Source organism: Coregonus lavaretus (assembly GCF_964263955.1).
Source record: "Coregonus lavaretus genome assembly, chromosome: 6".
In the NCBI taxonomy this organism is placed as follows: Eukaryota; Metazoa; Chordata; class Actinopteri; order Salmoniformes; family Salmonidae; genus Coregonus; species Coregonus lavaretus.
Genome location: NC_139993.1, coordinates 26,829,984 through 26,958,038, shown reverse-complemented (window position 1 = coordinate 26,958,038; position 128,055 = coordinate 26,829,984). Strand labels below are relative to the sequence as shown.

The following is a 128,055-nucleotide window of genomic DNA, read 5'->3' as shown; positions in this document are numbered from 1 at the left end:
ATTTCCTTTTTATAGTTGCTTAAAAATAATGTAATTTAAACAAATCACAATGTCAACCAGAGCTACCATACATTTCAATGAAATCTCACATGCCTATAGAACTAACAATATTACGCATAGGCCTAATACCCCCCCCCCCCCCCAACATGTTCCCTGATATGCTATTTGTCTCTGTCATATAAAATAAATGTTCCCTTATACCTAATCGATTCCTATCTGAAGTTTGCAGTAGCCTACAAATGCCTGTAGTCCTAAGTAACCTAAAGGCATATGGGTTCTAGTGATATTTGCTCATAATTTACTTGTCACCTGTCCATGATCTGCTGTTTCGTAAACATCTCGGCACATCAGTTTTCTCTCCCATAAAACGTCTCTCCTCGATCAATATCTTCATATCCTCCCCTTGGCCCCCGGACAGTGCCTTCATTGGTGCAGAGACGCAATGACTCGAATACTGCCGATTCAGTGGATGCATCAGATGTCAGTCAAAGGGAAGACGCATGTTTTGGATGCTGAGAATTGATACTTTAGAAAAGTGTTAAAAGTTTATGGAAGCAGAGAGGATGCTGTTGGTTAAGACGTCCTTTTCTTCGCATTTGGACGACGATGTTGATGTACACGGAGTCCGACCATAGGCTATACATATTCCCCCCTTTTGTCGGTTCATTAGTCGGATAAGGTAGGTGTCGTCAAGAGAATGAAGATCATTCACTTCTTGTCAGTGTATATTCTTGCATTTATCATCACCAAAGATTCCATGTTATTTTCCAATTCGGAAGACAATGCCAAACGTTTAGGAGATAGTTTGATGTGTCTTCAAATCTTTTAAAGCGGATATGTGATTTTCTGTCCCGAACACAGGTAAATGTGAACACAGAGAATGCACACTGGGAGCAACGAAATTCCGATGCAGAAATCCTCAGCACTCTTCGGAATGGTCAGTCACTGCCAAACACCATCGTTTTCAGACTTCACGGGACTGACTCTCTCCATGTACAGCAGTAAATCGGACATCTGCGGGAGACGCAACGGGAACGATGGTTTTGGAGGCCAGAACTGCCGGAGCCCACATCACAACCCGAGTCGTATGCAATGTCCGAGTCCAAAGCGACTTGCGGCGCCAGAAGAGCGCTATGGATCTCAAGAGAAAGGCCATCTGACAGCCAAAACTCCCCGCGCGTGCTTCTCTCTCTCCCCCGAACAAGGTAAAGCTAAACATTTTATTCAACGCGCTCATTACTGACACAGCTCTGTATCACATAATGTATTTTATCAATAATATCTAGTTGTTTAAAGCAACTGTTTTTTGGGCAGTGAAACATGCTATCTAAATCTTAATTGTATCATACCAATATTGGGAAAAGCATTAAAACAATTACTAACGTTTATAGCTTCTAATTTGCACTTTTAATGGTAACAGGGAAACCATTTTAGAAGTGTATCAAATAATATCCTATTATTGTCATTCCTTCCAGCCCTTATTGTCATTCCTTCCAGCCCATCCATCGGGTTACTCTGAAATTGTGCCAGAGTTTCTAGTTGGCTACATATGGCATCTTTAAGTGTACTTGTCTTCCTCTTTGATCCAACTGGAGGCCCTACTGTATATTTAGTTGAGAGATCTGTGTTTGCAGTTGTGGATTCTACTGTTGATAACAACCTCATTAATTAAGTGCAGAGGTCACTGTATAGTCTTGCCAATTTCATAAAGAGCACCACAATCAAAGTCATCTCAGCAACACAGTGCAGCCTTGTGGAGTGATTAAAGTGAAACGTGAAGGAACAGCCAGAGAATGGAGCACTTTGACTTCTCTATGGATCATCAACAGATGTGACTGCACTCACTTTAGGGAAAGTTTAACAAGTTCTGTATGAGGACAGATTGAGGTGGGCAGATGAGGACATCTCTGGAGTTTATAGCGGATACCATTTATTGAGCTGTTACAGATAACATACTGTAATTGGATAGGTACAAATTAACTTCAATAGACAAATTATTAGAACAAGATTTATGTAACCTATTAGCACGTTTATTTTAATAAATTAATTTTAAGCATAAATGTAATGGTAAATATTTTAAGAAATTGATTTTAAGATTAAATGACATTTGTTTGGTGAATTACCTAAGGTAATTTGAATTTAAGCATAATTGAGATTAATAAACATTCCTCGAGGCTTTTCTATAATTTAATATGTAACCTCCTCGGGTTTATTAACTACCATCAAATTGCTTGCGGCAAGTATCTTGTCTGTGATTGAAATACTTGTGTTAGCTCCTATGTCCAACCCCTAAAATGTTAGCTCAGTGGGCTATGGGCTAACATGATGATGGTGAGTTGTGCAGATGGTCTGGGTTTGATACCCTGCCGTTAGTTACACATGCATACCGTCTGCCTCAAATCTACGTCACACATACAGTATTATTTGTATTTTCTTTCTGTCATGCTTTGAAGATGGCACAAAATTATATTTTTGTCATTTTCATCATTCAGAAATATATAATTTTTTGAACTGAAAATTCTGTTGTTTTGTTTGATATTTCCATTTTTTCAATCATAAATGATTTTTGACTGTGAATCCTGCCCAGGCCTTGAGTGCAGTGACTAGTCTTCAGACCCTTTCAGACCCATTGACTTCCTGCTTGTCTTGAAACAACAATCAGATATATACAGTCAGGTCCAAAATGATTGGCACCTTTGATAAAGATGAGCAAAAAAGACTGTGTAAAATAAATAATACAAATACTGAGCTATATCTAATATTGTATGCTGAATTAAAAAAAAAACATTTTCTGCTTATGCATCCTTATTTCAACACAAAACCCACCACTGTTGTGCGTGGATAAAGAGCTCTATTTTCATATAATCTGACTATAGCACCAGTTCCAATCCAAGTGCCAGTGCCGTTTAGCAACTCCAGGTTTTTACATTTGTTGGATGACATGAAAATATAACTATTTGGCCACGTTTGGTGTCGAAATAAGGATGCATAAACAGAAAATAATCCCATACCTACTGTAAAAACCAAAAACTATGTTTTAAGTGAGATGTAGGCATTGGTCAGAGGCCGAAAAAGAAAGGAAATTCACGAACACCACAATGCCTACTCTACCCATGCTCTACCAAGGTTTTCCAGCAGAACAGTAGCAATGTTGGTCTATTGTACTTCAAACAATGTGTATGCAGGTTGCTTAGGATTCAAACCTTCTCAAACACAGCAGGTGGTGGGATAGGTAGCTAGCTAGCTAATAATAGCTAGGACACCGGTAGACAGTGTCCTTCTCCCCCAGCCTGTCGGGCACTGTTTTCCCGTAGTTCTGTTAACATGGTGAGGGCAGGTGTTCGGCAGGCATGAGCGAAGGACACTGTGTGCTAGCTAGTTAGCTAACTAGCAAGGATGACTCCGATACACAGCAGGCGGGAGGCGAGGGCGACACCGGTAGCTAGCTAGGACACCGGTAGACAGTGTCCTTTTCCCCGAAAAACTCAGATAATACTTTTATTTCCCTTTTCTTTTGACCCACTTTTTAATCGCATAGACAATCATGGGAAATACAGAATATCAAAAGAGTCACACAAGCATGCCACGAATTGTGGGCTGCTATCACACACTATTGGCAAGACGCACGCAGTAGTACACACACCACAGTCCCTGTCCATTGCCGCTCAAATATGCTATTTTAAGAGCCACCTAATAATTGAAAATAAGCACACACTGTGCATGTGCGGGCCAGTGTGTGTCGGGACTGGGATGGGGGTTTCAAAACTATACACGAAAGAGAATGGTCAAAATGTCTCCTCCGAGAGGTAATAATAATAATAATAATAATAATAATATGCCATTTAGCAGACGCTTTTATCCAAAGCGACTTACAGTCATGCGTGCATACATTTTTGTGTATGGGTGGTCCCGGGGATCGAACCCACTACCTTGGCGTTACAAGCGCCGTGCTCTACCAGCTGAGCTACAGAGGACCTCCAGGACCTTCAGATTCCATGGTTGTGACATTAATGCTTATGCTACGAACCCTGTAATGAACATGTGATTTTGACACTATTTAAATGGACAGTCTGGTGATGACAGGAAGCTTTTGTTGTTGTTCATTCACGCGGTACTGATTGAATGGTTATTTATCTTGCTTGGTATTTTTTGTTGTTGTCTAAAACAGTTCATGTGTTGAAAACAGTCACATAGCTAACCAAGTAAGCAAGCATTGCATTTTCTTTTGACTGTGAAAAGGTTGCGCAAGCAAGCAATGATGTTGGTGTTGTTTAACCTGGGTGCACTCGCACCCCCCTGGCTACTTTTTACTTGGATGGCAACTTCAGGTTTTTGGGAATACACTGAAAAGTAACTTGACATTATGTTAATCGGTCAGAGCAAATTTGGATTATGCATTGACAGAGGAGGGAGTGTACTGAATCAATGCGTAAGGTAAGTGCTGTAACGTTAGATAGCTACATTGCTAAGCAAGCCAGGTTGACTAGTGTTTGGAGTAACGTTAGATAATGTTTAAATTAGATGAGCAATGCCCATTGCATGTATTATACATTAGCAGTGTGGCAGTTTCCCAAAGTTTGGTGTTGACTATGAACTTTACTTAGCTAGCTAGCTGTGCTTTGTAGAAGAATGTGGAAGATATTTTCAACATTGAGTTGTGCCGGTGGATCGTGATCTGTCCATACAGCTAATGTTACAGTCTTGTTGGCTTAACGTTACTGGCTAACGTTAGTTGGTTAGCTAACTGGCAATAGCGGCTAAGGACATTCGCAATCTTGTTTGTGCTTATTTGTTTGTGTTCTGATTACACGCAAGTGTCCAGGCCAACAGTTTACACATATAACTTCAATTATGTGAAAAACCTTCCATTAAAAATAAAATATATATATAGCTAGCTTCCTTTGCTTGTAGCTTGCCTCTCATCCGACTGGTGTTAGCTAGCTACTAGCGCTGTTGCTGCGCAACCCAAGTGCTTTGGTCTGGTTTTAGAACTCTGAGATTCAGCTGAAAAGATGTTAGCGTTGTCAGAAATGCTACATAAAGTTAGCACATCGGTGGTTCATGAAAAGCCAACTGAGATTTATTCCTGATTATTATTTGACCATGCTTGTCACTTATGAACATTTTTGAACATCTTGGCATGGTTCTGTTATAATCTCCACCCGGCACAGCCAGAAGAGGACTGGCCACCCCTCATAGCCTGGTTCCTCTCTAGGTTTCTTCCTAGGTTTTGGCCTTTCTAGGGAGTTTTTCCTAGCCACCGTGCTTCTACACCTGCATTACTAGCTGTTTGGGGTTTTAGGCTGGGTTTCTGTACAGCACTTCGAGATATTAGCTGATGTAAGAAGGGCTATATAAAATAAAATTGATTGATTGATTGAAGTCTAATGGTCACTTTATGGATGCTGTAGTCTCATTCTTATCAAATTCCTAGATATTCAGCTAGGTCGGGGCAAGAAATTGTATTTTTTTCCTAATGCTAATGACCCTGTTAAAAATTAGGTATGTGGTTCTCAGTAATGGCCAGATGGCTCATGACGAGAGGTGGGGAGTGTGTTGTGTACCTCCAATCAAGTTGATTTGCAAATGTTCATCGAAATTGGTGTGATATTGGCTTAGATATGACGGTAGGGAGATTTGAATTTAACATTGAGCTTCGCCTTCAACCAATGCATACAGTATACTATTGTAATATGGTAGTGGATCTTTGATGTAATGGGGCTATTTTGCTCCCACTGGTCCTGGGGCTCTCGTTAAGGTCAATGGCATCATGAACTTTACCCAGTACCAGGACGTCCTAGCCAAAGTCCTGGTTGCCTGCCAGGAGGCTAAAACTTGGCCGCAAGTGGATCTTCCAGCATGACAATAACCCCAAGCACACATCAAAATCCACAAAGAAATGGTTGACCACAAAATCAACATTTTGCAATGGCCATTTCAGTCTCCGGACTTGAACCACATTGAAAACCTGTGGTTTGATTTGAAGAGGGCAGTCCATAAGCCTAGACAAAGGACATCAAGGATGTGGAAAGATTCTGTATGGAGGAATGGTCTAACAAAATATGTATCTGTGCAATTGTATTAATATCATATATTATAATTGTCACAAAAACATTTGCATACACTATGGCTCAGTATTTGTATATTTTTTGCTAATCTTTATCAAGGGTGCCAATAATTGTATATAGACAGACACCATCATATACCAACCCGGATTATGTGGGCGAAAAGCCTGGTCTACTTCATGTGTGAAATCCGAGGTTTCTTTACATCCTATTGATAAGATATGATATTGTGTTGTTGTTGTGCAGGAGAGAGAGAGAGGGCAGATGTAATTACTCTCTCATCCTGAATTATGATGATACAAAACCCACTTTTATATTAGCAATCATCATTTAACAAAAAGAGGCTCTACAGATTTGATTATTGTTTTTCCTGGCCAAACACAAACCTTATGTCTCTGAATGTGTCTCAGCATTTATGAGGACTGACTGAGCTGAGCACCATTGCGCCCTCACCATCGTCCCAGACCAACATGAATCATGGCATTGTCTTTACGATGCTTTAGAGCTGGATTTGTTGTTGTGAATGTGGGAATGCAAGAAATGTTGTGGATGAAGTTATGGTCTGTGTGGATGAATATTCAGGAGATACATTTATAGTCCTTTTTTCATTTTCTTGAATGACATGCCGATGATTATTCAGTGTTGTGCATAAAAAAATATTTATGCAAGGTAAACAGAGTTATCTTCTTTTTAGATATATTCAAACTAGAAAGGGTAATTTTCCTGAAGAAAAATGGTTTGCTTGCTTCAGCTGTCCAAAGGTATTTGTATAGCAGACAAATAGATTGTCCTAAGTAATAACAGCAATTTAGTTATTTGTTTGGGGTAAAGTTTTGTCGAATAGTTTTACGTTTTTATTTTGCCTTTACACAGTTCAACCTCTTTCTTAGGGTAGTGCCTCAGCACTAATCCTGATGCTCAGGTTATGGTGTGTTTTACAGTACTGTATCTATAGACTGTACATGCAAATTATCTGTAGGGCTCATCAGGCTTTAGTATAATGCTTCATTTCAGCCTAATCTTATTTCATACCCCTGTCTCTGGATGAGACTATATGGTCTCACGTGGAATGTTGGACCATTATTTTAGATTTATGCCATAGATAGCCTGGACTGATGAACTTCTCTCTGTGCGGAAGTGAGACAATGTTTTTAGAGTGAAGAGCATACATTTATCAAACATTTATTCAGAGAAAGTGAACTTTCCCGCCCTGCCTTTAATAATATTGTATGTCTTTTATCCAAGAAATGAAACTTTACATGTGGTGTACGACCGCACTCAACAAGCTGTATAAGGCCATAAGCAAACAAGAAAATGCTCATCCAGAGGCGGCGCTCCTGGTCGGGGACTTTAATGCAGGGAAACTTAAATCTGTTTTACCTCATTTCTACCAGCATGTTACATGTGCAACCGGAGGAAAAAAACCTCTTGACCACCTTTATTCCACACACAGAGATGCGTACAAAGCTCTCCCTCGCCCTCTATTTGGCAAATCTGACCATAACTCTATCCTTCTGATTCCTGCTTACAAGCAAAAACTAAAGCAGGAAGTACCAGTGACTCGCTCACTGCGGAAGTGGTCAGATGACGCAGATGCTAAGCTACAGGACTGTTTTGTTAGCACAGACTGGAATATGTTCTGGGATTCTTCCGATGGCATTGAGGAGTACATCACATCAGTCACTGGCTTCATCAATAAGTGCATTGATGATGTTGTCCCCACAATGACCGTACGTACATACCCCAACCAGAAGCCATAGATTACAGGCAACATCCACACTGAGCTAAAGGATAGAGGTGCCGCTTTCAAGGAGCGGGACTCTAACCCAGACGCATATAAGAAATCTCGCTATGCCCTCCGACGAACCATCAAACAGGCAAAGCGTCAATACAGGACTAAGATTGAATCCTACTACACCGGCTCCGACGCTCGTCGGATGTGGCAGGGCTTGCAAACTATTACGGACTACAAAGGGAAGCACAGCCGCGAGCTGCCCAGTGACACGAGCCTACCAGACGAGCTAAATAACTTCTATGAGCACTTCGAGGCAAGCAACACTGAAGCATGCATGAGAGCACAAGCTGTTCCGGACGACTGTGTGATCACGCTCTCCGTAGCCGATGTGAGTAAGAGCTTTAAACAGGTCAACATTCACAAGGCCGCAGACGGATTACCAGGACGTGTACTCCGAATATGCGCTGAACAACTGGCAAGTGTCTTCACTGACATTTTCAACCTGTTCCTGACCGAGTCTGTAATACCAACATGTTTCAAGCAGACCACCATAGTCCCTGTGCCCAAGAAGGTAACCTGCCTAAATGACTATCGACCCGTAGCACTCACGTCTGTAGCCATGAAGTGCTTTGAAAGGCTGGTCATGGCTCACATCAACACCATTATCCCAGAAACCCTAGACCCACTCCAATTTGCATACCGCCCCAAAAGATCCACAGATGATGCAATCTCTAATGTACTCCACACTGCCCTTTCCCACCTGGACAAAAGGAACACCTACGTGAGAATGATATTCATTGACTACAGCTTAGCGTTCAACACATTTTACATTTACATTTTAGTCATTTAGCAGACGCTCTTAACCAGAGCGACTTACAGGAGCAATTAGGGTTAAGTGCCTTGCTCAAGGGCACATTAACGTCATTTAGCAGACGCTCTTAGCCAGAGCGACTCACAAATTGGTGCGTTCACCCTATAGCCAGTGGGATAACCACTTTACAATTTGGGGGGGGCCTATCCCAGGTATTCCTTAAAGAGGTGGGGTTTCAAATGTCTCCGGAAGGTGGTGAGTGACTCCGCTGTCCTGGCGTCGTGAGGGAGCTTGTTCCACCATTGGGGTGCCAGAGCAGCGAACAATTTTGACTGGGCTGAGCGGGAGCTGTGCTTCCGCAGAGGAAGGGGAGCCAGCAGGCCAGAGGTGGATGAACGCAATGTCCTCGTTTGGGTGTAGGGACTGATCAGAGCCTGAAGGTACAGGGGTGCCGTTCCCCTCACTGCTCCAAAGGCAAGCACCATGGTCTTGTAGCGGATGCGAGCTTCAATTGGAAGCCAGTGGAGTGTGCGGAGGAGGGGGGTGACGTGAGAGAACTTGGGAAGGTTGAACACCAGACGGGCTGCGGCATTCTGGATGAGTTGTAGGGGTTTAATGGCACAGGCAGGGAGCCCAGCCAACAGCGAGTTGCAGTATAGTGCCATAGTGCCCTCAAAGCTAATCACTAAGCTAAGGACCCTGGGACTAAACACCATAGTGCCATAGTGCCCTCAAAGCTAATCACTAAGCTAAGGACCCTGGGACTAAACACCTCCCTCTGCAACTGGATCCTGGACTTCCTGACGGGCCGCTCCCAGGTGGTAAGGGTAGGTAACAACACATCTGCCACGCTGATCCTCAACACGGGGGCCCCTCAGGGGTGCGTGCTCAGTCCCCTCCTGTACTCCCTGTTCACCCATGACTGCATGGCCTAGTACGACTCCAACACCATCATTAAGTTTGCCGACAACACAACAGTGGTAGGCCTGATCAGCGACAACAATGAGACAGCCTATAGGGAGGAGGTCAGAGACCTGGCAGTGTGGTGCCAGGATAACAACCTATCCCTCAGTGTGATCAAGACAAAGGAGATGATCATGGACTACAGGAAAAGGAGGGCCGAGCACGCCCATATTCTCATCGACGGGGCTGTAGTGGAGCAGGTTGAGAGCTTCAAGTTCCTTGGTGTCCACATCACCAACTTACTATCATGGTTTAAACACACCAAGACAGTCGTGAAGAGGGCACGAAAATGCCTATTCCCCCTCAGGAGACTGAAAATTGCCAAAGATTCCAGCCACCCAAGTCATAGACTGTTCTCTCTGCTAAGTCTAGGTCCAAAAGGCTTCTTAACAGCTTCTACCCCCAAGCCATTGGACTCTTGAACAGCTAATCAAATGGCTACCCAGACTATTTGCATTGAACCCCCCCACCCCCATTTTTACGCTTCTGCTACTCTCTGTTTATTATCTATGCATAGTCACTTTAGCTCTACCACGTACATATTCCCTCAATTACCTCGACTAACCTGTGCCCCCGCACATTGACTCTGTACCGGTACCCCCTGTATATAGCCTCGTTACTGTTATTTTATTGTTGCTCTTTAATTATTTGTTATTTTTCTATTTTCTTAATTTTTTACTTCAGTTTATTTTTGTAAATACTTTCTCAACACTTATTTTTCTTAAAACTGCAGTTGGTTAAAGGCTTGTAAGTAAGCATTTCACTGTAAGGTGAATTCGGCGCATGTGGCAAATAACATTTGATTTGATTTGATCTGCACTTGTCTGAACTTGCAATCAATCATGGGATAGCTAAAAAGAAGTTCACCTACAATATGCTGTCCTAACATTGAAAGATGTTACCAAAGTGACATTGTCCACTAAACCCCCTTTCATCCTCAAAAAAGTCAGAGTTATTCTTACCAAGAACTATATACCTGTAGCTAATATTGACATTTTTTTATGAGCAAGTCTTCACTACATAATTCTACATCTAGGCAAGGTGATTTGTAGTGGTAGAATCAGTATTTCTGCTTGCTGGCTGAACCAATCTCAAATCAATCAATATGAAATGAAAGGCAGGGATGCTAACAATGCCAGTTCACACACTTAATGCTGAATACTCCCTCTAGCTAGCTAGCTAGCTTGCTAGTGTAGTGAAGTTCTAGCTAATGCACAAATTCGTTTTCATGATATCTGTTCTGCCGTGATTGGTGCGCCGAGTTCTACAGCACAGCTGACTGCTCTCTGCAACGTTATCGCGTTGGCCAAATGTTACAAAGTAGCGAGGCACAGTGCCAGCTGTCAGAGTCAGATACATGCTGATTTCTGAGAACAGTCCCATAATTTTGGTGCCGTACAACTTCACCAACAAGCTGGCAAACTAGCTACCGTATGGCCATTCAAACCAGTTAGCGCTAGACTGCTAGCTGGAGCAAGTTTGCTCAGCTGATCGAGCACGATTTGCCGTAGTAGCCAGTGCGTAATAGCTACTGAGAGCAGAGTGATTTTCAGAATTAGGAACTAGTGTTAGGCGGATGAGCAAAATCTAGATTTTTAGAGATGAGTTCCACGTCCTACAAAACCAATCTGTTGAGGGACGAGTATTGCATAGGAGTGACTTGAGACAGTGCCGTATGTCATGTAAAAAATTTCCCTGCATGAAATAGTTCCCAATTGTTCTGATTGTGTTGTGATTGTGACATCATATTGTAAAAATTCTCACAGCGTGAAAATGTTCCCAGTTCAATAATTGCACGTGCGTCTCTTTATGTGGATGGCTGAGCTCGTGTGGATGTTTCTTTCACACCCTTTCTCGACCTCGACACCATATACCTTTGGCATGGAAATTCCCTATTCTCTTCCATACATTTTTTTGAACTGGTTACCTTCAGACCAGTCCCGTGACACTTTTGGGGGACTTAGAGGAAAATGGAGAACACCGTGTTTGTGAGAGTCTCAGCTATTAGTTTGCAGACCAAACCACTCAGACGCTACAGACAGAAGTTTTGGGGGTCGTAAAGCAAAACGGAAACCTTTCGGATGGAACAGACGTTTTTGTGAGAATACCTATTTTCGGGATGCCTCCTGGTCTGACAAACACCTCTATAGCTCTACCACCCTCCACTGCAGATGCGGAAGGCTGATATCAGTGGATGTGGTGGCTTGAGACGCAGCCCATGCAAAGAACAAGATATCTCTAGCTTATACAGACAGATTTTGATGGGGATTTTTCTATTGTTATACCAATTCGATTCCCGCTCAGACATCGACTCTAAATGCCTCAGAGCCAAATTTAACCGAACTGTCACATAATGGGGATTTAGTCAGATTGATGTGTTGAATTCCTGATGTGTTCACACATCAGGAATTATCCATATGGGCTCTCGAGGGGAGACCCAGAGTGAGAGTCAGTGTGATAGAGCCAGAGCTGAACTGGGTTTGAATCAATAGTGACTCCTTCCTCCGCACTAGCAGAATGGACCGGCCCAGCAGCCAGAGCTAATAACAAATATGGCTTAGACTGAAGGCCTTATTTCATCAAAACCGCTAAGTGGGTTTGGGGACATTCAAAAAAAGTGTGTTGTTATGCCATAAGAAATGTTTGAAGTCAAATGAGATAGATATATAATCTTTTTTTTGTGCAAAATGTGCATTCTCGCAGCACAATCTTTATTCTAATCCCCAAAGACCAGTTACTGGTTTTGTTTGAATAGCTAGGTCCCTTAAACTCCAACCCTAGTTGTTGTAAACTTTTAGAAAATGTATTGTAATCAAATAGTGATGCTAATGTTAAATGTTCAAATTGAAACAGAAATGATAGTCGCAGGGAGAAAAAAAGATTTGCATGAGAGTTGTATACTTGTTGGTCTATGGAACCCTGATGTATTGTCTAATGAACCTTATATAGGAATTTCAGTGAAGCAGGCCAGGTATTGCTTCAGGTACGGTAGTGTACTCGGTCAGTGGCATTGCCCTTAACAATGGAAACGGCAGTTAATCTGTAGTGTAGCCTACTTTGGGGCTACTGCACTATACATATCAGTGCCCACCAGCAAAGACAATATTATCTAGCATAGACAAACGGCCTTCTCACTATACTGTTTGAAATCATGTTTTTTAAGCTTGTATTTTTTTACTTAATTTGATACCTTACTAAAGTTTCTCCCAACTTGGCCAATTTTGCCGGATATTCTATGGCTTTGCCCCAAATCGCTGCCTATTCCCTATATAGTTCACTACTTTGGACCAGGGCCCATGAGGCTCTGGTCAAAAGTAGTGCACTATATAGGGAATAGGGTGCCATTTGGGACGCAGCTTATGAGCTTATTTGAGGAAAATGTTTTAATTAGAGCAGAGTGCTGGAATCCTATGCTTTCTCAGATAAATGCACCGGTCTGTCTGTTGATTCAGCTCGTGAAAAGATGAGTAATCGACTTTGGAGTGAGTCTGTGAGGCAGCTATAACATTACACATACACACACACACACACACACACACACACACACACACACACACACACACACACACACACACACACACACACACACACACACACACACACACACACACACACTGTTGGATCACACCACCACTCTTCATGAAGTGGCATTGGCACCCATGTTGAATTCCCTGTAACTGACTTAGTTACCTGTGTTTTCCTTAGCAGACGTTTGTGCCCCTCTGATTGAGGAGTGATAATCTGAGTGTTTATGGGAAACAGCCAAACATTATTCACCATGCTTTTAGTTGCTACTGTATCATAGAACAGTGCTGCTGTTCTAAACCATCTATTTCCGTCTTCTATCCTCTGTGCTGGACTCTAATGTAAGATGGTTGCATAAACAAACACCAAGGTTGTTTCTCAAATGGCACCCTATTCCCTATACAGTGCACTTATTTTGAACAGGCCCATAGGTCTCTGGTCAAAGGTTTTGCACTATATAGGGATTGTAATGCCTTTGGTCAAAATAAGTGCACTGTAAAGGGAATAGGTGCCAGTTGGACCGCAACCCAAGTTACACACACACACACACACACACACACACACACACACACACACACACACACACACACACACACACACACACACACACACACACACACACACACACACACACACACACACACACACACACACACTTATCCCCCCCTCACCCACACACAAACACCACTGACTCCTTTTGCCAGGAGTACCAGCGTCAGCCCACGTCTCTCCCTGTGTGTGACTCACATGATCTCAGCAAGCCATGAGGCATGGGTAAAAGTGATGGTGCTGCCTCGGACGTTGGGACGGAGGTGTGTAATGTTTGCAGCATGTTCCATTGATTCATAAAGTCAGGGTTGATGATGGCTCTGTTGCGGTATTCCAGTAAAAACCTCAAGTCAGACTTGAGAAAAGGAGAGGAGGGAATGTTCACTGATGGAATGAAAGCATTTCCTTAGTCATCAGAGATAGAGATAGAGAGAGATAGCGACACACACACACAGAGAGAGAGGGAAGAGAAAAGGATAGAGGAATACAGATAGAGAGGGAGAGAGAGAAAGAGAGAGAGAGACACACAAACAGAGAGAGAGGGAACAGAAAGAGATACAGGGATAGAGATAGAGATAGAGAGAGAGAGAGAGAGAGAGAGAGACCCTACTAGAATCTGAAGTCAAATGTCTACTGTTTGCTGATGATCTGGTGCTTCTGTCCCCAACTAAGGAGGGCCTACAGCAGCACCTAGATCTTCTGCACAGATTCTGTCAGACCTGGACCCTGACAGTAAATCTCAGTAAGACAAAAATAATGGTGTTCCAAAAAAGGTCCAGTTGCCAGGACCACAAATACAAATTCCACCTAGAGCACACAAAAAACTATACATACCTCGGCCTAAACATCAGCGCCACAGGTAACTTCCACAAAGCTGTGAAAGATCTGAGAGACAAGGCAAGAAGGGCCTTCTATGCCATCAAAAGGAACATAAAATTAGGATCTGGCTAAAAATACTTGAATCAGTTATAGAACCCATTGCCCTTTATGGTTGTGAGGTCTGGGGTCCGCTCACCAAACAAGAATTCACAAAATGGGACAAGCACCAAATTGAGACTCTGCATGCAGAATTCTGCAAAAATATCCTCTGTGTACGTAAAACACCAACTAATGCATGCAGGGCTGAATTAGGCCAATACCTGCTAATTATCAAAATCCAGAAAAGAGCCGTTAAATTCTAGAACCACTTAAAAGGAAGCGATTCCCAAACCTTCCATAACAAAGCCATCACCTACAGAGAGATGAACCTGGAGAAGAGTACCCTAAGCAAGCTGGTCCTGGGGCTCTGTTCACAAACACAAACAGACCCCACAGAGCCTGAGGACAGCAACACAGTTAGACCCAACCAAATCATGAGAAAACAAAAAGATAATTACATGACACATTGGAAAGAATTTACAAAAAAACAGAGCAAACTAGAATGCTATTTGGCCCTAAACAGAGAGTGGCAGAATACCTGACCACTGTGACTGACCCAAAATTAAGGAATAGCCTTGCTATTGAGAAAGGCCGCCGTAGGCATACCTGGCTCTCAAGAGAAGACAGGCTATGTGCACACTGCCCACAAAATGAGGTGAAAACTGAGCTGCACTTCCTTACCTCCTGCCAAATGTATGATCATATTAGAGACACATACTTCCCTCAGATTACACAGATCCACAAATAATTCGAAAACAAATCACATTTTGATAAACTCCCATATCTATTGGGTGAAATACCACAGTGTGCCATCACAGCAGCAATATTTGTGACCTGTTGCCACAAGAAAAGGGCAACCAGTGAAGAACAAACACCATTGTAAATACAACCTATATTTATGTTTATTTATTTTCCTTTTTGTACTTTCACTATTTGCACATCATTATAACACTGTATATAGACATAATATGACATTTGAAATGTCTTTATTCTTTTGGAACTGTGTAATGTTTACTGTTAATCTTTTATTGTTTATTTAACTTTTGTTTATTATCTATTTCTCTTGCTTTGGCAATGTAAACATATGTTTCCCATGGCAATAAAGCCCTTAAATTGAAATTGAATTGAATTGAGAGAGAGGAAGAGGGGAGAGAGGGGAGAGAGGGGGAAAGAGTAAGAAAGAGAGAAAGAGAAAGAGAGAGAGAGAGACAGACGGACGGACGGACGGACGGACGGACGGACGGACGGACGGACGGACAGACAGACAGACAGACAGACAGACAGACAGACAGACAGACAGACAGACAGACAGACAGACAGACAGACAGACAGACAGACAGACAGACAGACAGACAGACAGACAGACAGAGAGAGAGAGAGAGAGAGAGAGAGAGAGAGAGAGAGAGAGAGACTGACAGAGAGAGAGAAAGAAAGAGAGGAAGAACACCCTGATTCTGGCAGTAGAGTGGGTTGAATCTCTTCAGTCACACAAAGGTGTCCAAGGAATACTCATGACGTTTGTGGAAATAAGATCTGAGATGGAACTAGATAAGGGGTGTTGCATCAGCTTTGCTGAGGTTGTTTTAAAGACCCTGAGATGTTTATTGGTGTGAGGTTATGTAGTGACAGAGCATTTCCTCTTGAGTGTCCTCTGAAAAAGCAACTGTGACACAACCATGGGGAAACACACCTACGCAAGAATGTGCGCGCACACACACACACAAACACACATATGCGAGCAAACACACACACACCCACCGTGTGCACACACTCACACGCCATGCACACACACACACACACACACACACACACACACACACCAACTCACACCATCAGATATGACTTGAAAAACTTTAAGATGGTTTGTGCTGAATATGAAGTGAAACACTTTTTACTGTATGTTTCCTTTTCAAATAGCAGCAATATGAGGTTTTCACTTGTTTCACTGTTCTGTAAGTGAACTAGTACAGTATGTGCCGTCTTTTGGTGAATCCTCTCCTCAAAGTTCAAATGTTTTATTCTTATTCTATTTGTGGTATGACTGGAATATCACACTAACCAAAGGCATCCTGACTTTCCAGAGCCAGAACACTCCAATGTAACCCCAACAGTCATTCTGCAAAAATCTGACCTGGTTTGAATGTGTCAAAATATCTTTGGAATACAAGAGGATTTGTGCGTTGGACCTCAATTTAATCGAAGAAAAACAGCATTGGCTCAGATATGTCATCATAAAAAGTATTTTTAGCATGAACTTTGCCTTGAGAATCACTCATAAAATTCCACCCACATTTTCCTCCTTTTTTTCTTGATATTCTTAAATTCCTCCATGTGAAATGGATCTGATTGTTTTGCCTGAACTCTTTCACTGACTCTTAGCTGAGATGATTCTTGCTCTCTCACCTCTTTCTCTGTCTCTGTCTCTCTCTATCTCCTCTCTCCCCTCTCTCCTCCTCCTCCTCCTCCTCCTCCTATTCTTTCTCCCCTTTCCCCCCACTCTCTCTCCTCTCTTTCTCTCTACCCTCCTTCTCCCACCCCCCTCCCTCTCTCTCTCCCTCCCACCCCTCTCTCTCTCTGTGCCAGGGGAGGCATGCATGCCTTTAGCTAACCACACATCCATAGAGCCTGTATTACTCATGCATTTTCAGACGACAGCGACTGCGTCTCCCAGACCTTGCCGTGTATGACTTAGCGCACGGGTGGCTTTTTGATTTACATCTCGGCTGTGGCACTTGCTGTTCTTGGCTCACCGCTGCCTTGTTTCATCAAAGAAAAATCCTCTGGCTCTGCGGCAGTTAGATGGCTGTCTGCCGCTGTGCTGTGCTAGCAGAGGCCCACGGAGGATGGATGGGTCAAAGGCTGATGTCCTGCTGCACCGCATTGTTGGACAGAGATGCGGTCATCAGGGCCTTGTTTCACTTGACCCTTGACCTCCTCCTCCCTGGGACCAGGCTGATAAAAAGTACTGCGCTGAGTCAGCTTAGTTCTCTTCTACTGAAGATGTGGCTTTTTAATCACCCGGTGCTGCTCTTATGCTCCAGAATATGCCTTATATATAAGCTTGTACTTACCTGTAGTTACTGGTATGAGCAAGTTTTACAACAAGCAAAAGTAGCTTAAGAAGCCAAAACCTATTGCCACCAGCAAGTGAGGAAAGAGCATACAGCAGCAACTCGCTCCCCGTTCCAATGTACAGTACAATAACAGTACACACTCTCTTGTGGATAGTGTCTGAAACCAACGGCCCTAGCTTTTACAAGGCTGGGCATGTCACCGACTAATCACCAAGCCAATCAGCCATTTGCTTCATCTGAGTGGTCAAAAACAAAACGGGCAAACATGATGCTTGCAGAGCTGTTTTATGCCTTCATTAGCAAAGGGGAGAAATCAGCCAAAAGGCTCAGTTTTATCCTCTCTGTTGTTCGCTGTGCGTCTGTGCCAAGAAGCTGCCATGGGGCAGTGCCCACTGAGCGGACGACGTGATTGGCTGGCTCGGCCCCAGAGGACTATGAAAGACATTATAAAGTCTAATAGTGCAGTTTATATATTTTATTACTGCTCGTTAATAAAAGCCCAGCGTTCTGGAAGAATTAGTTATTCTCTAGTCGTGGGCAATCCAATCCAGCCCTGCTGCAATATTAAATTTCACTCCCAAGCTTTCCCCTGCCTGGACTAATAACCGCACATGAGCAAGCACTGAATTAAGTTTGTTTAGAGAAAAAACACTTATTTCGCAATGCTCGTGAATGATGTGGGCCGTCATCCATCATAAACCAAAGAAAGACAAATTGTATTGCTGTACCTTGCTACTTTTGACTTGTACGTTCAGAAGAGTGCTGTGTGTTTAGCGTTTTTCAAGATATAGATTTGTCTGTATCCTCTCATAATATTTAGAAACATTAGAAACGTAATGAGTGATAGTGTCATAGAATAAGAAAAATAGCCTATGTTTTATTTCTGTCCGAAAAATATACATTGCTTGCCTGCTTTACGGTAATATGCAGTTATGAGGCATTCATCTCTGTTTTGTCCGCCTGTCAACATGTGTTTGGGTCAAAGGTTTTGGATTACTTTGTTGTTCTCTCTCCCATTTAAGAACAGGGTTCACTTTGACAACTTGTTTGACACCACACCAAGGCTACAACGTTGTCCGTGCCAAAGTGTCAATCCAACCGATGAGGCTGAGTTAAGACAACAGGCCCTATTCAATCAAAACGGGTTACAGGTTTCCGAGGAAAAACTAAAACAACATTCTGCTCCAAGAGAGCATGTTTGAATTAACGTGCTGCCCAGTTTCTTTTCGCTTCTTAGAGTGAATATTGTTTTATTTATTTCATGAATTCAAATGCAATCTTGCATTGCTTGCAGTCTCGCAAGAGGGATACTGTTTTTGACTACAACCAGTTTTACTCAATTAGAGTCCAATGGCAAGACTTCTCTCTCTCTCTCACACACACACACACACACACACACACACACACACACACACACACACACACACACACACACACACACACACACACACACACACACACACACACACACACACACACACACACAAACACACAAACACACACACACATAAACACACACACACACACACACACACACACACACACACACACACACACACACGTTACATGCAGGTAATAACGTCCAGTAACTTTGAAGTATACAGGTGTCAGTGCCTCTCATTTAGTCCTCACTGTAGCCCATACTGTAATACACTAATCATATCCCAGACATACTACTAGACTATATGCTGGGAGGAAGTGGAGTATTACTGGGACGTGGGGTGACGGTGGTTCGCTGTCCAGGTTAATCCACCAGCTGGGTTGAACTGGGACTAGGAACCGACTGGGAGCCCAGCCCAACACAGGGGTCCCAAATGGTACCCTGTTCCCTATATGGTGCACTACATAGGGTATCGGGTGCCATTTGGGACATAGCCTGGGATGTTAATAAAGTTTGGAGGCTCCATGCCAGTGCTGTGATCTCCCGGTACGCTCTGGGTTATTTAGACAGACTTCAATTAGATTTGAAATGAGAGGCCACTGTTTGGATGGTTAATATTGTAGGGGAGAGATGCCACAATGTGATAAGGACATGCAATTTCCCACAATGTACTTCTTCTGCCTCTTCTCCCGCCTTAATTCTGTATATTGTCTTCGCTCTCCCAATTGTCTGGGACACAGAGGAAGCGATTGGCTTCATCCCAAATGTCACCCTCTTCCCTATATTGTACTCTACTTTTGACCAGAGCCCTATGGGCCCTGGTCAAAAGTAGTGCACTAAATAGGCAATAGGGTACCATTTGGGACGGACCCTTAGAGACTCTCTTCATATCCCTATTTATACTTATATTTGATTTGATTTCTTATTTTTTTGTCTGCATTCTGCCGACATACAGCTCCCAGAATAACCAAGCTAGTGAAATAGGGCGGCAGGTAACCTTGCGGTTAGTGCATTGGGCCAGTTACCAAAAGGTTGTTGGTTCGTATACCCAAGCTGACGAGGTGAAAAATCTGTCGATGTGTCTTTGAGCAAGGCTCTTAACCTTAATTTGCTCCAGGGGCGCCATACTACTATGGCTGACCTTGTAAAACAAAACATTTCACTGCACCTATCCAGTGAATGTGACAATAAAACTAAAAATAAATATATATATATATATTTTTATATCCAATTTAAATAAGAAGATTCTGTTTCTGAAGTTTGTCAGATGTTATTTCAATGTTAGTGCTCTGTGGGCTTCTGATCAAACTCACTTGGGTGTTGAACAGGGCTGGGGAATTGGAGGAATGTGAGATCATGACTTATGCTTTTGAGCTTTTACACTGATGTTGCTGACTGCTCTCCCAGAGATGTTTGCCTGATTTCGCCCTCTGGAGTTGGAAACCACATCTCACAGATGAGCTACTTTCTCGTTCCAGAAGTTTCCACTGGAATAGGAGAGGCATCATCACATCACTCATCTGTTTGACTCACTCTACTTACTCTGTCTTAGTAAGAGCTCTGGGGTTGGCCCGATGTTTATTTTCTATGTCATCAATTTCTATCTGACACATGCCGACCTGCCCGGCCAATGGAAAGCGTTTAGGCAGTGCTTAATTTGTAAATTGGGAGGTGCCGGAACAAAAAGTGAGACTAGAGGGGGCTGACCTGGGGTACCGGAACGCATAAAAATTAAAATTAAACATTTATAATAAAGCATTGCATGCATATCATCACTTTTGCGTGCTGGCATAGAGCAGTAGAGTAGAAGCGCTTGCAGAAGATGCACACATGGGGATTCTTATTTTTTTGCCTTTTATAAACGCATTAAATGGAATTCTACATATTTTTTGATGACTGGAGACTTAAGCAGAATCTTTTTTAATACCTCACAAATGGAGAATCTGAGATCAAAAAAATCGACATTGTCTTGAATCCATCAATAGCCTAGGCCTAGGTGTGTGGAGACACACATATTGTACAAAATGAGGAGGAAATTATAGTCCTGAAAAAAGCTTTCCAGTTTCCTGACTCACCCAAGAATGCGCAGCTCACCCACCCGCGATGACCGATACAGGCTACAAAGTTGCGCAAACCATAAACCCGGGCCAGCCCAACACGAATCAATTCTTAGATATTACGTTTTTTAGGGGGCAGTAGAATTACAGCGAAGGCAACTTGAATTAACTATGATTGATTTTATTATACTTTTTACATTGCAAACAGTGACAATTATTTTTCATGCCAAGAGAGGTACTGATCCTGGCAAATGGGTTCTGGAACAAAACAGTCCAAAATTGAGAGGTTTAGGTATGCACTGCGTTTAAGTATGAGTAAGATCAAAGCTGCTGTATAATTTGATCAACTTCTTAATATCAGAGATAAACCTCATATGATAAACCCCATTGGAATCCATGATTACTCTCCTAGTCTCCTTGTACATGTGTATTGGTTGGAGTTGCGTCACCCTGAGTAATCCTGCCCTGAGTTTGCACCACCACCTCTTCACTTACATGTTAAACGTTTCCCCCAAGCTCAGCAGTCCGTTTATATAAAAAGCTACTTAATGCAAACATCATGTTAGACACTTAAGATCTCTTATGGGGTTATACTGTTGGCAGTTACAGGAGCGAGCTGGGTTTAACATGTACGGAGCAGAGCTGAAGTAGGGTGCACAGTGAGGGAACTGGAGACAGACAGATACATGAACACTGAATGTGACTGGAGGGGTGTGTGTGCGTGCGTGTCTGCGTTACTGTGTGTGTGTGTTACTGTGTGTGTATATGTGTATGTGCACCAGTGTGTATACAACACTATATGTGCTTCTGATTGGAAAAAAACATATCTGACTGAGCCGAGCTTTGAAACAGAGCTTGATCCCACGCGGGGGGGCTCATTGGGGCTGCAGCCAACGTGGAAAAGAAAACAATCTCACTCTAATAAGAACCAGGTCATTAGAGTGTCCTAGCTGTCCTGACGTTTATGGGCTTTCCCCCAGTTCTGCGCTGTGCTAAGCATTTACGACAGAGCCACAGCCCATAGAGAGAAGCTATGCCATATAACTGATTTGCTGGCATTTTTAGGATCGACATAGAATGGACACGTAGGCTCCCATTTAAACGTACACGCAACAGGAAACAATTCTTATATATCACTCAAAGTTTTTGACAATAATATTTGGGAGAAACGTCTGGCCTTGGCCCCAGTATGTGTTCTAGGCTGAGTCATAGGATTGGGGAAGTGGGTCGTTTTTTGTTGTTCTTTTTCAATCTGTTTATTTAACTTTTGCCCTTAAAAAGTCAGCGTGCAACATATGTTGACTAATACTGATCAAAAGCCTTATCAGCCTCTTTGAGCTTGTATCGACAGTGATCTAATAGTGTTGCGTTTTAAATTGAAATTAAGTTAGGCTGAGCCTCTGACAGCCAGGTGCTGAGCAGTTGGCTCTGAACACGGCAGCGGCGGCCAATTGGAAAATGGTTTGCACCCTTTTCCCTTGACAAATTATTGTATTATTCCCGCACAGTTGGTTTTCATTTAGTCTTTTGGCTATTGGCTAATGATTAGGTTAAGAGCATGTGGGCCATTCTCCTTGTTGTACAGCTCATACGTACCCTAACTGGGACTAGTCAAATTTGACAGAAACATTTATCTGCTATTCAAGCTGACCAAAACATGGAATGTTACCGACGTAAATGCCTTGCGTTCTGAAGAACAAACAGAAAACTACTCCTGTAAACAAAAGTCAATCATGACAGCATTTATCAATCACAACTACAACACCCACAATCCACCATGCCCTCTATGGCATGACATTGGCATTGACTGTCAAACTAGGTGACCAGACCTGAAGACCTTGCCTCCTGTAAGGTCATCCCCCACTGTGACTACACACTCTTAACTACATTACAGACCTGTGCCTCATGTATACACAGGGCAGACGGCCTGTGTAACTGCCTGCCTGGCCTGCCACAGATGGGAATTAAAGATAGGGTCTGGAAGTTACTCACCACCGCCGCCTTCCCCTGTCTGCATGCCTGAATGCTGCACTCTCCCTGACCTGGGACTCGCTACACCACGGCTAGGTCGCTAATATTTTACAAATGCTGGGAGTCTCCACGACCGGGCCCTCTCTGAGATGGCTTAGTCAAAACAGTTGTGAACGCTTGGCGCTCTTGAACGGGTCTCTGCATTGCTGCTTGAGACAGGGCCTAATTCAAACAGTGGCTAACTAACAAATACCTGCTGCTTGCTCCACAGCGTTACACAGCCAGGCTCGTTGGGAACGATCTATAGAGTTTGACAGTGTGTTTGTTGTTCTGTGGGGTAACGTATAGGCCTACTGTGTTACAGTGGGTTCAGAGATGGTTTGAGAGTTGATGCCTGAGATTGAGACATCGAAGTTGCGTAGTTCGATATAGCACTGGCTCAAGAGGATTTGAATGTTTTGCATTTTGAAACAACTAGAATAAATGTGGATCTAAGTATCATCAACACTAAGTGTCTTGAGATGACGACTACTACTCATGACAACTCTAATGCCAGCCCTCAACAGCGTGGCTAACGTTTGCTTAACTGATATAGATAGAATCAGTGGATTACATGGCAGCTTGCTTGACACTTGACATTGAGTGAAACTCCACATGCACTGTAATCCCAAAGTCAATGGATCACCTAATTTTCTACAGAGATTACATGATAGCGACTTCCTGTGACAATCTACAATATAATTAAGACAAACGTCTTTTCGGAAGATATGGGTTTAGAATTAGATGATAAAAGACAGCCGTTTTGTCTCATCTAAGGTTTCATTGTTGCCTCTCTCGGTCTCTTGAAGAAATCCCCTTATGGTTTCTTAGATGAACATGTTTCTCATTCCACATGAGTAGAACGCTGCCAACCACACATCTTTAATCTTTAAGAGGACTCGTATTCTATGACTTGTCTTTTCATATACTCTCTTTGTTTACATGGGGTTAGCCACATCTTCAAAATACTCAGTGTCCTAATCATCTCCATACAGTTTAGGCTCCTCTCGCAACCTGGTCTCAGAGCATTTCGTATTATTCTGTACGTAAATCCAAGACACCCAATTTAGTATGATATGTTACGTTTCGTATGGTATGTATTAATTTGTGGATGTCCATCAACCATTTCGTATGATATGTTACGAATTACAATTCGCAAAATGTACAATGTTATGAATTTTAAAAACGTGTCATCTGTTTCGAATTTGAAAACGTACAATAATTTTTTGTCATTTAGCAGACGCTCTCATCCAGAGCGACTTACAGGAGCAATTAGGGTTAAGTGCCTTGCTTAAGGGCACATCGACAGATTTTTCACCTATTCGGCTCGGGATTAGGTGAAGGGTTAGCTAAAAGGTTTAAAGTTAGGGTTAGGGGAAGTGTTAGCTAAATAGTTTCAAAGTAACTAAAAAGTAGTACGTCGTTAAAAAGTTGCTAATTAGCTATAATGCTAATGTTGTCTGTGATGAGATTCGAACTCGTGACCAACCACTCTACTTTCGTTTTTGCCTTAAGTAACCATCTGTCTTACGTAATCATACCAAACATAACATATCATACTAAATGGAGTGTTGCAATTTATGTACAGAATAATACGAAATGCTCTGACACCCAGTTGCCTCTCCAGGCACACACAGAGTAGAGAGCCGTTTTAGGAGATGGGCTATTTGCGAAGCCATGCACAACACTTTGAATAAAGCATAACTGTTTACACTTGAAGTTGATTTCCTCGATAGAACTGACAGAATATTCCAATTATATTTTCAGTATAGCTCTAATAAAGTGTGCATAGGCATTACAAGTGAAACTGGCTGTTCTGTGCAATAAAACAATTAAAATATTCCCTTCAATTGGTTTTGGAAGTAATCTGATGAGGCGAAGAGTGAATTATTAAAGTCTTTAGAGTTTGTTTTATTTATGTAATTCATCTGTCATGTTTTTTTGTTCTTTGTTATTTTGATGCACATAGTGATATCTGATTACAAATAAATCATATGGTGTATTGGTTTCCAACTAAACTACAAGCATGTGTCACTTTATTTGTAAATGTTTCAGGGGTTTGGGTATACTTTATTCTGGGAACAATAAATCTTTTGTGATTTTTAGAATAACAGTCATTATTGTTTTCTGCATTTTGCTTTGGACTCCAACTATCAACAAGCTGGGACTATAAACTAAATAGGACAATGAACTTAGAAAAATGTGTATTTAATAAGTGCATATTTTGAAAGCAGGTTAGCCTAGCCAAAGCCATATCCCTGTAAAGCGAACTGGTCTGGAGAAGGGTGTATTCAAAGAAATGTTTTGTGTTTACCCTGAAAACCACAATTTGAGTGAAAGTCAACGACTCTTGTTAGCCATGTTGTAGATAGCATTAGCAGTAAATCTAAATGCCCGTTCAGCTACACAGACCTCATTTTACAAGCTACAGTCCTGTTACAGTCCTATCATTGGACATGAAGCCCTTTCCAATCTGGCCACTGTAAAGATGGCAGTCTTCCACAGGCCTCATGAGCTGTGGGGCATGAAACGAGTCGAGAGAGAGAGAGAGAGAGTGAGAGTGAGAGTGAGAGTGAGAGAGACAGAGACAGAGACAGAGAGAGAGAGAGAGAGAGAGAGAGAGAGAGAGAGAGAGAGAGAGAGAGAGAGAGAGAGAGAGAGAGAGAGAGAGAGAGAGAGAGAGAGAGAGAGAGAGAGAGAGAGAGAGAGAGAGAGAGAGAGAGAGAGAGAGAGAGAGAGAGAGAGAGAGCGTAAGGATATGTACACTCCTCGCTGCCAAGGTACACTGATTTAAGAGCATAAAACGAGTTGCACCGTGAACCCAGCATTTTTTCTCCATGTTTGTGTTAGGGATGATGTAACATGGCGAGAATTCATATTTCACATCAAATTTCTCTTTTAAGATCATTTTCTCTCTCATTTTTTATTTGTAAGGAAACAAACATTTGCATTTCAAAGTTCTTCAAATAAAAATAAATGAAAAGCAAACCCTTTTATGGGATTGGAGTCTATATTGGAAAACAGTTCAGGGACGAAATGAATATTTTTTATAGTTCGTAAAAAGTGCTTCACAATGAATGCCAGGTTATGTGAAAGACTTGACACATGGTAGGGCCTCGAGCCCTTAGAGAATCCCTCCTAATTTAGCCTTTAAACTCATGGCCCATGCAATGCCAACAACACAGATGGCTAGGATGGAGTGATTCATTTAATAAAGAAGAATTATTTCTTTATTGCTCTTCATTATCATCTACTTATGCTGCCTTTCACCACAAAACCAATCGCAAACCGATCCAATAGCTGTTAATGGCCAGAATTTCCTTTGCGTTTCCTCCCATCTGCACCTGGGTAGGTGAAAGCGATGGTGAATCCCAAACCACCCCCGCGCCCTACCAACTCGCTCGGAGGACCCTCCATTGTCACCCTCAACTCTGAGGTTGAGGGTGACATCGAGAAAGTGGCGATGGGATCAACAAACCTGGGACACACTCCTGACTTAAATGATGCAATTCATGTTCCACTTTTAAATAATGAAACGAGCATGAAATTCTAATGAACAAATCCCCCCTGTCGTTTTACAAGATATAAACCTCAGTAACAGTTCAACATTTAATTTGGGAGGTATTTCATCTGTTACATGTGCAAGTCTTGAAATCAGACATAAACAAATGCACGCAGAAAATAATTAGGCACACCTCTCCATTCTTTTGTATGAAATTACGTTAACTCCAAACATATCGCAGTGCGTGTCGGGATAGCACATCGCTCTGAAGCCTGCAGCCTTGCTGGCTCGGTCGAAGTGGCTGTCAGGGTCTAATTAGCTCCTACACCCTTGATAATTTTCACTCCCTCAGCTATGGGACACTTGTGCAAAGGGCAGAGGCACGCGTGAATGTGCAAATGGAGGGACGAGGGGAAGGGGGTGATTTGGGATTCAGCCCAAGATGGCCGACAAAATGGCCGACATTCTACTTTGCCAAGTGGTAGACGTGTTGTTATGGGAGTATCCTTTCGGTGCCTGGCGCGGAAGTTGTTGAAAATCTGCCACAGCCCCTTTGAATCAGCTGTTGTTTTCTCAAAGGAGAAACGCATGCACACATTACACAATTATATGCTAATTATCCTTTTATCTATAAAATGTCTTGCACAACAAGCTAAATTAGTTTTTTTTTATCACTTTGCACATTTATTTTGAGATTACACTTACAACCTTATAAACGTAATTTGCCTAATGACGCACAAATGGAGGAGAGACTCATTTCATACAAGCACATTTGTTTCCACGTTCTCTCTCCTCGCCACCTCTCCTTGATTACCTTTGACCTTTTTCAAAAGCAGGCAAGGAGTGGACAGAGGAGAAAACCATTTGAGGCAGGCAAAACCAATTGAGATTCTCCCTATGTCCTGTCAGATAACAAATAGGTGAGGAGATTGGACGTTGAAAAGAGTGCTTCTCACGAGTATTGAGACGCAGCCCAGGTTTAATCTCAGCATACTGGGACCTGATTCACACAGCGTCCGGTGGGAAGAGCGCTGTGAGAGCAAGAACTAATAATAAAAGGCTTCTTATTACAGCCATTAAACAAGAGAAGGGAAAACACAGAGGGCTTTAATGCCTGGACATCCAAATGTTTACACAGGGACAATATATTCGCTTGTAAATTCTTTGATGGTGGCCCTGTCTTTCCCTGCGCACTGGGCTACTGTCTGAATAAATAGCCTGTATATTAACCTCTCACCGTGCAAGATTGAATGTGTTTCCATCGGTGTCATTCGGTACCGTTTCAATTTTTTATTGGCCCCAAGTCGGCCGACCCCCAGAAACACCAGGGTTCCTAAGTCATGCCATCATTTCTCATATGGTGGCACATCATGGGTCCTTCCTGGGTTTGCCGTCAGATGAGTGCTGGACTCAGACTGGTGCCCCCTCCTCCTCCTCTTCCTCCTCCTCGTCCTACTCCTGCCTGTATTGTGAGACGCTGTTTGATGTGAGATGATATATAATGTCTGCTGGACCGTCCCGCTCAGGTTACCTGCAGGGGCCTGAGGAGGCCAGGGTGTGTGAGTATGAGTGTGTGTGTGTGCGTGTGTGTGTATAAGGTGCTTAGATTGAAAGCAAAAACCTTTGGTGAGAAAGAACTCCCCCCACGATAAAAGAGGAGAATCGTATCGCTCACTTCCTTAGGTATATGTGGTTTGAAACTCAACACAGGTTTACACAGGGGTACTCTTTTATTTATTCTGTGGCGTTATTAAGACTTCTGATGCTCTTGTGCCTTCGGTGCCACTTGGGAGGTCCCAATAGTGGAGAGTCATGAAGAAGATGTTGTCATTTTTCCCAGCAGGCCTCTTTGGTGCCTTCCCAAAGGAGAATAATATTGATTGGTTGGATTCACAACAGCCGATTGGTGTTTAACCACATCACCCAAGTGTTTGCCTGTGGGCCATTTCCAGGTACTGTAGTGTGACAGTGTAACAGAGGGTATGCTGTACTGGACTGTAGGCCGACAGTACCCTCACACAACATGGAAGTGAATAGGATTAGGGCTGTGACTGTTCATGTGTCATCTGTCTTGAGTTGTGAGATTACATTTGTTTTGAGGATAGACTGGGGGATTTAGTTCCTATGTTTGCACGGATCAGTTTACTGTACGCTCTGAAATCAGAGGGCATGGAAAATGGCGACATGAAACAATACGAATAATCAAATCAAAATACAAGCTTCCCCTCTCTGCCTCTGCTGTCAAAGCAAATGGTGTCTTTTTGAAAAAAGAACTCATTCTTCCCCAAAGAGAAACATTATGGGGCAAAGTCCTTCTCTAATCATCTTGACAACCCAATAGAGCCTACTCATTGGTCATTCTGTCTCAACCCTAGCCAGAAACATCAAAGCGAAAGCAATTACAATGCACGCTTTGAACGTATACTAATCACAAAGAAACATTCCATTATTCCTCATCCACTAAAACAATTATAAAAAATAGGAAGTGAAATATGATTCCGTCTCTCGTTTGCCGTGTAAACATCTGGTTTTTAATAACGACTATCCCCTCTGAGAATTACAGAAGGGTTATGTACTGTGTAGGTAACAAACTAATAATTTTCAAATGCATTCCATTTAAATGCAATGTAATTACCACAACTTAAATCCAACCTTTCATTTGGACCGTGGTGAGTCGGACCAGCGAGGGAATTTCCCCCTGACTATACGTTCCTCCATGCAGTCAGCTAAACATTCGTTCATTTCTCCCGACGCCCCTTCAAAACCATTAAAAAATATACAATAATTGCTGCAAATTGATTACTTGTTAAACAGAAGTCCTATAAATCTTCACTCATGTCAAACGGCAATCAATGGCAGACACGGAGAGAGCGGCGAGCGTAAAGAAGATCCATACGATGTGCTCAGGCACGTCTGCTACTCTCGGGGTTACTCTCGTGTTTTGCGGTCGAGTTCGGCCACTGTCATTTCGGAGGAATTTCCTGCCATCTGTGTTCAATCGAATTCTCACAGATTTGGGCTTGCTTGTAAATATAAGAAATTGGCTGAGGCTGGGAGGACTGTAGCATGCTGTTGTGTTGCGTTGGAACGCTATCAGCCAGTTGAGTTGAGTCGAACTGTGAACATGATGTTGGCTGAGGTTTGGGATTGTCTAACAAAGCTCTGCTAATCTAAGCTGAGAGACAAGAGCAGGATATGCTGCTCTGTGGACTCAGAGTCCCAGGTCTGTGAACTTCAGTTCGCTCTTTTTCTCTTTGGATCTCACTCTCTTTCTCTCTCTCACACACAAACACAGAGAGAGAGAGAGAGTGAGAGAGAGAGAGAGAGAGAGAGAGAGAGAGAGAGAGAGAGAGAGAGAGAGAGAGAGAGAGAGAGAGAGAGAGGCAAAGCGAAAGGCAGTGAGAGAGAGAGAGAGAGAGATGCACAAGTGACAAAGAGGAAACATATTATCTGTCACAGTGTACTTTTGCTCGCTGTTGTCATACTATAGGAATGCTTAGAAGCAACTCTACTACTCATGAGTCTTAACCTCAGTGCTTCACAATTGTCAAGTGAAGGAAAACATTAATCAAACCCCTGTTTGACTAAATCAAATTTCAACAAGTCAGCACAGTAATTGTGACAAATAGAGCTACATGCTGTTGTTTGACAACTGGATAAGATTTCACATAAGTTTCACAGGGAATACAACAGTTTTTTATATGGTTTTAGCAGGCGCAGAGAGAGACTGAGGCCTATTGTTCTAGAGGAAAGCTCTGTTTCTGCGCAAACTTTGGCTTGTTTATTTTTCACAGCAGATTTATATACAGTGGTTATTCTCAGGAGCGATTGTAGAAGGGCACACACACACATACCGCAATGCACACATGTGCATGTGCTTGCACTTGAATGTGTGCACACGCACTGAGACACAGAGACACAGACACACATGGCAATATAAGGCTGTGGTTGGGACACACACACTCACTCAAATGCGCACACGCACACGCACACACACACACACACACACACACAACCATTAAAATTCTATACACATTTCAAACCATCTCTTACAGTAAAATCCAGGATGGTTTGTCCATGTGGAAGCAAGTGGAAATATTATTATTCAATTGAAATTCAAATTTAAAGTGAAATGTTAAAGTGTTGTTTTTTTGGGAAGCAGCAGGGTGTGGTGATGCTTCTAACACTCGTCAGACCTGACACACTCCTACATCACTACATCACTCTGTCACTATTTACTGCTGCTGCCTTCCCTAACAGACGGACCTCTTGTTTGGCTTTGAACCTCGTCCTGACTAAACTTGAGTTCAAATACTATTTGAAATCATTTCTGGGCTAAATTGAGCTTGCCTGGCACAATCGAACAAATAGAATAGTCTTAAAACAACAAACTCCTGCTGTTTGCCAGATCTTGGCAGGCTAGCGCAATTGCTAAAAGTATTTGCAAGATGTCAAATTGTATTTGAACCCAGGTTTGGCCCTGGCCTGGTTTGGTCCTGGCTCTGTGTCGCTCACCTCGTAAAGGCATCTGTCACCCGGCCAGCGGCTCCTGTCATGTCTGGCTCTCAGTGCCATCACACACACACACACACACACACACACACACACACACACACACACACACACACACACACACACACACACACACACACACACACACACACACACACACACACACACACACACACACACACACACACACAGAGAGAGAGAGAGAGACAGCACGTCCTCTCAGGAGTTAGTCAGGACACCAGTCAGACACATCCTGCTGTGGCTGCAGACAGATGGAGTCCTGGTAGTGAGTAGTAAGTGACATGACCTTGGTTGACTTAGCTTAGCTACTAAGACTTTACAAGTTCACATTGTCTGAAGTAATTCAGTTTGAGAATAGCTGGACGGTTTAACCTTGATTTGGGATACTGGTTACATTCTCTTGTGTTGGCAAAAGGACACGTGGCTTCCTAGAGTGGACCATTTGAGTACAGAGGGTCAGGGAGATCCTTACTACCAGAAGCTGGTTTGGGGGACAGTGGACAGATGGAGGATGGAGGTACGGTTATGGTGTCTTGCATACCTTTCACAAGTTTCAATTACTAGCTAATGGTGTATGAGCTTCAGTTACTCACCTGGACAGTTTTGTTTATATTAGGATGCATCCCAAATGGCACCCTATTCCCTACGTAATGCACTACTTTTGACCAAGGCCTATAGCCCATAGAGCTCTGGTCGAAAGTGTTGCACTGTATAAGGAATAGGGTGCCATTTGGGACGCAATCCTGCTGTGTTTATGAAGATGTGGAGCAGTCTGGTATATCTCCCCATGAACAGGTTACACACTGAACACACACATACACACATCTCACCCTTGTCACATGACACCTTCCCACATGTCCCCTGTGTGGGGAGCCTACTGGGCACCACCAGTGACAATATGTGACCACCAGGTGGTGACATGCACAAGTGTAAAGTTGTAATTACAACAAAGGAGAACATTTTTTACATTTAAGTCATTTAGCAGACGCTCTTATCCAGAGCGCCTTACAGTTAGTGAGTGCATACATTTTTCTTCCTGGTCCCCCGTGGGAATCGAACCCACAATCCATGCTCTACCAACTGAGCTACAGGAGAACAACAGAGAACAGTGATTGGCTGTGTGCTGGTAGAGGAGAGCCCTGTCATTGGTGGTGGAGTTTAATCAGGACTGGCCACTCAGTTTATAAGAGCACTGATGGATATGTAATTTGTGTGTGTGTGTGGGGGGGGGGGGGGGGGAGGTTAAGGTCAGTGTGTGTGTGTGTGTGTCGGTCTGTAAGCGCTTGCACCTGTGTGTGTCCCCGTGTTTGCTTGCGGGGGTGTGTGTGTCAGTGTTTGCACATGCTTGTGTGTCCCTGTGTGTGTGTGTGTTTGTATGAAACTGCACCCTTTATATTTTGTAATGTTTTCTCCAGTGTGTGGGCTTTGATTTACAGTGTCCCCTTGTGTTGTCCGGCCATGCGGTGAACTCATTGGGTTGTGTTAGGGATGGGGATGCAATCGTTGGGCTGAAGGCTGCGGGCTGCAGGCTGGAGCCTGGGGGCGGGGTGGTGCGTTTACTGCCGGCTGTTTGTTTGTGTTCAGACTGCGGTCAGCCCTGCTCTGTTTAGAAAGGCTGGTGTCTGTTTCCTCTGTAATGCTGGGGACCCATTCATTCATCTGACCACTGTTATATCAATCTGGCTCAGGACTCTCCTAGCAGTCAGTTCTAATGGCCACAGACCGCTAAGGAGAACTCTGTTAGGGAAGCCTTGCCTTGTATTTTAGGGTAAAAAGGGATCCAACATTTTCTGGATGAAATGTAACGGAAAGAGAACCTATCAATTTGACTATTCATTCCACCATGCAGGGGAATGCAGTGATTGGACAACAGACTTTACACAGAGTTTGGAGATTTTGGGGGGGGGATTTTCTATTACTTGCTCTGGTTCTTTAAAATGTGATAATGTTTCAGAAAATAGTTTTTCTTAATCACACAGAGTTTGAATTAATGGCGAAGTTTTTCACGAGAAATAAAGGAAAAACCTTTCCGAGCACAGCTAAAATCCATAACAAACTGATTTCATCCTAATGAAAATTCTCATGTCTGCTGGTACTAGTAATCCTTCTAAGAAAACAGAGACATTTCTGTCCTGCTAATTTAATTGTTTTTCTTCTTCCCCCTCTTTTCCCTCACTCTGTCGAGCACCTGTTTAAAGGAGCTGTCCTTTCGACTTTGTTATTTTTCATTTACTTGTGCCCCCAGGTTTTTCAATCATACATCCATTACTAAGCAAACAAATAAGTTCTGGGCCTATGCAGCAGACACAAATATAGATGAGTTATGAGATTTAAAGCAGGAGAAGCCAGCTTTGGACTGTAATACACAACATCTGCAGCGGACAGCAGTCACACAACCCAGAGCATCCCGCAAACTCCACTGGCCTGTCATCCCCCAACCCAGTCATGCCTGTGTGTTATAAGTGTTATATTTGGCGAGAAGAGAGGAGAGGAAGAATTAACTGATCATTATTAACTGTTCATACGCTGATCTTATGATTTATGGAGCCCAATAGTGGCACCGGGTTTAATTGTCACGCTGGATTTCCAGATGCATCCATCTTGTGGTTTTGGCAGCTTGTTGTACCTTGAGTTCAGATATTTTAGCATCGGGGCCCTGACATGGGCTGGGTCCCAAATGGCACCCAATTCCCTATATAGTGCACTACTTTTGACCAGAGCCCATGCCGCCAGTTCCCTCCGAACAAAGCTGCCCTCTCTCAGTACAGTACACCTCTTGAACGCTCCAGTCCTCTCCTCCCCGACTCTCCTCCTCTTCCCTCCTCTCCTCCTCAGCTCCCCCCGAACCATCTGCACATCTGTTTTTCATTCCCCGGCATCTCAGAAGACTTGAACACATTAAACACTGGCACAAGCGCAGTCTCACCCCAGCACTTAAAACAGCGCTTAGGTGACTTTAAAGGCAGAGGCGAGAATTATAGAAAATGAAGTGTCACCGAAAAAAGAAATCGCCTGAGATTACCACCAATTACACTTAATCATGCACCGCACCAGAACATCTGCTGATCAGATGCAGCAGTACTACTGTCATAGAGACATAGAGAGAGAGAGAGAGAGAGAGAGAGAGAGAGAGAGAGAGAGAGAGAGAGAGAGAGAGAGAGAGAGAGAGAGAGAGAGAGAGAGAGAGAGAGAGAGAGAGAGAGAGAGAGAGAGAGAGAGAGAGAGAGAGAGAGATCAGAGAGAGAGAGAGAGAGAGAGAGAGAGAGAGAGAAAGAGAGAAAGAGAGAGACATACAGAGAGAGAGAAGAGATAGAGACATACAGAGAGAGAGAGAGATCAGAGAGACATAGAGATAAGAGAGACATAAAGAGAGATAGAAAGAGAGAGAGAGAGATCGGAGAGACATAGAGAGAGAGACATAGAGAGAGAAGAGAGAGAGAGACACAGAGAGAGAGAGAGAGAGAGAGAGAGAGAGAGAGAGAGAGAGAGAGAGAGACACAGAGAGAGAGAGAGACAGAGAGAGAGAGAGAGAGAGAGAGAGAGAGAGAGAGAGAGAGAGAGAGAAAGAGAGAGAGAGAGAGACATACAGAGAGAGAGAAGAGATAGAGACATAGAGAGAGAGTGTGATAGAAGGAGACAGAGAAAGACAATCAGTTTCTGGAGACTGGAAGTGAAATGAGATAGATCCATTATTTGAGTAATACTGGGGTTAGAATGATAACATGTGATGTGATAAGATGATGTGATGGAATGTCTGGTCATTCTGAGTGTAGAATGCATTGAGGAATACAATACAGACATGCAAATCTGGAGATAATATTGTTTGTGTGGGGTTAGCTATGTGCTTTAGGGTTGGAGACGTGGGATGTTCTGTTTTAATAGTCATTTATTAGTCATTCAGATAGCGAGGGAGTTAGCCAAAGCACAACGCTGATTTATCTCAACATCACTCTCTGATGATTTGCCCCTTTGGCAACATGAGTACAGTCATACTGTACACAATGTGTGTCTAAAATGGCACCCCATTCCCTTTAGTGCACTACTTTTGACCAGGGCCCATATTGCTCTGGTCCAAAGTAGTGCACTATATACTATTCTTCTTCTAAACCATATAAACGTCAACAGGTCAGAAGAGAGAGCACGACATTTGTTCTGGTTAATTGTATTTGTTACCTGTCTTGTCTCTTTATCTCTAGTTGCAGAACTGGATTCATTCATCCATGGAAATAGTTTGTAAGGGCTTTCCATTTGTGGTTTCGATGCATCTGATTTTTAATGGCTTTGCTTTGTGTTCTTGAGGCGGTTTGAAGCGGAGGAAGCATGACAAATGGATGACATAAGAACACTGAATCAAAGTGGGTGATTGGAACCTCATTTCTCTCCTTGACTCAAGCCAAAAAAATAATCGCATATGTCCCTCAATAGAAGTTCTCCAGTAACCACATATATCCCTTTATAATAACCCCATGTCTGCATCTATAGTTTATGTGTTCATTCATGTGTAATAGAGACATATTCTTCTCATCTGATCTCACTATCTCCCCCCGTGGGGATTAGTGAGCTCCTCCATTTCTAATCAACCTGCAATGATAGCAATAGATCCATACCCATGATATCAAACAGGGTATTTTCCTGTGGTCCTGTTCCAAAAGTTGTTTTTCTGGGAGGGGTGTAAGAACAAGAAGAGGGGGGATAACAATAGGGGCCTTCTTCTGGGCTTCATCTCAGCTCTCTCTGGTTGTGGATGCTGACATCAGTGGGTGTTTGTGAGGATGGGCCAAAAGCACATCTGTACATGGTCTTGATAGAGCAGAATGGTTGCCCCCGGTGATTCTGGCAGCGGCCTGTAACAGGACTCTCCCTGATCTCATGCCCTGAGATTGTCACCTCTAATTGTCTCTGAACGCTTGCAAGTGTGCATATCATTATCAGAGCAACCAATGACCCGCCTCCTTTTCTTCAAACTATTTAGCTAACAAAATGCATGACTTAAATAATGGAGTTCATTTCAGCTCACACTGGAGAGAATTGAAAAAAAGGAGGCTAAATTGGTTCCTTAGAGACCACCCATGACCACTCTTACAGGACCCAATCGCAACATGACCAGTCAGCACTGACCTGACCCCTGCATGTTCCCATCACTGTGTCAGCGCAACAATGGACCTCTCTCTCACCCTCCCTCCATCCCGCCATCTCTCTCTCTATCTCTGTCACCGGCTCTGTGTGTCTTCCATTTCACCTCGGTCCCAGGTGCTTTCACTAGCTTCCACCTCCTGATCAAGCCAGCCCTAACACACAATGAAATACTCACAATGCTGAATTACCATGGCATATTCAATATAAACTGAATTTACTGTTGGTATCCTTCCAAGCCACCATATGTTGAGAAGCCTGCTTCTCCTCCTAGCCTGAGCATGACTGATTCTGTTAATGTAGCAAACCTTTCAGCCAAGCGTTCAGTCTGTATGCTTTATGGAATATAGAACTTCTATAGGATAGGACTTTAGGACAGACACAGTGACTGGAGTGGAGGCACCCTGGTTTATTGTAAAAGAGTGACTGTTCTAATTTAGATCTAAAGACAGACTAGTTATATGGTGTAGTCTAGGGTGTGACCAGATCTGGAAAAACTCCTTGTCCTACCAATTGCCTATAACTAGGGCCAGTTTTTCCTGATGATATACCCTAGCCACCTCCTACCTCCTCAACCTGGTCTCAGAGCATTTCATATTATTATTTACGTAAATCAAGAACACTCTTTTTATATAGTATGATATGTTATGTTTCATATGGTATTTATTAATTTGTGGATTCCATCACCCATTTCGTATGATATGTTACGAATAACAATTCGTTTTATATGTAACGAAATTTCTAAACGTACAATATGTTACGAATTTTCTAAACTTAAAACGTATGATATGTTACGAATTCTATCTAGGTGGCTAGGTGGCTAATGTTAGCTAGCTGGCTAACATTAGCTAGGATAGGGGTTAGGGTTAGGGGTTAGTGTTAAGTATAGGAGAGAGATAAGGTTAGGGTTAGGGGAAGGGTTAAGGTTAGGGTAAGTAGTAAGTAGTTGAAAAGTTGCTAACCTTTGGGTTGCTAGACATTCGTGTTATACACCCACGCGTGATGAGATTCGAACTCACAACCTTTGGGTTGCTAGACGTTCACATTATACACCCACCGATCCACCCCGACCAACCACCCTACTTTTGTTTTTTTGCCTTAAGTAACCATCTGTCTTATGTAACCATACCAAACGTAACATACAATACAGTGCCTTGCAAAAGTATTCATCCCCCTTGGCGTTTTTCCTATTTTGTTGCATTACAACCTGTAATTTAAATTGATTTTTATTTGGATTTCATGTAATGGACATACACAAAATAGTCCAAATTGGTTAAGTGAAATGAAAAAAATAACTTGTTTCAAAGAATTCAAAAAAATAAATAACGGAAAAGTGGTGCATGCATATTTATTCACCCCCTTTGCTATGAAGCTCCTAAATAAGATCTGGTGCAACCAATTACCTTCAGAAGTCACATAATTAGTTAAATAAAGTCCACCTGTGTGCAATCTAAGTGTCACATGATCTGTCACATGATCTCAGTATATATACACCTGTTCTGAAAGGCCCCAGAGTCTGCAACACCACTAAGCAAGGGGCACCACCAAGCAAGTGGCACCCGTAGAGACCAAGGAGCTCTCCAAACAGGTCAGGGACAAAGTTGTGGAGAAGTACAGATCAGGGTTGGGTTATAAAAAAAGATCAGAAACTTTGAACGTCCCACGGAGCACCATTAAATCCATTATTAAAAGATGGAAAGAATATGGCACCACAACAAACCTGCCAAGAGAGGGCCGCCCACCAAAACCCACGGACCAGGCAAGGAGGGCATTAATCAGAGAGGCAACAAAGAGACCAAAGATTACCCTGAAGGAGCTGCAAAGCTCCACAGCGGAGATTGGAGTATCTGTCCATAGGACCACTTTAAAGCCGTACACTCCACAGAGCTGGGCTTTACAGAAGAGTGGCCAGAAAAAAGCCATTGCTTAAAGAAAAAAATAAGCAAACATGTTTGGTGTTCGCCAAAAGATATGTGGGAGACTCCCCAAACATATGGAAGAAGGTACTCTGGTCAGATGAGACTAAAATTGAGCTTTTTGGCCATCAAGGAAAACGCTATGTCTGGCGCAAACCCAACACCTCTCATCACCCCGGGAACACCATCCCCACAGTGAAGCATGGTGGTGGCAGCATCATGCTGTGGGGATGTTTTTAATTCGGCAGGGACTGGGAAACTGGTCAGAATTGAAGGAATGATCGATGACGCTAAATACAGGGACATTCTTGAGGGAAACCTGTTTCAGTCTTCCATAGATTTGAGACTGGGACGGAGGTTCACCTTCCAGCAGGACAATGACCCTAAGCATACTGCTAAAGCAACACTTGAGTGGTTTAAGGGGAAACATTGAAATGTCTTGGAATGGCCTTATTTGTCGTTTGTTTCAGAAGAAAAAATATTTTGTATCTTCAAAGTGGTAGGCATGTTGTGTAAATCAAATGATACAAACCCCCCAAAAATCCATTTTAATTCCAGGTTGTAAGGGCAACAAAATAGGAAAAATTCCAAGGGGGGTGAATATTTTCGCAAGCCACTGTATCATACTAATTTGAGTGTCCCGGATTTACATTTACTATGTTACGTCTAGTCTATGAGACTAGGCTGAGCTCGTAGCCCCAAACTATCACCTCCAGTGTGTCTTCTCCTTTCCCCAATGTCCTCTCCTCCTGCTCCAACATCTCCTTCATACTTGTACCTCAATATTTCCTGATCCGGAGCCATGTTCCTCCTCTCATCCTCTCCTTCGTAGAGATTAGTATCTCTTAGAGTGCCAGGTCAATGGTCAGTGCTCAGAGAGGCAACTCCAAAGATTGCCAAACACACCGTAGCGAAGCTTGAAACAATTGTTTGTATTTTAATCTCTATAAATATAACAAATCATAGGTAATCACTCCGCTGGGCTATTTGCGGTGTTCGTGCAGCTTTGCCCTGATTTACATAAAGTACTTTCTACTGGCAAACAGCAACTGTTTCCAAACAGGGAAACAGTGAATGCCTCTTCTGAAGTGCATTGTCTTTTATTTGGCTTGAATGTGTGCCTCGGTGTTGTATCGCATTGTTCATTGTATCTGAACAGAACATAGGCTATATCTTAAAGACATACTGTACAGATAATATTATATAGTATGGTTATACCATAGGCTTCATGCTTAGAAATTTCAGACTTGATTTGCCCAAAATGAAAAATGTCTCAACCCCTACAAAAATATCCATTAATTACAATCTACATAATAATTCACATTTCCTGTTACTGCAGGATTATTTTCCTGCTGTAGCAAACTGGCTCAAATTAAGATCCTACATCTGTATTCACTCTTTGAAACAGGTGGTGTGTGTGTATGTGTGTGTGCGTGTGTCTGTGTGTGTAACTGTACATAGTGAAAGGTTACATAGAGTCAAGGCCAAAGTATACACACATTTTAATTCTCTATCCTGACTCCATGTCACCATTGGCCATCCTGATTGAATCATTCTTATTCCAGATGAGGCAAGAAATACTTGGCCGTCAATCAAAAGGCCTTGACTTTTTCATACACAAACACAGTTGGATATAATAACTGTGGAAATGCGCAGCCAAAAAGAAAAAAAAAGAAGAGACAGAACGATCCAGGACTTTATAAACAGAACCATTTGTATTCCTTGAAAACAGAACAGAGCTGAAAGAGTTCTTGCCTTCTGTTTATGGCTCTGAGTGAAACCAGCATGCCTCTCAAAGTCCCTCAGCGACACTGCAGCGTTTGCACTGACTTTCTACACCTCTACCCTCTTACTCTCTACGCATCACCTCTCCCTCTCTCTTTTCCTCTCTCCACCTCTCCCCTAGTCTCATTCTCTCTTTCTAATGCTGATCACCTCTCCCTCTCTCTTTTCCTCTCTCCACCTCTCCCCTAGTCTCCTTCTCTCTTTCTAATGCTGATCACCTCTCCCTCTCTCTTTTCCTCGCCGCATCTCTTACCCTGCTACACCTCTTTATCGCTCTCATTCTATGCACCTCCACATCTCCCTCTCTCTATACCTTTCTCAACCTCCTCCCTCTCTATTTTTACGCATCTCCACCTTAACTTATTTTTCTATGACTCCTTCACCACTTCTCACTCCCTCTGTCCATCTGCCTCTCCCTCCCTCCTTCTCTCTCTCTGACTACATCTCATTTTTATCTTTCTCTACCTGTTACGTTATCCTTATCTTTCTTTTTTCTCTATCCCCATGCCTCTCTGTCCCCATGCCTCTCTGTCCCCATGCCTCTCTGTCCCCATGCCTCTCTGTCCCCATGACTTCCTCCCCCATCTCTTTTTCCTTTCATACTTTTATATCACTTAAGGAGTGTTTGGGTGCCTGCATTGATAATAGCTCAAGAGATGTGATAACATTGTCAATAACATCATTATGAGCAAATTGAATTTGAGAAATTGAGTTAGGGAGGTTGGAGCAGGGACATGTGGCCGCCTACACACAAATTAGTATCGGGGGTATCGTTTTTCCTTCTGCAAATATTTCGACATACACAGCCCCCCTTCGCTCACTTTCATGTGTCGAATTACAGATTTCTAGTCATATTTTTATATGTTTTATGGAAACATTTTGTTAGGCACACTAAAAGCAAAATAAAAAGCTTTTCTTGGTTATATTCATGTCATGTGGTGCTAAATATGTAGATTGTTTATGCTAGTCGTTCAGCAAACTGTCTCTTACAATTTCAATACAAAATCATTATGTAATGTGTGTAAATCCAACTCATTTCCCGTAATAGAATTAGAATTACCCAGCTGTGGGCTGACTGAGTGACAAACAGAAGAGCATTTGGAAAATTCATCAATGCAAATAATTAGCTAATGGCTCGCTCTTGTTTAGCTTTTCCCACATTACTAATAATATCAATGAGATCCACACAATAAAATGTTATTGTCTACACAGTGAAGAAGGCTGTTAAGCCGAAACATTTGTGTATGCTAACTGGATGCAGTAAAAATAATAATTAGAACAAAAAAATTAAGTATGCTTTATGCGATCTTTTTGAGTACAGACCCATCACACTTTTTTGCTTATCTGTACACAGTTCAACATGAATTGTCTAATCTTTTGGTGTCATCAGCTTTTAAAGTTCACCAAAGAGCACAAAACCACTCCATATATCAACAGATCCACAAACTCGAAGCCAGCGATTGTTCTCGAGAGATTTATCGTAATATGATACAATTTCAACATGTCACTGATGGAAGCGTCTCAGAGGAGATCTGTTGCGCTCTATGGCAGTTATTAATCTCTCTGTTCTGTCGTTAGAGTAGTGAAACAGGCTAACAGAGCCAACTTCCAGCTAGAGGTCTAGAGAGGGACTCTGAGGGGTTACAGTGTTATCATTGTCATCGTAATTTTGTATTTATTGGTGTTGTGTGTATTTGCTTGTGCAAACAAATTTCCCCTTTGGGGATGAATAAAACCCTATCTTATTTTAGGGACTCAGGGTTACAGACAGTGTTGTTGTCATTTAACTTGAGGGTTACAGACAGTGTTGTTGTCATTTTCATCCCTTCTCTTCCCCTTTTCCAGTGAACGGCAGTTGCAGCGGTGCCTACTGCCCAGAGAAGGAGAGTGGGCCAGAGCTGGGGGGCAGTGAGGGCACACTGATGTGCTGTGGACAGAGTCTGGCGGTGCTGATGCCACCAGGGAGCCAGCCAGGTCCAGTGGGTCATTACCACAGTGTCCACTGTGAGCGGCCCACACCCACACACAACCTTCATCTGCTGGACAGCCAGCAGCAGCACGCTGAAGCCAGGTAAGAACAACACTGACAGGTTCTGACAAGAATACCAGCAATATAGGGGACAATACAGGACTTAAACAGTATAGCTGTCTGTTGATTGTTTCTGTTGATCAGATTATTTGTGTTTGTTAAACACCTGAAATGATGTTAGCAGTACATGTTATACTGTTGTATTAACACTAATAATATTATCATACTGATAAAATGAATAGTAATCATTCTACGCAGGTAATGACGGTGATAATAGTCCCTGTATAAATGTGAACTTTATCTGTCAAATGTAATTACCTATAGCATGTAATGACATTTCTCATAGAGGAGGCAGGTATGATACTTAACTATCTATTGACTGGTCCAATAAATATTCCTATCACCCTCTCTGGCCTCTATACACTCCAAAGTGCTTCTGGACAGACATTCAATTCTCCCATATTGTCTCTGAATGCCATCGCTACAGCCAAACAGGAAATATCGCTCATGAAAGAAAGGGGGGACTCTCTCTCTTACACACTCTTTATTGACTACGAAAAAGTCAGGCTCTGGCTCTATCTAGCCAGGCAGCTAGCGTTAGCACTTTTCCCTAGTGTGCGTCGAGAGAACGGTAGAAAGAGCGATGAGAGAGAGAGAGAGAGAGAGAGAGAGAGAGAGAGAGAGAGAGAGAGAGAGAGAGAGAGAGAGAGAGAGAGAGAGAGAGAGAGAGAGAGAGAGAGAGAGAGAGAGAGAGAGAGAGAGAGAGAGAGAGAGAGAGAGAGAGAGAGAGAGAGAGGACAAAGACAATTCCTTCATGGAGACAGGAGAGAAAGAAAGAGGGGCCTTCTCACATCACTCAAGAGCTTTGCACAAAATCCATAATGAGCGAACTGACAGGAATTATTATGTAGGACATCACAGCAACGCATGGAGAAATACGACCTGGCTCCCCATTCACCGGGGGCAAGATTCCCACCATAATACACAGTATTGTAAACGCTGACCCTTCACAGGCCGCCATTATCCAACAAACCAGCTGACTCCTATTTATCCCAACATGTAGGCTTAGGTTTAACCCCTTTGTGTCATCAAAGCCTGTCAGACTAGTGACACACAAGAAGCCCCATCCATCGCCTCTCCTTCTATCCTCTCTATCTGCCCCCTCTCCTATTCTTAGCCATAAATGCCCATTCATAACTGCTCACAGGGCTCAAGGTCCCCTTTCATTTATTCATGAAATCACTCCCGGATCATCTGCTGCTGGTGGATGCTGCCCTGTTTTGAAAGGGACACCACAAGTCACTCTAACTAACCTTCCATTTCTCTCTGAAAGTTCTCTGTCTGTGTGAAGTGGTTGTTAGACCCTCTGACTAAGACTTTTAGTTCTATGGGGGCTCTCTGGGATGAGATGTTGTTTTTGTAGAGAGAGAAAGAGAGAGAGAGCAAGAGAGAGCAGAGCGAGAGAGCAGAAAGACAGAGAGAGAGAAAGAGAGAGAGAGAGAAAGAGAGAGAGAGAGAAGAGAGCCCACTCTAGGCCAGGTCTGCAGCTCACAGCCTTGCTGTTGTGCGAGGACTGAAAGCTGCAGCATGTGGGAAGGATGACTTGGCAGGACCCAGACAGCCTTGGCCTTTATCTATCAACAGCGGGCGGCTAATAGTGCTCATATTCTCCCCTGTGTTGTCCTAATAGCCTCGCTCTGCTCAGATTCCCTGCCGTGTGTTTTTCCCCTCTACAGGTCCTCTGCCTTCCAGAGATCACTGGCCTCTCCCGACCCAGGCTGCGGCAGCTCCAATGGGGCCAGGGCACTTCCTCTCCCCTATCCCATCAAACAGGAGGCCTCCATGGGCTACAACATCTCCCAGGGACCAGGGGTCCCCACCACAATCCACGGTGCTTTCCAGAGCAGCAGGGGAAGCATGGGGGTCCGGCGGGGGGAGATGGAGGGTCCTCTCGGTGGATGCGGCGGTGGCAGTGGCTTAGGCAGCGCTCTATCGGCAGACTCGGCGTACCCGTTTAATAATGAAGATGGCTCCTCCCCGCTGTCTTTGTCCCCTGGCGGCTCCCGTCATTCAGCGCGGCTGCTCACCACTAGCAGCCTGAAAAGACGCTGCCTGTCCCTGGCTTCCCAGTCCGCCACTGCCAGCAGTAACGCTAGCGCCGTCGCAAACGCCGTCGTCACCACCACAGAGGGGATCGATATCACCGCCATTATCTGCTCCTCCCAGATGTCCGTGGTGGCCTGCGTCAACGGGCTCCGGACAAACCCCTCACCCCAGCCCAGCGGCGGCTTCTCCTCCCGGGCTGCCCCCCGCAAGCCCCCGCCCCCCCAGCAGTGCAGAAGCCCCCAGCAGAACCTCTCGCAGGAGAGTTGTCAGCTGCCCTCGCCTGCCGCCTGCCTGCTGTCCCTCTCCTCGGGCTCCTCCTCATCCTCCTCCTCCTCCGTGTCGTCTCTGGAGCCGGAGCAGCAGAACCAGGGCCAGGGGCTGTGTGAGGAGCCCGGCTCCATGCAGCCGGGGCCAGGGGGTGGAGGTGGAGGAGGAGCAGGCTCTGAGGGGCTGGGGCTGCTGATGAGTGGGGCCCTGATGACGGGAGGCCTGCTTGGGAACGTGTCTATGCTGGAGGGCTGTCAGAGGGCCGGTGGAGGAGCTCTGAAACAGGAGCCTCTAGATGACTTCTCTCCCAGTGAGGAGGAGCTCTTTCAGCACCACTACCACCATCACCACCATTATAACCACCTGACTGGCCGCACTGCTGCCAGCCACCTCCGCCCTCATCCCCACCACCCTGCCCCCCCACGGTCCTCCATGCCCCCACCCTACCACCTGCACCAGTACGGGGGCCCAAGCCCAGGGGGCTTGCTACACCTCCAGAACCAGTCCACCACATCTTCATCCTCTCTCCTCTTGGGCCTCAAGACATTGAGCCCCGTCGGGGGAGAGGACGGTGGGCTGCTCAGCGACAAGCAGGTTTGCCGCTGGATTGACTGCAGTGTGGCGTACGAGCAGCAGGAGGAGCTGGTGAGGCACATCGAGAAGGTGCACATCGACCAGCGCAAAGGGGAGGAGTTCACCTGCTTCTGGGCCGGCTGCATCCGCCGCTACAAGCCCTTCAATGCCCGCTACAAGCTCCTCATCCACATGAGGGTCCACTCGGGAGAGAAGCCCAACAAGTGTATGGTGAGTCCCTCTCCCCACCATAGAAATATAATTCATAGAAGGGAAATCCCCATTCAAGTAAATTTGATGGGTGTGCCGGCGGCCATGTTGAATGTACCCATGCCATTCTAGTAATTCCCCACCCTGAGTACAGAACCAAGCCATTACGGTTGGTGTCAGCAGTCAATGTTGTTCACAGCCCACTTTTCTGAATGGAACCAATGGAAGGCTTTTTTATGGTCCGTTATAATGTAGGTTCCATTTCTGTGACCACAGTATATTTACTGTGTGAAATTGACACTTCCCAGCTTGTGCAACCAGTATGATTGTGTCCCTCCATAGGACTTTTTCTAGTTTCCACAGAGCAGGCCAAGAGAGCTTTTATTTAAACATACATTTTGGAGCTGCTGTGTACATGTATAAAACATGAACAGGTGGAGCTTTTTCTGGATTGCATTGATGATAGAGTAGTTCCTAATATAGTTCTTATTTGGTATTTCGTTGAAATTGGTTCGTGTCCAACCAAAAATGTGCAGCAGTTGTTGGGTGAGTAGGGTTAGGGTTAGTGTGGTAGAAGTAAACACATTTTTAAAATATCCTCAGAGACTGTTGTTCGATTGTGATTCAAGGAAACATCTACATCAACAGGATGCATTGTTTCTAAAAGCAAGACTGATCATTTTTTCATTGCTAATTCTTTTTCATTATAAAATCAGAATAGTTTTTATTGAAAATGGATATATTTGTAGTCATAGTATTTTTTGCAGAATGTTTCAAGCACACATTTTCCATTGAAGAAAAGCGTTATAATTGCAGCCGAATAGCTTGTCGCTGTATAAATAGCTTTGTGGTTGTATTCTTTACAGGTAAAACTCTCCACTTCCACAAGTCAACACACTAATCAACATCAAACTGTCACTCCCCAGCATCCCTTAGCAAATGGAAAAAGCCCTCCAACCTTAAGAATGATTTAGTCCAAATACACAATTAGTCCACAATTTGTGTATGGCGATGTCATGTTTAAGAAGGGTTTCAGATCATGAAAAACCAAGACATCTGGTTAACATAACCAAACAATGCATACACTTGATCCCTTTAAATGGAAGGTTTAAATGTTTAGCTGTCCCACAAGTTTTAAGTGAATTGGCTTTTTTATCCAAACCAAACACAGGGAAATATGTAGTAGCCTAGTGGAAGAAGTGGCTACGAAGCAGAGGGATGGATGGTAAAATCTCTCGTCTTGCTCAATTCAGAGTTTCACCCAACCCCTGTCAGAAATGTTCTTCCTCATTCTAGGAAAACCGTCCAAAATATAATTATTATTGTGCAATATGATCGAAGCCTAACACCACAAAAAGACCTGTTTTATCTCTATTTATTTGTTATGAAATCCAGGCGATATATACAAAAATAAAATAATATTTTGTATAATTTACTGGCTGCTCATTATTGTGGAAGTGTGAAAATTGGCAAGTGTTAAAATTAAGTGTTAAATTAAATGCAGTTAGTGTTTAAGTGTTAAATTAACACTTAACACTGCTTTACATTGTTAGCTACATTTTATGGGAATTTTTACGTGAATGAGTAGTGTAGTATTTGAATTGATAGTGAGCCCTGTAAGTTACAATAAATTCCTCAGAGCCATCATGCGTTAGTGTATGTGCATGTTGTAGCTGAAAATGTGCTCAGGTTGTGAATCTTCTCTCAACTCTGTACTGTATAGTACCACATGGATTTTTGAAGCGAATTCTGGGAATTCTACGGAGTTCTGGGAATAATTCCCTGTGTTTTGGTCCAGCTGTTGGTTTTGTTTTTTCAGAGAGTGTTGCGTATACATTAAACACTTACATTTTTCTTCTCTTGTGACTGTTCATTCCAGTATACCCTGGGTGTGTCTCAAACTCTGTCACTGTTGTCAGTTTGGTGACACGTAGGACAGGAAGGGAAATAGGCGGAGTGTATGTATGTGTATGTACTGTATAAATGTATGTATAAATGTATGTGTGTGTTTGTGTGGGGAGATGCTTACCAGATGCTAACACTAGAACAATTCGCCTCAGTGTAATGGAGCCGCTGGACTCTGTCTCGGGACGGGAGGCAGTGTGTGTGTGTGTGTGTGTGTGTGTGTGTGTGTGTGTGTGTGTGTGTGTGTGTGTGTGTGTGTGTGTGTCTGCGGGCCCAGGCCACACATCCCAGCCTCCTAATCACTCAGACCTCAGCAAGGCCTCAAACACACACATGCACACACACATACGCACGCACACACACACACGCTCACACACACACGCACACACACACATACGCACGCACACACACACTTACGTTAATTTCTGTTAACCCCTATAATAGAAGGTATTGATTCTATCCATGTTGGATTGTAACACTCAGTTCTCAAACTGAACAAAAACAGAAATTTGAAATGTATTCAGACTTGCATAAACACTTCTAATGAGTATGTATTTAGATTCATAGTTCTACAGAAAGCCTTAGATAAAGTGGACGAAAGTGTGCACGTGTTTTGCATGTGTCTGAGGCAATGAGTTTGTGTTTGCAGATGGTTGAGAGTGTGTGGCCATACATGTGCAATACTATGGAGATAGATCCCTGCCATAATTTGTCACAAATGTGGGCTATGATTTGTAGTGTGTGTGCATTTATACGTACAGTATGTGTGTGTATATGTTGTTGTATCTTATTTAGTATCTTTATTTAGCCCTTATGCGTCTGTGACCACTGCAGTCAGAAAGCGTTTGAATGATGCCTGTTGTGTTTGCTGCACTCATGCAATAGACAAAGGCATTTAGGAATTCCAGCTATTCGCACAGAGGAAACAGATGAGACATTTTGATTTAGGACCAAATGCTCCAGAACCCCCCCCCCCCTCCCCCCAGCTAATTCCTTTATTATCTTTCCAGCGGCAGATTCCAGTGGGCGCTCATGAATTGGAGCTGCGCTCACATCCAAGCATAACACTCCCCTCTCCTCCAGCCTCCTCCAGCTGCACAGCATTTGTTTCATGCGGTGTCTTGGCAGGAAAAAGTCATTATCACAACACAAAGTCATACTCCGACCTCTCGCTTGTCACTGTCCGTACCTGGCTATGTTTAACGCGGTCCCACATAAAAATTGCGGCTCCATCTGTAAACGTTGAGTTCGGAGAACTTGTAAAGTCCCCCCCCCCCTTACAATTAATGCAGGCCCCAGGGCTGTTGTATAGTAGTCTGGCAGGCAGGGACACACGGGTGAAAAGGAAATTGCATAATCTCTCTGCAATATCCTGTTGTGTTTCATGCCTAATTCGGAGTGTTGTTTTAGTTCATGACATTTTTTTATCTTGTCTGCATAAATATTAAAAATATATCCAGCGACCGGAGCCCTGACATAGTCACAGGCTTTGATAACTTAGTGGGTTATATCGAGACGGTCCTGCGGATTGAATGTCTCTGAGTCAGATAGCTCCACTCTGTACCCTGAAGTTCAGATAAAATTCATCTAAACCCTATATAATATAGAACTTGATGAGACACGTCATGCTGGACCATGTAGAACCGTAACTTGCATTTGGTTCTTTACTTGGTTCTCTCCAAGTCTCCTCAGATTAGCTGAATGGCAAAATTGTATGACATTTTTTGAAATCCTGTCCATTGAAAGTATTGCACAATGTTGGACTATATGAATGTTGAGAAGGCCTGTTAAGGATTTGCTTGTGCCTCCCTCAATTCTTTCAGTGACTTACCTGAGAAGTTGACTGAGTCAAGTTATCTTTTAGATACTTACCATATAACTCATTGTGGTTCAGTTTACTCTTTAACCTACAGTGCCTTCAGAAAGTATTCATACCCCTTTACTTTTTCCACATTTTGTTGTGTCACAGCCTGAATTTAAAATGGATTCAATTGAGATTTTTTGTCAATGGCCCACACACAATACCCCATAATGTCGAAGTGGAATTACGTTTTTTGACATTTTTACAAATTATTTAAAAATGAAAAGCTGAAATGTCTTGAGTCAATAAGTATTCAACCTGTTTGTTATGTCAAGCCTAATAAGTTCAGGAGTAAAACTTTCCTTAACAAGTCAAATAACAAGTTGCATGGACTCACTCTGTGTGCAATAATAGTGTTTAACATGATTTCTTAAATGACTACCTCATCTCTGTACCCCACAAATACACTTATCTGTAAGTTCCCTCATTCGAGCATGAATTTCAAACACAGATCCAACCACAAAGACCAGGGAGGTTTTCCAATGCCTCGCAAAGAAGGGCACCTATTGGTAGATGGGTAAAAATTAAAAAAGGTAGACATTAATTATCCCTTTGAGCATGGTGAATTTATTCATTACACTTTGGATGGTGTATCAATACACCCAGTCACTACAAAGATACAGGCATCCTTCCTAACTCAGTTGCCGGAGAGGAAGGAAACCGTTCAAGGATTTCACCATGAGGCCAATGGTGACTTTAAAACAGTTACAGAGTTTAATTGCTGTGATAGGAGAAAACTGAGGATGGATTAACAACATTGTAGTTACTCCACAATACTTACCTAATTGACAGAGTGAAAAGAAGGTAGCCTGTACAGAATACAAATATTCCAAAACCTGCATCCTGTTTGCAACAAGGCACTAAAGTAATACTGCAAGAAAATTGGCTAAGAAATTAACTTTTTGTCCTGAATACAAAGTGTTATGTTTGGGCAAATACAATACAACACATTATTGAATACCACGCTCCATATTTTCAAACATAGTGGTGGCTGCATCATGTTATGAGTATCCTTGTAATCGTTAAGGACTGTGAAGTTTTTCAGGATAAAAAAGAAACGGAATGGAGCTAAGCACAGGCAAAATCTACACTGGAGATGCTTACCAAGAAGACAGTGAATGTTCCTGAGTGGCCGAGTTACAGTTTTGACTTAAATCTGCTTGAAAATCTATGTCAAGACCTGAAAATGGTTGACTAGCAATGATCAACAACCAATTTGACAGAGCTTGAAGAATTTTGAAAAAATATTGGGCAAATGTTGCACAATCTAGGTGTGGAAAGCGCTTAGAGACTTACCCAGAACGACTCACAGCTGTAATCACTTCCAAAGGGGATTCTAACATGTATTGACTCAGGGGGTTGATTACTTATCTAATCAAGATATATTAGTGTTTTATTTTTACAATTTTTCTTCCACTTTGACATTACAGAGTATTTTGTGTAGATTGTTGAATTTTTAAAAAATTAAATAAAGGTTTATCGCACTTTGTAACACAACAAAATGTGGAAAAGGTTAAGGGGTATGAATACTTTCTGAAGGCACTGTATAACTCTGTGCCTTCCATCAATGTTTTTCAGGTGTGTGGAGGCTTTTGAGTGTCTGTTAGGGCCAGAGGCATAATGCCCATTGAAACTGAGGGGACCAGTGTCAATTTGTAGAATAAAATAGAATATATGGTTTCTTTAATTAATTCAAAGATATTGTATATGGCCATCAGTGCCACCTCAAAAGAATTAGGGCAGATGTAATTACCATTTTACCATGTACTTTCCAAGTAAATACCTGGTAATTTCTGTCAACAATAAAATAGTGTTACCCATTTTACTTTAAGAACACATTTGGTATTTTACCCTCCAAATTGAGAACTCAGAGTTGCAACGAGCCACCCACGTCATAATGATAAAACACACCCCAGCCACCACCTCACCTGCTTAATGAAACCCCTCTCTTAACACACACACCACCATAGGCTGAAGGAAAATTTACTGCAGTCAGCCAGGGACCTGCTGGAAAAAAAGCATAGATCATGGAATTTCCTATTTTTTTCACAGGTGTGAAACCAGCAAACATATATATTTAGATTTATTAGACTGATTTTTGGAAGAGAGTGGCCAAATCCCCCAGAAGCAGACGTTGAGACATACAGCAGCTTCCGTTGCCAAGATGGCGTGGTGTTTTCTCCGGGTAAATGGAGTCTTTTGTGAGCAATCAGCTCCGACACAGGAGATGAAACGGCGAGTGCCATTAGCTAATTAAAACTGAGGTTCTACACATGACCCGACTTTTCCCCTGAACACTGTCCTGAAACCGGAGCCGTCTGGGCGCAGGGCGCAGGCGGCGACTGACGTTGATATTAATGTGTTTGTACCAGTACGAGCCGCTGACACTCCGGCCTGTCTGGACTGCTTAGCCAGCGCAATCTTTCAGAGGCTGGGACTCTGGCCCGGTAGCAGCTACCTGCAATGAAGACATATGATTCCGAATTTTAACCCAGACGGCCAGGTCTGTAGGCATGAGCAAGCTCAGCGCTCACAGAGTCCCACACACTCTGTACTGGAGGAGAAGGGGAGGGAGAACTCTGTATGGCGCAGTTAAACATGAATACTCAGAAGCAAAAGGGGAGAGAGGAGGCTTTTTCTACATGTCAGGACTAAATGGATAATTGTATGGGGATCTTGAGTTCTGATAGCTGGCCTAGAATTTGAAAGCCCAGAGTAATTGAATTCAGAGCACAAAGCAATAGGAGCCCACAGTAACCGTCTGCGGTGTATCTGGAATGACAGTGTCAACCCATGATTACCACCGCTGTATGACTGTGGGTTCAGAGCGTCACTGGCTGCTGTCAATCATATTTACCCACCCTCCCAATTTCTTATCAATCAAGCCCATGGTCAACCATGTCCAATGGTTATTCCATTTATTCCATTGGTGCAATGAAGCCATAATGTCATGCCATCGTTATCTTCTGCCATCTGTCAGATCCTATGTGCCACTTGGATGTCTCGGGCGTCATGCTAATAGTAGAGAAACACTGACCATATGCGATACATATATTAGTATGATGAAACTGCTGGCAGAAATGGTCTGAGACTGATGTTTTGGCATGGCAATGAAAGGCCTGGAAATAGATGGATCTTGCTTGTTTTCCTTGTCGAATAGGCCAGGCCAAGTTCTTGTCAGGCCATAAAAGTTTTCCAGTCAATCTCTTTACAGTAATGCAATCCAGTCAGGTCTCTCTCCTCTCTCTCTTTCTCTCTCTCTCTCTCTTTCTCTCTCTTTCTCCCTGTAGTCATTTGGGTCTGGATCTAAATCGTTTTTTTTATATATACAGTGAGGGAAAAAAGTATTTGATCCCCTGCTGATTTTGTACGTTTGCCCACTGACAAAGAAATGATCAGTCGATAATTTTAATGGTAGGTTTATTTGAACAGTGAGAAACAGAATAACAACAAAAAAATCCAGAAAAATGAATGTCAAAAAGGTTATAAATTGATTTGCATTTTAATGAGGGAAATAAGTATTTGACCCCCTCTCAATCAGAAAGATTTCTGGCTCCCAGGTGTCTTTTATACAGGTAACGAGCTGAGATTAGGAGCACACTCTTAAAGGGAGTGCTCCTAATCTCAGCTTGTTGCCTGTATAAAAGACACCTGTCCAGAGAAGCAATAAATCAATCAGATTCCAAACTCTCCACCATGGCCAAGACCAAAGAGCTCTCCAAGGATGTCAGGGACAAGATTGTAGACCAACACAAGGCTGGAATGGGCTACAAGACCATCACCAAGCAGCTTGGTGAGAAGGTGACAACAGTTGGTGCGATTATTCGCAAATGGAAGAAACACAAAAGAACTGTCAATCTCCCTTGGCCTGGGGCTCCATGCAAGATCTCACCTCGTGGAGTTGCAATGATCATGAGAACGTTGAGGAATCAGCCCAGAACTACACGGGAGGATCTTGTCAATGATCTCAAGGCAGCTGGGACCATAGTCACCAAGAAAACAATTGGTAACACACTACGCCATGAAGGACTGAAATCTTGCAGCGCCCGCAAGGTCCACCTGCTCAAGAAAGCACATATACAGGGTCGTCTGAAGTTTGCCAATGAACATCTGAATGATTCAGAGGAGAACTGGGTGAAAGTGTTGTGGTCAGATGAGACCAAAATCGAGCTCTTTGGCATCAACTCAACTCGCCGTGTTTGGAGGAGGAGGAATGCTGCCTATGACCCCAAGAACACCATCCCCACCGTCAAACATGGAGGTGGAAACATTATGCTTTGGGGTGTTTTTCTGCTAAGGGGACAGGACAACTTCACCGCATCAAAGGTACGATGGACGGCGCCATGTACCGTCAAATCTTGGGTGAGAACCTCCTTCCCTCAGCCAGGGCATTGAAAATGGGTCGTGGATGGGTATTCCAGCATGACAATGACCCAAAACATACGGCCAAGGCAACAAAGGAGTGGCTCAAGAAGAAGCACATTAAGGTACTGGAGTGGCCTAGCCAGTCTCCATACCTTAATCCCATAGAAAATCTGTGGAGGGAGCTGAAGGTTCGAGTTGCCAAACGTCAGGCTCGAAACCTTAATGACTTGGAGAAGATCTGCAAAGAGGAGTGGGACAAAATCCCTCCTGAGATGTGTGCAAACCTGGTGGCCAACTACAAGAAACGTCTGACTTCTGTGATTGCCAACAAGGGTTTTGCCACAAAGTACTAAATCATGTTTTGCAGAGGGGTCAAATATTTATTTCCCTCATTAAAATGCAAATCAATTTATAACATTTTTTACATGTATTTTTCTGGATTTTTTTGTTGTTATTCTGTCTCTCACTGTTCAAATAAACCTACCATTAAAATTATAGACTGATCATGTCTTTGTCAGTGGGCAAACTTACAAAATCAGCAGGGGATCAAATACTTTTTTCCCTCACTGTATATTGCTGAACCATGATTACGACCACAAATAAAGAGCCTCAATAGTCATTTTTTATATTTCATTTCATTACAGCTGACACAGATGAAAGTGTTATGAAGCCACAGTGAAACAAAGTTAGAGATGCAGTGAACCAGCTCCCCTGTCTCAGAGTGCGTAACCAGGTATCAAAGCATGGACGAGCCACTATATGCGATACCCTAATTACATTTGTCTGGAATGCAACATTTTGAGTTTGTAATTTCCTTAACATTTAATCACGGTTTTGTATCAGAAACCTGATCGACCGGGCTGAAGTTGAGAGGCTTGACTCTAACATAGCGCAGTGGTTGTGTCATAATTGTGTTCCATCCAAGCCCTTAATCAGTTTAACCTCGCCAGTGGGCCAGATCAGTTTACTAATACATAGGAGAGACGAACGGAGCCGTGTTCAGGGTCTATTGTCCAGGCACGTTCCTGGGATCTCGGAGGGATGGATGGGAACCTGAACAGGACTGTTGTAGAACACTGGTCTAACATGTGTTCTGGGATCTCCCTCTGAGGTAATGGGCCTCATTAGACCAGATCCACTCTGATACGGCACCGTCCTAAATGGCACCCTAGTCCCAAATGGCAGTCTAATTTTGACTAGGTCCCATAGGGTTCCCATAGGGCTCTCGTCATAAGTAGTATACTATATAGGGAATAGGTTGCCGTTTGGGATGCAGCCACAGTTTCTAACGCTTCCAAACACAGCACTTTGGGTTCTCTAATGCTGTAGTGTCAAGGGCCATATGAAACATGGGGCCTTGCTTGTAAACCATTTAAATCCTCAGGACAGACAAGCTAATTATGGAAACATTTGGAGGCAGTTTACCAGGAAAATAAAAATATACCTCTGCTTTCTCGAGCGTAGTACTCCCTATGCAACACTAGCCTCGTTTTGTACTGACTGATGAGACACAATTTGTGACCGAGCAGCAGCCATTCCGCAAACATTCCCTGTGAACCGCAGTGTGTGAGTCGGGCCTGTTGGGAGTGTGTGGGACAGTGTGTGAACAGTATGTGGACAGAGGTAAATCTCTCAGTACCCCCAGATGGAGTGGGTGTTGTTGAGGTATTGATGTAGCTGGGGGTCTGGGTGTCAGTGGGACACGCATCACACAAACCTCTGAGCCCAGAGAAACATCATCTACCTCGCCTAGCCTGACCGCCGTCACATCTCCCAATAAACAGAGCAACAAGAGACACCTTTATATGCCCCCCTCCAGACCCAGACCATGTCTGCCTCATAGCCAGGGCCGCCAGACCACAGCCCCTGGACTACGCCTCTACTCAGACCAGACTCCAGAGTCAGACCAGGATCCAGTGTCGCTCCGGGCCAGCAACTAATGTAAAGTAGCTACAGTACAGACACTGGTACTGTCGAGAGAGAAGGATGGATGTTAGCATTTTTTAATGGATTGAAATAAAATGTGTTATGTGGTGGGGTTATGTTGACATATGCACTGTAGTGTTCAGTGGTTTTGAGGCCAGAAGGAAAATAGAAGAGAGTTAGTTGTATCATTGTATAAAACTTATGTCATCCCCAAAGACCTCAGCCCAGAATCAACTCAATACGCTGTGTGATGTATCTGAAAGTGATTTGGTACATTGTGAATGTGAATGTGATCCATATTTGGGAGCTTTTTTATAGCGTTCGTAGCATTGGCAGAACATTGCGCTCTGTAACGCTGACTCACAGCTGGAATCCAGCGGGGCAATTAGAGCTGGGAGCGTTCCCCAGGAAAGTGTTCAGTCCTCCAGGCCAATGAGGCTGTCCACACTCCCTACAGGCTCTGTCTGTTTACGCTGTCATGCCTTCACTCTGCCTGTTATAATGGAGATGCACCACAGAGCTGTATCAGAGCTCTCGCCAGAAAGAGAGAGAGAGGGAGAGAGACCAGAGAGACAGAGATAGAGAGAGAGAGAGAGAGAGAGAGAGAGAGAGAGAAGAGAGAGAGAGAGAGAGAGAGAGAGAGAGAGAGAGAGAGAGAGAGAGAGAGAGAGAGAGAGAGAGAGAGAGAGAGAGAGAGAGAGAGACCAAAGTAGGGTTGCAAAATTCTGGGAACTGGTTTTCCCGAAATCCTGGTTGGAGGATTCCGGAATCAGGAGGGAATAAGCAGGAAATCCCGAAACTCCAACCAGGATTTCTGGAAAACCAGGGAATTTATTGAAAGTTCTCGGAATTTTACAAACCTTTGACCAGAGAGAGAGAGAGAGAGAGAGAGAGACAGAGAGAGAGAGAGAGAGAGAGAGAGAGAGAGAGAGAGAGAGAGAGAGAGAGAGAGAGAGAGAGAGAGAGAGAGAGAGAGAGAGAGAGAGAGAGAGAGACCAAAGTAGGGTTGCAAAATTCTGGGAACTGGTTTTCCCGAAATCCTGGTTGGAGGATTCCGGAATCAGGAGGGAATAAGCAGGAATCCCGAAACTCCAACCAGGATTTCTGGAAAACCAGGGAATTTATTGAAAGTTCTCGGAATTTTACAAACCTTTGACCAGAGAGAGAGAGAGAGAGAGAGAGAGAGACAGAGAGAGAGAGAGAGAGAGAGAGAGAGAGAGAGAGAGAGAGAGAGAGAGAGAGAGAGAGAGAGAGAGAGAGAGAGAGAGAGAGAGAGAGAGACCAAAGTAGGGTTGCAAAATTCTGGGAACTGTTTTCCCGAAATCCTGGTTGGAGGATTCCGGAATCAGGAGGGAATAAGCAGGAAATCCCGAAACTCCAACCAGGATTTCTGGAAAACCAGGGAATTTATTGAAAGTTCTCGGAATTTTACAAACCTTTGACCAGAGAGAGAGAGAGAGAGAGAGACAGAGAGAGAGAGAGAGAGAGAGAGACAGAGAGAGAGAGAGAGAAATGACATCACAGTAACCTCCCTGGAGATGGGGTACACTTTGTCATAGTGGAGAATTTTGTCATGACACCGGCGCCTAGAATGTTTCACCTGCTGTGTTGTGGCGTTGTTAAGACCCCATTGTTTGGTGCTACTGGCTTTGTTTAGTCAGAACCAGAGAGTTCTATAGGTAGACATCTGATTTACATTCCTCCAATAGAGTTTTACACCCCTCCAGTGACGCTAAACAGTCTTCAGAAAAGGATCCTGTACAACTTCAAACATGTGTTTCACATTTGATCAGTTCAGCCTCGGAATTAGTTTAACATAGATGTAAAAGGTTTATGCTGGATTTATAACCACTGGTTTTGTTTCTGTACAGAATTAAGGATAAGTCTGGGAACTTTTTATTGTTTCTCCTGTCTTATGCTAGCTTTGGTTTCTGTAATAACAACAATTAAGTTCGATTCCTTTCAGATTGCATTCTGTCCTTTTCACAGAGCAAAATGAAACCAAAATCAGTGTTGCTGATGTGCCAAGTTTCATATTTTAAAGGGATAAAGCCAAGATTTACATTAGGTCATGCACAATTTGGTCCACCGATGGTACTGTTAATGGATATTGCATGTGAAAAAACATTGTGTGGCCACGGTGTGCGGCCAGCAAGTGCCAGGCCCAGACTCATATTACGGCTAACATAAACAAGTGTCTGATGAGAAATGTCATGGAAAATATTCCATAAATATAAAAACGTTTACTGTGGAATACCAATCGGAACACTGGAACCTCACAATTCCTGCAGTTGGCAGGTTGCGTTTGTCCAAAGTAATTGCTCAGGAACACAAACTGTTTTTGCACTTAAATGAATGTGTTTGCAGCCAGGCATCAGTAATGCAGATTGCTGGTGAATAGGGATTGACCACTTACTGAAATTATGATATGAATTGATTTATTCAGAAGTGAATGCTTGGATATCTGCTGAAGTGTGAATGCGGGGTGATATACTTGAGCCTTGATAAGGACTGACACATTGAACGCCGGTTGCACGTTAATATATCACAGCCAGCCGTGAAACTGGACTCCCAATGCCCAGAGAGAGAAGACAAGAGACTTTGGCACACTAAGAACTGAACAAACCGAGAGGGCACCGTTAGCAGTTCAGTTTCACCACGTCTTGGGCAGCCGCCGCTCCATTCTCCATTACCCAGAAGACTCTAGTGGTCTGGACATTCTCCAGCAGAGTGAATGATGGCCGCCCGCTGTTCGCTGTTCGATCTCTTTCCGAGGGACTGTTAGTTGCGCAAAATGCCTTTTCTCTTTCTTTGCCTCTTCGCCTTGCTGGGGTAGTGGTGGGCTAGTGCTGGGCTAGTGGTGGGCTAGTGGTGGGCTAGTGGTGGGCTAGTGCTGGGATAGTGCTGGGATAGTGCTGGGATAGTGGTGGGTGGTGATCACAATGCCATCTTGATCTATTGTTCAATTTCGCAGCGAATGTTTTCTCTCTGAATATTATGGTGCCTGTGGCGTCAAGGCGTTTGGCTTGGCAGCACGCAGCGCCTCTGAAATGTTTATTTTGTTGTGTGGACAAGGAGCAGTTTGCCAAAAAGGGAGAAGGGTACAGAGAGAGAGAGGGATTGAGAGAGGGAGAAGGAGAGAGGGCTACAGTGTACATTAGTGAGTGCATACGTTTTCATACTTTTTCGGAGTTAGGGATAGATGGATGACGCAGGAGAGACTACCGTCAGAGGTACATGGGAGGAAGGAGAGAGGGATTCAAGAGATGAAGAAAGGGTTGATTGAATTAAGAGAGGTCCAGCATGAGTCAAGCTGCTTTAACATAAAACAATATGGTAGAAAAAGAATCAAAGCAATCAACTAATAAATGAAACAATAAATGGTGGATTGCCTGTAATAATTGCACATCCTTTACTGGTCATAACAGCCATCTAATAGGCGTCTGAATCCATCCACTTGTATAACAGTCCCCATTGTGGAACCGACTAAAGCCTGGAGGAAGAGGAGCTTTGCCCAGAAAGGGGTGTGGAGAGGAGAGAAGAGGTGCAAGGGGAATGGAAGCAGGTGTGAGTGAGAGGTCCTGGACAGATTGAGCCCAGGTTGGCAGAGAGAGGAGAGAGGATGCTGCTCTCAGACCTGTCACAGATGATACTGTATTGACTGGGAGTAACATCAGTCCAGCAGCCGGCTCAAAGCACATATCGTGTTAAGGATTTTCACTAACGTCCCCTCACTCTGGGGGTTCGAGTTACGGCGAAAAGGTTTATAATTAATGCCTTGATGGTCTACTAATGGTCATGGCACCAGGGCTGTGTAATACACTCTAATTAGCTATTAGAAATGGTTAGGGCAGCTAGGGTAAACACAGGGCCAGTTATCAGAGAGGGAGCGATACAGCTCAATGAAACACAGTCATGGCGCAACAACTCTGAATAATGAGGTTTCAATCACCTCTCAATGAAAGATTATTCACGGGAGTAAAGATCCTGAATGATTTTCGTCCACCAAAACCAAAGTCTTTCTTTTACCTATCTTCATTGCTGTAACCAGAGCCTTACATTGAGAAAAATATAAGAGCTCCTAAATATAAGACTCTGGCTGTAACCAATACACAAGCCCTCCAACTGAACTTCTCTCAATCTCAAATGGAATGACATTTCAGAAAACCCTTCAGATGTTTTTTGTTTGTTGGCGCAACCATGAGATAAAAGTCAAGTTCTGCCCTGTAACATCGAAGTCTGCCAAAAAACCCTACTACTGTTAAGGCTTTGGGACTGGTGCAGTCTAAACATTGTCCAATCTCATTTAAACGCATTAATATGGATGCGGTTGGTCACTGAAACGTGACCCCATTTGTGTTGGAAGTTGAGTGCATTTCAATGGGAACTCCTGCACAGTTAGTCTGTTTTCATACAGGGGGGTACGAATGAACACGGGCCAGTTTCAAGGTAACACACAGACAAGGTGTGCCACTGAACCAATGGCACATTGAGCGCATTTTCGCTTTTATGTGGAAACAGGATGTTCGGCTTGGGAATGAATAGTTGCGGTTGAACGCTAACAATGAAGGTCATCAGATCAGCAAATAAAGATATATCCTTTTCCCGTTTTATTTTATCAAAGAGAGAAGGGCTGTACTATATTATGGTACGCGTGTGACCCCACTTTCCTCTCCCTCTCAAACTGGGCCATAAACCCAGCGATGCCCCGATCACGATGAAATCACATCTTAGCTCTCTAATGTAATACAGGGCCTGGAAGCTGGTACATATGTGAACGCAGGCCCCTGAGTCTCAACAGGTTAAGTGCTTCCATGACGACTTGACTCACCATGAATTCTGGAGCCAGACTTACCCAAAGTAGTTCTATAAGTCGTTCTATACCAGTCTCCCATAGCAACAAGGGTTCAAATCCATCATATAGTTCCCCCTCAATCTCCATCAAAAGTGCTAGCATTCATTCCAAATGGTACCCTATTCCCTTTATAGTGCACTACTTTTGACCAAGGTCCATAGGGCTCTGGTCAAAAGTAGTGCACTATATCTGGAATAGGGTGCCATTTGGGACGCAACCCCTTGTTGTGGCAGAGAGCAGCTGGTGGGCCATTATGCTGGATGCCTAATTTAGTGATCATAGGAATGCTTCCTGTTGTAGACGATACCATTCACAAACTTTTTCATCTGCCCTAAACTATGCGGGCCGGTGTGAGTACAAAATGGCTGATCGGAGCAATTTCTTTAGTCATTTACATGACTACTTCCTTCCACCAATTTATCGGCTGAGCGAGCTGTCGCTTCGGCAGCGCTCGCTCACTCGGTTCCATCTGGACAACAGTCCTGCCTTAGTCACTCTGTGTGTGTATGTACTGATATCTCACCATTCATAAATCAAGTGCTGTGAGAGTTTGGGCTGAGGATAAGGGGGAATGACGCAGAAGAAAAACAAAGTAAAGTGTGTGTGAATTCATCTCAATCCAACATTGACAAATGGAAAGGAGAAATAAAATCATCCCCTGTCTTTGATTCAAATTAGGTCCCCTATTCGCAACAGATGATCCTGGCTGCTAAAAGGGGTCCCACTTGGCTGTGGAAATGATATGTGTAAACTATGTAATGCAAATGTTTTAGCGAAGCTGGCTTTAATTTGGTACCTTGACGAAGCACATGAGAAACCTGCCTCTCCTTAGCTGTCTCGTTGAATCATATGGATATAATTTCATCCATTTACGTTTTTCTGCTCTTTGCTGTGGTTGCCACGGGGCATTTGGAAGCAGGCAGATTAAACGCACATGTTTCCTCGAGCCGCAGCCTGAGCGCTCCGCTCCAGCATTCCTCAGCTGAACAGATCCTGAAGTGTTGGTGGTTTTCCTCGTCGGTCAGCGTATAAAAAGGTACCTTGTGATAAACGAATACACTTCCAGTACCTTTAAAAAAAAAAATCTGATTAGAATAATACTGAAAAGCAACCAGTATAACTTCTTATCTAGGGTTTTATTCTGTGGCGGTGTGTTGGATTCCCAGATTTGGCCACAAGAGAACACTTCACCTTGCTAGAAGCTTAGGCAATTACGGAGCCTCGATGCATTAGCAAAAATTAATCAAAGCGGAAAACTGGTGGGCCTCGTTAAGCCCCAGAATACCTATTGCTTTTACTGAAGGGCCTCTCAATATGAGTAATAGGGATTTCATGCTAGTTAGCAGCCAAACATTTTAATCCCATTTCTCTCATCATTAGTCAGAAGCCTCCAGTCAAACGGGTGGTGGTGGTGAGAGCAGGCCAGAAACATGACAAGGTCCTGGGGTTTCACAGATATCAAAGGATTCCCTCCTGTCATCAGCAACACTGGAGACTATAGCTGTCGAGAGAAAGAACTTAAAAAAGTTATTCCGCACAAAAAACACATTGAGGAGGTGAGGCCTTCGCTTACATGACCTCAGACCGATACAGTCAGATACAGTACATTTCTAAAGAACTGAACCTCTTGAGAAAACTCTTGTTTTGTTTAATCTCTCTCTCTCTCTCTCTCTCTCTCTCTCTCTCTCTCCCCTCTCTCTCTCTCTCTCTCTCTCTCTCTCTCTCTCTCTCTCTCTCTCTCTCTCGCTCTCTCTCTCTCTCCCTCTCTCTCTCTCTCTCTCTCTTTCTCAAGACTTTCCATCAGAATTATGTCTGAGATGTCAGCAGCAGCTTTTTCCCCCCAACGCCACGCAATAAACGGGCGGTTTGTTTCGATCATCTCAGGCATCTCAGTCAGGCTCTTTCTAATGAGCTCCTTTTTGGAGGTTAGCGATACACTGCGGCCATTTAGGCGGCCAACTGTTTGGGCTTCTCTTTGCCAGTCAGAAGTCATTTCCCATGAAGGCCTCAAGCTCGCTGCACCTTCACAGCCCAGCTCTCTGGGCCCATAAGCTGTCTGTTGTGATCGGTTGCCGGCCCCTCAGCCATGTCAGAACCCACCGTCACCCCAATGTTTACCGAGCTGCCCGAGCCGCCCTCTCAGAGTGAGACAGTGTCAAACGCGGCTCAGGCCCTGCTCGTCCGCTCCCTTCGTGTGGTTATCGTGCCCGTTTACCTTAGAACCAATCATTCAGAGGGGAAAGCCAAACATGTTTAAAGCAATTCATGTGATTAGCGTCTAAACTGTTTTCACAAATAATATCAAAGGTGTGTTTAGGAGAAGCTGAAGCTGTCCTGTGTGGGTTCGACACCTTGGCTGGCTCCAGGCCTTCCCACCCATACCCTCTACCTTGTCATCCTGTTTTACTTCTATGCTCATCCATTTTTCAGAAAAATAAACAACCAAATTGTTAGCTCTCACACAGCAGAAAAGTTATACGCATGCTGTAGAATTTCAACCTATGCCCCAGTCCTGCTTTAGACTTTGCCGACACCTTCCTAGTAACCCACTACACTAAAAGGTGCCATTTTGACTGTCAGGTTAGCAACACCTGACCATGCATAGTAAATGCTCTATGAGCCAGTCAGTAAACCAATGTCCTGTGAATAATGTGCCCATGCCCAGCGGTGGTAGTAGGCTCACAACAGGCAGGGAAACTTCTCGCTCACTGGCAGCATCCCAAATGGCGCCCTATTCTCTATAGTGCACTACTTTTGACCAGGGCCAATAGGGCTCTATGTAGGGAAAGGGTGCCATTTGGGACACAGACACTGTCTCACTGCCAGCCGACCTCGAGCACTAATATCCGGCTCTACGCGATTAGCACGCTTTTCTCCACGGACCTATAACTCTCATTTAGCCTCAAATTTGTATTACGTTAAAGAAAGAATGAAAGACGGATTATTTCCCTTATACATAAATACACATATTGGCCCGTCAATAAGGTTTATATTTGTTTTCCAAACTCAAATGTTCGGCCCCGTATTTCAAGAGTAGTATGTGTCTGTCAGGACTGGCATGCTAGTATAGTGGCCTTCTCCTCTATACATTTGATTACCCTGCCTCTAGAATAATATGGCTCCAGTGTGTATTGTGTGGTCTGACACTTTTAGATGTTTTCCAAGCCCTCCGATCGAGGAGGCCTGAGTAGGCACATTTCTCTGCCCTGTGTTGATGCAGCATGGTGGGGCGATCTCATGACATCGGTGTGCTGAAATCTATTGTACACTACATGCCGGATCATGTGACATTGGTCTTCTGTGTGATATTTCTCCTTGCCCTTTCTACAATCCAAACGACTGCCACTATGGCTGTGTGTGTGTGTGTGTGTGTGTGTGTGTGTTAACAGCTTTAAGGTGTCCACTTATTACAACATAAACATGAGTCTTTATGGGGTTGCTAAGTACGGAGCTGTTGTGCTGAATAGTAAGCTATGTGAGGGTGATGAGACAAAGGAATCTTCTGGTCAATTTTTTTTATGTTTGAATAGAACATTTAGACAGGCATGGACACACACACACACACACACACACACACACACACACAACCTAGGTCATCTGACCCAGCTCTACCATGACAGGCTTAGGTTTCGTCCATATTAAATGGAGGGGGCTGTGAATAGAGGGCCCTTCCTGCCTGTGCTGTGAGTGAATGAAGGAGGTAATGTATGAGCATTGAGCTCAGATCAGAACTGAAGGGCCATTAAAAGAATGGTGTGTCTCTCTCCTTGGGCGTAACCCGACACTCCCCAACCCAGCTCGCACACACACACACACACACACACACATTCATGCACACACACACACACACAACACACACACGCAGAGGCTTCACTAAAGGTCAGGGGACAATAGAGAGCAGCTCCTTCATGTCAGGTTTCACTGCTGCCCAGGCCGCAGAGTGAGACGACCCGCTAGTCCTCTCCCTACATGTGTGTGTGTGCGTGTGTGTGTGCGTTCGCTCGCACGCATGTGTATGTGTCCACGCCCCTGATCGATGCATAATGGCCAGGGAGGCGGAGCCGGCAGAGCCCTCAGATAGGGTAACAGGAAAGTAATTGTACCGGAAAGGGCCTTGATGCGATGCTCCTCAGTAGCCCCAAAGGCTCTCATTGTTGTGGACCATCATGGCAGCCATGACTGGTATTGATGTCAGGCTAATCATAGCCGCGAGTCTCCGTGAATAGTTAAGGCAGATTAATGGAGCGGGATATAGGTTACATTGAGGTGTACTGTACTCTACATTTACAGTGATGCGCCATACACTTAATGGCTGTATACAGTAACATGCATAGAGGAGGAGGAGGATGGCCACTGTCTCGGCCAATCAGCTGTGTTTGTGTTGATGAACGGGGGAGGATATGCGAGCAGACTCATGAATAATGGGTGTGCTAGCAAATCTGTGGTGTTCATTGGCTGAGTGGATAGGATAAAATGGGCTGAGTGGCCAGTCAAGATCAGATGTAATGGGCTTGTTTACACTCAATGCCACTTATCTAGTTCATCTACCCTCATATACTACGTCCTTTCTCCTGCAACCCAGTACCTGTCTCTAGGTAGTATGCACCCCACTACCTGTCTCTAGGTAGTATGGGCTTACTATAGTGTCCCTGCACTGTAGCCTCACCAGTAGCTACATAGCAAGTTGTAGTAACACTAGTAGGTACAGTGCCTTCGGAAATTATTCATACCCCTTGACTTTTTCCACATTTTGTTACGTTACAGCCTTATTCTAAAATTGATGAAATAAAAAAAATCCTCAGCATTCTACACACAATACCCCATAATGACAAAACGAAAACAGGTTTTTAGAGATTTTAGCAAATTTATTAAAAATAAATAACAGAAATACCTTATTTACATAAGTATTCAGACCCTTTGCTATGAGACTCGAAATTGAGCTAAGGTGCATCCTGTTTCCATTGATCATCCTTGAGATGTTTCTACAACTTGACTGGAGTCCACCTGTGGTAAATTCAATTGATTGGACATGATTTGGAAAGCCACACACCTGTCTATATAAGGTCCCACAGTTGACAGTGCTTGTCAGACCAAGCCATGAGGTCGAAGGAATTGTCCGTAGAGCTCTGAGACAAGATTGTGTCGAGGCACAGATCTGGGGAAGGTTACCCAAAACATTCTTTAGCATCGAAGGTACCCAAGCTGTGGCCTCCACCATTCTTAAATGGAAGTTTGGAACCACCAAGACTCTTCTTAGAGCTGGCTTCCCGGCCAAACTGAGCAATTTGGGGAGAAGGGCCTTGGTCAGGGAGGTGACCAAGAACCCGATGGTCACTCTGACAGAGCTCTAGAGTTCCTCTGTGGAGATGGGAGAACCTTCCAGAAGGACAACCATCTCCGCAGCACTCCACCAATCAGGCCTTTATGGTAGAGTGGCCAGACAGAAGCCACTCCTCAGTAAAAGGCACATGACAGCTCGCTTGGAGTTAGCCAAAAAGCACCTAAAGACTCTCAGACCATGAGAAACCAGATTCCGATGAAACCAAGCATCAACTGTTAGGCCTGAATGCCAAGCGTAACGTCTGGAGAAAATCTTGCACGATTCCTAACGGTGAAGCATGGTGGTGGCAGCATCATGCTGTGGAGATGTTTTTCAGTGGCAGGGACTGGGAGACTAGACCATAAGCACACAGCCAAGACAATGCAGGAGTGGCTTCGGGACAAGTCTCTGAATGTCCTTGAGTGGCCCAGCCAGAGCCCAGACTTGAACCCGATTGAACATCTCTGGAGAGACCTGAAAATAGCTGTGCAGCTACGATCCCCATCCAACCTGACAGAGCTTGACAGGATCTGCAGAGAAGAATGGGAGAAACTCCCCAAATACAGGTGTGCCAAGCTTGTAGCGTTATACCCAAGAAGACTCAAGGCTGTAATCGCTGCCAAATGTGCTTCAACAAAGTACTGAGTAAAGGGTCTGAATACTTATGTAAATGTGATATTTCAGAGGAAAGCCCAAAAAATTGTCAAAGACTCCAGTCACCCAAGTCATAGACTGTTCTCTCTGCTACAGCACGGCAAGCGGTACCGAAGCGCCAAGTCTAGGACCGAAAGGCTCCTTAACAGCTTCTACCCCCAAGCCATAAGACTGCTGAACAATTAATCAAATGGCCACCCGGACTATTTACATTGACACCCCCCCATTTGTTTATACACTGCTGCTACCCGCTGTCTATTATCTATGTGTAGTCACTTTAGCCCTACCTACATGTACAAATTACCTCGACTAACCTGTACTCCCACACATTGACTCAGTACCGGTACCCCCTGTATATAGCCTCGTTATTGTTATTTTATTGTGTTACTTTTTGTTATTTTTTACTTTTGTTTATTTGGTAAATAGTTTCTTAACTCTTCCTTGAACTGCATTGTTGGTTAAGGGCTTGTAAGAAAGCATTTCACGATAAGGTCTACACCTGTTGTATTCGGCGCATGTGACAAATAAAGTTTGATTTTATTTATTTATTAAAGTTTATTTTTCTTTCTTTTTTTTTGCAAACATTTTTGTAAACCTGTTTTTGCTTTGTCATTATGGGGTATTGTATGTAGATTGGTGAGGGAGAAAAGCAATTTAATCAATTTTAGAATAAGGCTGTAACCTAACAAAATGTGGAAAAAGTCAAGGGGTCTGAATACTTTCCGAAGGCACTGTATGTATATACAGATGTAGGATCTTAATTTGGTCACCCTGTTGCAGAAGAACTTTCCTGCAATGCAGGAAATTTAAAACTTGTAGTGTATTTCAGGTTTAAAAAGGATTCAGAAGTTTGTAATTTCCACTTTGAAATTTCAGACTTGATTTTCCCTTAAGAAAAATTTACCAAACGCTATTAATTATAATCCACATAATAATTCACATTTTGTCTTGCTGCAGGATTATTTTCCTGCTGTAGCAAACTCACTCAAATTAAGATCCTAGATCTGTAAAATACAGATGTGAGGTGTTCCTGGCTCATATGACAATGTCTGAGTTCCAAATGGCACCCTATTCCCTGCATAGTGTACTCCTTTATGGGCCCTGGTCAAAAGTAGTGCACTAAACAGGGAAAAAGGTGCCATTTGGGATTAAATCAATGTCATACGGTTACTAATGGCTTTTTACAGTGGTCTGTGGAAACACAAGTGCTCAGCCCATGTGAAAATGGAAGATGTTGACCATGGCTGGTACAGTAGCTGTTAGTTTCCATGGCCTGGTGTCATTGTAAGGAAGGGACTGATAGAGGGAGTGGGGGAAAGAGTGGGAGCACGCGCTGCTCTGAGTCACAGAGGTACATGGATACAGTGGCTTCATTGTACCACTGTTTACTGTACAGCCTTCCTCTCCTATTGATCTATCTCTCCCCCGCTCTCTCTCTCTCTCTCTCTCTCTCTCTCTCTCTCTCTCTCTCTCTCTCTCTCTCTCTCTCTCTCTCTCTTCCTCTCTCTCTCTCTCTCTCTCTCTCTTCCTCTCTCTGTGTGTGTGTGTGTGTCTGTTTTTGTGCGTGTGTGTGTTTGTGTGTTTCTATTCTCTTACCTATCCTCTCCTGCAGTTTGAGGGCTGCAGCAAGGCCTTTTCCCGCCTGGAGAACCTAAAGATCCACCTACGGAGCCACACAGGGGAGAAGCCCTACTTGTGCCAGCACCCCGGCTGCCAGAAAGCTTTCAGCAACTCCAGCGACCGGGCCAAGCACCAGCGCACTCACCTGGACACGGTCAGAACACATGGAGACAGCCTCCACTCTGGTTCTACTACCCACAATTCCTACCTCCTGCTTCCTTTCTGCTGTAGATCATGGATCAGGGCTGTTATAAGGGGTTTGAGTCAAGGTTCATTTTAGACACTGACACTCGTTGTGGGTGTGAGGGCCCTAAAAGTAGTGGGAGGGGCCATTGTTGACATTTGAACTCTGATAGAGGTGACCTGATTTGTTATAGGAGTGCATGGGCATCCCCAAACTTCTGACCCTGTATTTGTATGGGGGATTTGTATGTAAAGTAGCGTCAACAAGTTTTTTGTTTAGATTTCCCTTCCTTTCCAAGGCTGCCATTCACTAAATTTAAAGGAGAATGGAACTGTACACATGAAAGAGTCAATGCCCATTTCCATCCCTTGACAGTGTCACAGTTCAATTAGCAAAACATCAGTCGGTGAGTAACACGCCGTTCTCACTCGCCCCACACTCCCTCCATCAGCCAGAGGCCGTGCCGGTGCCGACACGCTACAGATCATTAAAATATCACTTCCATTAGTCCGACTCGAGTCACAGTATGTGAAATAAGCAGCCGTTAGGTTAGCGTGGAGCGTTTGGCTCAGACAGGGCTTTGCCTTGTCTCTCTCTGCTACAGAGGAGGAAGCAGTGACTGTATATAGAGGAAAGGAAAGCCTGAGTCAGCCACTACTCATTCCTCCTTTTTCTCAGTTACTCTTCCACCGTCCTACTTTATCACAGTCCACAGGCCTCAACCAGTCTCAGCCCCCCAGCCTCACTACCATACTGACACCGCCAATTCCACCGCCAGCCCAAGACGCTGATGGCCGCGCATTAGCGCCCCGCCGAGAGCCTAATTCCGCCGCCCGCCACCCTGCCAAATGCACTTTGGGGAAAAATCATTTTCAACTATGATATTTATACTAGAAAGAAGTTGTGTGTGTTTTTTTCTCCCTCACTGGCTCTTTTCTACACTCATCGGGTCTGTGTCGGGGTGGCGTTGCGTAGGAATAACAAACAGGGCAGAGATGAGTGGTGCTGAGAGCGGCTTGGAATAACAATGTGTTATTTACAGAATAGAGCGAGGTACAAATGGAGAACTAATAAAAAGGCGTATCGCCTTTCACTTTAATGGCCACCTTATATTCCACTGTACAGAAAGAGAAAAAACATGCACTATATATACAAAAGTATGTGGACACCCATTCAAATGAGTGGATTCGGCTATTTCAGCCACACCCGTTGCTGACAGGTGTATAAAATCGAGCACACAGCCATGCAATCTCCATAGACAAACATTGGCAGTAGAATGGCCTTACTGAAGAGCTCAGTTACTTTCAACGTGGCACCGTCATAGGATGCCACCTTTCCAACAAGTCAGTTCGTCACATTTCTGCCCTGCTAGAGCTGCCACAGTTATCTGTAAGTGCTGTTATTGTGAAGTGGAAACGTCTAGGAGCAACAATGGCTCAGCCGCGAAGAGGTAGGCCACACAAGCTCACAGAACGGGACCGCTGAGTGCTGAAGCACGGAGTGAGTAAAAACCGTCTGTAACACTCACAATTGAGTTCCAAACTTCCTCTGGAAGCAACGTCAGCACAAGAACTGTTCATCGGGAGCTTCATGAAATGGGTTTCCATGGCCGAGCAGCCACACACAAGCCTAAGATCACCATGCAGAATGGCATGCGTCGGCTGTAGTGGTGTAAAGCTCGCCGCCATTGGACTCTGGAGCAGTGGAAACTCGTTCTCTGGAGTGATGAATCACGCTTCACCATCTGGCAGTCTGACGGACTAATCTGGGTTTGGCGGATGCCCGGAGAACGCTACCTGCCCAAATGTATAGTGCCAACTATAAAGTATGGTGGAGGATGAATGGTCTGGGGCTGTTTTTCATGGTTCGGGCTAGGCCCCTTAGTTCCAGTGAAGGGAAATCTTAACGCTAGGGCATACAATGACATTCTAGATGATTCTGTGCTTCCAACTTTGTGACAAGAGTTTGGGGAAGGCCCTTTCCTGTTTCAGCATGACAATGCCCTCGTGCACAAAGCGAGGTCCATACAGAAATGGTTTGTCGAGATCGGTGTGGAAGAACTTGACTGGCCGGCACAGAGCCCTGACCTCAACCCCATTGAACACCTTTGGGATGAATTGGAACTCCGACTGCGAGCCAGGCCTAATCGCCCAACATAAATGCCCCACCTCACTAATGCTCTTGTGGCTGAATGGAAGTAAGTCCCCGCAGCAATGTTCCGACATCTAGTGGAAAGCCTTCTCAGAAGAGTGGAGGCTGTTATAGCAGCAAAGGGGGGACCAACTCCATATTAATGCCCATGATTTTGGAATGCGATGTTCGACGATCACATGTCTACATAGTTTTGGTCATGTGATCACAAGGGGAAGATATCTCCATCACCAGGCTGCATGCTGTGTTTTCTTCGCTAATATTGTGTGACGATGAGGAAAGTTAATGACAGGGAGTGCATTCGTTTTTACACCACTGGTGTATTGATCAAATCAAATGGTATTGGTCACATACACATATTTAGCAGATGCTATTGCGGGTGTTCCGAAATGCTTGTTGCTTTTGTGATCACGTTTAGTGCCCCCTCACATCTTTTGGTGTAGTTTACACTATAACTTCACTAGAATATATCTTTATAAACCTTATAACAAATGTAATCGTTATGTCATCAATCTTCTATGGAGCACCAAAATGCTACTTTAAATGTGATTTCTTGTAGTGCTTAAAAATTAAGTAAAATGTAACTCTCTTTCTCATTCCTTCTCTCTTGTCTTCAATTTCTTCAATTATTCTCTGTATTCTCAGCTGAAAGGTAGGAGGCTATCTTTCCTTTCTTATTTCGTCACATTTCATTACTATTCTGTGTCTTTTTATTGTGCATTTTTTGTTCTTGATTTTTGTTATTCTTTGGCAATGTAACTTAATGCCTATGGCCAATGCATACATGTGGTTTTATATTAATCCATTTAGAAATGTTAGGTTGCTTTGAGTTGTGGTTGTAGGCTTCACTGCACTGTCATTATGGAATAAATAGTTGCTTTGAATCATATACTTATCATATACTATTCATATATTTGTCATGTTCTATAGAAACCGTATGCATGTCAGATCCCTGGATGCACCAAGCGCTACACAGACCCTAGCTCCCTACGCAAACACGTCAAGATCCACTCGGCCAAAGAGCAACAGGTGCGTAGAAAGGTAAGACACTCAGCGAGAGTGAGAGAACTTACCGACAATCAAAAAAGCTGTCACTTTAAATCAGAGGATGGGCTCATTGTAATGGCTAGAATGCAATGGAGGAGCCATCCTCCCTTCTCCAGCCTCCACTTTCTCACACTGTACTTTTGACCAGTTAACTGAGAGCAGGTTAGGACTCTTGTCGATCTTGTCAGGCCACATGCATCGCAAATGTCCCCAGTAGGTGTAATCATCTCCGCTCTAATGCGTATTCTTCCTCACAGTTCTATACAGTTGGTTTAATTTAGCAGAGCCTTTGAAAACCATTTCCCTGACAATAGATCAGATTTGACCACATTTTGTCATGTTCATGATCAACAGCACACTCGTCTGCTGATCGGGTAAATATGGGTGAATGGAGAGGCTGAATGGTCTCATTGTGTTTAAAGGGCTTGAATGGTGGCGGCCGGGCCTGGATAATGTGTTCTTTGCTTACCATTGCTGTAAAACAGAAACACATGTGAGGCTTGTACCATTGTTAATAAGCTGTAGCTCGAGCTGAATACCCCAGTGGCCAGATGTTGTGGACAAATGTCAAACAAACCCCCTCACTCTATCTCGGAGTAGAAAAAAAAGAGAATCAAATCTGTTATGAAAGGCAGAGGCCCAATTAGACTTGATGAATTATTGCAAGGTGCTCGTAAGGAACTGTTTCCAATCACGACATGTGTTCGGTCACTTACTGACGTTGTCTGAGTGTCAAAAGATAATGTAATGATTGTCGAATCGATCAGTGATATGTAAAGACAGCATTCCATCTGGAATCTTGATTCAAGCACTCATATATAAAAGAAAATGCCTCACGCCAACTCAAATATCAATCCAGACTGGCTATTAAATCCATCCTGAATGAATTCCATTGAAATAGTTCAGATGGCAGCCCTGGCATACTAATCTGTTAGGATATCTGTGAGTGAGGTAGTGCATACTTCGAACCGCATATCTATCCCCTTGGCTTGCTCCGTGGGCTTGTCCAACCTGTAAATGAGAGGATGGATGAACAGAATGATAGATAGATGGACTAGTTGTCCTGGTCCCTCTGTTTCTCCTGGTCTAATAAGAGGGCTGCCTGTGGTCGGGAAGCAGGCCTCTAAGCCTGTAATTTCCTCTCAGTCTCTGTGGTTGAGATGTCACCACTAACTAACTGATTCACTGCTTTATTAAATACTTTTTTGCTTGTGGGCCAGTTTACACAAATGTCCTTTAATTCTTACCATAGCCCTGATGTTACTTATGTCAGCTCTTACTGGCAGAGCCTCAGTGTCACTGTCCTCATAGAGTGGTTGACATTACACTACAATGCAGTCTTTTAACAGATGCTTGAATACAGTGAGAGACTGACATTCAGTGTAGTTTAGTGTAGCTTATATGTGTAGCAATCTATAGTTAAATATAGCCTATTTTGGGATCAAACCCACAACCTCATATAGTTAGCACTGTGGTCTAATCAACTGAGCTAACCAGCCCACTAGACTAGAGAATGATGAGATTCTCATTAGAGCCATAGAAGGATCTCACCTATCCTTTCAGTCCAGCCACACCATAGAATCATGTTGGATAAAAATGCCTGCCTTTACCTTCAGCTTTAAACCAGGTATTCAGTATGATCAACCATGTCCTGACGTAACCACCCCCACTGGGAACACACGGGTTGAATCAACATTGTTTCCAATGTGCAATAGATGTTGAATTGACGTCTGTGCCCAGTGGGACAGCTCTGAAGGTACTTCTGGAAAGGGAAGGAAGACATGGTTGTAAGGATTCCTGCAATGCACTGCCTTGGCGTGTACCATGCCCTACTATAACATTTTACTACAGTGTAAGCCACTGCAATGATGTATAGAAGAGAGTAAACCATTTCACTGATCTATAAGACAGACTACCTACAGTTGAAGTCAGAAGTTTACATACACTTAGGTTGGAGTCATTAAAACTCATTTTTCAACCACTCCACACATTTCTTTTTAACAAACTATAGTTTTGGCAAGTCGGTTAGGACATCTACTTTGTGCATGACACAAGTCATTTTTCCAACAATTGTTTACAGACAGATTATTTCACTTATAATTCACTGTATCACAATTCCAGTGGGTGAGACGTTTTCATACACTAAGTTGACTGTGCCTTTAAACAGCTTGGAAAATTCCAGAAAATTATGTCATGGCTTTAGAAGCTTCTGATAGGCTAATTGACATCATTTGCGTCAATTGGAGGTGAATGTATTTCAAGGCCTACCTTCAAACTCAGTGCCTCTTTGCTTGACATCATGGGAAAATCAAAAGAAATCAGCCAAGACCTCAGAAAAAAAATGTAGACCTCCACAAGTCTGGTTCATCCTTGGGAGCAATTTCCAAACGGCTGAAGGTACCACGTTCATCTGTACAAACAATAGTACGCAAGTAAACACAATGGGACCACGCAGCTGCCATACCGCTCAGGAAGGAGACGCATTCTGTCTCCTAGAAATGAACGTACTTTGGTGTGAAAAGTGCAACTCAATCCCAGAACAACAGCAAAGGACCTTGTGAAGATGCTGGAGGAAACAGGAACAAAAGTATATATATCCACAGTAAAACAAGTCCTATATCGACATAACCTTAAAGGCCAATCAGCAAGGAAGAAGCCACTGCTCCAAAACTGCCATAAAAAAGCCAGACTACGTTTTGCAACTGCATATGTGGACAAAGATCGTACTTTTTGGAGAAATGTCCTCTGGTCTGATGAAACAAAAATATAACTATTTGGCCATAATGACCATCGTTATGTTTGGAGGAAAAAGGGGGTATCTTGCAAGCCGAAGAACACCATCCCAGCTGTGAAGCATGGGGGTGGCAGCATCATGCTGTGGGGGTGTTTTGCTGCAGGAGGGACTGGTGCACTTCACAAAATAGATGGCATCATGAGGAAGGAAAATTAAGTGGATATATTGAAGCAACATCTCAAGACATCAGTCAGGAAGTTAAAGCTTGGTCGCAAATGGGTCTTCCAAATGGACAATGACCCCAAGCATACTTCCAAAGTTGTGGCAAAATGGCTTAAGGACAACAAAGTCAAGGTATTAGAGTGGCCATCACAAAGCCCTGACCTCAATCCTATAGAACATTTGTGGGCAGAACTGAAAAAGCGTGTGCAAGCAAGGAGGCCTACAAACCTGACTCAGTTACACCAGCTCTGTCAGGAGGAATGGGCCAAAATTCACCCAACTTATTGTGGGAAGCTTGTGGAAGGCTACCTGAAACGTTTTACCCAAGTTAAACAATTTAAAGGCAATGCTACCAAATACTAATTGAGTGTATGTAAACTTCTGACCCACTGGGAACGTGATGAAAGAAATAAAAGCAGAAATAAATCATTCTCTCTACTATTGTTCTGACATTTCACATTCTTAAATAAAAGTGGTGATCCTAACTGACCTAAGATTTTTACTAGGATTAAATATCAGGAATTGTGAAAAACTGAGTTTAAATGTATTTGGCTAAGGTGTATGTAAACTTCTGACTTCAACTGTAGCTATCATTCCAACTGATGTATATTACCTTGAAACCACTGCTAGCTTAATATATCCAGGGTTGGAATTAGAACTAAAACCACTGGGAATGCAGGAATTCAGCTCAAAAACAGGTTTGTCATGTCATAGTAATGTTTTCACTTTGGGAGTAGTGTTCCCAAACACGCTGCCCCAATTCCACCCCTGCATGAATACGTGATAGACTGCAGTTTAATGTGTGTTTTCTCACCCAGATACCATTGTCAGAAAGACAACTTTTCATGTCATGGCTTTGTGCTGGTATGAAAGATGTCCAACCAAACACTGAAATTAATGCTTTCTAACCTGTATGTATTGTCCAACAACCCCTCCCCTTCTCTACTTGATTGACAGCTGAGGCCCTGCCCCCACCTGGAGCAGGACGTCTTGAGTGAGTGTCTGTCTGTGCAGCACCTGCAGGGCTCTGCCCCCTCCCAACACCAGCACCTGCAATGCAACGCCCCCTCGCAGCAGCACCTGTTCAACGGGAAGGACGGCCGCTCCCCGGGACTGGGCCAGGACATCTTCACAGGTGCACGGAGGTCACTCTACCCCCCTAACCCCTCACGCTTAACCACTAACCCATAACCCCAGACCCTAACGCTCCAGGTAAAAGGTGCCTGTAGGATCTAGGATCAGCTCAGCTTTCAGATCTAGGATCAGCTTTCTTAAAAATCCTAACGCAAAACTGACCTTAGCTCAGCTTCTAGGTCAGGACAACTTCATCCTACTCCAACCCTTAACCCCCAATTCACCACCCGACACACTGATCTATCTTTAATATTACAGTAAATGTTGAAATGACATGCTGATTTCCAGCCATGAGGACAATTGGCCTGAGTGCCTTCAGCTCAATCTCATGCTGAATGTGATACCTGATGGATTAATTAGAACTGATTCGGTTTGGAAACAAGTCCTTCATGTTTTACAAGAAACTTTCGCCTCACTTCCCGCTGGTTGAGAGTTAATTAGGACTTGGTGGAAATCAAACTGAGATGTCATAATAAAGAACATCTGCAAATGGCTAACATTTGTGTTTTGCAATTAACACTTAATGTGACCTTCTCCGATTCACATTTGAAAAGTGCTTACTTTTTGAATAAACTTGGAAATCTCTCTATGGAGATCCCATAGACTATAGTACAGTCAAATGGCTTGCGAAACAGAGGTTGATGAGCAGGATCAAATATAGTGTTACTATGGAGGAAAGGAGAGATGCCCTGCAGTGTCCACAGTTTATGGACACATCTGCCATTGTTTGCTCAGTTTGTCCAATCCAGACTCCCCATCTCTCTCTGTTATTGTTATGGGAACACAATGCACATTTACTGGGGGGACTATGAAATCTTAAGTTGTCTTTGATTATTGAATCGATGCTTGAAATACTGGCATCTTTCCTTCTCCTCTCCCTCTGTTTTGAGTGGGTGTGTTGCTAGCTCCAATTGTGACAAATGTGCAAATGGTTTCTAGCCCGCAGGAGCTGTTGTGTTGCTGTGGCCGTATTGGTTGATTAGGAGGCGTTCGAGGACGGCGGGTTTGTTAGGGTTTACGCCAGGCGAAATGAAATGGGATTCATCATTGCATGTGTTGAGCTTTGTTCTCTAGCCAACAGAGGGAGGATAGTCAGCAGGATGGGCAGAGCATGGAGGCTCTTCAACATTAACACTTCTATAGCCGACAATGAGTAGCACTTCTAGTTGCTGTGAATCTTGTGTTTCTGTTGGTTGGTTTTTAAAATGGCTTGGTTTTTGGTATCTGTAGGTTTTAGTTCTAAGGCTAAATAGATGTTCAGTAGGCTCAATCTTACTCTGAAAGATCTTTGTTCCTTTTAGGACCTGAATTAGTGTGTTTCGGGATTAACTTCAACTGCTAGAGCACATTACTGTAGATGACCATAAGTCCATCTCAGTATGACAGTCTACAAGTCAGGCTATGCTGCCTACTAATGTCACCACAAACATCACCCTAACCCTTCATAACCCTACAGAACCCCCTCCTAACTCACAAAGAATCACAAAACTCACAGAGAAAACTCTCAGAACCGTCACAGATCCTTGTCAGAACTGTCACAACCGAACGTTCTCAGGCCTGTCACAGAACCCTCTCAGAACCCATATAAAAAGAAAACATTTAGAATCGTCACAGAACACTCCTATAACCATCCCGAAACACGCAGGGAAACCCTGCACCGCTGAGGCAAGCGATGAAATTGAAGCAATCACAGCGATTATTTGTAGAATGTTTGCTGGTCTGGTAGCAGATGTCGGGGCTAAAGGGGAAACCATTTAAGGTCTGTGATTGATGATTTGGGGGTAATGAATCAAGCTTGTAACCATTTCAGAGAGCTGTCAGATAGGCCCTGCTTCCACTTGAGCACAGCTGGGGGAACAGTACTGCAGAAACCAGGAGCGCTCCTCTCGTCTCCTCTCTTCTCCTCACCACCTCACTGCCCTGGACAGTCAACGACGCTACGCTGTCCCCCAGGACACTGGGAAAGACATCACAGACAGGACAGAGTGAGGAAAGGAGAGACGAGAGAACATATTTACAGTACAGGAGGAGCAGTGAGAAGCAGAGGGGGCTGCTGACTTTAGTGCCTTGACCCTCTTAGGCAATCTGAGAGCCCCTGGACAGAGCTGAGCTCTTTCAAGTGGAGCTCTCAGCAGAGCATTCAGCTGTCATTGTGATTTGTCATGAGCCTCTCACTGTTACATTGCTGATGTGAATCACCATCCAACAGAAGTACAGATGTAGGATCTTAATTTGAACACCCTGTTGCAGGAGAACTTTAAATTGAAAACTTGTAGTGTTTTGAGGTTTAAAAAGGCTTCTAAAGTTTGTAATTTCCACTTTGAAATTTCAGACTTGATTTTCCCTTATGAAAATATACTGTATAAATGGCTACAAAATGTGCATGAATTATAATCCACATAGTAATTCACAATTCCTGTTGCTGCAGGATAATTTTTCTGCTGTAGGAGACTAGCTCAAATTAAGATCCTACATCTGTAGACTGACTCTTTTCTGATGCTCAGACAGGAAGGTCAGATGCATTTAAACTGCTACAAGTATTTAGGGACTGGCACAGGGGCACACATATGTACACACACACGTATACGCACAGACACACACACACACACACACACACACACACACAGAGAGATCCCGAGCCACAGTGCCTGTTCTCTCAACTCCACTCATGTTCAAAATTCCTATAAACTCTTCTCATCAGAAATCTTAATTCTATTGTACGAAATAAATAGTATTGTAGCCAGAACAAAACATTTAAAGGACAACCGAGGCCAACCCCTGTGGCAGCACAAACAATGTACTATAAATCACAAACAGCACAAAACAATAGAACGTTTTATTTTTCAAAGCTCTCTCTGACTGGATGATCAGTTGTGAAAACAAAAGCTTGTTGCCATGAAAAGGCTTTTAATTTGGTCAAAGGGAACTTGGCCGAGTGAGGGCCTCAAGTTGGCACATTTAGTGAATTATCCTTGTTTGTCTTTCAGGCCTGTACACTGGCTCCAGCACTCCCCATCACGGTGTCTCGGTGGAGCTCCTCTCCCCAGGACCAGCCCCCACCCCTGGCTCAGCCTCCGCCCCTGACCTGCCTCTCAGACAGCCCCGCCTGGACCGGGACATGAGCAGCCCGCATCATCTGTCCCCTCTGTCCACCATGGAGAGCACACGTGACGGGTGAGTCCCCTATAACATACTACTGTGAAATCCTGTATGTACATTATACACACACTCTATTGTGGTCACAGGTCACATACCACAGGAGATTGGTGGCACCTTAATTGGGGAGAACGGGCTCGTGGTAATGACTGGAGTGGAATTTGTGGAATGGTATGAAATACGTCAAACACATGGTTTCAGGTGTTTGATGCCATTCTATTTGCTTCGTTCTGGCCATTATTATGAGCCATTCTCCCCTCAGCAGCCTCCTGTGTCACATATCTATGGTAATATTGATTTGTTTAATGCACACACACTCAAACACACACACACACATACACATGCACATACACATTATTATAGCATACATTTCATCAATATTATCACGCTGATCCCAACACAGTGTGAGGACACTTGCGAAATATAAATTATTACTCTGTTGTGTGTCATCCAAAAACAATTCCCATTTTAGTGCAAAAAACATATTCGGGCCCACTGTCAAATCACTTTAGCTGTCTTAATCAAAATCAAAACCCATGCTCTGTCCCAAATGGCACCCTATTCCCTATGTAGTGCACTACTTTTGACCAGGGCCTATAGGGAGCCCCATAGGGCTCTAGTCAAAAGTACTGCAATAGGGTGCGTAGCCATAACCATGACCCTTCAGATACAGCACTCACAGGAGACAATTCTGGAGGCCATGGTGAGGTCAGAATGATGCAGCCAATAAGATCCACTCTATTTCTGGCATTGTGTCCAATGATCCACAGGTCCATTCGAGTCCCAACTGGGGGTTACAGAGTACTCCCAATGACCTAACTGTTTGGCCCAGGATTAAACAAAGGTTTTAAAGATGAAACTGTCAAAGCAGTGTGGTGATGACTCCATTTGTGTGATTGTGTAGTGCATTAACAGCACTTAACCTTCAGTTCTTTAAACATACTCCATGTTGATTTAGCCCTGTCCGTGTAATCTGTTGTCACTTTTATTTGGCATATACACACCGATGTGTGTCAGCTAATTCATTCTGAACAAGTGTTGATTGTATTTAGTAGAGGCACAATTCTAACAAGATTCCCTTTTTCGAAATACATGTTGGCTAGAATTACAATATAGTGGTTTAATACTAATACAATACCTATAGTATTTTATTACGTAGCATTGGTGTATGATAAGTGCAGTACTAACTAGGCTTAGAGATGCTAACAGAGCGCTAGCTACCGTCTGTTCCATTGAAGAGGCACTAAATCCTGCTGCAGATTAACAAACACATTTCCCACTCTGGCTGCTCTCTCTCTCTCTCTAGGTTTACTTCAGTGCCTCAGAGAGAGGAGAGAGATCTGGTCCAACTTTTCTTCTCTCTCTCTCTCTCTCTCTCTCTCTCTCTCTCTCTCTCTCTCTCTCTCCTCTCTCTCTCTGTCTGTCTCCCTCTCTTTCTTTCTTTCTCTCTCTCTCTCTCTCTCTCTCTCTCTCTCTCTCTCTCTCTCTCTCTCTCTCTCTCTCTCTCTCTCTCTCTCTCTCTCTCTCTCTCTCTCTCTCTCTCTCTCTCTCTCTCTCTCTCTCTCTCTCTCTCTCTCTCTCTCTCTCTCTCTCTCTCTCTCTCTCTCTCTCTCTCTCTCTCTCTTTCTCTCTTTCTCTCTCTGTGCTTTTTCTCTCTCAGCATGTTTCCTATTAGTGTCTATGATTTCCCCAGAGATCCAGCAGAGCACAGTAACAAAGCCAATGTGTCGTCAGGAGGCACTGTGTGTACTGTACAAAACAACGGGGTGAAAACCAGAGGGAGAGAAAATGAAAAAACGTTTCACCATTAAAAAACATTTGGAGGCAATGGGGATACAATCAAGCATTGCAAAAATGGTAACAAAAGAATAGTTTTACATAAGCATGGTGTGTGTGTGTGTGTGTGTGTGTGTTTGTGTGTGTGTATGTGCGAGCTTGCGTGCAGTGAGATGTCATGTTAGGCCCTTTCTGGAAGGTGCTGTGTTTTGTCAAGCATTAAAACAGCAGGAATAGAACTCTGTAGAATTACAATGTGGTTTCAGGATTCCTTGGTAAGTAGTACTACATACACACACAATTACTGCTACTGGGAGAGAGATGCAAAGTGAAAAGACAGTGTGATTAGGCTTTTGTAACACCAGTTACACAACACACACACACACACCAACATGATGACATATTGGAAGTGAGACAGGGGTCTGTTTTTCAGTACGATTGATGAGGACCATCTGAAATATACCACTGTGAGTGGATGATGTAAGTGGATAATTTTCCTACGTTTCCTTACAAATGAAGATAAAGTGCCAGCTGGCAAGACATGGGGCTTAAGTGATCGCTCTTGTTCACGTCTGTCTCTTTGCCCACCCAAAGCGCCTACTTGTACGTCTGTGACGCGATGACAGCGTTTCATTACGAGAATTGCAGCACTTTGTGGATTTCATCAAATTTATCAAATTGCGATACCTGACCAAAAATGCATGTACTATACACATACATACAGTAACAGTACAGCTTTATCTGCCCATCTAAGAGAGAGAGACCTGTGCCAGGACCTACAACAAACTGGGTATGAAACGTCTACTCACATTTGCCTGAAGATGGAGCATTTGATTTACATGTTTAAAGCCTTGAGTATACAGGCCGCTGCCAAAGTCAATAGCAGCGCCGCACTTGTTTTTCCCAAACGGTTTAGCAGGACATTAAACATTTTGACAAAATTATCTAACTAACCTGACTCTAGTGCAGCAGCAGCCTCTGACCTCATAGTTAAATGTGTTTACTCTGGCTCAAATGGGCCATTTAGACTAATTTTACTTTGTAAATAGCAGTGTCATTTTTCTGAAGCTGATATTAAAATATGCCAGTTAAAATATGCTTTCTGTGATCTGTGGCATGCGTATGGAGCTTGGAGCAGGAGCGAGAGACACTCGGGGCCTCTCTCACAGACACGGCCATTCTACAGTTGGTGAGGGGCTTATAAGCGACGATGGGTGGTAAAGGTTGTCATTCAGTGCCTCTTTACCATATGCCGTTCTATAATTACAGGGGCCGGGCAGACAGAATGTTTCCTGTGTATTGATATTAGAGCCCCTCTGCAAATATTAGTTTGACATGGTTTGATACCTTGTGGAGTACAAGGAACTGTGATTGACACAATCTAATTGAATTAGAGTGGCTGCAGAGACAGCGTTAAGAGATACGGTTCTGAAGGGAGACAGTCATTCACAGTCAGCGAGTAACTCAATGCCATCGATCCTCCATCCATCCCTCCATTCATTATCACCCCTAAATCATCTGCACAGAGTATCAATCTCCCAAGTCAAACAAAAACATTCCATCATAGTCATTACTTCAACAGACAGGCCGTGGTCAGAGTCATATATACGTTTCTGGACGTGGTAGTAGTAGGATTAGTCATGGTTTTTTACTGCCTTTGCTAAATGGCTTATTCAAAGAACAATTCAGACAATTCAAAGTCAAAATGTATGTAGTGTTTCAGTGTTTCCTCCAGTTTTTTCGGCGGTTATCTCACTAAAACAAACAGAGAGCTTTTATGGGCCCAGGAAAAGCTCCTTGACTGCTTAGTCTTGGGCTGTAGGGTTAGCTTAGCTCAGCACGGCCCGTCTCTCACGCGTGGCTTTAGCGCGCTAACCAGAACCAGGCGCATTCCCACCGTCCCGCGCCAAGCCGCCCATGCCCATCCATCAGAGGGGCTTAATGTTGGGCCGCCGAGGGGGGACGGAAGGGGGTCTGATCCATGGTCCCCAGTGGGACAGGAAGGGCAGGTGAAGGAAGACGAACGAGGAGCAGAGCAGCTCTCCTCATGAATCTTCATCCTGAACATCAAGCTCTCTTTCCATCTTTCTTCCCATCTTTCCATCCCCTCATCCCTGTAGACAGAACCAAGCCTTAGAGGACAGATCCTAGAACGGCAAAGGATTGCATCACTGCCAATTTTATTTTTTGCTTCTTATAGACTGTATATAACCTGACAGATAATCCAGTGCTGATAACGTCCACGTCCTCCATACATACCTGCTTGTGTTGTAGGAATGTGAATCATTTTGACTGGATTGTTTTAGCCCGAGGGTGATGTTACAGTGTCCAGGTTGGAATGCATAGTCCTGATCCGTTTGGTCTGTTGTAGGAGTACTTGAAGCCAAGTTTATTTTAGGGCTCAATCTATGTCTACTGAATCAAATCATATTCCCGGAATCATATTCACTTTGACGTATTACCTTAGTCATATTCACTCAGTATTATAAGTTAGGTTAACTGAGTCATATTCACTCGGTATTATAAGTTAGGTTAACTGAGTCATATTCACTCAGTATTATAAGTTAGGTTAACTGAGTCATAGTCACTAAGTCAGGTAAATTGAGTCAGAGTCGCTGAGCCATAGTCTATCCACGGTACTATTGCCAGTAAGCTGAGTCAAAGACTATCTGGCTGAATGCTCCAAGCAGTGAGGTCCCTCAAACACTTGGCCCTCAGTTCTTTTACACTCACCCTCTCCCCCCGTCAATCTGAAGCCCTCACCCCAACATCTCACCCCTAGCCCTCATCATCCCACCCCTGATCTCGACCAATAGCCAATAGCCTATCTATTAATAGCCTCTATGTCAATCTTTCAGGGGTCAGGGGTTAAACCACTCTTTCACAGCAGAAGAAGGGGTCAGGGATGGCTGGTTGGAAAAAGGCAGTAATGACAGGAGGAGGAGGAGAAGGAGGATGGAGGATTATCAGGGAAGGTGAATACCAGGGGAGAGATTTATACTCGGTACAGCATATGAAAGATTCCCCTCATTCCTTGAGCCTGAGCACGCGGCAGCTGGCAGTGATTAGCTTATGATTCACTTTAGCTGCGCATAGAGGCTGCTTGTAAAAATATGAACAGTATAACTGTTTCCTGAGTTTGTGCTGACAGCAGCTCCCGGGGGAGCGCCGCTCTCCGCAGAAACACATGGCCGCGGCACTGGGCCCGTGCCAATGGACGGATTAGCCACGCTCACCGCTAGCGTGGAGGCCCACTAAGTGCTAGTTCTAATGCTAACGCTAGGCAGGGAGAAGACGTTGGTTCGACACTGCGCTGGTTCAAATGTTTCTGTGTGTGTTTAGTGGAGAGGCGTGTGGCTCTCTAAGCTCAAGAGGCAGGAGAGAGACACAGAGGGTTTGCTTTAGGATACATGGTAGCTTAAAAAGAGGTGGATGAGTCCATGGTTAGTACATGGAGAGGTTTCAAATAGAAAGGCCTATATGGACACATTCAAAATACCTATCTCTAACGCATATCTTTATTTTATTAGACATAACCTTGTTTATTTATCTATGTATCCTTTATTTAACCAGGTGAGTCCCATTGATATAAGAATCTATTTTTCAAGGGAGCCCTGGCTGTGCCTGAAACTTAATCTGTTCCTGTGGGGTGTAGAAAGGCTGTGCCAGGTAGCGTCTTAGCACTGGGTGGTACTGACCTTGTAGTTGAGCTAGCTCTCTCACACAGTTAGAGCTATGTCATCCTGGCCTTAGAGGTGAACAGTCATCTGAGGTTCTCTGCTGCCTCCAGCAACTCTCTGTCATCACATTCACAGAGCCCGTACTGTAAACCATATGCATCCATCCACGGCACATAGTAACACAGCAACAGTTTATGTGTTGGCATTCGTGAAACACAACTGGAAAAGAGTACTAAGTGGCTATTGAATATTTGTGAGGAGATTGGGCCTCTTTATAGAGATTTGTATCTTACTGGTCTGGATATCTGTTTTATTTAGTTAGGAAAGAAAGTGTGTTGGGAGCAGAGCAGAAATGTGATATTTGTTTCTGCAAATGGACTAAGTACAATTATTTTTCTAATAAATGCCCTTCAGAAAATAGGCATGATGTTTTTCATAGATGTTTCAAATGGTTGAAATGCACTCAGAAGACATCTGCAATGTTTGGGATGATGTCACCCAGATGTCCTTTAATACTGACATAGGCCTACTGTGTTTTCCACATGTAATTGACTGGACACAACAAGAAGAGGTTAGATTAAGAAGGGGAGAGTGCAGCTTTCTGAATAGATAGAAGAACTGAATGGATTACATACAAATGATGCTTTCTGTGACAGTATTTATGGAAGGTTCCTGTGACAGTATTTTGTAAGAGCATGTGGTATCCTTTTGAAAATCTGCTGTCATAACGCTTGAATACAATAGAAGTTCACCAAAACCCACTGCATTCCATGACTTTTTTCACGTTGATTGCAGGTTTTTCCAAAGTCCTAACGGCGTAACCATGTTTCTAATTCAAATGGTTGGAACAAGTTCCCATCTGTTAGTTATAACTCTGTTTTAAAAAACAATTCATCACGCTTGTTGTTGTTTTCCTTCCTCTCTGAAATGTGGTGCGCTCAATGCAAAGTGTGAGTCTTTGAAGTGTGAACTGAAGAACAAGGGGAATACACTCCACAGATCTTTTGGGTATTGGCACAGTACCGTCTAGTTGGAGCTATTCTGCTTACCATTTCTAAAGATTTGTTTGCACACATCTGTGTCTAATACCACCACGGACAAAGCTTTATTTATTTAATCACAATCCAGAAAGTCTATGAGGAAGCTTTGGTCGTTGCTCGCCCCGAGCCGTTCTGTCACAAATATGTCATGCTCATATGCCATCTCTAAAATATTGGAGATAGTAAACACGAATAGGCTTTCTCCTCCGAGGCCACAAGGCAAGGAGTTAAAGAAACGGGGGGCTTGGTTTCAGTCGAATGCACACTCTCGTGTTTATTGACTTTAGATCGTAATATGGGATAGATGGAGGATTATGTATGGAAGCTGAAGTTTCCATTTACTGACTACAGTACATACAGTACAACATATGTTCTTCTGAGGGGCGTTCAAGACTCTTTAAGTGTGTTGGTTAGATAATGTGTTGCTGAGTACATAGCACTTTGATAAAGAGACGTTTGATTCAAATAATCATATGTAACCACAGTATATACAGTGTATACAGTAAATCATTGTTTTGATGCACTTGAGCATCTGATTATGTAAAAATATTCGGAAATTAGACAATTAATTATCTTGCTCTAGCTCTCGCTCTCTCTCTCCTGCAGGGTGTCGGGTCCTCTCCTCTCCCCAGGGATGAAGGGTACAGGCACTCCTCCTCCCCTGGAGAAGCAGCAGCAACAGCACATCCACCCCCACCACAAGCCCTACTCTCATTACCACCACCAGGCTGCCAGTGACGGTAAGACCAGCCCTGACCAGACTCAATACAACCCAAGCTAACCAACTGGGCTATTTAGTGGGCTGGAAGCCTCAGAGAGTTGGTTAAAGATTTAAATGTGTTTTACACTACCGACTCCACTTTCTGTCATGTAGGATAGATAATGCAAGCAGTTCTATGCAATACATTTCTATCTGCAACTCTCTGAACACCCCACTTGAACTTTTATGGAACTGACACAACTTTATTTCGTGTGGAATAGAGAAGAGCATCAAATACATTTCTAACTGCACCTTTTAAAACATTCCATTCCATTGAATAGGCCTCATACTTTACCACCATATGAACATGAAAGGACACAAGTAGAGGAAGCAGTGTCGGAGAATTGGGATGCGGCCCGTAGGTCTGTCAGAGCATTTAGCATTGCTGTCAGAGAGACAGAGCAGGCAAAACCACAGGCGGAAGCCTCCTCTGCTCTGAATTAGCCAACAAAACGCTGCCTTCTGTAGTCAGCTGTCTCTCTCTCAGAGCTCCACCAAGGCTGCTCTAGTTAGCTGTCACTCCAGACCTGCTCCCTAATGCCTTAAACACAGCTTTCCCTGTTAAAGATCTACGCATGGACGTCTCTCAAACCACGCTGTGGTCGGGGAGTTGCGTAAAGCACTCCAGAAAGGGCTGCTTTCACGTTATCATTACTTGAGTACAAAAAGAGAAGGGGACAATTGACAAATGCTACCACTGAGGAACTGGAAGAGTTAGCGCGCTAACACAAATGTAGCGTTATAATAGCTCGAAGCCACACATTGTATGGAATCACTTTACAAACATAATAATCACTCCTTAACATACCGTATTGTTTGGTCACAATGAATGCCCCCTTCAGACACTTTTATTACCTTTTTCTTCTCCCCTCTTTAGCCCATAGAAATATAATTACTAAAACAGGTATTCCCATTCAAGTCTTAGGGTCTAGCAGCCGTATTTAGTGTATCCATGAGTGTTCCAGTTAAATTAGTGTGAGGGGCTTTTCCCATTCCAGTAATTTTATTTCAATGCTTGACGCTCTCCTTCCTTCTCTCTGTAGATTACCAAGGCAGCTTTCAGAGTTGCTTCCATTTTGGAGACTCCTACAGAATGGAGCAGTCTGTGAGTGGTGTTCACTTACCAGCGGACTCACATGGCTACACTTCCCACCAACACAACGGCTTCCACATGTCCAGCACCAGCAGTGGCTCTCCTGCAGGTGAGACCCTGGGATATATCACCTCCACTTCCTCCTTTTCATCCTCCTCTTCTAACAATTGATGTGCTTCCCTGTCATTATTCTCCATCTCACCCCTTTTCATGTAATTTATTGTTTATTCTGTCTTTTCACCTACTTCTTCACTTCCTAAACAAGAAGTATATTTTGTGTGCCTGTGTGATAAAGCAATTCATTACTTTTTAAAGACAGAATTTTAAGATATCTTGATGTAGGTTAGATCAACCATTCCACACACACACTTAAGCGTAGCATCAAAGCTTGTATCTAAGGAGTCATGGCTTCTTCTCCCCCAGGCTTCAGCTTGGCCCAGGATCTCCAGGGGCCAGGGGGGTGCCAGTTCTCCTCCAGCCCAGAGGAGAGCATCTTCTTCCAGGTGAACAGCTTCGACCGCAGCCTGAGCCAGATGTCTTCTGTCTACACAGAGACATAGAGGACCTGATGCTGCCCTATGTACCGCTATACTGGCCTCTCATGGAAGATGCATTTCAATAGTCTGAAGTGGCATCCTTTCCTTGGTCTCCTTTCGAGTTTGTACTGATCTAGAGGAAACAAGCTAAGGGAAAGCAAGCCAATCGGAAGCTTCCAAACCTCTGCGTTGCTTTTTTGTTAGATCAGGGTGGATGAAAGGAAGGGGACTAGGAAAGGGAATTTTAGAGTATTGAGATAGACCCTAGAATAATAAGTTATTCCATGGTTCCACTGGTCAATGGCCAACCTTTGTAGCTTTTTCTACTGCTCTGAAAGAACTGTCAGTCATAACTCTGTAGCACGACAGAGCTCCCTACAGCCCTGCCGAACAGATACCACATGGACTCAGATGCATCCAAATGGACACATTTCAAACTGAGACATGACCTACTCCAGAACTCCCTCCCCTTTCTCTCTCCCGCTCTGTCTCTACATCATTCAATCTACTAAAGACTGAAATGTAGACAAATATATATATATATACTTTTGCTGTGTTGTTTTTACAGTGGAAAAAATGACTTGTTTGCATTCCTTTATTTGTTTTTGTGTTTGTTTATTTGTTTGGATTGTCTTAAGATATTTCTGGAAAGGTAAAAGGAGGGGTGGTGGATGGTCATACATTAAATATTCTGGAACACAGTCAAATCTACTTTATCATGTGTATAAATGTACAGTTTGTTTAAAGCAGTCTTTTGAATGTTTGTTATTTCCAAGTTTAAGAAATAAATACTATTACAATAAAACAAATGGTGACTTTTTCTTCTAATGGTGGTATGCACATCTAAGGACCTATCGCAGGTGCAGGGTAATGCCATGTCATAGTAAAAGAAAAATACAATTTTAATTATGGGAGCGTTCAAACAAAAAAGTATTCTTCTCATTTTCCTACGACCCTTGCTTGGTGTTATTATATTGTTATAGCACAAAGTACATGATCCTTGCCTAATTACACGTTTCAAATAACTAAAGCACAATATATCTGCTATAATGTGAAATGTATGTGCCCAAGATATAACCAGCAGCACTACATAAAGTAGTGTATACATATGTGAATTTTCAAGTTGCAGACAAATTAGACAGTGGCAACAGTTCTACTACAGCTTGACACACTGGTAAGTGAATCACCAACCATAGACAGACTCTGCCCTCTTCTGGGCATTCTCAAATGCTGCAAGCAGGCTTACAAACCACAATGTTTCACTTTAACAATCTGAAAAGTAATGAATGCTGTTGTATTGAGACAACCTGTAAAATATCTCCTCTACCTCATTATTTAAGTTGTATAGCACATATGTGCCAAACACAAATACCCATGCCAGTCTCTTTCCTTTCAATTAACGTGGAATAGACGTTGAATTGACGTTAGATACTACTGCACTGTTGGAGCTAGGAACACAAGCATTTTGCTACACCCGCAATAACATCTGCTAAATATGTGTATGTGACCAATAAAATTTGATTTGCCCAGCGGGAAGTAGAGACCATAGGGAATATTGTAGAATGCTTCACAAAAATAATGCATCTCCAGATAATGTATTACAAAATGTTTAAATTTGACAGTGAATTGAATTCAGGTACAGTAAGACACAGTGAGTGCATGATTGTCCATATCCTTTATGTCTTCTTGCTCTTCCTGTAGCTCTGATAGTAGAAGTTGCTGAAAAGAGCAATGAGACTGACACAGTAGGCAAACACCACAGCGTTCATGGAGTCTGGGAAGTCACACTCAGTGAAGAGGTTGTAGCCCGTGTGAGTGGTCAACAGAACAAACTGGAGCTGAAACCACAGTCAGGAGAACATTGGTTCAGGTTCAGAAAGTTTTCAGATACATTATACACTATATCCATTCATAGACGTAACATTATCTGTTTTTTACCAATTGCAAGTCTCAATACGCTAAGCTACCAAATAATCTTATTCACAAACCCAAAGGGCCAGTTTCCTGGACACAGATTAAGCCTAGTCCTGGATTAAAAAGCATGCTCAAAGAAGTTTCTCCATTGAAATAGCTTTTTCATCTACGACTAGGCATAATCTATGTTCAGGATACGCGCCCCAAGTGCAAGCCTACCCACTTTATGTTTAAACCCTACTAGATGTATGCAGAGCCGAAGCTAGAGCCACTAACCAGCTGTAGTGAGGTCAGATAGCGCTTCCACCATAAGTACTTCTGCATGTGAGGCCCCAGGGCAGCCAGTCCGTAGTAAGAGTACATCACGATGTGCACAAATGTGTTGAGCAGGCCGATGAAGAACGCTATGAGGAGACAGAGGAACACAAAACATCTCAACCATCTGCTGCACGGCCGCTACGTCATGAATGGAAAGGACAATTTGCTATAGGATACCATTGAGATACTATTCTGAATAGTCTGCCAGGTGATGAGAAGTGCCAACAGGGAGTTGATAACAAAATGTTATAAGATGTTAAAGATTTGCAGGTATTGAACAAATCTATGGCATTAACAAGTAGGGTCCAGAGTTTTCCTGGTCAGGACATGTGCTCAGGAAAAACTCCTGGTCTTTGTCATGCTAGACTTACATTGGCCTCCAGCCAGATACTTGACCCCTGCCCACCAGTTGAAGATCATGGTGCCATGGTGATAGACATGCAGGAAGGTCAGCTGACTGTTCTTCTTCCTCAGGATGAAGAACACCTGACAATTAAGAGTTTGGAATGGGTTTAGAATGGGCTTCCAGTGTTTCACATGACTCTGATGCTAATCCTGGCCTGTGCCATATTCATTAGTGCACACTGTAGGAACAAGTTTTGGAACCGAAAACAAAATGTTTATTAAGCAGTCCCTCCCCATTTCAGTACTTTTTCCTCCGTTTGGTGCCTAGTGAATACTGTGAATATGACCTTGATTTTCAATGTGCTTTACTGTGCTTTACCGTGTCAGCTAGTTCTATGACCTTGGAGAAGAAAAACCACCAGCATACTCTGGCCATCTGGTGAAGAAAGAGAGAGTCATCATCCCTTATGGTCAGGGATTTGGGACAGTCTTTATAGATGCAATGGATATGTATTGTATGGGAGAGCAGGGATGAAAGTAAACACATCCATTTTCTCAGATAACACAGAAGCTAGAATGACGTAGTGAAGTCAACACATTCCTAATGTGGAGGATGACCTCCCTGCAACAACAAAAAAAACAGCCCAGTCTGACCATGTTTCGCCAAGTTATCAACATAAAGTGGTTTTGAGCAATGTAAGTAAAAAAACAGACCCGGACGTGTCTTTCAGTTGTTGAGTTGTGTTTAGTTGTTTAAGGTTCCAAACATACACTACCGGTCAAAAGTTTTAGAACACCTACTCATTCAAGGGTTTTTCTTTATTTTTTACTATTTTCTACATTGTAGAATAATAGTGAAGATATCAAAACTATGAAATAACACATATGGAATCATGTAGTAACCAAAAAGTGTTAAACAAATCAAAATATATTTTATATTTGAGATTCTTCAAATAGCCACCCTTTGCCTTGATGACAGCTTTGCACACTCTTGGCATTCTCTCAACCAGCCTCATGAGGTAGTGACCTGGAATGCATTTCAATTAACAGGTGTGCCTTCTTAAAAGTTAATTTGTGGAATTTCTTTCCTTCTTAATGCGTTTGAGCCAATCAGTTGTGTTGTGACAAGGTAGGGGGGTGTACAGAAGATAGCCCTATTTGGTAAAAGACCAAGTCCATATTATGGCAAGAACAGCTCAAATAAGCAAAGAGAAACAACAATCCATCATTACTTTAAGACATGAAGGTCAGTCAATACGGAAAATCTTAAGAACTTTGAAAGTTTCTTCAAGTGCAGTCGCAAAAACCATCAAGCGCTATGATGAAACTGGCTCTCATGAGGACCGCCACAGGAATGGATGACCCAGAGTTACCTCTGCTGCAGAGGATAAGTTAATTAGAGTTACCAGCCTCAGAAATTGCAGCCCAAATAAATGCTTCACAGAGTTCAAGTAACAGACACATCTCAACATCAACTGTTCAGAGGAGACTGTGTGATCAGGCCTTTATGTTCGAATTGCTGCAAAGAAACCACTAATAAAGGACACCAATAAGAAGAAGAGACTTGCTTGGGCCAAGAAACACGAGCAATGGACATTAGACCGGTGGAAATGTGTCCTTTGGTCTGGAGTCCAAATTTGAGATTTTTTGTTCCAACCGCTGTGTCTTTGTGAGACGCGGTGTGGGTGAACGGATAATCTCTACATGTGTATTTCCCACCATAAATCATGGAGGAGGTGGTGTTATGGTGCTTTGCTGGTGACACTGTCTGTGATTTATTTAGAATTCAAGGCACACTTAATCAGCATGGCTACCACAGCGATACGCCATCCCATCTGGTTTGGGCTTAGTGGGACTATAATTTGTTTTTCAACAGGACAATGACCTAACACACCTCCTGGCTGTGTAAGGGATATTTTACCAAGAAGGAGAGTGATGGATTGCTGCATCAGATTACCTGGCCTCCACAATTTTTTAAATATTTTATTTTATTTAACTAGGCAAGTCAATTAAGAACAAATTCTTATTTACAATGACGGCCTACACCGGCCAAACCCGGACGACGCTGGGCCAATTGTGCGCCGCCCTATGGGACTCCCAATCACGGCCTGTTGTGAAACAGCCTGGAATTGAACCAGGGGGTCTGTAGTGATGCCTCAAGCACTGAGATGCAGTGCCTTAGACCGCTGCGCCACTCGGGAGCCCACAATCCCCCGACCTCAACCCAATTGAAGGAAAAGCAGCCAACAAGTGCTCAGCTTATGTGGGAACTTCAAGCCTGTTGGATAAGCATTCCAGGTGAAGCTGGTTGAGAGAATGTCAAGAGTGTGCAAAGCTGTCATCAAGGCAAAGGGTGGCTATTTGAATAAAATATATTTGGATTTGTTTAACACTTTTTTGGTTACTACATGATTCCATATGTGTTATTTCATCGTTTTGATGTCTTCACTATTATTCTACAATGTAGAAAATAGTTTAAAAAATAAAGAAAAACCCAGGAATGAGTAGGTGTCTAAAACTTTTGACCGGTAGTGTGTCATTTTCTTAACCCATCTAGTGACTAAATGACAGCATAGGTTTCAAGTATCATGCTAGAAAGTATTGGGTGTTAGCCTGGGAGAAGTTACAGGAGAGACGGGTGGGACGAAAGTAACACAATGTAAACTGATTACCTGGAATAAAATACAATTTAAAGCACAGGCCATTGTCTCCTCTAGTTCATATTGCTTTTATAATGTTAGCAAAATAGCAACAAGTGACTGAATGTTTGAAAATTATATGAAATCATTAGAATTATGCCTTAATCAATTGACTTGATGGATCAGCTTCTCACATAAGCTTTTATCGACAGGTTAGTGATTAAAAATATATATCTTTATGATTCTGGTGGTCAATTACCTCATGTCAAACCATGGAAATGTGATGAGCATTATGAGTTTGCCGTTTGTGAAGAGAATAAAGATGTTTATTCTATCAAGACATGAGGAGCGTACCTGATTGGTCGGGCTAAGCAAGAATAGTCATGGTGAAAAACATCTCGTACTACATTCCCATTAAAGTGAGATGAGAAACTTATGTTTCATATTATGTATTCCATTTTGGTCCGTTTAATATTATAAGGCAAAATAGTGTGGTTGCGCAACATTGCGATGTTGACGCCATGGTTCATTTTCATAAATTACGAACCTATAGCATGAATTATTCAAATCGACACAAACATGAAATTATGTCTGATAGTACGTTTGTTGAAAGTAATGAGCATTACAAACCAGAAACATGGAGATAAGACAGATATTGTGCACTTCTCGCCAGCTTCAGTCCCAAGGCTGTGTTACTCCCGGCGCGCCGGCAGGTACAAAAGTAACGTTACAGTAGTTCTGTTCTATTTAATTTATACTAATTTACATTTTTTGCAGAAGCTCTTACGCAGAGCGACTTACAGTAATGAGTGCATTCATTTTCATTCATACTGGTCCCCCGTGGGAATCGTACTCACAACCCTGGCGTTGCAAGTGCAAGTACTCTACCAACTGAGCCACACAGGACCACCCAAGAAATGAAATTACAGTAGCTAATGGTAGAGGACATATATAAGTTGCTAATCATAAAATATGGTGTCTCTAGCTCTATTGATCGCTGAGTAATTAGGAAAAAAACAAAAAGTGTTACTCTTGTCACAGTTCTCCCCTACTATTTTGGGGTATATAATATTTGCCAGTTAGGTCAACTATATCAGGGGTCCAACAGTGGGTGTACAATAGGGACTTTTCAGAAGCACTCTTACCCTCATTGCCAGTGGACTAGTACTGTAATCCACAGGTTGACACAGGTAACTGTAGTTAGACAGCAAGGATGTGACCAAGAACTGCAACATCAAAACACTTATAAGTCAGGTGAAACATATCATTATAACGCATAATGAGTCCCAGTTCTGTGGCACAAACACACATTTTGATGGGAGTAGGAAAAGCACACCTCATGGAACATGTAGACAGACAGGCAGACCATGGCGAAGTTGTAGACAATGAGTACAGCCTTGAGATCAACTGGTTCCCTGCGTTTCATCAGCTTGGGCCCAGCCCAGACCACACCGAGATAGAGGAGGAATATAAAGGCCACTGGCATGGGGGAGTAGACCAGTAGCCATGGGTCTGTCCTCTTATCTGAAAAATATCAAAGTAGCCCACTGTAGTAGTAATACAGTTGAACTCGGAAGTTTACATACACTTAGGTTGGAGTCATTAAAACTCGTTTTTTCAACCACTCCACAAATTTCTTGTTAACAAACTATAGTTTTGGCAAGTCAGTTGTGTCATGCATAAAGTAGATGTCCTAAGTAATTTTTCCAACAATTGTTTACAGACAGATTATTTCACTTATAATTCACTGTATCACAATTCCAGTGGGTCAGAAGTTTACATACACTAAGTTGACTGTGCCTTTAAACAGCTTGGAAAATTCCAGAAAATGATGTCATGGCTTTAGAAGCTTCTGATAGGCTAATTGACATCATTTGAGTCAATTGGAGGTGTACCTGTGGATGTATTTCAAGGCCGACCTTCAAACTCAGTGCCTCTTTGCTTGACATCATGGGAAAATCAAAAGAAATCAGCCAAGACCTCAGAAAAAAAATGGTAGACCTCCACAAGTCTGGTTCATCCTTGGGAGCAATTTCCAAACGCCTGAAGGTACCACGTTCATCTGTACAAACAATAGTACACAAGTATAAACACCGTGGGACCATGCAGCCGTCATACCGCTCAGGAAGGAGACGCGTTCTGTCTCCTAGAGATGAACGTACTTTGGTGCGAAAAGTGCAAATCAATTCCAGAACAACAGCAAAGAACCTTGTGAAGATGCTGGAGGAAACAGGTACAAAAGTATCTATATCCACAGTAAAACGAGTCCTATATTGACATAACCTGAAAGGCCGCTCAGCAAGGAAGAAGCCACTGCTCCAAAACCGCCATAAAAAAGCCAGACTATGGTTTGCAACTGCACATGGGGACAAAGATCGTACTTTTTGGAGAAATGTCCTCTGGTCTGATGAAACAAAAATATAACTGTTTGGCCATAATGACCATCATTATGTTTGGAGGAAAAAGGGGGTGCTTGCAAGCCGAAGAACACCATCCCAACCGTGAAGCACAGGGGTGGCAGCATCATGCTGTGGGGGTGCTTTGCTGAGGGACTGGTGCACGTCACACAATAGATGGCATCATGAGGAAGGAAAAGTATGTGGATATATTGAAGCAATATCTGAAGACATCAGTCAGGAAGTTAAAGCTTGGTCGCAAATGGGTCTTCCAAATGGACAATGACCCCAAGCATACTTCCAAAGTTGTGGCAAAATGGCTTAAGGACAACAAAGTCAAGGTATTGGAGTGGCCATCACAAAGCCCTGACCTCAATCCTATAGAACATTTGAGGGCAGAACTGAAAAGGCGTGTGCGAGCAAGGAGGCCTACAAACCTGACTCAGCTACACCAGCTCTGTCAGGAGGAATGGGCCAAAATTCACCCAACTTATTGTGGGAAGCTTGTGGAAGGCTACCCGAAACGTTTGACCCAAGTTAAACAATTGAAAAGCAATGCTACCAAATACTAATTGAGTGTATGTAAACTTCTGACCCACTGGGAATGTGATGAAATAAATAAAAGCTGAAATAAATCATTCTCTCTAATATTATTCTGACATTTCACATTCTTAAAATAAAGTGGTGATCCTAACTGACCTAAGACAGGGAATTTCTACTAAGATTAAATGTCAGGAATTGTGAAAAACAGAGTTTAAATGTATTTGGCTAAGGTGTATGTAAACATCCGACTTCAACTGTACATACAACTGAGTCATATTCACTAGGCACCAAACAGAAGAAAGCGGACTGAAACAAGAAGGGGCTACCTGAACTTGTCCAATAAAGAACCACTCATTTTCACTTTCCGTTGCAAGACGTGTGGCTACGGTTTGAAACGGAGTGCACTAATGAATACAACCCTGGAGATGGACTGTATTTGTAGTAGCCTATATTCTGATATCTGTTGACTGTGTGATGAGGGAGGCTAGTGACGCATGTCCTATGTGTATCAATTGCAACTAGATAATCAAATGTTCATGTCAGTCCTGTGATGTACTGTGTTCTCAGCCACAAAGCAGCAATTATGTAAGAATGGGCTGAATTCCAAGCTGTAACACACATACACCATTTAATTCACTATCCCTTCACATTATAACAGCACAATGTGACAACACTGTAGGCTTTATTTTCTCCTGATAAGACAAGCTGAAAGAAATGAGTGCCCTTTTAATTCAAATACAGTGTATAACAGTAGCCTATCATAAAGACTGTACACACATTCTGCAAATACCTCCATTCTCTAAAATCCACTGGTGCATGGACTGAACGCGTTGCCATGTTGAAGCCATTTGACACTGTTGGGACAGAAAGTTGGTCATTGATAATTAACAACAAAGGTCACTCTTTGCATAACCAAGTTGTGAAACAGACAACACAATGACCAAAGTGTAGGACTTAAACTTTCCCATTCTATATATCTTGGTCAGTCTGAGACAATTCATCGAATCACCAAATAATTTGTCAATTTCTTGCACATTAGAGAGGCACAGTATAATCTCAATGCATCTGACAGACATTCAGTGGACTTTAAACTTTGTTTTATTGTGCAATTAATGACATTGTTAGCATACATTTTATTAGGCTACTTTGCGTTTCACGCGTGCCATAAATTCATATAGTTACAAGAAAAGTTCAAAATAAACATCCATATTTGTTCATATATTTATGTTACGCTTTTCGCATGAATAAATAAAATACAGAGCTGTGCTACATGAATGAACTGCACTTACCCGACAAAAGCGTTGGACTGGTGACAGCGCGCGCTCCACACAGCATTTCGATTGGACATTGGGACAACAGCTCATATACGCCAGTATCTCAAAGTTCTTCAAGAATATGGAATTCGCAGTCCTTATCGACTGTTATACAACGGGTGGGTATAATCCTGAATGCTGATAGGTTAAAACCGTATTCCAGCCGGCGTCTATTCCACAAATTGCCACCGGCTAAATCTATCACGTTAAAAGGCATATTTACTCTGCTCCATCTAACTGCACAATCCACTGTCTCATCAGCCCAGCCAAGCAATTTATAAACGTGATCTCCACTATAAAAAGCATCTAGACATTTTCTCACATTTCTTTTAGACTAACTAAACCTTGCTGTCTGTCACTCCGACATTTGCAACGTTGTTTCAATATTCAAATTCGATCTCCTGCTCTCCCATAGTAATTAACGTGTCGGGCCGAGACATACAGGCAGGCAGCGTTTCTCAACCAGTCGAAATCATGAATCAGCTGGCATCATTTTTATGGATACAAAAAAAGGTCAATTGAAAAAAGGTAAACGAAATGCAGCTAATTTGCAGTCTTTCCAGCTTCAGTTTGAAGTGATTGTGGTACTGTAGCTGTGTTGTTGGCAAGCTCCTCTGAACAACAGTGTCCTGACGAGTGAGCACATTTTCTATGCCAGACGAAATCGCGCCACATTAGCTCATTGTTATTGATGTATCCAAATAAACGTAATTAGAAAACAGTTTAAACAAATGCAAATGCAGCTACTTTGACGTGACTGTAAATTAGCCGTAGTTGGCTAGCTAGCAAGCGAGGGATAAGAACGTTGCCAGCCAGTATGGCAATGGAACGTTTAGAACGAACGACTGGGTCGCGTCCATAGATACAAAACAAAAGACTGAACGACTGGGTCGCGTCTCTAGCAACCCTAGATTTGTGTCGGGACTATATCCTGTGGAAGGCTTAAATAACGTTTTCAATGAAAATATGTAAATCAATTTTTGAATATGTTGGTAACCTGTTGTATAAAAGTGATAATGCCGGTGGATGGAGGATATATATATATATTTCTTTTTTGTCATTTTAGCAGACGCTCTTATCCAGATCGACATACAGGAGCAATTAGGGTTAAGTGCCTTGCTCAAGGGCACATCGACAGATTTTTCACTTAGTCGGCTCGGGGATTAGAACCAGCGACCTTTCGGTTACTGGCACTACGCTCTTAACCAGTAAGGAATGCCCCTACGCTCTTAACCACTAAGCTACCTGCCGCCCCAATTTTGGCACGGCAGCCACAGAACTGCTAGATATCACAAAAAATAAAAATAAAAATAAAAATATACTGTATCTTCCAGCTTTAGTCAGTCTACATGTCTTTAGTCTCCTCAATGCATGTGTATCTCTGATTATATCATATGATAGAGGTAAAACGCACCAAAGCATATTTTATGCAACATATAGGAGGCCACTGTTGCAATGTATTATTATTTATTGTGGAAGGATGAAATAGTATGAATAAATTCATCAAAATAAAGTTAATGAAAATATGTAAATCATTATTTGAATATGTTGGTAACGCGTTGTATAAAATGGATAATGCCCCCGAAGCCGGTGTTTGGAGGATATATTGCCACGGTTTGCCAGCCCTCGACTTTGTCTTGGGCCTAACAACACCTGCGCAAATATATCCTCCAAATAACGGCTTATCGGGCATTATCACTTAAATATATCATATGATAGTAGCTCAGCTGGTAGAGCGCGGCGCTTGTAACGCTAAGGTAGTGGGTTCGATCCCCGGGACCACCCATACACAAAAAAATAATGTATGCACACATGACTGTAAGTCGCTTTGGATAAAAGCGTCTGCTAAATGGCATATTATTATTATTATAAAATGCACCAAATCATATTTTATGCAACATATAGGAGGCCACTGTTGCAATTAGTTATTTACATTTTTATTTATTTGTTTAAAATTGTGTTCAGCATTCAACTAAAAAATGACACACACTTTTTGCTCTTAAAAAGTATTCCACTCATGGAATAATTTCCCAGACCACTTTGAAACTTGTGGTAGTTATCCAGACAGCAAGGCACAGTAGTAGTCACTGTACGGTACTTGATCAGCTTTGTAAAAAGAAAACGACCTTGTTATTCATTGTGAGTAAGTATAAGTTGGTCAAGATTCTTGTTTTGGGCTCTTGAAGAAGGAACTGAGTGACAGCTGTCTGGTCCCACTGTTTGATGAATTGTCTTTGAGCTTTTTAGACTTGTGCTGTCCGTCACTCTTAGCGTTAGTAGCCTTCTTCTGTTTCCCATCCGGACAGAGACAAGAACAGAGAAGAGTTACCATTGGCATCAGTATTGGTCATCAATGGGTCATTTAGTCTAGGTGTCAATACAGAAGGATTCTCAGGTATACATTCAGAATGTACTGTATAACAGACAGTATAATCATATTCACTCTGGATAAGGGTGTCCTGCTAATGAATGTGATGTAGTGAAATACCTTGGTAGTTTGTCCCTCTTGATCCTCCATAGTGTCGTACAGCTTCATGATCTGCAAGAGATAAATGACACATTACTATTCTTGTTCACCTTCACAGTTCTAATCACAAAACTCTGCACATACAAACACACACACACACACCCTAGATCAGGGGTGTCAAACAAATGTTGCACCGGGGGCCGCATCCGGTCTTCAACGAGGTCCGGAGGGCCCCCCCAAAAAAGGGATATATTTCCTCGCTGTCAAAATTTGCAAAGATAGTCCTCTATCCATCGTTTTTGGAATTTGATACTCCCTGACTGTCTAGCTTTAATTTTGGTGATTATTTGTGAGCTGGTCAGTCAGGAAACGGTATAAATGTACACTACCAGTCAAAAGTTTTAGAACACCTACTCATTCAAGGGTTCTTCTTTATTTTTACTATTTTCTACATTGTAGAATAATAGTGAAGACATCAAAACTATGAAATAACACATATGGAATCATGTAGTAACCAAAAAATATATTTTACACTTGAGATTCTTCAAATAGCCACCCTTTGCCTTAATGACAGCTTTGCACACTCTTGGCATTCTCTCAACCAGCTTCACCTGGAATGCTTTTCCAATAGTCTTGAAGGAGTTCCCACATATGCTGAGCACTTGTTGGCTCCTTTTCCTTCACTCTACGGTCCAACTCATCCCAAACCATCTCAATTGGGTAGAGGTCGGGGGATTGTGGAGGCTAGGTCATCTGATGCAGCACTCCATCACTCTCCTTATTGATAAAATAGCCCTTACACAGCCTGGAGGTGTCTTGGGTCATTGTCCTGTTGAAAACAAATGATAGTCCCGCGAAGCCCAAACCAGATGGGATGACGTATAGCTGCAGAATGCTGTGGTAGCCAAGCTGGTTAAGTGTGCCTTGAGTTCTAAATAAATCACAGACAGTGTCACCAGCAAAGCACCCCCACACCATAACACCTCCTCCTCCATGCTTTACTATGGGAAATACACATGCAGAGATCATCCGTTCACCCACACCGCGTCTCACAAACACACGGCGGTTGGAACCAAAAATCTCAAATTTGGACTCCAGACCAAATGACACATTTCCACCAGTCTAATGTCCATTGCTTGTGTTTCTGGCCCAAGAAAGTCTCTTCTTATTATTGGTGTCCTTTAGTAGTGGTTTCTTTGCAGCAATTCGAACATGAAGGACTGATTCACACAGTCTCCTCTGAACAGTTGATGTTGAGATGTGTCTGTTACTTGAAGTCTCTGAAGCATTTATTTAGGCTGCAATTTCTGAGGCTGGTAACTCTAATGAACTTATCCTCTGCAGCAGAGGTAACTCTGAGTCTTCCATTCCTGTGGTGGTCCTCGAGAGCCAGTTTCATCATAGCGCTTGATGGTTTTTGCAACTGCACTTGAAGAAACTTTCAAAGTTCTTGAAATATTCTGTATTGACTGACCTTCATGTCTTAAAGTAATGATGGACTGTCGTTTCTCTTTGCTTATTTGAGCTGTTCTTGCCATAATATGGACTTGGTATTTACCAAATAGGGCTATCTTCTGTATACCCCCCTACCTTGTCACAACACAACTGCTTGGCTCAAACGCATTAAGAAGGAAAGAAATTCCACAAATGAACGTTTAAGAAGGCACACCTGTTAATTTATATAATAATAATATGCCATTTGGCAGACGCTTTTTATCCAATGCGACTTACAGTCAATTTAAATGCATTCCAGGTGACTACCTCATGAAGCTGGTTGAGAGAATGCCAAGAGTGTGCAAAGCTGTCATCAAGGCAAAGAGTGGCTATTTGAAGAATCTCAAATCTCAAATATATTTTGATTTGTTTAACACTTTTTTGGTTACTACATGATTCCATATGTGTTATTTCATAGTTTTAATGTCTTTACTATTATTCTACAATGTAGAAAATAGTAAAAATAAAGAAAAACCCTTGAATGAGTAGGTGTTCTAAAACCTTTGACCAGTAGTGTAGGTCCATTATAATTTCTACACAGTTTCAATTTAGTTTTTGTCATTTTTAAAGGGGAAGTGCAGTCAAAAACCAGATTTTCCTGTTTTTCTTACTGGTATTTCCACACTATGAGGTCGAAATAACACTCTGAAATTGAGAAAATTATGATAATGCCCTTTTAGTGTAAGAGCTTTCAAAAAGTTTATTCAGGTGAGATGGAGTTTTTAGCCCACAGCATGACATCACAATCTGATATGATTATTCTGACAAATGACCAGTAAACATTTATTTGCATATGTATCCACTTTGAGGGGGATACATCTACCAATCAGGGATGTGTATGTAAATATATTTACATTTGTATCAACATGCCCACACGTGTAGCTCAGTTGGTAGAGCATGGCGCTTGCAACGCCAGGGTTGTGGGTTCGATTCCCACGGGGGACCAGTATGAAAATGTATGCACTCACTAACTGTAAGTCGCTCTGGATAAGAGTGTCTGCTAAATGACTAAAATGTTAAATGTAAAAAGGAGGCTCAGGGAAATAAATGCAAATAAATATATTTGGAGTTATTTTCATGAAATAAACACACAGTGATGTATTAGACATACAGTGATGATTTAAAAATACAATTAAAAGACTGCATGGGCGCTAGATAGTTGTAATCCAGAGTACAGAGGAAACTATCTTGTCCTGAGAGTAAAATATTGATTCATGCGGGACTCTTTGTGGGGGCACTGTTTTGTTCCACCCAAGGAAATTTAGTTGAAGAAAATGAGACAAGAAGAGGAACATGTCACACTTAGGAACCGTTATGGACTTCTAAAGTTACTCAGTTTAACATTATGAACATGCTCTTTCCATGACAGACTAACCAGGTGAATCCAGGTGATCCCTTATTGATGTCACTTGTTAAATCCACTTCAATCAGTCTAGTTGAAGTGGAGAAGACAGGTTAAAGGATTTTTAAGCCTAGAGACAACCTAGACATGGATTGTGTATGTGCACCATTCAAAGGGTGAATGGGCAAGACAAAATATTTAAGTGCCTTTGAACGGGGTATGATTGTAGGTACCAGGCGCACTGGTTTGTGTCAAGAACTGCAACACTGCAGAGTTTTTCACAGATAGTGTGTATCAAGAATGGTCCACCACCCAAAGGACATCCAGCCAGCTTGACACAATAGTGGGAAGCATTGGAGTCAACATGGGCCAGCATCCCTGTGGAACGCTTTCGACACCTTGTAGAGTCCATGCCCCGATTAATTTAGGCTGTTCTGAGGGCAAAAAGGGAGGGGGTGCAACTCAATAGTAGAAAGGTGTTCTTAATGTTTTGTTCACTCAGTGTATGTTTAATTTGAATACAATCTTTACAAATCCCAAAAGGATGCTGAATCAAATAAACATTCAGAAACCAGTTAAAGCAACAGAGTAGGCCTACATAGAAATGTGTTAATTAAGGGAGGAGTTACACACATACCTCTTAATAGATAACTGGTGGTACAGATATAATATTACAAAGAAGCAAGCTGTAGACAAATCAAATGCAAGTTCAGACAACTGTGAAAGTAAAATGCAACACAAACTGTTGATTAGTACTAAGTCATAGACGTGATAGCATTGACAACAAGAATAATTTTACTCACAATATTTTACTATTGCCATTTCCTTTTGGACAGATTTCACAGCTTGTACTGCCGTGATTATGACCACCACTCCCTTCTTACAATAGCTCTCTGCCTGCTGCTTCAGTTCCGACAGACAGAATTCTTTGCTTTCCCAAAACTACAACAACTGTAAATGGTGGTGCGAGGTGATTCTTCAAACACAGGAGGGTCACAGTGATCCTTGTACCTCCGGAGGAAATGGATGTTGTCCTCTGTGCGTGAGAGCTGCACCAGCTCAATGTTTCTCCTCTTCAGCTCAGCCACCTACTGCTCCAGTCGCTCCAGGAGTCCTTCAGCCTGACTCACTTCAACCTTCTGCTGGGCTCTGATCTGGTCCTTAACCTCATACAGCCTTCTCTCAATGGAACGGATCAGCTCAGTTAAGATGCTCTGACTGTCCTCCACTGTGGCCTTAGTAGAATGTTTCAGTGACACCATAGCTTTTCTAAACTCTTCCCCTGCTTTTCTTTTATTATCTGTTGGAATGGGTCCTGTCTCAATTTCCCCCGATTCTGTTTCTCAGTCCTTTTTTGCTGCAGCCGAGACTGTCATGGCCTTTATGTTTATCTATTGTACACAGCAGACAGATACACTGCTGATCAGTACCTCAATAAACATCCAGTCGTTTGTCATGATGAGAGCAGATCTTCTCCTGTAGTGTCTTTGACCAACTTGTGCTTCTTAAAGGCAGGAGATTCATAGTGAGGCTGGAGGTGAGTCTCACAGTATGAGGCCAGGCACACAAGATAACTCAAAGCGTTGAAATGCTTCCTCCCAGTGCAGACGTCACACTCCACATCTCCAGGTCCAGCTTACAGTGAGCAGGAGAAGCAGCTTGGAGTCCTGTCTTCTTCAGTTTCTCCACTAATTCAGCCAACATGTTATTTTTCTTCAGAGTAGGCCTTGGGGTGAATGTCTGTCTGCAATGGGAGCAGCTGTAGACACGTTTCCGATCATCCTGATTACAGTGGTCATTAATAAAGCTCATACAGTAGCTCTGTCTACAGGAAGTAGATCCTTCAGTATGTCCAGACAGATCAAACAACAGAATAGCTCTCTATTAACTGAAGTATTAGCAGCTACAGATTTGAAATGAGTTCTAATTTATTTCTTAAAAGTTAAAGCCTCAGTGCAGTCAGAATTCTATTTTTCCTGTGTTTTATATCATATTGTACAACAGCTGATGAAACGAACACTGTAAAAGTGAGAAAAAAATTTAGCAGTATTATTTGCTGATAGTTGCTGGTTGAAAATGCAATCTACACAGGACCTTCTAATCAGCAGGTTTGCATGGCCGGGAGTTTCGACTTTCCATGGTGACATCACCATGCAGTGAATTGGTTAATAGACCAATAACATAGAGTTCCAAACCGCTAATGTTCAGTTTTCCGCTCCCCACTTCCAGACAGTACTAGCAAAATTCCTGCTTGAGATATAGTTTTTCACTAAATGGAAATCTTGAATTGAAATCTATTACTGTAAGGTGCTTAATTGTTACCAAGAAATGATTTGATATTGATATAAAAACAGCTGAATTTGGCCTTTAAGAAGGTGAGACTGATTAAATATAGTGTAGAGGCAGATACCGAGTCCAATGTTTTGTCATAGAGTGAAGGTGAGTGAATTAGTTAAATTCTATTTTCTTTGAAACCCTCATTCAGATAAGGAGTGGTTTATGGAACATTGTGGATCAAAGTACATGCAATAGAAATGTCTGGCAGGGAGTGGCCTTATAACAAAACTAACTCATATGTGCAGTAGACATATGGCTATATTTATTGCACACCATCTTTCACTCCATTTGTGAAATGTGAACCTACAATAGCTTCCAAAAGTATTCACACCCCTTGATTTTGTTGCATTACAAAGTGGAATTAAAATGGATTGGTCATTTTTGGTCAACGATCTACACAAAATACTTGAATGTCGATGTGGAAGATAATTAAAAATCAGTTTTTAAGAATTAAACATAATGACAGGGCATATAACACGAATATCTAGCAACCCAAAGGTTGCGAGTTCGAATCTCATCACGTACAACTTCAGCATTTTAGTTAATTAGCAACTTTGCAACTACTTACTACTTTTTAGCTACTTTGCAACTACTTAGGATGTTAGCTAACCCTTCCCCTAACCCTTTTAGCTAACACTTCCCCTAACCTTAACCCTTTTAGCTAACCCTAACCCCTAGCATTGCTAACGTTTGCCAGCTAGCTAACGTTAGCCACCTAGCCACAATTTGTAAAATATCATATGTTCAGCAAATTCGTAACATATTCTACGTTTGCAAATACCTAACATATAATACAAATTGTAATTCGTAACATATCATACGAAATGGGTGATTGACAGCCATAAATTAATACATGCCATACGACATATCATACTAAAGGAGTGTCTTGGATTTACATACAGAATAATACAAAATGCTCTGAGACCAGGTTGATTTTTAAGCAGATTTAAGTCAAAACTGTAACTAGGCCATTTAGGAACATTCAATGTCGTCTTGGTAATCAACTTCAGTGTAGATTTGGCCTTGTGTTTTAGGTTATTGTCCTGCTAAAAGGTGAATGTGTCTCCAAGTGTCTGTTGGAAAGTAGACTGAACCAGGTTTTCCTCTAGGATTTTGCCTGTGCTTAGCTCCATTATGTTTCTTTTTATCCTGAAAAACTCTTCAGTCCTTGCCGATGTCAAGCATACCCATAACATGATGCAGCCACCACCATGCTTGAAAATAGTGGTACACCGTCATGTGTTGTGTTGGATTTGCCTCAAACATTACTCTTTGAATTCAGGACAAAAATATTGTTTCTTTGCCAACATTATTTTTGCAGTATTACTTTAATGTCTTGTTGCAAACAAGATGCATGTTTCGGAATATTTGTATTCTGTAAAGGCTTCCTTCTTTTCACTCTGTAATTTAAGCTAGTATTGTGGAGTAACTACAATTTTGTTGATCCATCCTCAGTTCTCCTATCACAGCCATTAAACTAACTGTTTTAAAATCACCATTGGCCTCATGGTGAAATCCCTAAGCGGTTCCCTTCCTCTCTGGCAACTGAGTATCCCATGCTCAAAAGGGATCAGTATCTGCTTTTGTTTATTTTTACCCACCTACCAATCGGTGCCCTCCCTTACGAAGAAAGATTGCAGTCAGAGTGCAGTATAACTGCAGTATGCTGCATCCAAAATAAAACATGTTTTACTGCAGTAATTTTGCAGTTCAACTGCAGTACACTGAAGTTATTCTGCGATTACTGCATCCAAAATACCACAGTCGCCTGCAGTTAATGCACTTTTACTGCAGTTTCAAAACTGCAATCGTTTTTTGTAAGGGCTTCTTTGCAAGGCATTGGAAAACCTCCCTGGTCTTTTTGGTTGAATCTGTGCTTGAAATTCACTATTCGACTGAGGTACCTTTCAGATAATTGTATGCGTGGGGTACAATCTTAGTAGTAATTCAAAGATCACGTTAACCACTTATTGTACACAGAGTGAATCCATGCATCTTATTATGTTATCGGCTATGCACATTTCTACTCCTGAACTTATTTAGCTTTGCCATAACAAAGGGGTTGAATACTTATTGACTCAAGACATTTCATCTTTTCATTTTTATTATAATTTTTTTAAATAATCTGATAACAAACTTCTACTTTGACATTATGGGGTATTGTGTGTAGATGAGTGAAAAAAAATCTCAATGTAATTTTACATTACACAACAAAATGTGGATAGTCAAAGTGTGAACACTTTCTGAAGGCACTGTTTGCGAATGTCATTTGAAATAAAACATAAATCCCCCACAAAAAATGTATAAAGTAATAACGATAACAATGTAAAGGTTCTAGAATTCCCTTAGCCAACCCCCAATGTGGCCTTCACCTTTAGGCCTGCGGGTGATTTTATTTGGCCCCCCAAAGTTCTTTGTAAAAAAAGACTGTAAATCACCAGGAGTTCAGCAAAAAAAAAAAAAAAAAATCCCAAGTATTCCCACGAACAAAAAGAGACGTGATCTTGTCTCAATGTAATCAAGGTATGAAATTATATTTTCAAATACAATCTCTTTTTGGGCTTACATGTGGTCAATTTGCAGTGTACAAATTATTACAATTATGTTCGGTCCACCGACCATCCGCTCTGAGAAAAATCGGCCCGCGGCAAAATCTAGTTTCCTACCCTTGTCTTAGTGACACACGCACAAACACACAGTAGATCATAGCAAGTTATGATTACAAACCTTCTTCACTCCAGTGGATACAGCAGCTTCCTGCAGGGAAGATCTAATGAGCCAGCGTGTAGTACTCTGGGCTTTCCCTCCACCTCCAGAGCCATTCAAACACAGGCTGTACACAACATATGTCTGGTGGATGTGGGAGAAGATATGAACCACCTGTACAGTAGCAAAACAGCAACAGTCAATTGCAATGATTTAGGGAGAAGTCCAGCTTAGCATACTAATACAAACTTATAATGACACGAGTCGGAATAACAAATCATTAATTCAGAATTTTTCCAGAGAAATGTATAATAATAATAATAGTCATAGGCTGGGACCAATAGGGTGCCATTTGGGACATATTCTTTATTGTCCCTGATGGGCAAAACATAACAGTAGGCCCAGGTCTCCTGTACATACCTCCCCCACATACTGGAGCAGCCCTTTGTCCAGCCGGACTCCCAACATTCGCCCAACCCCAGCACACAGCGCCCCCCTCTGTTTCATCTCAGAATTCTCCCCCTCCAGGAGCAGGCTAGGGAACTCCCACATACCAGCCAACAGTCCTACAAGGAAGGAAGGAAAGAAAGAAAGGAAGAAAAGCATACAGACAGTTAATGAGGGTCCTCAAATAATCACAACTGATATCAAAAGGTTACCTTTGAAAAATACAGTACCAGTCAAAGGTTTGGACACACCTACTCATTCAAGGGTTTTTCTTTATTTTTACTATTTTCTACGTTGTAGAATAATAGTGAAGACATCAAAACTATGAAATAACACATATGGAATCATGTAGTAACCAAAAAATAGTGTTAAAGAAATCTAAATATATATTTTATTTGAGATTCTTCAAAGTAGCCACCCTTTGCCTTGATGATAGCTTTGCACACTCTTGGCATTCTCTCCACCAGCATCATGAGGAATGTTTTTCCAACAGTCTTGAAGGAGTTCCCACATATGCTGAGCACTTGTTGGCTGCTTTTCCTTCACTCTGCGGTCCAACTCATCCCAAACCATCTCTATTGGGTTGAGGTCGGGTGATTGTGGAGGCCAGGTCATCTGATGCAGCACTCCATCACTCTCCTTCTTGGTCAAATAGCCCTTACACAGCCTGGAGGTGTGTTTTGGGTCATTGTTCTGTTGAATAAAACATGATAGTCTCACTAAGCCCAAACCAGATGGGATGGCGTATCGCTGCAGAATGCTGTGGTAGCCATGCTGGTTAAGTGTGCCTTGAATTCTAAATAAATCACTAAGTGTCACCAGCAAAGCACCCCCACACCATAACACCTCCTCCTCCATGCTTCACGGTGGGAACCACACATGCAGAGATCATCCATTCACCTACTCTGCGTCTCACAAAAATATGGACTCATCAGACCAAAGGACAGATTTCCACCGGTCTAATGTCCATTCCTCGTGTTTCTTGGCCCAAGCAAGTCTCTTCTTCTTATTGGTGTCCTTTAGTAGTGGTTTCTTTGCAGCAATTCGAACATGAAGGCCTGATCACACAGTCTCCTCTGAACAGTTGATGTTGAGATGTGTCTGTGACTGGAACTCTGTGAAGCATTTATTTGGGCTGCAATCTAAGGTGTAGTTAACTAATGAACTTTTCCTCTGCAGCAGAGGTAACTCTGGGTCTTCCTTTCCTGTGGTGGTCCTCATGAGAGCCAGTTTCGTCATAGCGCTTGATGGTTTTTGCAACTGCACTTGAAGAAACTTTCAAAGTTCTTTACATTTTCCGGATTGACTGACCTTCATGTCTTAAAGTAATGATGGACTGTCGTTTCTCTTTGCTTATTTGAGCTGTTCTTGCCATAATATGGCTATATTCTGTATACCACCTCTACCTTGTCACAACACAACTGATTGGCTCAAACGCATTAAGGAAAAAACTTCCACAAATTAACAAGGCACATCTGTTAATTGAAATGCATTCCAGGTGACTACCTCATGAAGCTGGTTGAGAGAATGCCAAGAGTGTGCACAGCTGTCATCAAGGCAAAGGTTGGCTTCTTTGAAGAATCTCAAATATTTGTTTAATTTTTTTTTGGTTAATACATGATTCCATATGTGTTATTTCATAGTTTTGATATCTTCACTATTATTCTACAATGTAGAAAATTGTAAAAAATCAAGAAAAACCCTTGAATGAGTAGGTGTTCTAAAACTTTTGACCAGTAGTGTATGTTAGTGAAAACAACGGTAAAGATATAGTAAACGCACCCACCTTGGAGCTTTACAATGGCACAAACATCATGCAGAAAACAACATGAATGGTGCAAAATGAAATGCTTGGACGGTGTGTTTTAGTGCTATACTAGGGGCCTGTCCCAAGTGGTACCCTATTCACTATATAGTGAATATAAGGACCAGGGCTCTAAATTAACCATTTCCATTGGTAGCACTGGTGCTCCTAACTTTAAAAAAAAGAAAAGATACTGCGCAATATTTACATTTACATTTAAGTCATTTAGCAGACGCTCTTATCCAGAGCGACTTACAGTTAGTGAGTGCATACATTTTTCATACTGGCCCCCCGTGGGAAACAAACCCACAACCCTGGCATTGCAAGCGCCATGCTCTACCAACTGAGCTACAGGAGGCAGTAGTTTACAGTGAGCAGTAATTTTCAGACGGTCTAGCTAGCTAGCTTTTTTTGTAGGATAGTTTGCAGCGGCTGCAGCAGGTGTTATCGAAGAAGATGTTGTTGCTAATCTGTTAGCTTCTCCCTTATCAAGAATAACTTTCAACAAGAAGTTAAGTTTCAAATGATCATCATCTGGTGAGTGGAACTGTGTTTTTTATTGCAGCTTGCAGTTGCTAGCCTTCTTTTAAAACTTTAGATCACCGGTTACTTTGTGTGCTAAGCGTGAAAATTGTTTTTGCAATGGGAAGTAATAGTTGTACATTTTGATTGGGAAATGCTTAGCCTAATGGTTGTGTTTTTGTAGTCTTATGATTGGGACCTATTGGCTTATTATGTCTGAGTGAATGGACTGTTTATCCTTTAACATCATGCTGTGTGTGACTGTGGTCTTTCCATCGGCACTATGCAGTGGTGTAGCGGTGCCTGGAGAAGTGGGTATACTCAAATTTTGCCAAACGGCCCGCCTGGTGAAGGAAAGGCGCCCTGTGTGAAAGATCCTATATTTTCCTATGTTTTTTACGAGTTTTCCTATAGATCTTTCATTTTCACAAGATGTAATCAGGAGACTAGTTTTGAGGTCTGGGAAAAATCTAAAAAATATATTTTTGGAGGGTGTAGTTGCCTTTTAATTCAATTGGGCAAAACAAATGCCCTACCCATTGATGCAAATTATCATGATACCATTCTGTCAGGTCAGTCTACTTTGCAGTCAACATTTAATTGGGAAGGTTTTTTGGGAAAGCTTTTAGAAATGTTGATGCAAACAGCGTGTTCATGAATTGCGCATCGCAAATAGTCTACTAACCAAGACTTCGGACCAAACTTTTTCAATACCTGTTTTGCATACCCATTGTTGCCTTAGTTAGCATTTACTGGAAGATATCTTTCCTACCTACCCTACTGGCTGACTGAATGGAAGCTGATAATTATGAGTTTTTTACTCCGCTGGTCTTCGGAAGAAATGACTAGTTCTCACTGTCCGAGACCAAGTCAAGACCGAGAAAAATGTAACTGACAGAGACAAGATACTCAATATGTGGTCTTGATACCGGTCTCAGGCACTACAACACTGATGGCTACTTCGGGAATATGAACTCGTCATGGCCAGAAAAGGTGAGGAATGGTTATGATATATGTATTATGTTTATAAATGAAATATTGACTACACAAGAAATGTCACATTACAGTATTCAGACGTAGCCTACAAACGTCAATTGAAAAGGTGAACCGTATGTTCTACCGTTAAACTGCACTTCTGATCGCATAGAGCAAAATAGGCTGCTTGAAATAGCTTACCAATTTACTACAGTGAAGTGGGTCCAATTAAATGAGAAATGGGATGAATGGTAACTTGCTAACTTGTTGTAGGCCTATAGGCTTTGTCACGAGTAGCCTATGAAACCACCACAGTCAGAAAAGGTGAGGAATTGATTTAGCAATGATCATGGAAATGAAATAAATAATAGGAAATATATGCCTATTTCCAATTATTTTAGAATGCAAAGATAAATAGATTTAACTAACGGCTAATGATTGCATCTTGTTATTATATTTAGCTAGGCCTACCTGTTCTTTTATTATGAATATATTCCCCATTTTCACAAGGTTCCTACTAGCCTACTTTTTGCTTCTTGCAATGCTAGACTTCAACCTCTAGAAACGGTGTGCACGCATGGTCTAAAGTTTGCGGGAGGATTGGCAGTTGAGTTTTATAAATGGCATAAATGGCAACTTTTGCGTGAAAACTGGCACCAGCATGATTTGGGGCATCATTTGTGCGTACGCAATGTTTATAAATGAGGCTGTGAACTGTTTGGACTAGAAACTAGATGTTTTCACTGTAGTAATGGTGCAACCATGACACTAACGAATCTGCACTTCTTTCTCTAGGGCACTCGGAAACAACGGTACAGCAAAGCCTACTCATTACAACAATTAATTATTATCTGGGAGTTTTTTTTCTAGGCGCACTGGTGCTCTCAAATAAAAATTCCAGGTCGCACTGCTAAATATGTAGGAGCATATGCAACCAAAATATTTGCTCTTTAGAGCCCTGATAGGGACTAGGGTGCCATTTAAAACACAGACTATATATTAGGGCAGCTGACCTTTGCTTGGCCTTTGGTTGAGCAGGTACTCCCTCTCTCCTCCTGCTCCTGGCCGGGTCACAACACAGGTGAGTGTGCGCTCCACACGAGGAGCCTTCTTCACTGGCTTCCTGGGGAAGTTCAGAACGCCCAGCTCGCTGTTCCAGGGTTCCGTGGGGCACAGGTTACATGTTCCTGAGGTCACTGGGGGGGGGGGGGGGGGGGGGTCAGGAGGACAGAGTTAGGGGAGGAGTCAGGAACTGTTTACATGTTTTGTGAGAATTATTTGGCAAAGTCAAGGTGGCAAACACACATACACCAGGGGGCAAGATTATCTATCTGTTACAAAGACTTGTAGACAAAATTAGATAATTCTATCAAATATGCTTTAATAACCGTATTCAAAATACCAGGTATATGACTACCATCCTTATATGCACAAACCGTTGAAACAATGAAAAGGAAAAAAACACTCACCACAATCTTCTATATCTGGCAGAGATGCAGGCACCCTGTTCAATTTACCAAGAAGCTTTGTTGAGTTCTCCTCTTGTTTGATGCTAACCTGCACAGAGAGAGATACAAACACAGTTGCTACATACAGTGGGGGGGAAAAGTATTGTCAGCCACCAATTGTGCATGTTCTCCCACTTAAAAACATGAGAGAGGCCTGTAATTTTCATAATAGGTACACGTCAACTATGACAGACAAAATGAGAAGAAAAAAAATCCAGAAAATCACATTGTAGGATTTTTTATGAATTTATTTGCAAATTATGGTGGAAAATAAGTATTTGGTCAATAACAAAAGTTTCTCAATACTTTGTTATATACCCTTTGTTGGCAATGACACAGGTCAAACGTTTTCTGTAAGTCTTCACAAGGTTTTCACACACTGTTGCTGGTATTTTGGCCCATTCCTCCATGCAGATCTCCTCTAGAGCAGTGATGTTTTGGGGCTGTCCCTGGGCAACACGGACTTTCAACTCTCTCCAAAGATTTTCTATGGGGTTGAGATCTGGAGACTGGCTAGGCCACTCCAGGACCTTGAAATGCTTCTTACAAAGCCACTCCTTCGTTGCCCGGACGGTGTGTTTGGGATCATTGTCATGCTGAAAGACCCAACCACGTTTCATCTTCAATGCCCTTGCTGATGGAAGGAGGTTTTCACTCAAAATCTCACGATACATGGCCCCATTCCTTCTTTCCTTTACACAGATCAGTCGTCCTGGTCCCTTTGCAGAAAAACAGCCCCAAAGCATGATGTTTCCACCCCCATGCTTCACAGTAGGTATGGTGTTCTTTGGATGCAACTCAGCATTCTTTGTCCTCCAAACACGACGAGTTGAGTTTTTACCAAAAAGTTATATTTTGGTTTCATCTGACCATATGACATTCTCCCAATCCTCTTCTGGATCATCCAAATGCACTCTAGCAAACTTCAGACGGGCCTGGACATGTACTGGCTTAAGCAGGGGGACACGTCTGGCACTGCAGGATTTGAGTCCCTGGCGGCGTAGTGTGTTACTGACGGTAGGCTTTGTTACTTTGGTCCCAGCTCTCTGCAGGTCATTCACTAGGTCCCCCCTGTGTGGTTCTGGGATTTTTGCTCACCGTTCTTGTGATCATTTTGACCCCACGGGGTGAGATCTTGCGTGGAGCCCCAGATCGAGGGAGATTATCAGTGGTCTTGTATGTCTTCCATTTCCTAATAATTGCTCCCACAGTTGATTTCTTCAAACCAAGCTGCTTACCTATTGCAGATTCAGTCTTCCCAGCCTGGTGCAGGTCTACAATTTTGTTTCTGGTGTCCTTTGACAGCTCTTTGGTCTTGGCCATAGTGGAGTTTGGAGTGTGACTGTTTGAGGTTGTGGACAGGTGTCTTTTATACTGATAACAAGTTCAAACAGGTGCCATTAATACAGGTAACGAGTGGAGGACAGAGGAGCCTCTTAAAGAAGAAGTTACAGGTCTGTGAGAGCCAGAAATCTTGCTTGTTTGTAGGTGACCAAATACTTATTTTCCACCATAATTTGCAAATAAATTCATTAAAAATCCTACAATGTGATTTTCTGGAGAAAAAAAATCTCAATTTGTCTGTCATAGTTGACGTGTACCTATGATGAAAATTACAGGCCTCTCTCATCTTTTTAAGTGGGAGAACTTGCACAATTGGTGGCTGACTAAATACTTTTTTTCCCCACTGTATGCACTGGAGAATCATCACCACTGGTCTGGAATAGGTCAATGCTATGACCTGGTCTTGTTATGGTTGATTACTTTGGTGTTGTACCTTCCTGTAGGAGTGGCAGAGAGTCTGTATGGGACACTGGGTGCACAGGGGGCCTTTAGGGGTGCACACCCTCGCCCCCAGCTCCATCATGGCCTGGTTAAAGTCCCCTGGTCTCTCTGGGGACACCAACGTGTTGGCGATGCTCCTAGAATACACACAGAGGAACAATGAATCCTTCAAACAATTACCAAGGGAAACATACAGTATCTAGCCAAGTAAGAATGTGCATTAAGTCAACATGAGATTGAGTATCATGACTTAGGTGTTGGAATTGGTCAACTATGTCATCATTGTAACAGCTTGTATTAAAAACAGATGACCCCCACTGGACAGATGTTAAATATCCAATGAAGAATCATCATTAGAAAATATATTATTTTTCCTCACTTCAACTCTGAGGAGTTCAACCTCACCATAGAGCTTCAGTCACTGCTGGGCTTGTACTGTCTGCCCCTATAGCCCGCACCCGACACAGGACCCGGGTCACATTCCCATCAACAGCTCCCGTCAACTGGGCAAAAGAGGTCACAGGTCATGTCAGTGAACGATGATGTCAAAGGGGGAGGGTTAAAATGACTTGAAAAATAGAATAGAAATCCAATATGGATGGTGTTAAGAGATAGATGGGAGGGGTTGAATGGAGCTGGTTGGGACTAATAACAACAAGATAACTAATGTAAAACATACCTTGTCCATAAAACGTATATAGGTTATAGGTTAAGAACTTTTCTGAAAGAGCACAGTTTGAAAGATATGGCAAACAGAAATCAAAACGGGTTGACATCAGAAATAGATGGGAGAGGTTGAGGGTAAAGGAAGGACAGGAGTAAAAACTAACAAAATATAATTATTGTAAAATGTATATAGGCCTAAGCGTTGTTGTTCACTAGTTTACTCCAATTAGGGGAGGGGTGGTAGGGAAAGTAATATAGGAAAATATATTTTTTTAAAGGATATGTATATACATGTATGTATGTATGCATGCATGTACAGTTGAAATGTCAGAAGTTTACATACACTTAGGTTGGAGTCATTAAAACTCGTTTTTTCAACCACAATTTCTTGTTAACAAACTATAGTTGTGGCAAGTAGGTTAGGACATCTACTTTCTGCACGACACAAGTAATTGAGAAACAGACGCCTCACAGGTCCTCAACTGGCAGCTTCATTAAATAGTACCTGCAAAACACTAGTCTTGCGAAGTTTTTTTTCTAGGCGCACTGGTGCTCTCAAATACAAATTCGTCTCTTCACTGTTGACGTTGAGACTGGTGTTTTGCGGGTACTATTTAATGAAGCTGCCAGTTGAGGACCTGTGAGGCGTCTGTTTCTCAAACTAAATTTTACATTTTAGTAATTTAGCAGACGCTCTTATCCAGAGCGACTTAGTTAGTGAGTGCATACATTTTTCATACTGCCCCCCCCGTGGGAATCGAACCCACAACCCTGGCGTTGCAAGCACCATGCTCTACCAACTGAGCTACAGAAGACCCTAGACTAGACACTAAGGTATTTGTCCTCTTGCTCAGTTGTGCACCGGGGCCTCCCACTCCTCTTTCTATTCTGGTTAGAGCCAGTTTGCGCTGTTCTGTGAAGGGAGTAGTACACAACGTTGTACGAGATCTTCAGTTTCTTGGCAATTTCTCACATGGAATAGCCTTCATTTCTCAGAACAAGAATAGACAGACAAGTTTCAGAAGAAAGTTATTTGTTTCTGGCCATTTTGAGCCTGTAATCGAACTCACAATTGCTGATGCTCCAGATACTCAACTAGTCTCAAGAAGGCCAGTTTTATTGCTTATTTAAATCAGCACAACAGTTTTCAGCTGTGCTAACATAATTGCAAAAGGGTTTTCTAATGATCAATTAGCCTTTTAAAATTATAAACTTGGATTAGCAAACACAACGTGCCATTGGAAGACAGGACTGATGGTTGATGATAATGGGCCTCTGTACGCCTATGTAGATATTCCATTAACAATCAGCCATTTCCAGCTACAATAGCCATTTACAACATTAACAATGTCTACACTGTATTTCTGATCAATTTGATGTTATTTTAAATGGACAAAAAATTTGCTTTTCTTTCGAAAACAAGGACATTTCGAAGTGACCCCAAACGGTAATATAAAATAAATTACTTTAAAAAGGTGTGTGGGAGCGTGCGTGTTTGAGCATGCGTGTGTATAGAGAGAGCTCTGACCTGCCCCAATGCGATGGAGCCCACAGCTCCAGCAGTGTAGCGGCCCACTCCAGGCAGCTGCTTCAGCAGAGCCTCAACCGTCCTGGGCATCTCTCCTCCCAGCTCTGATACCACCTGTAGTACAGTTCACAGCCAGACAGGACAACAAATACAACACACTCAGAAGTCACTATAGACAGAGAACACACACTCAATAGTTCAAGCAACACAGTACATGTCACACAACCAGGGTGGGAAATGAACACCAGCCTCCAGCCAAATGCTGGTCGATTTTGGCATTGGCTGGTACACAATTCAATCCAAAGCCCACATGCAAGAAAACAACAATGTGTGTGTGTGAGTGTAAGTGTGTTGTTTTAACATTACAAAACACGTGCATGCATTTTCTGTGATTTATCTTCATTAGACATTGTGGCAGGTAAAGTGGCTGGTAAAAGTTGGGCATCCACCAGCCACCAAAAAGTACATTTCCCACCCATGTCTCCAACTAAACAGACAGGTAAGGACCTAACATCTAAGATAATATCCTATTTTTGAGAGAGGCAGAGGCAGTTGACAAAATGAACCAAAGAGAGCTCTCCTCTTGTCATATAAGTGTCACGTTGGTGTGGTGGTAAGCCTTGCTTTTGCAAGTACATATTGTAAATAATATATGCTATAGACAGACCTTCTGAGCTCCTTCGTGAAGTCTCTTTCCCCGGGAGTAGTACCCAAGCCCAGCCCACATCTGATTGACTTCCTGTGCAGATAAAAAGGATGATAATTGATGACAAGATGGTCAGAATACAAAGGCATTTTCGCCTCACAGACCCTCATTTGCATTCATTGTAATCACCTCCAATGTAGCTGCTGCAAGATCCTGTACTGTTGGCCACCTCTGGAAAAGAACGAGGCAAAAACACAAGAAGAAGAGATCAATCCAAATGCATTATTTCTGTGATTACTAAGTCTGCTGAAATCAAGTTCAGACTTCATAAAAGACAGACAGACTGGCCTACCTTCATCCACTTATTGTAGTAGTCGATCACAGTGGCAACCTGGGTCTGCTGTAACATTATTTCTGAGACCCAAACTAGAGAGGAAACAAGGTCAATTTAGGATATCACAAAAGGCCCACTAGTTAGATTATAATATGAGACTTGAGCATGCAGTGTCTTACCAGCATATGTCCTGATGTTGATGTCCGTTTCTGTCAGAGCCTATTAAGGAAACATTAAGTGAAATCATATTCCTTGGGGAAAAGTAACATTTATTCTAGCTAGGCTGTTCTATATGTAATGGAGATAAGAACGTGCCATATGCTCACTCCACAGCTAGCTTGAAATGTCGCCAATGATTCTGTTGAATTGGATCCTCTTCAATAGCTCAACAGGTTGTTACGTTGTCGGTTATGTGTGTTAGCGAGGCAGAGGGCCCCGGGTTCGAGCCAAGGTACGACCAATTTACCCGGAGTTGAGAGGGAGGAAGATAATACTGCTAAGATAGCGCACTGATGTAAGTTTCATATACCATATGTCAAATCATGGTTTATATTCATGATTCATGATAATACTTGGACACTTTGAAAATGAGATGGTGCATCTCAAGAGGTTTCATCCTGCAAAATGTCAAATAAAAATTCTAACACCCTTTCCAATGGTGTAAGGGAGCAAGTTCGTACACACTCAATAATCAAGATCATGCCTTGATGTGCGTGTAGGCATAATTGAAACTATAATGGGAACATATATTATGTCATTCTCTTTACCACAGTTCTCCAGGGTAACTCTCTCTTCCCCTGGTCATACCAGTACAGGATATGTGTCCTAAAGAGTGTGACGCCAGTAGGATCATGGAATGAATGGTATGTAGACGCTGCAGTCTCATCAGGCTCTTAGGGGAGGGAAGACATTACAGCATGCCATTATGAAATCACATGTTTGGTTGTGGCAATCAATCAACAGTCAATAGAGGCTCAAGGCTGAGAGAAAGAGAGACTATGAGACAAAGACAGAGAGAAAGACTGAGACAGAGATCTCGAAAGAAAGCCTGGAGACAGTGTGAGCGAGAGGGATCTTCCTGGGGTCCAACACAGACAGAAAGACAGTGAGAGAAAGACAGAGAAAGATTAGGAGGGGGAGAGGGAGGCATGTTGCATAACTTGTGCCAGGAGTCTCAACAGTTTTCCTAATGTATTCAAAGACGGTGCTAATATTCTACTCTCATTTTTTGACTGATGATTAAAAAAAAGTCCCAACTTTGTAGGCCTACCTTGTTTCACAGTTGCTTTTGATCTTTTCCGGAATGGTTTTGCTGATGACTCGGTTTTGTCCCGCGCGACTCTCTTCCCTTTCTGCATCGCTGATCGAAGCATGCTCATAAAAACAAATTCTCTCCCCACTTTGGTCCGTATGTATAGTTGGCAAGTTAAACTAGCTACCAGTGGATATATTATCCACAATCAACAACAACGTTCACTATTGTTGTTCATGCAAAACTCTGATCAAGCTGTTTGTTTACCTGCAGACAGTGCACATGGATCTCTCCCGCCACTATAGTGACTGATGGGCGTGTACCTACTAAGGGAGGGGACCGAAGCGGTTAGTCCAATCCGCTACTAGCTAAAACACTTCCATAGACGTCTCCGCGAAATTTAAAGGTGCATAGCCTTTACGGTGGATTTATTGTTGATTTGGCAGAAATAAAAGTGAACGTTTTGATAGGGGCCATTGCACTTAGATAAGCTACAATGCCAAACATGTATTTATTTTCTACTTGTTATTTGATCAATTGATGTCATTGATTGGCCACAGAGTTCACTGAGGGAAAGAATGTAAACCTGCAGGACCCTGCTGCAGACCCTCTAGTCTAGCTGGTAGTGCTGAGCTATTAACCAACATTTTGTATTTTTTTCGTTTCTTAAACAACTAATTGACCTACTTCGGTTCAATTATTTGAATTCCATTTCGTTCTTTTTTTTTCTGTGTGCTCAATGCTGTTTATCTACAGATAAATCAGATCCAACCTGGACTGTGTGATGTAGTACGGAGTTGTAGTTTCCAACAGGCCAATATTCTACACTGAACAAAAATATAAATGCAGTAAACATATAAATTGTTGGTCCCATTTTACATGAGCTGACATAAAAGATCCCAGATATTTTCCATACGCACAAAAAGTTTATTTCTCTCAAATGTTATGCAAAAAAATAGTTTACATCCTTGTTAGTGAGAATCTCTCCTTTGGCAAGATAATCCATCCACCTGACAGGTGTGGCATATCAAGAAACTGGCATGATCATTACACAGGTGCACCTTGTGCTGGGGACAATAAAAGGCCACTAAAATGTGCAGTTTTGAGGGAGCGTGCAATTGGCATGCTGACTGCAGGAATATCCACCAGAGCTGTTGCCAGAGAATTGAATGTCCATTTCTCTACCATAAGCCGCCTCCAACGTCATTTTAAAGAATTTGGCAGTACGTCCAACCGGCCTCACAACCGCAGACCATTTGTAACCACGCCAGCCCAGGACCTCCATATCCGGCTTCCTCACCTTCGGGATCGTCTGAGACCAGGCACCCGGACAGCTGATGAAACTGTGGGTTTGCACTACTGAAGAATTTCTGCACAAACTCTCAGAAACCGTCTCAGGGAAGCTCATCTGCATGCTCGTCGTCCTAATCAGGGTCTTGACCAGACTGCAGTTTGGCGTCGTAACCGAGTTCAGTGGACAAACGCTCACCTTCGATGGCCACTGGCACACAGGAGAAGTGTGCTTTTCACGGATTAATCCCATGTTCAACTGTACCGGGCAGATGGCAGACAGCATGTATGGTGTCGTGTGGGCAAGTGGTTGGCTGATGTCAACGTTGTGAACAGAGTTCCCCATGGTGGTGGTGGTGGGGTTGTGGTATGGGTAGGCATAAGCTATGGACAAGGAACACAATTGCATTTTATCAATGGCAATTTGAATGCACAGAGATACCGTGATGAGATCGTGAGGCCATTCATCCGCCGCCATCCCCTCATGTTTCAGCATGACAATGCACAGCTTGATGTCGCAAGGATCTGAAACTGAAAATGTCCCAGCTCTTCCATGGCCTGCATACTCACCAGACGCATTGAGCATGTTTGGGATGCTCTGGATCGACGTGTACGACAGCGTGTTCCAGTTCCCGACAATATCCAGCAACTTTGCACAGCCATTGAAGAGGAGTGCGACAACATTCCACAGCCAAAATCAACAGGCTGATCAACTCTATGCGAAGGAGATGTGTCACGCATATGGTGGTCACACCAGATACTGACTGGTTTTCTGATCCACGCCCCTACCTTTTTTTAAAGGCATCTGTGACCAACAGATGCATTTCTGTATTCCCAGTCATGTGAACTCCATAGATTAGGTCCTAATGAATTTATTTAAATTGACTGATTTCCTTATATTAACTGTAACTCAGTAAAATCTTTGAAATTGTTGCATTTATATTTTTGTTCAGTGTACATAGTTTAGCACAGCGTTTCTCAAACTCAGTCTGTGCAAAAGCCCACCATTCGATCCCATGGAATCAGTTCTTCATCTACAGCTGAAGTCGGAAGTTTACATACACTTAGGTTGGAGTCATTAAAACTCGTTTTTCAACCACTCCACAAATTTCTTGTTAACAAACTATAGTTTTGGCAAGTCGGTTAGGACATCTACTTTGTGCATGACACAAGTAATTTTTCCAACAATTGTTTACAGACAGATTATTTAACTTATAATTCACTGTATCACAATTCCAGTGGGTCAGAAGTTTACATACACTAAGTTGACTGTGCCTTTAAACAGCTTGGAAAATTCCAGAAAATGATGTCATGGCTTAAGGAGCTTCTGATAGGCTAATTTACAACATTTGAGTCAATTTGAGGTGTACCTGTGGATGTATTTCAAGGCGTACCTTAAAACTCAGTGCCTCTTTGCTTGACATCACAGGAAAATCAAAAGAAATCAGCCAAGAAAAAAAATAAAAATAAATTGTGGTCTGGTTCATCCTTGGGAACAATTTCCAAATGCCTGAAGGTACCACATTCATCTGTACAAACAATAGTACGCAAGTATAAACACCATGGGACCACGCAGCCGTCATCCCGCTCAGGAAGGAGACGCGTTCTGTCTCCTAGAGATGAACGTACTTTGGTGCGAAAAGTGTGAATCAATCCCAGAACAACAGCAAAGGACCTTGTGAAGATGCTGGAGGAAACAGGTACAAAAAGTATCTATATCCACAGTAAAACAAGTCCTAGAGTGAGGGAAAAAGGTATTTGATCCCCTGCTTATTTTGTACGTTTGCCCACTGACAAAGACATGATAAGTCTATAATTTTAATGGTAGGTTTATTTGAACAGTGAGACACAGAATAACAACAACAAAATCCAGAAAAACGCATGTCAAAAATGTTATAAATTGATTTGCATTTTAATGAGGGAAATAAGTATTTGACCCCTCTGCAAAACATGACTTAGTACTTGGTGGCAAAACCCTTGTTTGCAATCACAGAGGTCAGACGTTTCTTGTAGTTAGCCACCAGGTTTGCACACATCTCAGGAGGGATTTTGTCCCACACCTCTTTGCAGATCTTCTCCAAGTCATTAAGGTTTCGAGCCTGACGTTTGGCAACTCGAACCTTCAGCTCCCTCCACAGATTTTCTATGGGATTAAGGTCTGGAGACTGGCTAGGCCACTCCAGGACCTTAATGTGCTTCTTCTTGAGCCACTCCTTTGTTGCCTTGGCCATGTGTTTTGGGTCATTGTCATGCTGGAATACCCATCCACGACCCATTTTCAATGCCCTGGCTGAGGGAAGGAGGTTCTCACCCAAGATTTGACGGTACGTGGCCCCGTCCATCGTCCCTTTGATGCAGTGAAGTTGTTTAGTCCCCTTAGCAGAAAAACACCCCCAAAGCATAATGTTTCCACCTCCATGTTTGACGGTGGGGATGGTGTTCTTGGGGTCATAGACAGCATTCCTCCTTCTCCAAACACAGCGAGTTGAGTTGATGCCAAAGAGCTCGATTTTGGTCTCATCTGACCACAACACTTTCACCCAGTTCTCCTCTGAATCATTCAGATGTTCATTGGCAAACTTCAGACGGGCCTGTATATGTGCTTTCTTGAGCAGGGGGACCTTGCGGGCGCTGCAGGATTTCAGTCCTTCACGGCGTAGTGTGTTACCAATTGTTTTCTTGGTGACTATGGTCCCAGCTGCCTTGAGATCATTGACAAGATCCTCCCGTGTAGTTCTGGGCTGATTCCTCACCGTTCTCATGATCATTGCAACTCCACGAGGTGAGATCTTGCATGGAGCCCCAGGCCGAGGGAGATTGACAGTTATTTTGTGTTTCTTCCATTTGCGAATAATCGCACCAACTGTTGTTACATTCTCACCAAGCTGCTTGGCGATGGTCTTGTAGCCCATTCCAGCCTTGTGTAGGTCTACAATCTTGTCCCTGACATCCTTGGAGAGCTCTTTGGTCTTGGCCATGGTGGAGAGTTTGGAATCTGATTGATTGATTGCTTCTGTGGACAGGTGTCTTTTATACAGGTAACAAACTGAGATTAGGAGCACTCCTAATCTCAGCTCGTTACCTGTATAAAAGACACCTGGGAGCCAGAAATCTTTCTGATTGAGAGGGGGTCAAATACTTATTTCCCTCATTAAAATGCAAATCAATTTCTAAAATGTTTTGGTTGTTATTCTGTCTCTCACTGTTCAAATAAACCTACCATTAAAATTATAGACTGATTATTTCTTTGTCAGTGGGCAAACGTACAAAATCAGCAGGGGATCAAATACTTTTTTTCCCTCACTGTATATCGAGATAACCTGAAAGGCCGCTCAGCAAGGAAGAAGCCACTGCTCCAAAACCGCCATAAAAAAGCCAGACTATGGTTTGCTAATTTACATGGGGACAAAGATCGTACTTTTTGGAGAAATGTCCTCTGGTCTGATGAAACAAAAATAGAACTGTTTATTATGTTTGGAGGAAAAAGAGGGTGGTTTGCAAGCCGGAGAACACCATCCCAACCGTGAAGCACGGGGGTGGCAGCATCATGTGGTCCTCTGTAGCTCAGCTGGTAGAGCACGGCGCTTGTAACGCAAAGGTAGTGGGTTCGATCCCCAGGACCACCCATACACAAAAAATGTATGCACGCATGACTGTAAGTCGCTTTGGATAAAAGCGTCTGCTAAATGGCATATTATTTTTATTTTTTATTTTATCATGCTGTGGGGGTGCTTTTCTGCAGGAGGGACTAGTGCACTTAACAAAATAGATTGCATCATGAGGAAGGAAAATTATGTGGATATATTGAAGCAACATCTCAAGACATCAGTCAGGAAGTTAAAGCTTGGTCGCAAATGGGTCTTCCAAATGGACAATGACCCCAAGCATACTTCCAACGTTGTGGCAAAATGGCTTAAGGACAACAAAGTCAAGGTATTGGAGTGGCCATCACAAAGCCCTACCTCAATCCTATAGAACATTTGTGGGCAGAACTGAAAAAGCATGTGCGAGCAAGGAGGCCTACAAACCTGACTCAGTTACACCAGCTCTGTCAGGAGGAATGGGCCAAAATTCATCCAATTTATTGTGGGAAGCTTGTGGAAGGCTACCGAAACGTTTGACCCAAGTTAAACAATTTAAAGGCAATGCTACCAAATACTAATTGAGTGTATGTAAACTTATGACCCACTGGAAATGTGATGAAATAAATAAAACTCTCTCTAGTATTATGTTGACATTTCACATTCTTAAAATAAAGTGGTGATCCTGTCGTATATGATGAATGGTGGCCATTATCGCTGTCAACAAAAAGTCCGTTATGCTGCATCGTGTCAGAAGTTTTTATTCATACCACGAGGTTACAGCATAAATTACAGACACGCGTTGCCTGGAGAACGACTCCCCAGATTGATATGGTCGTTCTGCCGTCTAATCGTTTACCCCCTATTTATAAACAATGCAAAGGGAGGGGCTACTCCCTTCTTCTGGCCAATCACCAGTCTCCCCTCGGGCGTCACCCTCCAAGCGGCACATTTCAAATAACATCATAAAACATCCCCCCTTTGGCCTGAACAACCAACATTCCATTTCGTCATGAAAAACATTTAACAAAGGCATAATCTTCAGATACGATATTCCCCCCTTTCGAGACGAAATAAACGTCTCGAAACCAAACAGAATAAGATTATGACTATTAACCATTTATCTCCTTGAGTATCTTTAACATTAAACCAAACACATTCTCCTCTAGAGTGTAAATCCCTTCTATGAAATACCTGTTTATGAAGTGTGAATACATTACTATGAATTATGAATAAATCTCTATGCAATATGAACACATTACTATGAATTATGAATAAATCTCTATGGAGTGTGAGAGCGAAAAACTGTCCAGCAGCCATCCATCCATATCAATCAAGACAGTAAAATTCTCTCACCGTCCCTCTGCCCCAGGCAACCACCGTCGGTACTCCAGATAACCTCATAACTCATGTAAATGCATTTGAAACTATGATGTAATTAAATACCCATGTAAACAAAATCCTATCCATAAATATCCACTCTCAGGCTGGTCAACCCATAGGACCTGAAAGGGAATCTCTCCCTGCTTAAACCTTCTGTCCCTAACCCCATCGAAATAAACAAAAGCATCTAAGATCCTCATCTGCATTTAATAACATCAAACATCATTCTACTAAAATCAATACCTAAGAATATGACACAATTATGTATTACACATGTCTATATTTCATTGCAGACACTGGAATGTAGTCCACTACACTTCATCTCCCTGTAATGTCCTCTTCCAATGGACTTGTTGATGATGGAATCAGCCACACCCTCCTTGTTTCATCTCCTCCAGTCATATTGTCTTTGTTTGAGTATTCCAATCTCCACATGTTCTCCCACATGCTTCTGGAATGACAAGAAAATAAACGACCAAACAGTATCCTTTGCAAAACAACCACTTTCAAATTAAACCTCCATTTCACCTAAAAATTTAAAAAATGATACATAAATGATGCATGAATCGCATTATCCATTCCCCCCTTTGATTCATAAATCATACTAAAAATTATACTAATATTGAAAAAACAATTTGAAAAAATCATCAAATAATCCAAAATGATATTTATCCCTCAGTTCCACTTGTCCATCTTTATCCAGATCAGGAACAGTCCACACCGGCATCTGAGTGTTGTCTCCAGGCACCACTTCTCCAACCTATCTCAATCTCATAACTTTCTCAAAAGTCAGTACAAACATCACACAGTGTTATCAAAGCTTAAACTAGAATCTGACCCATCACTGCCCCTACTGGCCTAATTGATCTTGCAACCAAATCCTTTCAAATGCATCCCTTATAATGCATCTATAACCCCAGTGATATTATCTGAACTATCTGGACTCACAGTAATACACTAATATTTATCAATATTATCTTCCCAAATGTTACACCATACCATGAATGAAGTCCCCCCTTCTCCCTTAAACTTATTCTTCAATGATAGACTTGAAGTCTATGACATGTCGCCATGTGTCTGCTAAATGACTGAAATGTAAATGTAATGTCACCCTTTTAACCCTAGATTTAGCTGTGTCCAATGCTATCCCTCTTATAATGGTAAAACCACATATGGAAGCTTCAACGTTGACCTGTAACAACATCCTATCCCCATAGGGTAAGAATATACTCTATCATAATTTCCCCTTATCCTCTAAAATTCCCATAGTCACATTGTCAGTCAAAAGCTAATCTTTTAACCATCAAAGTCCTGCTCTTCTTACTACCTGATATATAAAAAGTAACCTATTATTTGTCATTACTACCCTTAAGGTCATACTTATCCAAAGTTATCATCTAACATCCCAATCTGATCTTTCCATAAACATACCCCTTACCTCATATGTTTTATTAGAACAAACACAACTTTTAGCCCTCAATATTTCACCTGAATACTTCAGAGTTTGCAATTACCTGATTTTACTTTCCCTCTAACCAATGGTCATAGGGTAATCCCTTCACCCAAGAACACTTAAACCCTACTGGTCTGACAACTACATTATTTTATCGGTCAATGACTGTTGCCGATACCACAGTCATGACAAAGCATAACATTTACCCACACCTGCCAGAGGCCGCGCGACCGTCTAACACGTCTTGGGCTGGCATCCCCAACAGACATCAACCCTCAAGATTCCTCACTGACCCTACAGAATGAGTTAATCTATCTCTAATTTTCACAACAGAGGAACGAGCAGCACTGATCAGATGCCCCCCCCTCTGTCATCAAAATCAAAAGACCCCATACTGCAGCTTCCATGATGAATCTCTATTCTCCATTTCAGATTAATCTATATTGTTTCTATCTGCTCTATTTTAACCCTATTCGTAATAACCTAAACCCCTGAGTCTCTCTTGCTGCCTCCTTTAATTTCAGAAAAGTTGTTGTCATCCTTCCTACATTTGCTATTACCATCGTATCATTAATCCCTTCCAAAGTTACCCTTAAAGTAGTTGATTTAGTTGATGAATTAAAACCCTTAATTCCCTCTAGTGGGAAACTACCAACATCCTATTCGATTATTCCCTGTTGGAGTGACTACTGTAATAAACTTATCCTTAACTCCCTCTGTGACTGTGGAAAGTTTTACAGACTTCAAATCTTCCATTATAAGCATCACCTTACAAATTACATAGCCCTTTAACCAATAATTCTTAACCGGAACAAATGTCTATGCTTTCACTAGATAAGTACACATATTCTCCCTGATCTTTATCTGTAACCTTACGCAAAATAATCCCTTATTTGAGTAGGTGCAACAGCTCCTACTTCTGATCCTGCTAACCATACTTATCCTCCCTAATTATCTCTCCACATGAGAGAAACATCCCCAGCCTAAACCCTAATAAGTGTTTTCCCCTAAAATTGGTGCTGTATTGGTTCCCTTATAATCAAATGCGATATATTTATGACTTTAATACCTATCAATGTTGAAAGAGTTAAATTACTTCTACCTGTTATTTTAATAGACTGAAGTGTTAATGTCCTTGTTTACTCCTAGTTTTCCCCCAGTTTTCCCTTTTCAGTTCTACCTCTAAACTTTAAACTTTTGATTACACAAAATACACCTATAATGACATTGATCTCCCTACTGTAAACTGTAAATATAGATACTCAATCACCCTCAAATCATTCAGCAACACATACTTTCTCAATGCATCTGCTCCTAACCGATTTAAACTCCTACCATATCTTCCCACTAAACTTTAAAATGTCCTTCCTCACTGTTCTCTCTCTGTCTTACTACTAACTTTGAAACTTAGCTTACTGTCTCAGAGTCCCTTCAACCTAGCCTACCCCTAACTTATTTTAATCTAATCTTTTTCTCTCATAACATTTAAAACCTTTTCCCCTGATCTATTGACAAAATCTCTTACCACCAAATTTTTGGAATATGTGATTGGGAAAGTTCCCCACCTGCTTCTGACTCATTACACACAGACTTGGCAAAACCGACTAAACACCTTTTAGCCTAACCTCAAATCTCTTTGTGTCAGGATGTAACCCAGAATAACAGTCACCCGTATTAAGTTTTTTCCCAGACAGATTGTCTAACAGGCAATCTAATACATTATCATCCTTCCTATGATATTTATCTTTTAAGCAAATGATTCCCCAAAAACCCTACTTCTTAAAATAGTCTACCAGACAGTCAGTCGTCTAGTGTGCATCTTATTGTACAATTCAATTTAAACAATGCATCTCTTCCCAACACTGCCATAACAGTTTCTTCTAATATTAGTACCTTAAGAGTAAGT

At 42.7% G+C, this 128,055-nt stretch overlaps 2 protein-coding genes across 2 annotated transcripts; one reads left to right on the top strand and one right to left on the bottom strand.

Moving 5' to 3' along the window:
- Positions 1–26,449: 26,449 nt before the first annotated feature.
- LOC311130991 (zinc finger protein GLIS1-like) lies at positions 26,450–87,635 on the top strand (the record flags this gene model as incomplete). The annotated part of the gene is made up of 10 exons (XM_084163827.1): positions 26,450–26,531; positions 41,803–42,028; positions 43,723–45,163; positions 67,641–67,802; positions 70,914–71,024; positions 74,944–75,121; positions 78,108–78,287; positions 85,405–85,512; positions 86,576–86,734; positions 87,049–87,635. 10 exons carry the CDS (start codon positions 26,450–26,452, stop codon positions 87,183–87,185), a joined length of 2,784 nt encoding a protein of 927 aa, XP_084019953.1. The 3' UTR covers positions 87,186–87,635.
- Positions 87,636–88,752: 1,117 nt separating this feature from the next.
- On the bottom strand, positions 88,753–118,584 carry LOC311130989 (adenine DNA glycosylase-like). The gene is made up of 23 exons (XM_084163825.1): positions 118,461–118,584; positions 117,958–118,082; positions 117,370–117,409; positions 117,209–117,282; positions 117,046–117,087; positions 116,878–116,949; positions 116,211–116,324; positions 114,422–114,519; positions 114,009–114,153; positions 112,193–112,280; positions 111,737–111,919; positions 107,396–107,541; positions 106,997–107,149; positions 99,118–99,168; positions 98,800–98,916; positions 96,606–96,734; positions 96,107–96,170; positions 93,714–93,901; positions 93,523–93,603; positions 90,118–90,174; positions 89,765–89,879; positions 89,352–89,479; positions 88,753–88,999 (listed from the first exon to the last, which is right to left on the bottom strand). Exons 1-23 carry the CDS (start codon positions 118,567–118,569, stop codon positions 88,838–88,840), a joined length of 2,481 nt encoding a protein of 826 aa, XP_084019951.1. The 5' UTR covers positions 118,570–118,584; the 3' UTR covers positions 88,753–88,837.
- Between the last annotated feature and the right edge of the window lie 9,471 nt (positions 118,585–128,055).

Excerpts from the sequence above, each read along its gene's own strand:
- LOC311130989 (XM_084163825.1), bottom strand. The coding sequence starts at position 118,569 with ATGAGCATGCTTCGATCAGCGATGCAGAAAGGGAAGAGAGTCGCGCGG. Across the intron at positions 96,735-98,799 it reads CCTTCTTCAAGAGCCCAAAA|TCGATAAGGACTGCGAATTC; the intron begins CAAGAATCTTGA and ends GTTGTATAACAG. Across the intron at positions 89,880-90,117 it reads TCATAGAACTAGCTGACACG|GTGTTCTTCATCCTGAGGAA; the intron begins GTAAAGCACAGT and ends CTTAATTGTCAG.